Source organism: Henckelia pumila, chromosome 2, assembly GCF_033568475.1.
Source record: "Henckelia pumila isolate YLH828 chromosome 2, ASM3356847v2, whole genome shotgun sequence".
In the NCBI taxonomy this organism is placed as follows: domain Eukaryota; kingdom Viridiplantae; phylum Streptophyta; class Magnoliopsida; order Lamiales; family Gesneriaceae; genus Henckelia; species Henckelia pumila.
This window is the reverse complement of record NC_133121.1, coordinates 2,968,227-3,110,480: the sequence shown is the minus strand read 5'-3', so window position 1 is coordinate 3,110,480 and position 142,254 is coordinate 2,968,227. Positions and strand designations below refer to the sequence as shown.

The window sequence follows — 142,254 nt, the reverse complement described above, 5'->3', positions numbered from 1 at the left end:
ATAACAATGGCAATAATTTTATTCGATTCATTAAATACTGGAACAAGAAAGCTTCTTCCAAATTATCAGTTAACTAAAGATAGTTAATTAATTAGCGAATAAGGTAGATAAAAGATGCGTAGCTTTATAGATTGCAGGAGAGATCACTGCACGCATCCATTTCTAACATTACATGATCTTCATATTCATATTTAGTTTTATAATAAATATGCATCTTTAATTGCTTCGTCTTCCACGTTTCCCTCACTGAGGCTTCAGATTTTTCATCCTGCATTCAAAAATATGCAAGTTGATTACCTCGAAAATACTATATTTTATTAAAGTATATAATTACTAATTATTGAAACTATGCATGAAATTTGATGTGGAGAAATTAGAACCACGTGCCATAAATTTTTTTTTTGTGACTTTCGTAAATTTTTTTGTTGATTTGTCACATTATTCTCCTAATCCAAAGCCATATTTTAGAACTTCCCAACATGCATTTTATACCTAAGCAATAAAAACCATGAAAATAAATATTGGGTTTTATATGGAAAGGTGGCTAAGATCATGAGACCAATATTATGAACCGGTACTTGTATTGGACATTAGCTAGTATTAATATATTATACATAGTACGTACTATATATATACCTTTGCTCATCGTTCTTCATGCTACCACTTTGCCGAGTGGTCCTGTAATCAGGGAAGGGTACTTTCCCACTCTCGATACTCTTCACATCTTCCACAAGAATCTCATAATGTCTCTTCACTTCTTCGGCTGTTCGTCCGGCCACGGCCTTAGCCACGTTGTCCCAACGATCAGGAGTGTCCTTGTCGTACACTGCTAATGCCTGCTCGAACGCCTTGTTTTCCTTGGCGGTCCAGTTTCTGGAACGACTAGACATGGAGCTCGACGCCATTTTTGTTTTTGGTTCGAGGCAATGGAACAGTCTATGATATTGGTCTAAGAATGGAGTTCAAACAAGTAGTTGTTTAGAGAAGAGTACTTGAGATGGGATGTGTGGTATAGGTGGGAATGCTGCCTCTTTTATAGGCTCCGAGGGAAGAAAAGGTGAGTACGTAGGGTCGCACCGACCATGAATTGAAGGGTGAATATGAGGATTTTTTTGTAACAAATTTTTTAATTTTTAGAAAAAATAGTCATAAATATTTTATTTGTTTTGGATGATCACAATCCTTACCCGTTTTAAAACTCCTAAAAGGGTGGAGAAAAAGTGTGGGTCAAGAAAATATTTCACTGTTTATATGGAATTATTTAGTGTATTTCGAAACAAAACTTTTATTTTAGGAAAATGCGGTTAATGAGATTCTAGATTTAACATATTAGCCTAAGACTATATCCAATGTCCATATTAATATAGTCCATGTAAAAAATCATTGTTAGCTCATATATATATGTCTCACTTTCATGAGACGAATATCTTATTCGACCCGATTCATGAAAAAATATTGTTTTTCATTGTAAATATTAGTTGAGTAACACTACTGTGAGACGGTTTCATCCGTGAGATGGGTCAACCTTACCCATATTTATAATAATAAGTAATACTTTTGGCATAAATTGTAATACTTTTTAATGGATAACCCATACAAGAGACTCGTCTCATAAAAATGACTCTTGAGACCGTCTCATGGGAGTTTTTGACATATTAGTTATGTCGATCTGTCTTATGAATGTACCATCTTATGGATGTACCGTCTTACATAAGATCTACTCCCTCCGTCCCATATATTTTGTCTTGTTTTAGTTTTCAAACGAATTAAGAAAAATTTATTGGGAAATTAAATTTTATATAAACTTCCTATTTTATCCCTATTTAATGTATTAAAAAATAATTGCACAATTTTCAAGGTGTAGTTAATAGGGGTATATTAGTAAAGAAGTGTAAAAAAAATATTATTAAATATGGTGTATGACTATATATTTGAGACAAAAAAAAACGTGGACAATATAATTGGGACGGAGAGAGTATTATAGTTTTAGAGAAATGCCCTTAAACTCAAGTACTATAAAATGCATATGCTCGTTTTCTACGGAATTCATGCTCTGTGGCTAATAAACAACTATGAAGGATTTTGTAAGTGATTTCTTCACGAACCACAATTGGAGGACAAATTAGTGTGGTATATTGTTGGAACCATAATCTGTATCTTTTTACAGATCGTTAGACTTAGATCCATGAAAGCAAATAAATATATGCATGTTGTTGGAATCCTCAGTTATTAACAACAAGAAGCATTAATTGGTTACGTTCCTCCTTATTTTCTATTTTTTTTTGGGGGGGAAGACATGTACATATATTATTTATTTATCTTCATAAAAAAATTGTATTGGAGACGAATCAAATAAACTGGTACTGTGGTACAGATGCATTCACGGGTATGCCAAAATCTTAAATGTACGCGTACACAAGATTGCTGATGTGATAAATTGATGCGTATCACACTGCGATAAAGCATTTCAGATTCTTGAAAAATATAGTAAAGTCCTGGAAAATATAATTCTTTTTTCCTTTGAATTTGGGTCGAGGACCTATTATAATTGCGTTTTGAGTTTGAGACTTCGTCCAAAACCTGAAATTTTGACATCAGATCATAAATAAGTTATATATAAACAATATGATAAAAACATTAATAGCTAGTGTACTAATATTTTTCTCATATTCTCGGTTTTAATATAGTGTAATCAAAAGCAAATGCTATCGTTTTTCACAATTAAAACTCGTTCTTATTCAAGCATTGCATAACTATTATTTCTATTAAAATGGGTAGCAATAATAGCATATGATATCAATCCTCTTTCTCTAACTCGATACAACATTTTCGAAACATTTAAAGTTGCATCAAAATTTAAAAGTTGAAATCTGAGAAAAAGTGGAGGAAAGTAGCGAGTAAATTGTATGTATGATGAAGACCATGCACCAAAATGTATATGTTGCCTGGTTGGTGATGTGTTTGGGTAAAGTAGTTTGGCCATTTCAAACAAACATTCCAAAGAAAATATAGCTGGCCATGTACATCATTGTTTTCGTCTTTTACCCCCATCAAATGCTCAACACGTGCAACACTTCTGGTTGCATCCTTTGCCTTATTTTTACATTTTTAAAATCCTCAGTCCTAAAGTCAAAATTATATATATTATATATATATAAGCAATTGATGTTATCATATTACCTAGAGTGTGCGAATTAATAAAATAGATATATACTCAATCAAGATCATGTGTTCGATTTTTCAGCCAACACAACGCGTGAATTCTATCATAAAAACCTAAATCAACATTTACATGTTATTAAGGAAAGCCCAATAATTGTTTTTCTCCTTTTTCTGGTCCACGCTGAAATCAATGTACCATAATATTCTAGATAACACAATCATATCAGATATTGCGAGTTCCTACGCAAAATAAAAAAATAAAAAAAAAATCTTTGATTTAATTTGTTTTTGGGATCCTTAAAGATGATTTTATTTATATATATATATATATATATATATATATATATAGTATGATTTTTAAAAAAAAAAAATTTGGAGCTTCGTGCCCTTTCGTTATTCTCTGGCTAAATGTGACAAGGGATTAATGGAACTTTCGTTACCAAGACGATTGAAGCTTTGATCCATAGAACAAACTATTCTTACCCCTTCTATCACTTCCACTTTTGACTAAAGAAAGATGTAATAATATATAATAATAAATTATTCTTTGTAAGATTTAATTATTTATCTTGAAAATTTTATTTGTGTGTGATATTTTGAGGAAATATGGGCATCTTGATTCTGGTCCAAATGATTAGATATTGAATCGCGAGGATGTATTAACAATTTTGACTTGGGTCTTGGGCCAGATTCGCTAGAGCTATCCCAACGTCGAAACTCGAATAATACAGTAGCGCAAAATTTTTTATTTTTTAAAATTAAGAAATAAAAAATTGATATAAACTGAATTTGAAAAATTAAATAAAGATTAGTGGATGCAATTTCTAAATAATCCTTTGATTTTCCTTTTCAATGACAATTTTTTGATAAATTTGAATTTCTTGAGTATTTGATCTTCTAGAAGAAAGATTTGATGTCTTGAGATTTGATTTGATGTCTTTGATAAAATAATTCAATGAGTTAACACCTTGATATCAAATTAAACTTCAAAATTTGGGAAGAACACGATGAACTTCTTGAATCGCGCCTTGAAATTTGTTATCTTGAATTTGATGAAGAACACGATCTTTTTGAATTTTATGAAGAACACGATCTTCTTGAATTTGATTTATTTGTTGAAGAACATGAACTTCTTGAATTTGATGAAGAACATAATCTTCTTGAATTTGATTTATTTGATGAAGAATGCGAACTTCTTGAATTTGATGAAGAACACAATCTTTTTGAATTTGATTTATTTGTTGAAGAACCCGAACTTCTTGAATTTGATGAAGAACACGATCTTCTTGAATTTGATTTGTTTGATGAAGAACACGAACTTCTTGAATTTGATGAAGAACATGATCTTCTTGAATTTGAATGAATTTAAGTATATTTGAAGAAGAATACAATTAATCCCTTGAATCACGCCTTGATCTTCTCGAATTTGATGATTTTGAAGAAGAACGCCTTGAATTGCGCCTTGAACTTCTTGAATATGACTTGAGAGAAAAATCTTGAATTATTCTACTTATTTGCTTCAATCTTCTTTGTTGTGTTTTCTTCTTGGTCATCTGCCCCCTATTTGTAGCTGAAAGATGCAGATTCCTACCATTTTTATTTGATAAGGTGTCGCAATTTGATTGGCTTCTCCTGATTTATTTGGTGATTATCTTCCACTAATCACAAGATTTGATTTTAAATACTAAAAATATTAGTATTTTTTTCTATTTGATGCAAGATTTGATCTCAAATACTAAAAATATTAGTATTCTATTCCAATTTGTGCAATATGTAATCTTGATTTAAAAATCTTGATTTAATCACAAAATATATTAAAATATCAATTAATTAACTATTTATTTTTTTAGAAATTTAATATTCCCAAAAATAGCTAATTGGTTTATTGATATTTAATTATTTCGTACTTGCCATATTTGAAGGTTGACAAATTTAATTGTCTACAAATACAATCACATAAATATGAGTTCGGGGTGTTTCTTTCACGTGACGATTGAACTCACAAACGTTGATATTCGTTGGGTGCTAGTAAATCTCGGATTAGTTCAATAATTTGCAAATCACGGTAGTCATATAAAATATATTGGACATAAATTGTGGAACTCGCTTGTCCGATAAAATGTCGTGAAAACCAAATTTCGTATTCTCAAAAACTCACATACATTATCAACTCGGTCACCCTCTTAAAAGATATTTTATCCGTCCCAATTATATAGTTCACGTTTTTTTTTTGTTTGTCCCAAATATATAATCATATACCATATTTAGTATTTTTTTTACACTTATTAATATACCCCTATTAACTACAACTTAAAAATTATGCAATATTTTTTAATACATTAAATAGGGATACAATGAAGTTTGTATAAAATTTATTTTCTAAATGATATTTCTTAATTAATCTGTGTGAAAAAAAGTACGACTATATAAAATTTATTTATGTTTTGTATTATTGAGACGATGTTGGTGGTGTAGTTGAGGATTTTTTCGCTTTTATATAAATTTAAACTCACATTTTATAGAGAAATTTATATCGTTTTGGCCAACTGGTGGCCGCAGTCGCATGATTTTTCAGAAAATGAACGTGCGATGCTATGCCATGATTCTTGGAGCAAGTTGATTAGGGTATCCGCATCCATGGGCATAATTCGTCGGCAGAATTTTTTTTATTGAAACATTTTTTCATCTACGTACTGTTAGGGAAAATTCCCCATAAACTTAAACCCAGAATCATCATGCTAAATCATCAAGATTAAATACTGTAAACTTAAGCGAAAGCGTACCTCAATTCTTAACAATTGATACCGATGTAGATCTGCATGGTTTGGCCTTCCAGATCAACATGATTTGATTTGAGAGTTCCTTCAGTTCTCTCACGCTCTCTAACTATCGATGGGAATAAAATAGAATGACTGTGTCGATGTAGACGTCGTGTGATCTGAGGGCCATAACCCTATATTTATATTTTGGGATTCTATTTAAGCCCATCAATCAAATAGAAAAGCCCACTAGTATCTATGTAACACCCGGTATTTTTAATTACATAAATCCGCCTGCATAATTAGGATATTTAATTATTTAAATTTATGATTTATGGGTTAAATAATTATGTGAAGTATTTATGCATGATTTTCTTCACTTTTTAATCCTATATCAGTGTATGTATGTGTGTGGGTGTGTAGGACCGAGACTCATTATTTTTGACAGCAAGAATTTTCAAATCCTTTCTTTATTGCTCTCGGTTTGGCTTCATGGAGTTTATGCTCACGTTTTTCATGTCCATGGCTAGGTAGGCTGCTGGTCCATGCTTAGAAGGGTTCCTTGGGGTCCCTAGGGTCGAGTGGTAGGGTCGGACAAGGGCTGGAACGGGCTAGGATTGGCCTGGATCGATCTGAACCATGGCTGCCCATTTTTCTGTCAGTTTAGGGTTTGGGGAGAATGGCTGCGGCTCGGTGGTTCCTGGCTGCATGGGGGCTGGGGCCTGGTTGGGTTAGGTCCGCCCGGACGTGGGCTACGTCCGGGCGGTGGCGCCCCGGCCAGGGACGGCCGGAGCCAGCCGGCAGCAGGCCAAGAAGGCCTGCTGCTCTCGGCCGAGGAGAATGGAGAAGGGGGCAATCGGGTTCTAGGGTTTCTGATGGTTCCGGGTCGGGTCTTGGGTCCGGGTCGGGTCTAAAATAATATGGGTTAAGTTAAGTGGGTCCGGGTCCGGGTTATTTTAATTGGGCTCGGGTATTTTTATTTTTAAGTTTTTAAGTTAATTAGGAGTTAAATGGACTAATTAAATTCCCAAAAAAATTTAATTAGTACCATTTAATTTATTTGGGTTACTTTAAATTATTTTGGGTTATTTTATTTATTTTTGGGTTTTAATAAATTTTATTTAAATTTTTAAGTTGGCCAAAAATTTTTATGGGCTTGGGAGCCCATGAAATTTATTGGGCCTGTTATTGGGCTTTTGGGCCCATTGGGCCAGTGTCAGTGTTATTGGGCCTAAGTTAGTCTTAATGGGCTTTGGTTGATTTATGGGCCAACTCTTAAGTTATTGGGCTTGCATGTCTAGGGCCAGCAGCTGTATCAAACCATGAGAAAATTGCATGTGTCCTGATTATATATTTAATTATTTTTATGCATTTAAGTTATTTTAATATTTATATGTTAGTAAGAAAATTAAATTAAATATATATGAAGGACACACAATTTATTTAAGTACATGCATTCATGAAATCAATTTTTATGTTATGATTTAATTTCTATGGTTGAGCAAATAAAATATTTTAGGTGGAAATTGAAGTAGTGTGGCCATTTATGTATGGGCAGTTTCTGCCATTTATGTATGGGCAGTTTTCTGCCATTTATGTATGGGTGGTTCGCCACCAGCCTCGTACGATGGTTTCTTAGACTGATCAGTCGCACTATGGGTCACACTTACGGATAGGACCATTCGATGTTAAGAAAATAAACGCTCAACAACTCATGTATGTATGATATTATGTATGTTATGTATGTTTATTTATGTAATTTATGTTATGTAATTTTTAAGCATGCTCATTCATGTATATGTATGTATTAGTAATAAATTGGTTTAAATTATTTTAAACCCTTGTTAGTATGCATGTTGGGCCTCTAGGCTCACTACACTGATATGGTGCAGGTGAGTACGTAGAGGAGCAGGTTACTCCTACCGGTGGTGAGGACGTATGAGCAGCGCTGCAGTAGCCCCGTGACCGTGACAGCTTCTGAGTCACCGTGCATGATGTCATGTGATACATTTTTAATATTTTTATGGGTTGAGATGTTTGAATATTTTATTAAGTATTTTTAGTGCATGCACACAATTTTTATTTATTTTATTTTATTTATGCAGTATATTTTAAATTATAGGGTTGACTCAGATATTTATTTAATTTAAAGAATGCCTTTTATTTTAAGTATTTTATTTAGTGCATATATGTATGGGCATATATGTACATATATTTATTTAGTAGTATATAAAAAAAAAAAAAAATTTCCGCATATTTATTTATTAGAGAGTTAGGGTCGTTTCAGTTGGTATCAGAGCACGGTCCTTGGAGGGGTCACTACTGCTATGCGAGCTCAGAAATCCACGCTACCGGTCTGTAAGTTTTAAATGTTTATAGTATGATTTAAATTTCTAGGCTTTAAGTTAGCCTTAATTTTAAACACTTAGTTATGCATGGCGATTTATGTAAATAAATATGTGGTGGTGCAGAATGCCTCCCAGACAGGTAAATCGACGTGGGAGACCTCCACCTCCACCGCCACCTCAGCAGCACCCCATGACAGCACTGGAGCAGGCCAGTGCCACGATGATGGCGGGTATTACTGCCTTGCTGGAGCAGCAGGCTGCCCGTCCCAGACTGTCCCACGAGGAGGACGTCGCAGAGAGGTTCCAGAAGAAGGGGCCTAAGGAGTTTGTGGGGACCACCGATCCGTTGGTGGCTGAGGGATGGATTCGCTCTCTTGAGTCCATCTTCGACTATATGGGGATCACAGACGCCGACAGGGTGAGCTGTGCTACTTACATGATGCGAGGCGATGCAGCCCTTTGGTGGGAGGGTGCAGTCAGAGGAGTCCATCTACCTACACTGACATGGGCTGAGTTCAGGCGTATCTTCTACGCCAAATATTTCACTGAGGATGTGCGCAGTCGCATGATCCGAGAGTTCATGAGTCTCCGTCAGGGGGACAGATCTGTGGTTGAGTATGTGAGCCAGTATGAGAGGGGCTGTCATTTTGTGCCCATGATTGCTGATAGTCCGCAGGAGAAGCTGCGACAGTTTGTTGAGGGCCTGAGGGCTGAGATTAGACATGACGTACGTATGGCAGACGTCTTTACCTATGAGTCTGCAGTCAGCAGGGCCTTGCGTTCCGAGGAGGGACGGAGGGAGATACAGAGAGAGCAGCAGGGTAAGAGGCAGTTTGTGCAGACAGGGTATCAGCGACCATCTTCGCAGCCACCTGCGAAGAAACAGTCTACAGGGCCATCTAAGGGCCCGAATCAGCAGAGGCCTCAGGGGAAGCCACAGCAGCAGACTAGGGGCGGGGCCCCTACTCCAGGGAGATATCCAGTGTGTCCGAAGTGCCAGAAGATGCATTCCGGGCAGTGTCTATTGGGAGCAGGAGTCTGCTATCGCTGCAAGGAGCCAGGGCATCAGATTGCCAACTGCCCGCAGAGGCAGAATGTCAGTGGGCGAGTATATGTGATGCAGGCAGAGGAGGCAGACCCAGATACCTCCTTGATCACCGGTATACCTAACCCCTAGAACTTTTTCAATTCCTTGTTTTTGTTTATTGCGATTATATTTGAATGCCTGTTACTTGAGTTTAACTATCAGCATGCTAGAATAAGAATTTTGTTTCTTTGTGATTAGAATTAAGGATTTTAGTGTTTTAACCTTGGGAGCATAGTGGTATGAATTGTTGGGAATCTTCTGCGTGCAGGGAGAATTCTAGTTGGAGGCAACTCCACGTTTGCGTTGCTAGATTCAGGAGCCACGCATTCGTTTATCTCCCGAGATTTTATCAGACGGATAGGCATTTCACCGGAGGTTGTAGACAGTGGTTACGATGTTACCATGCCATCCGGACAGATTATCACTACCACTAGTGTCATCAGGGATCTGGCATTGGAGTTGCAGGGACACTCCATTCGAGCAGATCTAGTGGTTCTTCCATTGACTGGGTTTGACTTGATTTTGGGTATGGACTGGCTATCAGTTAATGGAGCTTCGATTGATTTCCGACGTAGGACAGTATCAGTGAAGCCAACAGGAGGTGAGATGTTTACTTTCTTTGCATCTCAGTCTAGCAGTATTCCTCAGATGATATCACTTGTCCGTGCGAGGAAACTGTTGCGCAGTGGATGTCAGGGTTTTCTGGCTAGTGTGGTCACTACCTCAGATGTTTCTAGCAGATCGTTATCAGATATAGAGGTGGTACGTGACTATCCAGATGTTTTTCCTGACGATGTTGCAGGAGTTCCACCAGTGAGGGAGGTGGAGTTCAGTATTGAGTTGTTGCCGGATACTGTGCCTATCTCTAAGGCACCGTATCGACTTGCTCCTACAGAGATGAGAGAGTTGAAGGAGCAGATTCAGGAGTTGTTGGAGAAGGGCTTTGTTCGTCCTAGCTTTTCTCCATGGGGAGCTCCAGTGTTGTTTGTGAAGAAGAAGGACGGCAGCATGAGATTGTGCATTGACTACCGAGAGCTCAACAGAGTCACAGTGAAGAATAAGTATCCACTACCGAGGATAGAGGATTTATTCGATCAGTTGCAGGGAGCTTCGGTATTCTCCAAGATCGATCTGCGATCGGGTTACCATCAGCTGAGAGTCAGAGATTCAGACGTGTCTAAGACTGCCTTTAGGACACGGTATGGACACTATGAGTTTTTGGTGATGCCCTTTGGGTTGACCAATGCTCCAGCAGTTTTTATGGATCTCATGCATCGTGTCTTCCAGCCGTTTCTAGATCAGTTTGTCATTGTATTCATTGATGACATATTGATCTACTCGAGGAGCATTGAGGAGCATACACAGCATTTGCATACAGCCTTGCAGACTTTGAGGGAGCATCGACTGTTTGCAAAGTTCAGTAAGTGTGAGTTTTGGTTGGAGCAGGTGGCGTTTCTAGGCCACATTATTTCTAGGGATGGGATTGCAGTGGATCAGTCCAAGGTGCAGGCAGTGAGAGATTGGGGGATTCCAAAGAATGCTTCGGAGATTCGTAGCTTCTTGGGTTTAGCAGGATACTATAGGAAGTTCATCAAGAGTTTTTCCTCTATTGCAGTACCCTTGACTTCCTTGACCAAGAAGAACGCGAAGTATAGTTGGAGTCCAGATTGTCAGAGGAGCTTTGATCAGCTGAAGGATGCACTTACTTCAGCACCGGTGTTAGCTATGACAGTGCCACATGAGGAGTTAGTGGTGTACACCGACGCGTCCAAGCTTGGTTTGGGCGCAGTACTTATGCAGAGTGGCAGAGTTATCGCATATGCGTCGCGACAGTTGAAGATTCATGAGCAGAACTATCCGACGCATGATTTGGAGCTTGCAGCAGTGGTATTTGCGTTGAAAATCTGGAGGCACTATCTTTACGGCGAGAAGTGCAAGATTTTCACCGACCACAAGAGCCTCAAGTACTTCTTCACCCAGAAGGAGTTGAACATGAGGCAGCGCAGATGGCTTGAGCTTGTTAAGGACTATGACTGTGACATTAGCTACCATCCGGGTAAGGCTAATGTAGTGGCAGATGCTTTGAGTCGGAAGTCGTCAGTGGTATCATGTTTGACTGTACAGTTACCACTACAGACCGAGATTCAGAGATTTGGTTTGGAGTGCTATCCGAGTGGCCATGCACCGAGCTTGTCAGTGTTGACGGTGCAGCCAGTTCTGCGAGATCGGATTAGAGAGGGACAGTCCACTGATGAGGAGCTACAGCGATGGAGACAGAGAGATGAGGCCAGAGGTAGTCTCTTGTATTCAGTGGAGGATGGCATCGTTCAGTACCGTGGGAGGATGTGGGTACCGAACGTTGATCAGTTGAGAGCCGAGATTCTAGCAGAGGCTCATGCATCTCCGTACTCCATTCACCCCGGAAGTACGAAGATGTACCGAGACTTACAGTTATCGTATTGGTGGCCCGGGATGAAGAGTGACATCGGGAGAGTGGTGTCAGAGTGCTTGACTTGTCAGCAAGTCAAAGCAGAGCATCAGCGTCCAGCGGGACTTCTTAGACCTCTCCCTATTCCGGAATGGAAGTGGGAGAATATTACGATGAACTTTGTAGTTGGCTTACCGAGGAGTGCCAGAGGGTGTACAGCGATTTGGGTGATTGTGGATAGACTCACCAAGTCAGCTCATTTCTTGCCGGTAAGAACTACTTACACTTTGACACAGTATGCAGAGCTTTACGTCAGAGAGATTGTTAGACTGCATGGCATACCAGTGTCTATCGTGTCAGACAGGGATCCGAGGTTCACCTCAGCGTTTTGGAAGATTCTGCACACAGCTTTGGGGACTAGACTTTTGTTCAGTACAGCATTTCATCCCCAGACAGATGGTCAGTCCGAGAGAGTGATCCAGGTTCTCGAGGATCTTTTGAGAGCTTGTGTCATCGATTTTCGAGGATCTTGGGAGACTAGACTGCCATTAGTGGAGTTTACCTATAACAACAGTTTTCAGTCGTCTATAGGTATGGCTCCTTATGCAGCACTTTATGGGAGGAGATGCAGATCTCCGGTGCATTGGGATGAGGTTGGTGAGAGGATTTTGTTGGGTCCAGAGATTGTGCAGCAGACAGCTGACATCGTGACGCAGATTCGAGAGAGGATGATGACTGCGCAGAGTCGACAGAAGAGTTATGCAGATTCCAGACGACGCGATTTGGAGTTCGCAGTCGGTGATCACGTATTTCTGAAGGTGTCACCAATGAAGGGAGTAGCGCGTTTTGGACGGAGAGGCAAGCTTAATCCGAGATATATAGGGTCATTCGAGATCTTGGAGCGAGTTGGCACGTTGGCCTATCGTTTAGCTCTACCTCCAGGGCTAGCGGCAGTGCACAACGTTTTCCATGTATCCATGCTTCGGAGATATGTCTCCAATCCGTCGCATGTGTTGGATTTCGAGCCCTTACAGTTGCCACCAGATCTTGTATACGAGGAGAGACCAGTGCGGATCTTGGCTAGAGAGGAGCGGAGGCTTAGGACACGGGTCATACCGATGGTCAGAGTCCAGTGGCTGAATCACTCGGAGGAGGAAGCTACTTGGGAGACCGAGGAGGATATGAGGACTCGCTACCCGGAGATGTTCGGGTAAGTACTTTAATTTCGAGGACGAAATTCAATTTAAGGGGGGGAGAATTGTAACACCCGGTATTTTTAATTACATAAATCCGCCTGCATAATTAGGATATTTAATTATTTAAATTTATGATTTATGGGTTAAATAATTATGTGAAGTATTTATGCATGATTTTCTTCACTTTTTAATCCTATATCAGTGTATGTATGTGTGTGGGTGTGTAGGACCGAGACTCATTATTTTTGACAGCAAGAATTTTCAAATCCTTTCTTTATTGCTCTCGGTTTGGCTTCATGGAGTTTATGCTCACGTTTTTCATGTCCATGGCTAGGTAGGCTGCTGGTCCATGCTTAGAAGGGTTCCTTGGGGTCCCTAGGGTCGAGTGGTAGGGTCGGACAAGGGCTGGAACGGGCTAGGATTGGCCTGGATCGATCTGAACCATGGCTGCCCATTTTTCTGTCAGTTTAGGGTTTGGGGAGAATGGCTGCGGCTCGGTGGTTCCTGGCTGCATGGGGGCTGGGGCCTGGTTGGGTTAGGTCTGCCCGGACGTGGGCTACGTCCGGGCGGCGGCGCCCCGGCCAGGGACGGCCGGAGCCGGCCGGCAGCAGGCCAAGAAGGCCTGCTGCTCTCGGCCGAGGAGAATGGAGAAGGGGGCAATCGGGTTCTAGGGTTTCTGATGGTTCCGGGTCGGGTCTTGGGTCCGGGTCGGGTCTAAAATAATATGGGTTAAGTTAAGTGGGTTCGGGTCCGGGTTATTTTAATTGGGCTCGGGTATTTTTATTTTTAAGTTTTTAAGTTAATTAGGAGTTAAATGGACTAATTAAATTTCCAAAAAAATTTAATTAGTACCATTTAATTTATTTGGGTTACTTTAAATTATTTTGGGTTATTTTATTTATTTTTGGGTTATAATAAATTTTATTTAAATTTTTAAGTTGGCCAGAAATTTTTATGGGCTTGGGAGCCCATGAAATTTATTGGGCCTGTTATTGGGCTTTTGGGCCCATTGGGCCAGTGTCAGTGTTATTGGGCCTAAGTTAGTCTTAATGGGCTTTGGTTGATTTATGGGCCAAGTCTTAAGTTATTGGGCTTGCATGTCTAGGGCCAGCAGCTGTATCAAACCATGAGAAAATTGCATGTGTCCTGATTATATATTTAATTATTTTTATGCATTTAAGTTATTTTAATATTTATATGTTAGTAAGAAAATTAAATTAAATATATATGAAGGACACACAATTTATTTAAGTACATGCATTCATGAAATCAATTTTTATGTTATGATTTAATTTCTATGGTTGAGCAAATAAAATATTTTAGGTGGAAATTGAAGTAGTGTGGCCATTTATGTATGGGCAGTTTCTGCCATTTATGTATGGGCAGTTTTCTGCCATTTATGTATGGGTGGTTCGCCACCAGACTCGTACGATGGTTTCTTAGACTGATCAGTCGCACTATGGGTCACACTTACGGATAGGACCATTCGATGTTAAGAAAATAAACGCTCAACAACTCATGTATGTATGATATTATGTATGTTATGTATGTTTATTTATGTAATTTATGTTATGTAATTTTTAAGCATGCTCATTCATGTATATGTATGTATTAGTAATAAATTGGTTTAAATTATTTTAAACCCTTGTTAGTATGCATGTTGGGCCTCTAGGCTCACTACACTGATATGGTGCAGGTGAGTACGTAGAGGAGCAGGTTACTCCTACCGGTGGTGAGGACGTATGAGCAGCGCTGCAGTAGCCCCGTGACCGTGACAGCTTCTGAGTCACCGTGCATGATGTCATGTGATACATTTTTAATATTTTTATGGGTTGAGATGTTTGAATATTTTATTAAGTATTTTTAGTGCATGCACACAATTTTTATTTATTTTATTTTATTTATGCAGTATATTTTAAATTATAGGGTTGACTCAGATATTTATTTAATTTAAAGAATGCCTTTTATTTTAAGTATTTTATTTAGTGCATATATGTATGGGCATATATGTACATATATTTATTTAGTAGTATATAAAAAAAAAAAAAATTTCCGCATATTTATTTATTAGAGAGTTAGGGTCGTTTCAATCTACACATTAAAGATCACACCCTATTAGATACATTAAAGCCCAAATAAATCAAAACTTTATTTAGATCACTTTTAAGGACTAACTTTATTTGACAGTCCACAATAAATAATTATTTACATATAAGCCCAACGTTGGATTTATAATCCAACAATCTCCCACTGGGCTATATGTGAAACTTTATAATTATGTTTTGCAAAATAACCAAATGAGATCAACTTTGCTGTCATTACCGAAATGTATCTACTGCTAATCCGGTCCATCAATCATACTAACATAGGATCAAAGAGGCTTTTGTCACATTTATCGTAACTCGACCCATCAATGGTCACATGTGCCAGATAACTGAACGACATGGATTATAATGTGGATGTGTAGCATGGAAATTTCATGTAACGTGATCTTAACATGTCTATTTCCAACTGGTCCACCCTTAAACTTTAGTGAGATCAACCGTAATAGAGTCAGAGTGTGAATAAATCAAAACCTTTATTTCTGCAGAAATAACTTTTCCTTATGTATCCATAAACCAAAAAACCGAATAACCGAACATGTCTATAAAAGCATTTAAAATTACAAACTCCCACTGAAACTGAATATTTTTTATTGACAAAACACTCGTACAAATAATGTGCAAACAAAACCTTTTGGGTGATAGTCCCTTAACAAATGGATCCACAATCATGGAGTTTGTACCGATGTTCTTTATAGACATTATTCACTCTGAACTCTTACTTCAATAATCAGAAACATGATTGGATGCCTTATAACTAGGGGTGCAAACGAGCCGAACTACTTGTGAGTAGCTCGATCAAAACTCAACTCGAGCTCGATTTGACCGAGCTCGAGCTCGAACTCGAAAACATGCAATCGAGCTCGAGCTCGAGCTCGAAATATATGTGGTCGAGTAGCTCGCGAGCTACTCGATAACACATATAAATATAAAATATAATATAAATATATATAAAAATATAATTTATATAATATTTTATTTATTTATTTATTCATATAATTTTTTATTTATATATATTTATATATAATTATATATGATTTTCGAGCTCGAGCTCGAGTAGTGTGCTACTCGACTCGGCTCGACTCGATTATACCCCTACTTGTAACACACTATAAAATCTACTTTCATGACAAAAGAGACTATAACAAGTGACTTTTTAGTACTCTTTTGTGAGATGACACCTTTTGGCAGCAGATTTAAATAGTCCAACATAGTTTTCACACTATCTAGGCATCCCTTAAATCAGAGTCAGTATACCAAATGATCTCAAAATCGATCTGAACTCTGATATATGAGCATATAATTCCTTTTATTTTTTGTAAATTCCATAATACATAATTGACTATCTTTCAATAGTCTACTCCTGAATTATTTAAATATTTGTCCAACATCTCAGTCACGTATATAAAAGCTTTACGTGTATATACCTTAACAATACATTAGATTCTCTACTGCTAAGTCATAAAGAATCTTTTGTATTTTTTTTCTTTAAATCATTATTTGAGCACTGGTTGAGACTAAATTGTCTTCCTCAACTTAGGGTATCAACTGGTTTACAATTTTGCATCCCATATCGCTTTACAACTTTTTCGATATAGCTTTTCTGTGATAATCCAAGAATACATCGAAAGCGATCCCAATGTATCTGGATACCCAGTACAAAAGATGCATCACCAAGATCATTCATCTCAAAATTCTTAGCTAGAAATCTCTTGGTTTCATGCAACATATCTATATCGTCACAAGCGAGCAGGCTATCATTACATAGAAAACCAGAAAAATATTTACTCCCACAGACCTTATGATATATACAATCATCGACCAAATTCATCTCAAACCGAAGGAGATGATCACATGATGAAATATAAAAATATCATTTATTAATTAAAATTCAGTACTATGTCAATATATTCCTGAAGAGTCTTTCAAATAACCCAAAGAGAAAGACCTTTACAATTATATCATCTTACTGTGTAAAACCTCATTAATGACAAGACGAACCTTATATCTTTCCACACTACCTTTTGAGTGCTCATGGTTTTAAATATCCATTTAGAACCAATGAACTTCACACTTTAGGCAATGAGACAAGATATCAAATGTCATTGTCTTTAATAGATTTTATGTTTTTATATTGACATCAATCCATTTCGAGAGTTAGAATTTTTATGACTTCATCATGTCAATGTTGACCTTATTCTCTTAGAGAAATACAATAAAATTACCTAAGACTGTATTTCTTCTCTCTCGAGTGGAACTCCATAATGACAAGGTTATTGAGATGTAAGAGTTTGTTCTTTTAAAATATTTATTGAATGAGAGATTTACCTAAATTGTCTTACCGTATTATGTTTTTGAACAAAGTCAAAAATATAATTTTGATCAATGTCAATAACACCTGTAAGAATATTAAAATATTCTTTCTTAAAGACAATTTTCAAACTTTATCTCCCCCCACAAACTCGACATCCTCAAAAACCAAACATTTTCCTAACTGAAAATAAAATTAATTATGGGACCTTAAAACTTTCACCCCTTAGATCTTTAAGAATCACTTCAATCAAACTTTGTTAAGGATATATGTTGCAGTCATTATTGTTTTTCCATAAATGAGATATAAAAGTCATATCTAAAATAATCATCTATGAACAATATAAATTATTGTTGATCATTCCAAAAAAAACCATTTGGAAGACCCACTAATATCCATATTTATAAGTCCATAGACATCCAAATTCTTGTTGGCTTCAAATCTCCTTTAATTTGTTTGTTTTTCCTTTATATATTTAACACAAATATCAAAATATGTTAAATTTAAAGGATTGAGAATTTCGTCATACATAAGTTTTTTTATTCTCCATCCGGAGATATAACATAATATCTCATGTCACGACGTAACTGAATTCTCATTACTGGAATTTTATCTTTGAGACTTTTAAATTTAATTGCAGGGACTCATTAAATAAAACAATTGTATCAACCGAAGAAAGATTATTGTAACGAGATGAAAAATCAGAGCCAACCAATTTTGAATCATGAAACAACCTAAATTTTCATTTCCAAATGAGCAATATAAACCGAATTTGCCCAAAATAGAAATAAAAATTATTCCGCCTGAAAGTCGGTACAATAAATGTTTCATTCCGATTCAAATAAAACTCAAGTTTTAACAATAATCTAAAATTTTTAATTATTTCAACTTTAACTGTTTTGCCATTGTACACCGATGAATCTTTCATCATCATTTGAACTTTAGCAATAATAATAATAACTCCGCATAGACACACTGATGATAGCACCAAAATCTATCCATCATATGTGACATCAAAGATAAATTAACCTTAAAATAAACCAAATTTAGAAACTTTATTTTCATAAGCCTTTTAGCTCTACAGAAGAAACAACTATTATTTTTCGATTAACTCGGTTTCTTTTGTTGTTTCTTTTGAAGTGCTATATCTGCAACTTACTGTATCCTTAATCATTTATCTTTATACCTCATTGAAAGTGAAGTTGTCAAGAACGTACAAAATTCACCCTTTCATTCTTGACAAACATCATTTTCAATATTCTTAAGGTGATTCTTAACTGTAGTTATATCTTTTCGACATATTGCCCTAATGATTCCTAACTGACTATCTTAATGATCATCAAACATGCAATTTAATTTCTCATACCTTTCCATCTTCCCACTTTCAAAAAAGGTACTCTAGTTTATAAAGGTATATGAAACAACTCTAACTCTATAATTAATAAATAAATATGCGGAATTTTTTTTTTTTTTTACTTACTAAATAAAATATTTACATATATGCACAGAATAAAAAGATTTAAAAATAAATAAATAAAGAAATAACTTAAATAAAAATGCATTCTTTAATAGAATAAATATCTGAGTCTACATTTAATTAAAATACTGGTCATGAGAAAATAATTAAAAACTGCATGCACTAAAAATATTTAAAAATAACATTCCAAAACCCAACCACTGAAAAATACTTAAAAATGTAACATACTAAAAATATTCAAAACATGCATAACGACTCAGACATCTATCACGGTCACGAGGTCACTGCATGTCCGCTCATATGTCCTCGCCGCCGGTAGGAGCTACATCCTCCTCTACGTACTCACCTGCATCATACCAGTGTAGTGAGCCTAGAGGCCCAACATGCTAACATACCAAAGATTTAAAATAATTTAAATCAATTTAATACTAATACATAACGTATACATGAATGAGCATGCTTAAAAATATCATAACATATCATAACTTAAATTAACTTGAATAACATAATCCATAAATATTGTTGAGAAATTATTTTCTAACATTGCATGGTTGTATCCGTAGTGTAACCTTAAATCATACATTAAATATTGATCAGCGTGGAAATCAACGTACGTGGCGGTGACGAATCACCTCTTAAATTGGCAGTAAACTGCCCTTCAATAGTTCACATATGGGGACGAATCCCCCTCAAATCTCAAATTGTCACACTACTTCAACTTCCAACATAAAATATTTTCTTATTACTCAACCTTAAACATTTAATCATATAAAATTATTTCATGAATGCATGTACTTAAATAAAATGTGTGTCCTTCATATATATTTAATTTAATTTCATACTAACATATACATATTAAAATAACTTCAATGCATAAAAATAATTAAATATATAATCAGGACACATGCAATTTCTCATGAATTGTACTGGACTGCTGGCCCTAAACACTCAAGCCCATTTACTTAAATCTGGCTCATTAACACTGAGACTGACCCAATAACATACTTAAGCCCAATAAAAATTATTCTAAGCCCAATTAAATAATTAATGCCCATTAAAACATTCTAGGCCCAATAACAACTTAATCTGACCCAATAGCCCAAAGACTGATCCAATAACTTCCATGGGCCCTAAAGCCCATAAAAATTAGTGGGTTCACTTAATTAAATTAATTAAGCCCAAAAGAATTTAAATGGAACCCAATTCATTTTATTTCTAATTAATTGGCCCAAAAACCCATTAAATCATAAAATACTTTAAAATTAAAAAGACTCGAGCCCGGCCCACCAACCCGGACCCGAACCAACCTAACCCGACCCACTACCCTACTGACCCGACCCAGGCCATAAACCCGACCCGGAACCAACCCTAACCCTAAACCCGAACCCCCCCTCTTCCCTGCAGCCCGCGGCCGCGAGCAGCAACCCTTCCAGGGCTGCTGCCGCCCTGCTTCGGCCGCCCCTGGCCGGAGCCCCGCCGCCCAGACGTAGCCCATGTCTGGGCGGTTTGAACCTAGCCCATGCCCAGACCCCATGCACCCTGAGCCACCGAACCCAAGCCCCCTTCCACGAAGCCCTAATCTGCGTCTCTTCTTGGCCGATCCCTTTTAACTCCAAGTCTGGGCTCGTTTGGCTAGAGCCACTCGAGCCTAGACCCATCCTAGACCCCTTACCAACCGTAACCAGCAGCTAGAACCCACCATGTCCTTAAAAAAAACGTGAGATGAATGAGTATACATGTAAACAAGCTTCAACAAATAACTCGACCCTCTTTTCTGAAAATTCTTGAAAGTTTTTGATGCATACACAATACACACACTAAAATAACTGATAGGCACGAAAATAAGGAAAGAATCATGCCTTGCACTGAAGTTGAAGAGAAAGCAACGTGTAAAACGATTCCGGGACGACGGGACGACGAGCAACCTTGAAACTTCGAAGAAATTCGGCTATGGAACCTCCTTGGCTGTGGTTCGAGGAAGAAGATGATGGATATGGGGTGGGGTGGCGGCTGATGGAAAATAACGTGGGGTTTGGGTAGATTAGGTTTTGTTTTTGTTTTAATTAAAATATAGGTTAATTAAATATAGATAAAAGGTTTTAAATATAAAAATATACAACTTAAACTTTCAAATAAAAGTTAAAATCTGATAACTCAATTTAAAATCCCGAAATTACAATTTAAGGGAATTTGAAAAATAATTAAAAGTCATTAAAATGGCTAAATTTAGATAAAAATGGACTCCTAAAATTATATAAAATTAAATACTAAAAATTTTGAGGTAATAAAACTCAAAATAATATTTTTGGGCTCTAAAAATGCTCATGGAATAAATTGGCTAGAAAGTTGTCATCTCGTCCGTCCACGGTCCCGTCTACGCGATCAAAACAACTAAAATACTAAAAATCGTAAAATCACTAATTATGGGTTAAATGCTTAAAAAAATAAATTAAATCATGCACAAATAATTCACATAATTATTTAACCCATAAATCACAAATTTAAATAATTAAATATCCTAATTATGCATGCGAATTTACGTATTTAAAATACCGGGTGTTACAATTCTCCCCCCCTTAAATTGAATTTCGTCCTCGAAATTTAAAGTACTTACCCGAACAACTCCGGGTAGCGAGTCCTCATGTCTGCCTCGGTTTCCCAAGTAGCTTCCTCCTCTGAGTGATTCAGCCACTGGACTCTGACCATCGGTATGACCCGCGTCCTAAGCCTCCGCTCCTCCCTAGCCAAGATCCGCACTGGCCTCTCCTCATACACTAGATCTGGTGGCAACTGCAAGGGCTCGAAATCCAACACATGCGACGGGTTAGAGACATATCTCCGAAGCATGGATACATGGAAAACGTTGTGCACTGCCGCTAGCCCTGGTGGTAGAGCTAAACGGTAGGCCAACGTGCCAACTCTCTCCAAGATCTCGAATGGCCCTATATACCTCGGATTAAGCTTGCCTCTCCGGCCAAAACGCACTACTCCCTTCATAGGTGACACCTTCAGGAATACGTGATCACCTACAGCGAACTCCAAATCTCGTCGTTTGGCATCTGCATAACTCTTCTGACGACTCTGAGCAGTCCTCATCCGATCTCGAATCTGAGTCACAATGTTAGCTGTCTGCTGCACAATCTCAGGACCCAGTAAAATCCGCTCACCAACCTCATCCCAATGCACAGGAGATCTGCATCTCCACCCATACAATGCTGCATAAGGAGCCATACCTATAGACGACTGAAAACTGTTGTTATAGGTAAACTCCACTAATGGCAGTCTAGTCTCCCAAGAGCCCCGAAAATCAATGACACAAGCTCTCAGAAGATCCTCGAGAACCTGGATCACCCTCTCAGACTGACCATCTGTCTGGGGATGGAATGTTGTGCTGAACAAAAGCCTAGTCCCCAATGCTGTGTGCAGACTCTTTCAAAACGCAGATGTGAATCTCGGATCTCTGTCTGACGCAATCGACACTGGTATGCCATGCAGTCTAACAATCTCCTTGATGTAAAGCTCTGCATACCGTGCCAATGAGTAGGTAGTCCTCACCGGTAAGAAATGAGCTGACTTGGTGAGTCTATCAACAATCACCCAAATCGTTGTGCAACCTCTGGCACTCCTCGGTAAGCCAACCACAAAGTCCATCGTAATATTTTCTCATTTCCATTCCGGAATAGGAAGAGGTCTAAGAAGTCCTGCTGGACGTTGATGCTCTGCCTTGACTTGCTGATAAGTCAAGCACTCTGACACCACTCTTTCGATGTCACTCTTCATCCTGGGCCACCAATACAATAGCTGCAAATATTTGTACATCTTCGTACTTTCGGGGTGAATGGAGTACGGATATGTGTGAGCCTCTGCTAAAATCTCAGCTCTCAACTGATCGACATTTGGTACCCACATCCTACCACGGTACTGAACGATACCATCCACTACTGTATACAAGAGGTTACCCCTAGCCTCATCTCTCTGTCTCCATCGCTGCAACTCCTCATCAGTAGACTGTCCATCCCTGATCCGATCTCATAGAACTGGCTGCACCGTCAACACTGACAAGCTCGGTGCGCGACCACTCGGATAACACTCCAAGTCAAATCTCTGAATCTCGCCCCGTAGTGGTAACTGTACGGTCAAACATGAGACTACTAACGACTTCCGACTCAAAGCATCTGCTACTACATTAGCTTTACCCGGATGGTAGCTAATGTCACAGTCATAATCTTTCACCAACTCCAACCATCGGTGCTGTCTCATGTTCAACTCCTTCTGTGTGAAGAAGTACTTGAGACTCTTGTGGTCTGTGAAAATCTTGCACTTCTCGCCATACAGATAGTGCCTCCAGATTTTCAAAGCGAAAACCACTGCTGCTAACTCCAAGTCATGCGTCGGGTAATTCTGCTCATGAACCTTCAGCTGCCTCGACGCATACGTAATAACCTTGTCACACTGCATAAGTACTGCGCCTAAACCCAGCTTAGACGCGTCGGTGTACACCACTAACTCCTCGTGTGGTACTGTCACTGCTAACACCGATGCAGTAGTGAGTGCTTCCTTCAGCTGATCGAAGCTCCTCTGACAGTCTAAACTCCAGATAAACTTCGCATTCTTCTTGGTTAAGGAAGTCAAGGGTACTGCAATAGAGGAAAAACCCTTGATGAACTTCCTATAGTATCCTGCCAAACCCAAGAAACTGCGAATCTCTGAAGCATTCTTCGGAATGCCCCAGTTCTGCACTGCCTCAACCTTAGACTGATCCACTGCAATCCCATCTCTCGAAATAATGTGGCCAAGAAATGCCACCTGCTCAAGCCAAAACTCGCACTTGCTGAACTTGGCATACAAACGATGCTCCCTCAAGGTCTGCAAGGTTGTCTGTAGATGCTGTCTATGTTCCTCAATGCTCCTAGAGTAGATCAAGATATCATCAATAAAGACTATGATGAACTGATCTAGATACGGCTGAAAAACTCGGTTCATGAGATCCATGAAAACCGCTGGAGCATTGGTCATCCCAAATGGCATCACTAGGAACTCGTAATGCCCATACCGTGTCCGGAAAGCAGTCTTGGACACATCTGCCTCTCTAACTCGTAGCTGATGATAACCAGATCGCAGATCGATCTTGGAGAACACTGAAGCTCCCTGCAACTGGTCAAATAAATCCTCTATCCTCGGCAGTGGATACTTATTCTTCACTGTGACCCTGTTGAGCTCTCGATAATCGATACACAATCTCATACTACCATCCTTCTTCTTCACAAATAACACCGGAGCTTCCCATGGAGAAAAGCTAGGACGAACAAAGCCTTTCTCTAATAGCTCCTGAATCTGCTCCTTCAACTCTTTCATCTCGGTAGGAGCAAGTCTGTACGGTGCCTTGGAGATAGGCACGGTGTCTGGCACCAAGTCGATGCTGAACTCCACATCTCTCACTGGTGGAATTCCTGCAACATCCTCCGAAAAGACATCCGGAAAATCACGAACCACTTCTATCTCTGATAATGATCTGCTAGATGGTTCTGAGGCCATGACAATGCTGGCTAGAAACTCCTGGCAACCACATCTCAACAACTTCCTCGCCTGAATGAGAGATATCACCTGAGGAATATCACTGCTCTGAGATGCATGAAAAGTGAACGGGTCACCTACTGATGGCCTCACTGACACTGATCTCCGACGAAAATCAATCGAAGCTTCATTGACTGTCAACCAGTCCATACCCAAAATCAGATCAAAACCACTCAAAGGCAAAACCACCACATCTGCTCGAATGGAGTGTCCCTGAAGCTCCAACTCCAAATCTCGAATGACCTTCGAGGTAGAAATAATCTGTCCTGACGGCATAGTAACATCATACCCACTGTCAATACTCTCAGGTGTGATGCTTATCCGCCTGATAAACTCCAGGGAGATAAACGAATGCGTAGCCCCTGAATCTAGCAACGCAAATGTGGAGTTACCTCCAACTAGGATTCTCCCTGCACGCAAAAAATTCCCAACAATTTCATACCACTACTAAACTTTTCCCCAACGAGTCACTAATAACCCTTAATTCTAATCACAGGTAGAAACATGATTTTTATTCTAACATGCAGTTAAATAACCCAAATAACAACAATTCCAAAATAAAGACGAAATTTTAACCAAAGGAAAATTATTAAAATGCTAGGGGTAAGATATACCGGTGATCAGGGAGGTGTCTGGATCTACCTCCTCAGCCTGCATGACGAACACTCTACCAGCAGTGTTCTTCTTCCTTGGGTAGTTAGCTATCTGATGTCCTGGCTCCCTACAGTGATAGCAAACTCCTGCTCCCAATAGACAAGGTCCCGAATGCATCTTCTGACACTTCGGGCAAGTAGAAAAACCTATGGCATTAGGGGTCCCGCCCCTCTGCTGCTGTGGCCTCTGCTGCTGCGGCCTCTGCTGTGGATTCGGGCCCTTAGCCGGCCCAGTAAACTGCTTCTTCGCAGGAGGCTGCGAAGGTGGTCGCTGATACCCAGCCTGAAACTGCCTATTACCCTGCTGCTCCCTCTGGATCTCTCTCCGACCCTCCTCGGAACGCAAGGCTCTACTAACTGCAGACTCATAAGTAAGGACGTCTGCCATGCGAACATCATGCTTGATATCCGCCTTCAATCCCTCCACAAACTGCCTCAACTTCTCCGGTGGACTGTCTGAATTCAGAGGCACAAAGCGACAGCCCCTCTCGAACTGTCTCACGTACTCAACTACTGACTTGTCCCCCTGACGGAGACTCATAAACTCCCGGATCATGCGACTGCGCACATCCTCAATAAAGTACTTGGCGTAGAAGATACGCCTGAACTCTGCCCAAGACAGTGTAGGAAGGTGAACTCCCCTGGCAGCACCCTCCCACCTTAGAGCTGCGTCTCCCCTCAGCATATACGTCGCACAGTTCACCCTGTCGGCGTCTGTGATCCCCATATAAGCAAAGATGGACTCCAGAAAGCGAATCCACCCCTCAGCCACCAAAGGATCGGTGGTACCAAAAAACTCCTTGGGTCCCTTCTTCTGGAACCTCTCAGCAACGTCCTCCTCATGGGACAACCTAAGACGAGTAGCCTGCTGCTCTAACAGAGCAGTAATCCCTGCCATCATATTCGCATTGGCCTGCTCCAATGCTACTAGAGGGTTCTGCGGAGGTGGAGGTGGAGGTGTAGGTGGAGATCCCCCACGTCTGTTCATCGGTCTGGGAGGCATTCTGCACCACCACATATTTCTTTACGTAAATCGCCATGCATAACTAAGTGGTTTAAAAGTAATGCTAACTTAAATTCTTAAAAAAATAAAACATGCTATAAACACTTAAAACTTACAGACCGGTAGCGTGGATTTCTGAGCTCGCATAGCAGTAATAACCCCTCCAAGAACCAGGCTTTGATACCAACTAAAACGACCCTAACTCTATAATTAATAAATAAATATGCGGAAATTTTTTTTTTTTTTACTTACTAAATAAAATATATACATATATGCACATACATATATGCACAGAATAAAAAGATTTAAAAATAAATAAATAAATAAATAACTTAAATAAAAATGCATTCTTTAATAGAATAAATATCTGAGTCTACATTTAATTAAAATACTGGTCATGAAAAAATAATTAAAAACTGCATGCACTAAAAATATTTAAAAATAACATTCCAAAACCCAACCACTGAAAAATACTTAAAAATGTAACATACTAAAAATATTCAAAACATGCATAACGACTCAGACATCTATCACGGTCACGGGGTCACTGCATGTCCGCTCATATGTCCTCGCCGCCGGTAGGAGCTACATCCTCCTCTACGTACTCACCTGCACCATACCAGTGTAGTGAGCCTAGAGACCCAACATGCTAACATACCAAGGGTTTAAAATAATTTAAATCAATTTAATACTAATACATAACGTATACATGAATGAGCATGCTTAAAAATATCATAACATATCATAACTTAAATTAACTTGAATAACATAATCCATAAATATTGTTGAGCAAATTATTTTCTAACATCGCATGGTTGTATCCGTAGTGTAACCTTAAATCATACATTAAATACTGATCAGCGTGGAAATCAACGTACGTGGCGGTGACGAATCACCTCTTAAATTGGCAGTAAACTGCCCTTCAATAGTTCACATATGGGGACGAATCCCCCTCAAATTTCAAATTGTCACACTACTTCAACTTCCAACATAAAATATTTTCTTATTACTCAACCTTAAACATTTAATCATACATAAAATTATTTCATGAATGCATGTACTTAAATAAAATGTGTGTCCTTCATATATATTTAATTTAATTTCATACTAACATATACATATTAAAATAACTTCAATGAATAAAAATAATTAAATATATAATCAGGACACATGCAATTTCTCATGGATTGTACTGGACTGCTGGCCCTAAACACTCAAGCCCATTTACTTAAATCTGGCTCATTAACACTGAGACTGGCCCAATAACATACTTAAGCCCAATAAAAATTATTCTAAGCCCAATTAAATAATTAATGCCCATTAAAATATTCTAGGCCCAATAACAACTTAATCTGGCCCAATAGCCCAAAGACTGGTCCAATAACTTCCATGGGCCCTAAAGCCCATAAAAATTAGTGGGTTCACTTAATTAAATTAATTAAGCCCAAAAGAATTTAAATGGAACCCAATTCATTTTATTTCTAATTAATTGGCCCAAAAACTCATTAAATCATAAAATACTTTAAAATTAAAAAGACTCGAGCCCGGCCCACCAACCCGGACCCGGACCAACCTAACCCGACCCACTACCCTACTGACCCGACCCAGGCCATAAACCCGACCCGGAACCAACCCTAACCCTAAACCCGAACCCCCTCTCTTCCCTGCAGCCCGCGGCCGCGAGCAGCAGCCCTTTCAGGGCTGCTGCCGCCCTGCTCCGGCCGCCCCTGGCCGGAGCCCCGCCGCCCAGACGTAGCCCACGTCTGGGCGGTTCGAACCTAGCCCATGCCCAAACCCCATGCACCCTGAGCCACCGAACCCAAGCCCCCTTCCACGAAGCCCTAATCTGCGTCTCTTCTTGGCCGATCCCTTTTGACTCCAAGTCTGGGCTCGTTTGGCTCGAGCCACTCGAGCCACTCGAGCCTAGACCCATCCTATACCCCTTACCAACCGTAACCAGCAGCTAGAACCCACCATGTCCTTAAAAAAAACGTGAGATGAATGAGTATACATGTAAACAAGCTTCAACCACAAATAACTCGACCCTCTTTTCTGAAAATTCTTGAAAGTTTTTGATGCATACACAATACACACACTAAAATAACTGATAGGCACGAAAATAAGGAAAGAATCATGCCTTGCACCGAATTTGAAGAAAAAGCAACGTGTAAAACGATTCCGGGACGACGAGCAACCTTGAAACTTCGAAGAAATTCGGCTATGGAACCTCCTTGGCTGTGGTTCGAGGAAGAAGATGATGGATATGGGGTGGGGTGGCGGCTGATGGAAAATAACGTGGGGTTTGGGTAGATTAGGTTTTGTTTTTGTTTTAATTAAAATATAGGTTAATTAAATATAGATAAAAGGTTTTAAATATAAAAATATACAACTTAAAATTTCAAATAAAAGTTAAAATCTGATAACTCAATTTAAAATCCCGAAATTACAATTTAAGGGAATTTTAAAAATAATTAAAAGTCATTAAAATGACTAAATTTGGATAAAAATGGACTCCTAAAATTATATAAAATTAAATACTAAAAATTTTGAGGTAATAAAACTCAAAATAATATTTTTGGGCTCTAAAAATGCTCATGGAATAAATTGGCTAGAAAGTTGTCATCTCGTCCGTCCACGGTTTCGTCTACGCGATCAAAACAATTAAAATACTAAAAATCGTAAAATCACTAATTATGGGTTAAATGCTTAAAAAATAAATTAAATCATGCACAAATAATTCACATAATTATTTAACCCATAAATCACAAATTTAAATAATTAAATATCCTAATTATGCATGCGGATTTACGTATTTAAAATACCGGGTGTTACAGTATACTTGAATCAATTTTTTATTGCAATATCTTTGATCATTATTCCAAAAAATATCAAGATGTTATCTTTTTCATAACGTGAAGTAACAAACATCTTTGAAAGTAAGAATAAGTTGATGTGGACAGTAAAACTAGCAAGAATATTCAAATAATAACTGAACAGAAAATTATTAATAAATTAAATATGCTCACAAAAAATGCCCAAATAAGTAATATTAAATTCAAATATAGGCAATCCCCATCTCAAGATACCGGACACTCCATTAATATTCCATCTTTGGACAAAATATTAACTTGTAAATGGTATCTTGGTGTAGTAATCAAATACTAATCATAATAACATATCAAATAATAAATTTTCCTTTGGGCCGATTTATTATTCATATGTAAAACCAAATAATAATCACATATTTATTACCACAACTGCACATGTAATTCTGTTAAATAATAACCTTCCTTTGGGCCGATTAATTATTCACATAAGTTACATGTACAAAACCTTTTATATTTCAAAACAAATTAATTTCCACAATAGAGGTCACTTTGGCGACATATTGCTTCAATCAATTTATCCCAAAATATATATACCTTAAATGTTTCTTTATTCAAATTTAATATCAAAAAAAAAAAAAAATTGACCCTTTTCTTAAAAAATAAATTTTAAGTATTTTGGCCAAATTCAATTATTTAACCATTGATCGTAAGATCAATGCCGACTGGCGGGCAAATCAGACAATGTACTGGTCATTGGTGATCTTTTCGAGTTGGATTCCCGTATATTCAAAAATTAACTGACCCATGTATATTGATCTGATAAACTTAATCCATAGAAAATAATCAATTAATTCAAATAATGCACACCTCATAAGGGATAACGAAAATTGATAGTAAATAACATGTCAAATAATAATCTTCATTTGGGTCGATTATTATTCACATGAAAACCGAATAACTATCCCAATTTTACCCTTATTTAAACACATATGTAATCATATTAAATATTAATCTTTCTTTGGGCCGATTAATACTCATAAAAATTACATATACAAAACTTTTTTATATTTCAAAATAAAATTGATTTTAATCAACTCATTTTAAAATATATAAAAATAACCTTATCATTATTTGAATAATTTAAAATTTAAACATTTAAGCCAAATTATCCTTAAAACCCAAAATAAAATGGGTTTATAACCAAATTATCTGAATATTATCCGAAAATCATGCGATGGGTTAGAAAAATTTACCAAAAAATAATTTTCTGTATTTTCGATTTTCCAGAATATTTTTTTTTTTAATTTTTCGAAAATTCGAAAATTGGGCCGAAACTCTAACCCATCTCCACCTTCTTCAACCTGCCGCCGCCGCCGTCCCTTCTCCAGCCAATTCCGACCGGGTAGAGGCAGCCTACATGGAGGCGACCACCACGGTGCCATCACCTGCCCCGATCGTCCCCTTATCGGCCGTAAAAAGTTTTCTCAACTTTGAAGCTCCCGACCATGGCAGTCGAAGCTTTGGCTTCAAAATCCGACAACTATGTGACGGAATCCGGCCAAAACTTGGTGCTAAATTAGGCGTTTATTCATGGGCAACAAAACACCTCATGTGCCGTCGCCGGAAACGGCCTGTAGATCGGCCTATTTGGGCGATTTCCGGCGGCCCCTGAAACCCTAATTCGAATTTTCCAGTTTTTTTTTTTTTAAAAAAAAACGAAAATAAATTAAAATAATCTGGACTGAAAAATTCGAATTTGATTCGAACACTGTAATTTTCTGTTTTCGATTAGGCTAAATCGAATATAAACCGTATCTCAATGATTTAAACATGAGTGGCTCTGATACCACTTGTTAGGAAAAATTCCCGATAAACTTAAACCCAGAATCATCATGCTAAATCATCAAGATAAAATACTGTAAAATTAAGCGGAAGCGTACCTTAATTCTTAACCATTGATACCGATGTAGATCTGCATGGTTTGGCCTTCCAGATCAATACGATTTGTTTTGAGAGTTCCTTCAGTTCTCTCACGCTCTCTAACTATCGATGGATGGGAATAGAATAGAATGACTGTGTCGATGTGAACATCGTGTGATCTGCGGACCATAACCCTATATTTATATTTTGGGATTATATTTAAGCTCATCAATCAAATAGAAAAGCCCATTAGTATCTACACATTAAAGGTCAACCCTATTAGATACATTAAAGCCCAAATAAACCGAAACTTTATTTAGATCACTTTTAAGGGCTAACTTTATTTGACAGTTCACACCACATAATTATTTACATATAAGCTCAACGTTGGATTTATGATCCAACACGTACATATTGTAGCCTAAACATTTTTAGCATAGCTAGTTCGAGATTTTTCACGTTAAAGTTTGATATAAATAAAGCTTATTTCGAGTGGATTCATTCAACAAACTTTGGGTATTCATATTTTTCTGATGTGTCTGTTTTAATCGTAGGTGGACCTCCAATGATTAGTTGAAAATTATACATAGAGCCTTTTTTTAGGAAACGATAGGTGGAAAAAGCATAGCATATATTCAAGAATTGGAGACGTAACTTCCTAAAGGTTCACATATTAGGAATATTTTTAATGATTTACAAGTCTATTATTTTTGTGGAAAATGGCATGTGAATCTCTCTATATCATCACTTACATTCATTGCATGCCTAGGATGGTCCTTATCACAAGTTGAAGAAATACTTTGAATATTCTAATTCTAAACGAATCTATTATTCAAATTTCGAATTTTGCAAATACATATAATTTTGACGGATATTCTAGATTGATTACTGTTGAACTCGGTGATAAAAATATTATAACGATCAATCAAAGTTATGGTTTGAAATTATTATAAAAAGTTCTCGACAACGAGTCATGAAAAAAAATTATTTTAAGAAGAAATAGCGATTTTTGGTGTTTTGCATGTATTGGATTTTGATAGTCTAATTAATGAAACTTATATAGGTCTTAGTAATATAGCTTGACTTCTTTTATACTTTTTTTGTTTTTCATTTACTCATAAAAGTGCTGATAGTAGTGATAAATGTACATTATTATGTCAGAATATTTTAGATGAAAATGAACTACAGATACAAGAAAAGTCAGGTTCTAACAGTATCAAGATTACTTTAACTAATCCGGTTTCCAAAATTCAAATTCATGCCAACAAATTTTTCCTCAAAGCCTTGCTAGATCTATATAAATGTTTATTACTTTTCCGTTTTCCCAATCATCATGGATCCGTTCCAAATTATGAAAATATCATTTCTCTGTCTCGAACATAAATTCTTTGTTATCTTTAAATTATTTAAGGACAGATTCCTTGTGGATTCCCCCATAACTTCATGTCCAACGGCTAAAATCCTTCATGCTCGTAGTTATCATAGGCCCAACCGTCACCAGCCCGTCAGAATAAGGGCAAGCCAATTTCTTTTTTCTTTTTTAATTGATAGATCTTTTTTTTTTTTAGTTGATAGACGGGATTGTTTTCGAGCTCGAGTTCACTTACCAAATTTGAAATCTTAGTATCACATGAGCAAAGTCAAACCTTTGAAGCCCAAATCTCTCCTATATGTAATAACGCCATTTATAAGGTAAGGACACCTTTTTTTTTTTCAGTGAACACAATATACAAGGTCTAAGAACAATCGTTATCTTTAGATTATCATTAGATATTACTCCGAAGAGGGGAAGATAAAGTGGAATTTCTACCATTGGTGACTACTCGGGTTTAGTTTGTTTTCTTGATCTTGAGGAGCTATTTGTTGTATCTTTACATAAATAATGGATTTTTTTACAAGTGGGGTTTACCGTTTACCATTTCCCATGAAGTATTGTTAGGACTTGGGACAATAACTAGAAATGAAGATCCAAAAAATGATGGGTATCAATGAAGATATTTATATTCTATCACCATATCCTACAGAATCCTCCAATGGCAAGTCAGATATGCACCTCGCTTTTTCTTCATATTTTTTATAATTTCATGCAGCCACATACATACATTATTGTGAATTCCCGTAAACCTTTTTAAAATTACATTTATTAATATATGATACGAGTACAAGAGAGACAATTATAATAATGCACAAACCTCAATTTACTTCATTCCACTGAAATTTGTAAATGTTTTGATTTATACAACAAAACCCAAACACTAAATAGCACCCAACTGCCTAAGAAAACCAGACCACAAAGAAATCCCAACAAAGCAACAACTTCAATTCCAAAGACAAAACAAAATAAAAACCCTAATTCCTCCAGTTCCCATCAGAGTCCCCGCCCCTTGAGGAGTACCCACGGTCTCCGCCGTATCCTCCGCCTCCTCGGCCACCTCCACCATACCCACGATCACGACTACCACCATAGCTGCCACCGCCTCCACCTCCATAGCCACCTCCTCCTTCACGACGGCCATATCCGCCACCGCCTCCACCTCCTTCGCGTCTAGGACCGCGGAAACCTCCGCCTCCACCGCCTCCATTGCCTCCACCGCTCCCACGTGACTGAGCCTCGTTCACGGTGATGTTACGGCCGTCGAGATCTTGGCCGTTCATCCCCTCAATAGCGTCCTTCATCGACTGCTCATCCTTGAAAGTAACGAATCCGAAACCCCTGGATCTCCCAGTCTCGCGATCGTTGATAACCTGAGCACGGAACGCAGATCCGCCAAAACAACGTCAGATCCACACAAAATTCAACACAAATCCGAGGCCAACAAAAAAACTGAAAAGCAGATTCGATCTTCGACCCCTTGATGAAAAAGAGGAAGATGAAACGTACCGTTTCAGGAGCAATTATAGTAACACAAATAGTAACACAGTAACTCAGTAACAGTAACATTTTTTAGTAACAGATCAGATCGAATCCGGTGAGATCCGATCCCTGCGACAACGGACCTTCGATTCGATGACATCGCCGAATTGGGAAAAAGCTTGCTCAAGGGATTGATCGGTGGTTGCCCAGGCAAGACCACCTACAAAACACCTGAATTCTACATCTGCGTCCGCCATTGATACAACAAATTTTAGAGAAGAGATCAGAAATGGGGAGCCGCCTCTAATTTTTTGTGAATTTATGGTGGAATATGGGCTTTATATAGTTGGGGGAAGCTAGGTTTTCGGGGGTGCCCGAGCTAAAGTAAGCCGGTGCGCATTGCGCCTACGTTACTTAGGCTAATGGGGATTAACCATGGTTAAGGACAGTCACCACAGTTTTTTATTATTTTTTTATGCAGTTCGTTCGATTATATTATTTATAAGATAATTTATGTAAAATTCTTTCGACAAAATAATAATTTTCATAATCAGATATTTTTTCAATGATAATCGTTATTCGTCCGTCGAAAAATTTCAAATTATTTATTCAATCGAAATCTTTATCAAAATTATGATAAAAAGATAAAATGTTATTACATAGTGATACTTAGGATCTGAATGTATAAACTTGAAAGTTTAAAATTACTTCATGAATCACGTAATTATAAATCAAATTCTAATTAATGAAGTTTGATTTTATCAACAAAAAAAAAAACAAATCAAATTTTTGAAATATTTATTTATTTATTTTAACAATAAAAATGTGTCTTTAATCTTTTTGAGAGTTTGATTGTAGTTATAAACTATTCGAAGACACAAGCTATATATATAGCATACAACATATAAAAAACCAAAATAATACAAATTAATTACTCTGTATAATCTTTTATTTTAATTAATTAAAATTTTTTACGAAAAAACTATATATATTTTTTCGTATTCACAATTACACATCACGCGATGCAAATTTATATTTATTTATAAATATAAACCTTTCCCTTAACCAGGGTTTAAATAAGAGCCGAGGAATTAATTTGTTAGTGTTCGAGTGGGCCTACGTCACGTGATGCGCTGCTAAAAAGATAGGCACCGAGGCATTGGGATTGAGATGTTTAATAAATTTAATTTAATTTATATATTTATTTGATTTAAAATATATAATATCTTATCCGAAAAATATCTCCTTCCAATCTAACACTATCTCGATGGATCTCGGCTCCTATTAAAACAAATCAGCCATAAATTATTGCATTATATGATGAGTTATTATATATTCCCGAATCAACGGTATGCATATTATAATTATTTACATTTTTTTGAAAATTATCGAAATTTAAATATGAATTATATATCTTTACCAGGAATAATAAATGATCTATAGATGGTAAAAATATTAAAGTGGGAATACATGAGATTTGTGATACAAACAAATACATATTTTTGAAAGGTAACGACTTTGGATTTCCGCGTAATAAAAAAAAACAAATACATAGTTTAAAAATAAATGAAGGTGGTGTTTTTTCGATATAATAATGAAAATTTTGATTTTATTAGTGAATAATAAGATCATAATGATAATAATAATAATATTTGTTTTCCATTTTTCTGATTGATTTATTTTTTATGGATTTAGTTAATGCATTAGTATTGGGTTAAACTCTTGGGAAGAAAACATAAATCTTCTATATGGGCTGAAATATGATGTCGAGCTAATTGGGCTGGATCTAAACTAGCATCAATACTGGGCTAACTTCGAAGCTTGAGCCAATTTATTTGAGCCTGAAATAGGGTCCACCAAATATTATTACAACACTTCTTTTGGGCCGGGATGAAGAAAATTCCTTTGTAAATTGTAATGGTACTTGAATTGTGTTGGCGTGAAATGTGGATATATATATTAAGAGTCATTTTGCTTCTCTTTCTTTTTCTTAACTTCAAAACTTTTATTTTACGCTAGATCGTGATATATTATATGTGATGTATATGTTATATAAAAAGGGCATGAAGTATTTTTTTAAAAAAAATAAAAATAAAAATTTATTAAATTTTTTAATTGAAAAAATAATATAAAAATATTATTATAATACAATAAAATTATGTAGTTAACTTGATCGATGAATGGTGTTTTACGTAAATCAAAATTATGTCATGATTTTCTGTAATTAGTATAAAGTATTATTGTATTATAACATGTGCACGTAACTTTTATATTTAGTTTTTTCTTTTATTTTTTTAGAATTTGTTATTATTTTGATATAGTTTTTAATTATAAATTAATAACAATGAATAAAATGTATTAAATATGTAATTTGTTTGAGATAATATGTGAACATTTTTGAACTTTTGAAGTGGTTGAAATATAGTAGTTATAAATAAATTAACAGTTTATTTTAAAAATTATTAAATAAAAATATTGATTTTTAAAGTTTATTTGTGTATTTTTTGTAACAATTATTTGACGTAACAAAGTCTAACCACTAAGATTTATATGATTCCTATATATATACAGTACACATATACAAAGATCATCATTATTTATTTATTTATTTAATATTTTAATCCCTTTTCAGAACGTGTTATTATGGAAAATATCTCCATGTTTAAATTTTCTAAAGTTGATTTTAGTGACTTCATTCTATATATCCTTGACCATGTCAAAATTTGTTTATCCGTCGTTTTAATTAAATTTTGATAGTGGACGCAAAGGTGACATGTACTCTACAATTATAAAATTGCGAATAAAATGTACTTGATTTTTAAAATTAGTCACACTACTTGTATATAATAAGTATCTATGTTATCTAAAGTAATCAAAACGTAACGTTTGAATTGTTATATGATTTAAAAGATTTGAATTATACAACAATCATCTGCTATAACTTTTGATAAAATGTCGAATGTCTAATCCTATATACAATGATGTGAACTTGTTTGACAATCCAGGGGGTTCAAAAATGTGATTCATGATGAAAATGTATTAAATATGAAAGTTTTAATTTTTTGTTGTCGATCAAGTTATCATTAACGAATTGATTGGTTTGCTTCTGTTTTGGGGGTTTTAAAAGGAAGTATTTTGTAGAATTAATTAAAATGTATCCATGGTTTCAATTTAGATGTTTGAATTATATATCTTCGTAGATGGTACGAGTTATTGGACTATTTCTTAAAGAATATAATATATGGTTTGCATTATTTTAATGTTATACTACAAGAGATTAGTTTCAGAAGATGCTGAAAATAATAATCGTATCAAGTAATATAACAAAATTTAAGTTTAAGAAAAAGATACAAATAATTATTAATAATACTTAAAAGATTAAAATTGTTTTTGGAGACCTAGACGAGCAGGATCACATTGACTATTATTATTAGGCGGATTGAGAATGTCTTATCTTTTAATACGAATCAAAGTACATTAGTTACTAATAACGCAAGAAAGTTAGCATAACTTCATACTTTAAATTTTGACCTTGGACTTTATTTTAATTATTTGCTGGATATTATTTTAAAATTTTAACTGCATTTAATTATCTAAAATAAGTATATTAATGTCAGTAAATTTGTAAGACCGAATGCTACTTGTTTTATCATTAGTTATATATACTTTAATATATAAACAATTATTCCACGTCGGCAATATTTATATAACACCTATAACTAACACCTCTTCAATTTTCCACACCTTTTAAAAAATTGCGATACCATCGACATATTTATCTATTTTTTTTAATCCAATTATTTATGTTTTTAAATTTGCAAAAAGTTACGATAAACAATGCAAATACTTATCGTGCGTAGTATTAGTTGTGTGAACTCGTGTGGCACTTTTAGAGAGACGTTTCAAATTAGAGTCGTCGAGGATGGAGGCAAAATAGTGGGCTAATATCATTCACATTTTTTCACACGTGTGAAAAAATTATATATAATATACATTTATATATTTAAATTAATTCATTATTTTTAGAATTTAAAATAAATCGAAAAAGGATATTACTGAAAACATATATATTAAAAATAAATAGAATAATAAAACTATAAAATGAGGGATTATGTTACATGATTAGCACTTTTTAATCATTTAATTTAATTAAAATATGAGATTATGTTTTAAAATACGAAAATATTTTTTTTAGAAGAAATACGAAAATATTTTAGACAAAGAAAAAATCGTTACACCATATATATCTATATCAAATTTAATAACCTTGTCGACTTTTAACAATGTTGACTCCATACAAGTACAAGTTCGATTCTAATGAAGTTGGATATGATTATTATGATTATGTCTTATATCGGAATCGGACCTAATTTACGTAATTATAAAATTAAAAACAACGAGATTTGACCATTTTTTTAGTGTGCAAATTGGAAGAAGGCTTTTGACTTTTGACAAAAAGCTTGTGAGGCTGACAATTTAAATTTGTCAAATATCATTAAAGAAAAAAAAAAAACAAAATGTGTGGTTCCACGACATAAATCTATTTTAATAGACAAAAATATCTTCTTCTTTTTCGAATCCAGATGACGATGAAAAAACATAAAACAAAAACCAATAAAAAATTGTTCATCAATATATTTCAAAACTCAACAATGTGAGAAAATAAAAATTATACCATATGGTTGAGTGTTGACAAGGAAAAACTGAAGTGATTATCTGGTTTGGTATTTATCTTGAATAATACCAAATCAACATAATTACTTCAATCTTATTGGTCAATAATAAATAATATGATTGAATGATTCATATCTCAAAGCAAAGAGAGTGATCTCGAGTCAGAGTTAATGATGCCTTAATTACTCAAATTTTTAAGTGCTTACTGGTAATCATCAACATAATCATAGACGTGACAGAGTGTGGAGCATTATGCCAACGCTGTTTGTGTAATCTATTTTATTCAATAATATGTACTATTATATATATATATATATATATATATGTACAAAACATTTTTTATGCTAAAAATGGAACTATTTTATGAAAAAATGGCGAAAATTTGAATGCCAAAATAAATTTACCAAAATTCGTAAAATACCAAAATTCAACCTTTGATAAATATTAGATGCGTACACGCGTGACAGAATTAGCAGAATATCTGGTATTTCAGTGTCTTTTTATTTGTAAAAAAATAAAATAAAATTAAATTAAAAGTAGAAATAGCGTGATTTAAATACTAATCCCCAAAAATAATTCAGTGTGTTTGGCAGAACATGGATTGAAGTGTCAAATTTTAATATTTCATCTAACTACTTGATCTGATCTATCTATTATTCTAAATCCATGTTCCAAAAAAAATTTATAAAAAAAAAAACTATTTTCGAAACGAATTCGGTGTAATTAATTCTCTCTAAAATTATTCGATTATTTTACGTCTACCCTTCTTTATTTTCTATTTTTCGTTATATATACCTAACATTTATATATATATATATATATATATATAATATCATATTGTAAGCATTAGATCTAGGCACTTGATTTTATATTCATCGCTCATCGGTGGAGATCAACCTTGTATTTCATGCATTTACTACTATTTAAAATACTCTTATATTCAATTTAATTCAACATTCATGCAAAATAATTTGATCTATATGATTTTGTCATAAAGTTTTTTTTTTCTCTCATCTGCCTCAAAAATTCGAGGTTTATCCATCTATCTATTCTATTTAAATTAAATAAAATTAATATGCACTTATTATGAAAAAGCATAATTTATTAAAAGATCACCATAAATTCAACTTATTTTTCCAATATATACCAGTCGATTATTTCCCCTCCACGTATAAATGTCACACACGCATTAATTAGTTTTGATTATTGTGTTAAATACACATATAATTTCAATAAACATTAACTCTCTTACAAGAAATTTATAGAAAGAAGGAAATTAGGTGGCAAAATTATATGCTTAATTACTGTATTTGAGTGAAAAATAAATATGGGATCCTTGCCCTATAATTATTCCACCGATCCTGTCACATTCTCCTTTTACCATCTCCACCAAACCATCCCATTTTACTATTTTAGTGATATTATTGGTAAAATAATAAATCAAGAAGCATGTGCCACAGGCTGTTAAATATTTATTGTGTTGCACAAACTAATCCGAACCAACTTTCAGAAATATTAATCATGATTTATTGCTTTCTAGCTTGAACCATACACAACTCTTTAAATGAACTCTATATCAAAATATTATTTTGAATGTGGAGGTCTCTAGTGATACAGTTTTACATATTTTTATTCGTAAGACGGATCATCTTTCCCGTATTTATAATCTCTACTATATTATAATACTTGAGTATATGATAAAAACTGTATTAGTATGACAATGATATCAAATTATGTTTATCCATTGTTGCTCATATATTATGTTCATTGCCCTTATATTATGTTCAATTTCAAACTCTCCACCTCTTCTCTCCTCGCCACTCACATTTTGGAATAAACTCATTCGTTTCAAAATCTCAATATGTAATTTTTACTAATTTTCACCCCGTGTTTTATGTATTAGATTAGGTATTTATGTATTAGAAATTATTATGTATTAGATATTTTTAAATTTGTAATTTCCGTCCCGTGTGGCCACGACGACTAGTAAAAATAATATTTTTTGACATAATAATAATATTTTTTTATGAGTGACTCAAATAAAAGATCTGTCTCATAAAATTGACTTGTGAAACTATCTCACATTAGTTTTGGTGATTTTGAAAATTTTAGAAAATATAATTGTTCCAAACAAAAGGAAATATAATGCATGTGTTATCATAAAAAATATCAATTCGATATACGTGGAAAAGACAAAACATATTTTGATATATAACTTTTTATTGTTTTTTTTTTTTTGGCATTTGAGAAAGGTTGATTGCCCCTTTCCTGAATAGATAGCATAGCACAGATACATTATGAATTTTAAAACCTGGATCAATAATAGATTTATTATAAAATTTATTTATTTATTATTATATAAAATATAAAAAAACATGATTGTGTAATAAATAGGTGTCCATGATGTACAACTAAATGCAGAGAGAGAAAGTACAATATAGAATAGCAGTCGAAGTTTAAAAGCTTAGCTGGATTGGGCGGGATTTTCGGCGGTCAATCCATTTTTAATTAGATCCAAACCCGATTCAGTGGTCCATGCTCCACTTGCCTCACCCTTTATATTTTCATACTTACCCACCCACTTAAAATCGGGCCGGATCCATTAACAGGGTCGCCCGGTGTAAATTTTTTAATTTTTTTAATTTAATTTTTTAATCCCGGACTCCCGGTTTCTCTCTCTCTCTCTCTAAGAAGCAGCAGTGCCAACTCTCGAAGCATTCAGTATTGTCACCCAATTCTTTCTCCGCCTACCTAAAATCTCAGTTTTTGACTTTTTTTTGTTTTTGTTTTTGATGATAAATCCCTTCTATCTTTTATATCCTTCGTCAACTGAAAGATTGTAAGGGGGTTGAGAGAGAAAAGGGAGTGCGGTAGAAAGAGAAAATGGAAAAAAGTGATTTTGTTTTTTTTTCAAGTAAATGGAAAAAAGATTAGAATTTGAAGAATCGACGAAGAGTTCTGATTATTTTTTGTTCATTCTCAGAAAGGTAAACTCAACAAAGAGTGTTCTACGCTTTTCTTGGACCTTTTTGTTTTGTTTTTGTAACCTTTGAATAAAGTAAATGCATGCTCTTTTGTATAGTAAGAATCCCTGAATTATTGGTGTGGGATTGAGTGTTTTGCGCTGTGTATGTGTAAATGAATGTGAGGGGGCTTTTTCTCGAAGTTCAATGAAGGTGCAGCAGAAATGGTGGATCGGTGGAGCGGTGTGGTTTTCGTTGTTTTAGTTGTGTTATTGTCGTTGTTTGGTTGTACATTAGAGCAGCAATTCTCGGTTTCAACGCAAGATAGATTGGCTTTACTTCAGCTGAGATCTTCACTAGGGTTGAAGGCTAAAGAGTGGCCGATAAAATCGGACCCCTGCACAGTTTGGGTTGGTATTCAGTGCAACAATGGCCGGGTTATGGGTATCAACATTTCAGGGTTCCGGAGAACTCGGAGAGGAAGCCAAAACCCTCAATTCTCAGTGGATGCCCTCCAGAATTTGACCCTTTTGTCCTCTTTCAACGCCTCAAATTTCTTGCTTCCCGGGCCGATTCCGGGATGGCTGGGCTTGCAGCTCGCCTCACTCCAAGTGCTTGATCTCAGTTCTTGCTCGGTTACTGGTGTCATTCCGACCACTCTAGGCAATTTGAGTAGCTTAGCTGAGCTGTATATATCTGATAACAATCTCACTGGCGCAGTTCCGACCAGTTTGGGTCAGTTATCTCGCCTTTCTGTTCTCGATCTTTCGAGAAACATGCTTACAAGTTCAATACCGGAGTCTTTTGCCTTGCTTGGAAACCTTACTTCTCTTGATATGTCTGCAAATTTCTTGTCTGGAGTTATTCCTCCGGGTATTGGGACTCTGTCTATGTTGCAGTTCTTGAATCTTTCTGGGAACAGTTTATCGTCTTCAATACCGGCACAACTCGGTGATCTTTCTAATCTGGTTGAGCTTGATCTCGGATTTAATTCTCTCACAGGGTCGCTTCCTCTGGATTTCAGGAGTTTGAGAAACTTGCGGCGAATAGTAATTGGGAACAACGGTCTTTCAGGAACACTGGCTGAGGATTTATTTCGTCCTCTGACTCGATTACAGATTCTTGTTTTGAGTGGGAATGATTTCACTAGTGATTTTCCGGCTGTGTTGTTGTCTATCCCTACACTGCAGTTCCTTGACGTGTCTTGGAATAACTTTACTGGTGGGCTGCCAAATGTGACTTCAAGTTCCAATTCTAGTGTTTTAGCTCTTAACATTTCTCATAACCTGTTTTACGGAAATCTGCCTATTGTATTCAGAAGCTTCAGTTTTATCGATGCATCAGGCAACTATTTCCAAGGCACAGTTCCGAGTAATGCTCGTGACAACTCTTCTCTTGGTTTGAATTGCCTCCAGAACGTGGCTAATCAGAGAAATGCGTCTGAATGTGACTCATTTTATTCGGAGAGGGGCTTAGTGTTCGATAATTTTGGATCCACAAATGGCACTGAAACTCCTCCTGCAGAAACCCATAAGAAGAGTCACAGAAAAGCAATAATTTTGGCTGCTGTTCTTGGTGGTGTCGGGATAATCTCTGTCCTGGTGATTTTATTAGTGCTGCTGATTTGTTGCAAGAAAAGGAGAGGCGTAATAAACCGACGTGACATTGGTGTGGGGCCTGTTCCTGCCGGTGGAAGCCCACCGCCTCCGGGGACATCATTAAATTTTTCAATTCTCGGAGATACGTTTACCTATCAGCAGATTCTCAAGGCCACGGGTGAATTCAATGACTCAAATCTAATAAAAAATGCTCGATCAGGTGATCTTTTCCGCGGAATCCTTGAAGGTGGAATCCCAGTAGTAATCAAGAAAGTGGATTTGAATCCAATGGTAAAAAAGGAAGCACACATGTTAGAACTAGACTTTTTCAGCAAAGTATCCCACCCTCGATTCGTACCACTATTGGGGCATTGCTTGGAGAACGAGAACGAGAAGTTTCTTGTTTATAAGTTCATGCCTAATGGAGACTTGGCCAGTTCTTTGTTCAAGAAAACTAAATCTGATGATGATGGTTTGCAATCACTGGATTGGATAACACGACTCAAAATAGCAATTGGAGCTGCCGAGGGTCTGTGTTACCTGCACCATGAGTGCACCCCGCCACTAGTTCACAGGTACCTATTTTTTTTCCTTGCCTTCCGTTTACCTATTTAAAATAGCATGGCTGATTTTATCGTCTTATCAAAACTTTGAGACAAGAGCTCTTTGCCGATATAATGGTCAATAGACAGCATGCACCTTAGAGCTTTGCTCTTTTCTTGCTAAATAAAGCATGTTATACTGGTAAATAAAGCCACAACATTTTTGTAGAGAAAATATCAATTAAAATGCAAGTTCAAAGTGACTGACATTAGTCGTCTATCTTGAATGCAATGATAACTATGCAATTCTACCTCCTTAATCCTCTTCTTATGATAGAATTGGTTTTTGTATTCTTGAAGGGATGTACATGCCAGCAGCATACTACTTGACGATAAATTTGAAGTAAGATTAGGAAGCTTGAGTAATGTTTGTGCTCAAGAAGGCGATGCTCATCAAAACAGAATCACAAAATTGCTACGGTTGCCACTGTAAGTAATTTTCTTTTTTATGTAAGCTACTTGAGATGTTCTGCTACTTGACATTAATGTTAAAAATAGCGTTAAATTCGAGCCTTGGTATTCACATATTTTTGTATTTATTATTAGTCATACATATTTTGTACTTCTTAATCATGGCATTTTTGGTGATTTCAACATTTCGAGAATTTTAATGATGCAATATTTTTATTTCTGTATATGAACCTGATTCAACGTGTTTATGATTTATTTTGCAGGTCATCAGACCAAGGTGCATCAGCAAGCTTCTGTAACTGCGGTTTTCTTTGTGTCATCATCTTTTTCCTGTCTATTTATTGATTCATTATTTGATTCTAATGACCAGGTATGCCTTACGCTACATGTGCCTATGATGTGTACTGTTTCGGGAAAGTTCTGCTCGAGCTCGTAACTGGTAAACTTGGCATCAGTTCATCGCCTGATTCCAACATGAAAGAGTGGTTGGATACAACCCTACGTTGCATTAGTATGTACAACAAAGAACTCGTCACAAATATCGTGGATACATCACTTGTCGTAGATGAGGATCTTCTGGAGGAAGTATGGGCTATGGCAATTGTTGCGAGATCTTGCCTTAATCCCAAGCCTTCTAGACGCCCTCCCATGCGTTACATACTCAAAGCGTTGGAAAATCCATTGAAAGTCATCAGGGAAGAAAATACAGGTTCGGCTAGGCTTAGAACCGTGTCATCCAGAGGGTCGTTCCATGCTACTTTATTCAGCAGCTGGCGGCACAGCTCGTCAGATATGGCAGCTGGGACTTCTCGAAAAGTTGAACGAGCCGGAAGTTTCAAACACTCGGGGACAATGGGGTCTCAGGGAAGTGGTCATAATGGTGACGGAAATGGTAATGGTCATTCATCCTCAACCAGGCGACACTCTGTCGAAATTTTCCCAGAACCTCAGAATGAGCATGATGTAGAGAGAACGAATGATAACTAAAACGGAAATTCATTATTCTTGATTCTTGGTGGAAATCTTTGGTTGTTGGTTTCCCTGTACATTCTTCTTCATCTCTGGGGTTTGGAGTTGAAATTTAATCAGTGTTTGTTCCTTCCCGGGTTCATTGACATTCACGGAAAGGGCTTGCTCGATTTCAAGAAAGGCGAAAGCAGGTTCTTTACATGTTTGAGACACCCATTCTTTTCTGGGAGAGAGTTATAAGAGTGCAGAGGTGGCAAGGGAGTAATTTGTGTTGAAATTTTTTGGCATTTTATTGATATTTTATATTTGTCCATTGGTGAATTGTAAATTATTACACTGCTAAGTGTATTTCCGAATTGGGAGGGGAAAAAAAAAAAGAAAATTGAACGCATTGCTCATTTGCTTGAATGATAGCACACTGCACATTTCTTCTTTTTTCACAGACCAAAAATTTGTTTCCTTTATCCATCTTTATTTATTCTTTGCAAAGGAAAAGGTAAAAATAATAAAAACAAAGGTCCCGCCGAGATTTGAACTCGGGTTACTGGATTCAGAGTCCAATGTCCTCACCACTAGACCACGGGACCGTTCTTGCAGATGTGTTGGCTTTGTTTTAATATATCCAAACTAACAAATTAAATTAAACACGATACTCCCTATACAACAATATTTGTACATCCATTCATACGCAACAAAAAAGCAATAGAAATATTCAATTTATCAATATATCATGATACATTAAATTCATAATTACGGTCAAAATCGATGTACAATATATTATATATTGATTATACCTTTAACATTACTACAAATTAATCAAAAATTAACTTCATTGGAAGCACTTATTTGAGTTAAACAATACATTATTCAACCACCAACTTCTACGACTCCAATTTGCCCACGAAGCTAGACGCGTTTTATGGAAATTATTTCCCCCAATTACTTCTAAAATTCCAAACAACTTGCGTTTTAATTTTATAATATTTTTTTCTCAAAAAAATTATATAATCTCTTTCAAACATTTTATATTAAACACTTTTATATTTTATTTTTCAAAAAATTTTATAAGCTTTCAAATGATTTTTAAAGAGAAAAATAAACTTAGCCATAAACTTAGACCTTAGTGTTGGCGAATTTTAAATCGGATAAAATGCAAGAAATGATTACTTGAACGCAAGCCTGCAACAAGCACTCGCATATGTTTGGGTTCAACAGCGAAGCGCATTATAATTTTGTAAGTATTTTGCAGATTATTTCATGCAGCATCTAAAGTATTTTTTTTATATGATATGGCATAATATTAGTTCTTGGATTATCTATCGGCACATATGTTAAATTTCATAAAAATATGATGAACCCACATAATATAATGATATATATTAAAATACGGAGAAAAGTACTCTAGTCTCTAGGTATAGCAGCATACACTAACTCATATTTTGCATTCAACCAACTTTCCTTTTTCAGTTTGAATGAGTGGTTTAATTTATTAATCACCCACTAAAATCACATCGCAAAAAAGTTTATAAGTAATCAAATTAATAAAAATGTTACGAATCCCAACAACTGGAACCAATTTTGTCACATAATCGGGATCGACCGAATTGGATTTTTTAATATGATTGAAAAATGGTTGAAAGTAGTTAATTAATATGTTTAAAGATAAGGTAGATTGGTTAAAAAAAAGATAAAATATTTTAAAATGTGAAACATTTAATATATATTTGTAACGACAAATAAAATGTTGTTGAAAATATATATAAATATATATTATTATTTATTGTTGAATGTTGAAGGTTGAAAGTTGAAAATTGAGTTGTAAAATATTGAAAATTAGTGTGTGATGATGTAATTAATGATGTATTAATTTTTGACTAATCTCCAATTGAGATCTATAAATAGGTCTCTCCATTTGTGTAGAAAAACACAATTGTGAAGAGAAAAAAATTTTATAAAGTGTAGAATTTGATAAATTTTGAGTTTTTGAGTTTTTACTTTTTACCGTAAATTTTTACTTTTTCACAACACGTTATCAGCACGATCGCTCGAAGGTTCTCTATATTTTCCGACGCTCCAAAATACAAGAAGAAGTCAAAAATATTCAACAAGTAAGAATTTTTATTTTACTGTTTATATATTTTTTTGTGTATATATTAATATATAATATCATGTTATGAAAAAAAATAAGTTTTTTTTCAAAACTTGTTATAAATCCTGGGAGGATGTTAAGACGACATCCCACACTCCCGGTAAGGGATACGACAAGTATAAAAGCCTCTAAGGTTTTTAAACAATAACGTGATATATATTTATTATGTATATATATTAACTATATTAATATATAATTTCATGTTATTATATAAAAGGTTGTCTATGACACTGACCTTATAATAACGTGATATGATATATATTATTGTGTATTTATATACTAACCATATTTGTATAATCTCATGTTATTATATAAAAGGTTGTCTACGACACCGATCTTATAATAATGTGATATGATATACTATACCTGACTTTATACTAACTATATTGGTATAATTTCACAACATTATATAAAAGGCTGTCTACGACACTGACCTTATAATAATGTGATATGATATACATAATTATTTAATTATGATTATCATTATATGCATTACATGATTATCACGAATTTTTATTCAACACATACTCAATTTTTTCTTTACCCCCATCGGTCACAAACGGTAACAAAACGGCTAGTTTTTGCCCTATAAATATGTTCACTCAAACTCATTTTCAATCACACCAAATTCATTCTTTCTCTCAAAATATTTTATTCTCGGTTTTTTCGAAGATGGAGATGATGACATTTATAAGGATATTTTTCATAACGACTATGATCATCATGCTCACGAGTCTTTTACTCACCAGCGATTTTCCAACACATATTTTTTCTCTATTTGTATACGCACTTGTAATTTACGTTCTTCCATTATTTTGTATTGTCATATTTATGAAAATTAACTAATAAAATGCATTGTTATTTTCTAGTACCACCATGTCGAACTTGGCGAAACTCGAATTCATTGCACTTGATATAACCGGAAAGAATTATATGCCATGGACCCTCGATGTAGAAATGCATCTCGAGTCATTGGGTCTTAACGAAACTATCAAAGAAAATAACATATCATCCTCACAAGATAAAGCAAAAGCGATGATATTTTTACGCAGACATCTTGATGAGGGGTTGAAATGTGAATATTTGACCGAAAAAGACCCAATGATTTTGTGGAAAGGGTTAAAAGAACGTTTTGAGCATATACGGGAAGTTATACTTCCGACCGCACGAGATGAATGGAATACCTTAAGATTCCAAGATTTTAAAAAGGTGAGTGATTATAATTCTGCGATGTATCGAATTGTCTCACAGCTGAAATTTTGTGGGCATAATATTACTGAGATGGAAATGCTTGAAAAGACATTTTCCACATTCCACGCATCAAATATAACTCTATAACAGCAATATAGAGTGCGTGGATTTTCAAGATACTCAGAACTCATCGCATGTTTACTCGTGGCGGAAAAGAATAATGAATTGCTCATGAGAAATCATCAGTCCAGACCTACTGGTTCAACGGCATTTCCTGAAGCAAATGTCGTAAGTAAAAATGAAAACCAAAATCAAAGATATAGACAAGATTTTGGTCGAGGTCGTGGACGAGGACGTGGGCGTGGACGTGGACGTAGAAATGATCGCGGTCGTGGTCGAGGCCGTGGATTTGAAAATAAAAGAGATAGTTATTTCAATAACTCATCTCAAAGGAACGTCACGAACCACCCACAAAAGAGGCAGCATGATACTACGGGTGAAAATGAAAATCATCCAAAAAGAACTGAGAGTGTTTGTTATAAATGTGGCACTCCAGGACATTGGTCAAGAACTTGTCGAGCCCCTGAGCATCTGTATAAGCTCTATAAAGATTCAATAAAGGGGAAAGAAAAAGAGACCAATTTTACTGAAAACATTGACCATGCAAGTGGTTCAATGAATTTAGATGCTGCCTACTTTTTGAATGATTTCGAAGATATTGATTAAATATACTGGTGGGAAAAGAATGTAACAATGTAATTTTTATTTTATAAAACATATTATATTTTGCATGTATTGTTTGCATGTATCTTTCTTAATTCATTTTATTGCATATTGTTTTTGAAGATCATTATGGAAAATGCTATGATCAAAGATGGAAATAATGCACTGGAAGTTTGCATACCAGATAGTGGTACAACGCACACTATCCTCAGAAATGAAAAATATTTCTTGGAATTAAAACCAACAAAAACAATGGTGAATACAATATCAGGTCCTGTAGACTTGATTGAAGGATGTGGCAAAGCACAATTTTTGTTACCTAATGGTACAAAATTTTTGATAAATAGTGCTTTATATTCACCACGATCACAAAGAAATTTGTTGAGTTTTAATGATATATATTCTCATGATTATGATACGGAAACAATAACCGAAGAAAATGAGAAATATATGTGTCTTACTACATATAAATCAGGAAAGAAATATGTAGTTGAGAAATTATCAATGCTCCCTACTGGATTGCATTATACACATATAAGTCCAATCGAATCAAATATGGTTATTGGAAATTCTTCAATACTAACAAATTGGCATGATCGATTGGGACATTCTGGTTCAATAATGATGCGAAGGATTATAGAAAATACAAGTGGTCATCCACTGAAAGACCAGAAGATCTTTCAAAATAATAAGTTTCAGTGTAAGGCATGTTCTGTGGGGAAACTTATTATAAGACCATCACCAGCTAAAATCCAAAAGGAATCACCCATATTTCTTGAACGTATTCAAGGTGATATTTGTGGGCCAATTCATCCACCATGTGGACCATTTCGATACTTTATGGTATTGATCGATGCCTCTAGCAGATGGTCACATGTATGTTTATTGTCCACTCGGAATGTGGCATTTGCAAAATTGATGGCTCAAATAATAAAATTGCGGAATCAATTTCCCGAATATACGATCAAGAAAATAAGACTTGATAATGCTGGAGAATTTACTTCCCAGACTTTTAACGACTATTGTATGTCGATGGGAATTACTGTTGAACATCCTGTAGCTCATGTTCATACACAAAATGGATTAGCTGAATCATTGATTAAACGTCTGCAGTTGATTGCTAGACCAATGATTATGAGAACGAAACTCCATATTTCTATATGGGGACATGCAATTTTACATGCTGCTGCATTGATTCGCATCAGGCCAAGTGCATATCATAAACACTCCCCATTACAGCTTGTATTTGGCAAAGAACCAGATATTTCTCATTTGAGAATTTTTGGATGTATGGTGTATGTGCCTATTGCACCACCTCAAAGAACAAAAATGGGACCTCAAAGAAAGAATGGTATTTATATCGGCTATGATAGTCCATCAATCATTAGATATCTTGAGGCTCAGACAGGCGATGTGTTTACAGCACGGTTTGCTGATTGTCATTTTGATGAAAATAACTTCCCAATGTTAGGGGGAGAAAAGAAACACATCGAAAAAGAAATCACATGGTATGTACCATCATTATTACATTTGGATCCTAGAACTAAACAATGTGATAAAGATGTACAGCAAATTGTGCATTTGCAAAGAATAGCAAATCAAATGCCAGATGCATTTGCAGACACAAAAGGGGTAACAAAATCATATATACCTGCTGTAAATGCCCCTGCTCGAGTTGAAATTCCAAAGAAACAAAATGAAGACATTCATGATGTCATAAAACGCCTGAAGCGTGGAAGGCCAATCGGTTCAAAGGATAAAAATCCTCGGAAAAGAAAATACATAGAGAAAAATGATGATCAGAAAATAGAAAATGGTGTTCCAGAAGAAACACACGATGATGAAAATATTTTGTCAGAACCACAAACTGACGAGAATCATGAAATCTCTATCAATTATATTAATACTGGAAAAATATGGAACCGAAAGAATGTACAAGATATTGATGAGATATTTTCGTACAATGTGGCATGTGACATCGTAAATGAAGATAATGAACCAAAATCTTTTGGTGAATGCAAAACTCGAAAGGATTGGTCAAAATGGAAAGATGCCATCCAGGTTGAATTAAATTAGCTAAATAAACGTAGTGTTTTTGGACCTATAGTCCTTACACCTAAAGGTGTTAAACCTGTTGGGTACAAATGGGTTTTTATTCGAAAGAAAAATGAGAAAAATGAAATAGTGAGATATAAAGCTCGACTTGTTGCACAAGGTTTTTCTCAAAGACCTGGAATTGATTATGAAGAAACATATTCTCCTGTTATGGATGCAATTACGTTTCGGTATTTGATCAGTTTAGCAGTGTCTGAAAACTTGGACATGCGTCTAATGGATGTTGTTACAGCTTATTTATACGGATCACTTGATAGTGATATATACATGAAAATCCCTGAAGGATTTAAGATGCTAGAAGCACAAAGTTCAGAACCCAGAGAATTTTATTCTGTGAAATTACAAAGATCATTGTATGGATTAAAGCAATCCGGCCGAATGTGGTATAATCGGCTAAGTGAACACTTGATGAAAAAGGGATATGTAAATGATCCAATATGCCCTTGTGTTTTCATCAAGAAAACAACATCGGGATGCGTGATTATTGCTGTATATGTTGATGATTTAAACATCATTGGAACGAATAAAGAAATTCAAGAAGTGATGTTATACTTGAAGGAAGAATTTGAAATGAAAGACCTTGGAAAAACCAAGTATTGTCTTGGTTTACAAATTGAACAAAAAGAATGTGGAATTTTTGTTCACCAGTCTAATTATACAGAGAAGGTCCTTAAACGTTTCAATATGGATCAATCAAATCCTTTAAGTACTCCAATGGTTGTCAGATCATTGAATATAGAAAAGGATCCATTTCGTCTATGTGAAGATGATGAAGTTGTTCTTGGTCCTGAAGTACCATATCTAAGTGTCATTGGTGCCCTTATGTATCTTGCAAATTGCACTAGACCAGACATATCTTTTGCAGTAAATTTATTGGCAAGATTCAGTTCATGTCCAACGAAGAGGCACTGGAACGGAATTAAACATATATTCCGTTATTTACGAGGAACGACGGATTTGGGACTTTTGTATCCAAAAGATACAAATCAGAGAATAATTGGTTATGCTGATGCTGGATACTTATCTGATCCACATAAGGCACGTTCCCAAACCGGATATGCATTTACTCGTGGAGGCACTGCAATCTCTTGGCGATCACAGAAACAAACACTTGTTACAACTTCATCAAATCATGCCGAGATTATTGCACTACATGAAGCAAGCCGTGAATGTGTCTGGCTTAAATCAATGACTCGGCATATCCAAACTTCTTGCGGATTATCAGTGGACAAGAATCCAATCACACTGTATGAAGATAATGCCGCATGTGTTGCCCAAATGAAAGAAGGATACATCAAAAGTGACAGAACTAAACATATTCCTCCTAAATTCTTTGCATACACTCAAGAGCTGGAGAAGAATAAAGATATTGATATCTGTTACATTCAATCAAGTGAGAACTCATCCGATCTCTTCACAAAGGCACTTCCCACGGCGATATTCAGAAAACACATTTATAATATTGGGATGCGCAATCTACGAAATATGTGAAGAATCATTCATGTTGACATCAGGGGGAGTTTACGTGGCTGCACTCTTTTTTCCTTACTATGGTTTTTGTCCCAATGAGTTTTTCCTAGTAAGGTTTTTAACGAGGCATTATACAACACGTAATGGAGATAGTCGTTCTATCATGATCATCATCACAAGGGGGAGTGTTGAAAATATATATAAATATATATTATTATTTATTGTTGAATGTTGAAGGTTGAAAGTTGAAAATTGAGTTGTAAAATATTGAAAATTAGTGTGTGATGATGTAATTAATGATGTATTAATTTTTGACTAATCTCCAATTGAGATCTATAAATAGGTCTCTCCATTTGTGTAGAAAAACACAATTGTGAAGAGAGAAAAATTTTATAAAGTGTAGAATTTGATAAATTTTGAGTTTTTGAGTTTTTATTTTTTACCGTAAATTTTTACTTTTTCACAACAAATGTGACATTTATGTTTCGGACGAAAAGAGAGTGTGATAAATAAGTCGTCCACAAATTTGGTCTATGCATGTTTCAACTTTCATGTATTTGCACTTGAAGAAAAAGAAACAGATCAAGCCCGAACCAACTAGTCTTAAACATAATTAATTGATTTTGTATCTCAAACACTACTTTAAATAAATTATGGTGATGATGTACTTTGAATCTTTTAAAATATACAACAGTTTAAATGCAATATTTTAATCGTTTTTTTAATTGAATTATCACTTTTAACAATCCTTTCACAGTAATTACACTGACTTGTAATCTATGTGATCGAGGATGTGACGTATGTTTTGATATCAATAGATGGATTATGTATGTGCTGGTTTATAGAAAACTAAGCTTAATACTTCCCCATTCATGTTGATTACACATGTAACATTTTTTTGTTTGTATATATAGACTCGTATCATATTTAACATTAGTTTTCTACTATTTTATCAACATAGTTTTATTAATTAAATCTTGAAAAATTCGGATCATTTTTTGAATGAATTAAATAAAAATAAACTATGAAGTTTGTATAAAAATTTATTTTTTCAATGATTTTTCTTAATCTATATTTTATAAAAGAACCTAAATAATTAAAACACATGGAATAATAACAATACAATGCAAATATTTTAAATCATTTTATAGTCCAAACATTATATTATGATCTCTATGTCAACTATTATGACATCAAGCTAACATATAAATTCAATTCTATTGAAATAATTTGGCCAACAGCGTCCGCCTACAAATTTTCACATACTTGAGGTGTTCTGCTTTTCACTCGGCGTGAGGGCGAGCTTGACCCGCAGGAAATAAACTTGTCTGGTGTAAGATTTTGAATTATTTTCAAGGTCCCCCAATAATATTTTTTGGAAAAAATTATTTTTTTGTCCAAAAATTTATCAATTTGCGATTTTGATCCTCTATATCTTCAGATTTTAATTTTAGTTCGTTATCTTTGTTTTTTTTTTGACAATTTTAGTTTTTTTTTCTGATGTGGCGATCAAAGTAGTGATGATGCGGAACTGATGTGTATAGTGACACGTAAACATTTTCGAAGAAAAAAGAATAAAATTGTCAAATATCAAAACATGTAGGACTAAAATTGAAATATGAAAATATATAAAATCGAATCGCAAATTTACAAACAAACATGACTAAAATTACAGTTTTTTCTATTTCCTCTCATATTGCAAGTTCATCGATCATGATTTAATGAAACGAATTCTTTGTTCACTTTGTTGAATCTTCTTTAATTCGCTAGAAACTTGGTTCGAAGGTGTGATGTAACAACTTGAGTCACTCACAGTTCGATACAAGGTCTGAAGAATACTGATTTTTCCTCTCGCTTATGTTGTAATGTCCGATGAGTCCTTGGGTCAATAAACCTTTACAGTTTACATTGTTATCTTTCTTTTGGTTTTTGATAATTTTGAACTATCAATTCGAGAAAAAAAAACATTGATTATAAGAAGCACATTTAATATCGACTAAAAAAATTGATAGATGAATTTCGGATATTTTAAACTTATATATAAATACATGAAATGATTTATGTGCGTAACAAAGAGGAGGGAGTGAGGGGTGCAAACGAACCGAATTGAGCCGAATAATGGTAAAATTTTAAGGTTCAAATTCAGCTCGATAAGAGTATATTCGAGTTCGAGCTCGATTCGAAGTTCGATAATTTCAAATATTTTGGCTCGATTTCGGCTCGAAATGAAGTTCGAGTTCGGTTCGAAATATTCGAACCTATTCGTGAACTATTCGGATATTATGGTTCGAAAGCTCGAAATGTATATATATTATTATATAATTATATTATATTAATTAAATATTAAAGCTCGCGAACTATTCGCGAACTATCGAACAGAGTAATTTCGGCTCGAGCTCGGCTCGAAAAAAAGTTCGAACATGTTCGAATTCGGCTCGAGTTCGATAAGCTCGAATACGAATCAAATATTTATCGAGCGAGCTCGTAAAACTCACGAACAAGTTCGGTTCGTTTGCACCCTTAGAAGGGACCCAAAATGATTCAATCAAACCTCACAAATCAGACAGGAAAAATGTGTGGTGGCCCCAAAATTTATTTTTAGGCCACAGGTTGTAACATAGTTGTATATTATATGATACAAAATACAAATTGCATTAAATACACTAGAAAAATCTCTTTAGCGATTCGGATTTACTTGCCACGGCACCTGCATTTCGTACTCTGTTACTTTGTTCATTATCAATCAAAAACAACATATCTATCCATTAACCAACACTAGTTTTTCTATTCGTGGACAAATGTCTCGCTGAAAAGTGGAATCAAATCGAGCCGTTCGCAAGATATTCTAAAAAGGTTGATCCCCAAGTAGAATTCATCCTACGTGAGTTAGAGGTCTATTGACTCATGCAAGTTTAAATCGACGGATGTGCACGAGCGATAGAGACCCGAAGGAGGGAGCAACAGAATCAACCCCCAAAGCATACCCCACAATATTTCACCAAAAAATATGCTCCACACGACGACCGAATATGTAACACTAGGAAATTTCTTCCCACGTTATCTCGTGAGTCGTGCCTAACCAACTCGTCTATACTCATGTGGACGTTCGCAAGATATTCAAATCAATGTGAGATTGTGTTTGATAGAAATATTTTTTTTTATTTTAAAGAAGTTGATAATACGTGGAATTGTTTGAAAAAGGAATTTGCAATAATACCAGTAGTAATTATCTTTAAAATTACATGTAATTAATATATATCATATTAAAATAAAATGAATTTGCAAAATTTAGCGAAACAACCGTAATATGTTTGAAAACATGGGTTTTAAATGACTATATCTAGACATTAATTTAAATATATACTAGTGACGCACGCGTCTTGCATGTGCAACATAATATATATATACATAATTTTTTTAAAGGTGATTGAGCTTTTTTTAGTGTGAAAGTTCTGTATAAATTTATATCAGAAAAAGGCAAAATAGAATTTTTTTTTTGATGTGTTCATGCCACACCAAAAAAACAGTTTTTCTAATGTTTTAAACCTATATATATATATATATATATATATATATATATATATATTAGTATTTATAAGAGATATGCATTGCGTGTTTGTATAGAACATTTTTTAATAAAAATAAACAAAAAATGAAATACAAAATTATATTTTCCGTATATAAATATTCACCAAAAGAATATAATATTTTCGTAATTAAAGAGTTATCAAATGAGTATTAGATTAATTTATGATTAATTTTGACACTGCGATGCTGGATCATAACACTAAAATATCTCAAGTTTAATAATATATTATAGATATATATAACCCTACACGTACATACAGAGTTACACATTGAATTATACACTGCATTTGAAATTACGTAACTATCTAAATGTATTTTTCTAAAGAGTTTTTTCAAATATAATTGAGAGATAATTTTATAATTTTGCTAGTGCAGTGTATAATCCAACGTGTAATTCTCAATGTACATGTAATATTATTTTTCATTTTGCATGGATTGGGAATTTGGGATATTTGAAATAAAAATATAAAAATATTTCCATTCATTGTTAAGTATGACAAATCGAGTTGTTCAAAAAGTGCTCACAGCTCAATTTTGATCAAGTTCAAGTCGAGTTTAACTTATTTTCGTCATGAAAATTTTATTTTTAAATTTCTATGTTTTAAAATTAAAATTATCAATTAAATTACCATTAAATCTGGGATATTACAAATTATTTTTTTAAAAAAAATTATTAAATTTTGTTTGCCAAAATTTTACAAGTATTATAAATAAATCTTCCACTTTACTAACCGTTGCATGTCCACTCCATAGCTGCCAAAATGCATCATTACTTTTTCAGTCTCCACTGCAATTTTCCCTAGTCAGAGCTTCGAGAGTACGATCTCGCCGGAAAATGGCAGTTTCCGGCGGCATTCTCAACTCCAAAACTCCGATTTTCGGCCAAAAACTGTACGTTATCGTAATCGCCACAATCGCGGTTGTGCTCGCCGTTTTTTCTGTAATTTTCGTGATTCTTAGTCGGAAATGGAGGTCGAAGCGAGGCCGCATTGGGGTGAAACGAAGCCCGGGGATTTTGCCGCTGGTTTGCCAGGAGATCAGTGAAGTTAAAGCGTCCGATCAAGTTCAAGCAACCCGAGAAGGGGATGAGAATAGCAAAGCGATAGTTCTAGTAGGTGATGCGGCGGGGATTGTGGAGATTGATACGGAGAACAAGAAGAGGAGCTCCGAGAGCAATGAATCGACTTTGACACAGAGCGAGTCATCTGCGGCACTGTCGGCCTCTGCAGATGGTTTGGGGAATTCCGGGTGGGGACGGTCGTACAGTTTAAGGGAGCTTCAAATCGCCACGAATCAGTTTTGTGATGAGAATGTGATCGGAGAAGGAGGCTATGGTATTGTTTACCGAGGTGTCCTGCCTGATGGTTTTGTTGTTGCCGTAAAAAATCTTCTAAACAACAAGTAAGTCTTGGCTCGGGTATAGACGAAAAAAAGGATAAAAATTATGCTATCATGCTCTACTGGTCTTTGAATTAAAAAAGAAAACGCAAAACCGAATTCTTGTTGGGTTCCATCGATTTTCTTTTTCAATTTTTTTTTAATTTATGAATAAAACTCCAGCAGAAAAGTTACTACGTACTTGAACGGATAAAATTAAAGATTAATATGGTTAAATGTTTCATCTTGAGAAACTGGAAGTCGAGGCGTGCTCCGGTATTAAGTTGGGCCATTGGAAATGGAGCTCGTTTTTTATTTAGCCATTCAGAGTATTTGTGACACTTGAACTGGACATAATCGACGATATATAGTTTTTTGATATTTTGGAAATGGGATTTTATATGTCCATTTGGTGGTAACGCTTTTGCTGAATTGAAAGAAGATCAAACCCATCAGACATCTGGATTGTATTGATTTTACTGTGTAGTTGGTAGGTGACTGAGTTGGATCTCTTTCCTTTAAAATTACAAAGAAAAAGTAAGGGATGATTTTTTTTCCTCTTTACATCTTTTGTCCCTTCTTGCGATATATTCTATTATGGAACGCAAGCTTGATACCCCCTCTTTTTACTTCTGATTATTTATTATAGCTGTTGCATTATCAAGCTGTCACTTTATCTAGTCTTGCTTGGCACTGTCCTTTTGCCTTTATTTCGACGTTTTTATGCTCTTTGCCTTACTTCACTTATTATACTCCCGACTCCTCGTTTTCTTAATTAAGCAAAATTATTGGGTTGTGTATTGTATAATCTGTTATACGTTAGTTCATGACAGTGATATTCCGCTGTACTAGAATGCGTCAAAAAGTGAAATTTCTATTCATGGAACCATTTAGCCATAACTTGTTTGTTATGGCTGGTCTTGGAAAAGGGTAGTTATAGTGCTAGTTACATTTTCACAACTTTTAGGCCTCACAATAGTTTTTGGTTACAACGAGGATGTTTTTACACTAATAAAGTAGTGTGTTGATTGGATTGGTTAGTATATCTCTGAGTTGGTAAACATACATGATAACTAATTCAAAATGGATGTGATATAGTTCTTGTACATATATGGAGTATTTTGAAGCAGTAGCTTTCAGTTTGTCTTCCAAGGTGAACGCCATCCTTGTCTTAGTATAGTTTTGACATAAGTTCCTTATGGAGGACAATTATTCTATGGGCCGAAAATTAACCACATGGTAGTTTCTCTAGGGATTACTCAATGTGCTCCTAAATGAGAATCTTGTGTATTGGCGCACAAAATAACTTCCGTCCATTATTTCAACAAAAGACAGAATGAAAGGGGTGATCTCGTAGTTCTTGGTCTGTGAAGATGCGTTGTTAGGTGCTCCATTTTCTTTTCCCATTGAGGCCGGCTTAATGACTATGTGAAAACTTGATTGAGCTTGATCACAATCTTGATGTGCAGCAAAATTCCGACATCTGCATGAATATATGCCTTCACAGAAAGTGCATCAATTTTGTGCACAAACTTATGCATTATCAAGTAATACAAGCAAACAATATGTTCAAGCGGGTGCAGCTATCTGTAGCTTGCAGGGTATGAATCAATGCTAATGCCATATATTATTCTTGTGAATAGGGGTCAAGCAAAGAAGGAGTTTAAGGTGGAAGTTGAAGCAATAGGCAAAGTAAGACACAAAAACCTTGTAGGTTTGATAGGTTATTGTGCAGAAGGCGCACAGAGGTACCACAATGAATTTTGCTTTATTATAGATATGATCTTGAACTGTAACTGGACCTTTTTATTCGGATTCAGGTTGCTTGTCTATGAGTACATTGATAATGGCAATTTAGAGCAATGGTTACATGGTGAAGTGGGGCCAGTTAGCCCTTTAACATGGGAGATCAGGATGAAAATTGCCGTTGGAACAGCCAGAGGGTGAGGCTTAGTATTGTTCGATGTGTATCGACTGGTTTTTCAGCATGTCATTCTTTTTTGTGAAATTTAGTCCCAAATGTTTGGCTTCTTTTGTATTCATGAAGTTGATACCAAAACTAACATTGAACAAATGATCTACAATGCAACGTTTTGCTTTTATTGTTGATTGCTTGATGTTTCCGCTCAGTTTTTGTTATGTTTCATTGTTAATATCACGATGTCTTGAATTATTTTGTAAGTAATTATGGTAGTGAAAGACTTTCTCAAGGTTGTGCTTGGATTGATTAATTTGAAATCATAATATTTCAAATTCTTCATTTAAATCAGTAGGTCGTGTCTGGATGACTGTGGATTCTTTGGATTTTAAATTCTTTTCACCATCATTTTAAGCTTGTGTCTTAGCCATTCTAAAATTTTAAATTCTCCTAAAATTAAGGCTATCTGAATCTACATTTTAAGTACTTTCATTAAATTTAAATCCACCGAGGCAGCTTCAAAACCACACCAAATACCTTCTCAAGATCCAAGATGAAGTTTCATTTGTGAATATCCACGTGTCCTTATTCTCTACTTCTATCCATGTCAGTACTTGTGCATTTTTTCCAGGCTGGCGTACTTGCATGAAGGATTAGAACCCAAAGTTGTTCATCGAGATGTGAAATCCAGTAATATTCTTTTAGATAGGAAATGGAATCCGAAAATATCGGATTTTGGGCTTGCAAAACTATTGGGATCTGAGAAAAGCTATGTTACTACTAGAGTGATGGGAACATTTGGGTATATTCTTTCTGACCTTTGTTAAATGATTTTACTTCAAGTAACTAGTTGAAAATACTATTACCATTTCTGACAAGTTTGGTTTGCTTATTTACTAGATATGTCTCACCCGAGTATGCAAGTACTGGCATGCTTAATGAAGGAAATGATGTATACAGTTATGGAGTTCTACTCATGGAAATGATCACTGGAAGGATCCCCGTAGATTATTCGAGACCACCTGGAGAGGTTGAGAATGTGTTCTCTGAAATCGGACCGGAAGGATCACCTTATACGATGTCTTACATATCTCCAAAATATTTTGATGTTTAATTTTAATTTGATCTCCCTTTCCCAATGTCAGGTGAATTTGATTGATTGGGTAAAAGGAATGATAACAAGTCGTCGTGGTGAAGAGTTGGTTGACCCCTCTATTGATGTTCATCCTCCCCCAAGAGTTTTGAAGAGAATGCTACTCGTTTGCCTTCGTTGTGTAGATTTGGACGCCAACAAGCGCCCAAAGATGGGACAGATTGTACACATGCTTGAGGCAGATGAATTTCCTTACCTTACTGTGAGCTTTGCCAACTCTCTGACCGTACATAAGAAATAAGCTCTAGTGATAGCTCTTACTATCCTGGTTAATCAGTAATAATAGTAGAAACGGATTACTTTCATAATGTGTCGAAATAACAATCAGGATTAGACAGGTTAGATGTAATAATCAAGATTACCTCATTGTTGGAATCATAACTAGTTCTTTTCATATGTGCAGGAACACTTATTTTCCTGCTCTCGAACATATTAGAGAGCTTTAATATTTGACAAGAGATAGTGTTTCACTGTGGTTCTATATATAGGATTCCATTCTCTTTTAATCCTGTAGTCCTGTGTCCCATAGCTTCCAAATATTTGGATGTAGTCTTGTGAAGGTGCTGTCCCTTAACTGGCTTTTGTAGATTAACTTAATTTATTTGGTTGCTAATTAATGATAGTAGCATCACCTGAACCAGAATTGCCCTCTTAATCTCAGGTGCAGCGTTGCTTCCCTTAAACCCTGCTATATCAATCGTAGTTGATCTATTCATTTGCTTCGGCGCATAATGGGTTTTTTGTTTATCATTATGACAACTTCATAAAATCGTATCTTCTTACATCTTATCTTATTAGGGTCCTCGACTCACTGGTTGAAAACCGTCCCCACAGGCACAAACAACTGCTGGCTGTAGGATTCCATTACCATAAAAGTGGTCAATGAGGATGGAAGAAAGACAAAGGCGAGAACGAGGAGGAGTCGTGGTTTGCGCAGCTTCTATTGTGTTGGCAAGTTTTCATATCAGTTTAGCCCCGTCTAAAATATTATATAGAATTGGATTTTTTTGCATATAAGCTATGATTATGAGGTTGTAAATAACATTCAGTTGCAACTTATATGTTTTTCGGATAATTTTCATTTGACTTTATGTATGTAAATAACTATGGTTGAAATACATATGTTAGTTTAGTCACCAGTTTCCTTATTTCTTTAGAAAATGACATATATCTTGATTTATTATCTTCCCCTGTGACTTATATGAGAAACATGATATTTTTTCATTAAGAATATATATATATATGCATTTACATGCAGACTTGCAGACGTCAAATCTAATTGCATAGGGAGAAAAATGTGAGTTCTCCTCTAAATCAGATGCAAACGATGTACATAAAATGATAAAATTTAAGATTTAAAAGTTTCAGTCGGATACATAATTGCGTCAAAAAGATAACATACCCGCTCAAAAATAATCAAGGTCACTACAATTTAAAATATATTAAATTAAGATGCGACAACCAACAAATTACTCCACAATTTATTAAGCTCCACTTGGCTAGATTGATGGAATGAAGAGTGACTATTTATTGAATGATTAATCATTACACTTTATGGGATATTAAATAAAATAGCATAGATTTTTGGTTTTGGATTCTTCACAGCCACAGGGAATGCCTCAAGTCCGGAAAAGTTGTCTGATTTTCACATTTTAAATTTTTCATTAAGTTTTATCTTATAGTTACACGCATCATCAATTATGGACATATGATGCCCCGGTAAGCCAGGAGGGCAGGGCTACGAATGCCCTGGAGTGGTAGGGCCGTATTAAGGTAGCCTAATAGCCTCAGGAGCCCGGAAAACCAGATCTGCAGGACTTATATAAGGCCCGTGTTTTAGGGGCATGATCCCCACGATTATCATCAACCCAAGCTTTTCGGGTTCATCGTACGTGACAGGCAAACATGGACAACTACCACACCCACGATCCAGATCGTGACCACTACCCTGGAATTGCGGAGTGATACTCTCACTCCAAGGCCTTTAAATACCTAGTCACAGATATTTGTAGGGGTATGTTCACCTAAACTTTTAAAAACACTATACTCATTTTCTCTAAAAAGCCCACTCTATTTCTAAGTCTAACTTAAGCATCGGAGTGGCCCCGCCGGAACTTCCTTCGGCGTCCCACTTACGTGCTTTTTATTCCCTTCCTTGGTGTGCAGATCATCTTGATTAAGGAAGGGCAGCTTATATATTACTTCCATTAGCCCGGTCACCACTCAGGCCCACAACACTACCCTGATAGCCCGGGCCCTGGTTTCACAACCATCATCAACATACATAATTTTTTTTGATATTTCCGATTAAATTTTCTTGTTCGTAACAATTATGATTTCGTCACACTAAAATTTTCACAATTTGATTCAAGCTTCTCTACCACATAGTATACGGTTTTTCATACAAAAATGTAATAAATATTTATCCCTCAAAAATATCATTCGATTCTAGCTTAAGCTTTCAAACCAATCGAATATTTTATAAAGTTATATAAATTATTTTGACACCATGTCACAACCCTCCATTGTCGTCCAGCGGTTAGGATATCTGGCTTTCACCCAGGAGACCCGGGTTCGATTCCCGGCAATGGAATTTTTTTGCTTCTCTACCAAAATAATAAAGAAGTTGTCGGTTGTGGAATTGAAGTGGGCAAAATGTGCATTTTTGTTCCAAATATTCGAGTTGCATTGATGTTTATTATGTTATGTTATCAATCCAACCCATAAACACGGAACCTTGACAAAAAATTCGATTAAACTTGAAAAAGATCTATATGTTTTCTGCAAGTATACGAGTGGACCTAAGTTTAGTTTCTATTCTAAATATATAGGTGTATCAGGTTCATTTTGGTATTGCTGACCCCTTCAAAACATGAAACAAGAATGAACCAAAGTTCCTTGAAAAGGAACAGAAGAACACAACAACATGTACAATCAATAAATATGTACGTGATATAGCGATGGGGCCGTCGTCTTCATACCCCGCTGGCACAGAGGACTCTTAACCCTTTAGCCTCCACAAGAACAAAGAAGTTATAAACTTCTGGTGAAAAGAACTGACCTCGTGGGGTGGCATACCAGAACCATTCTCTCGTGGCTGATTCCCAACCTAAGTTTCGCAATTGTACCACCGATTCTCGTCCATCTATACGAAGGAAAGATCAAGAAAGTCTTTTTGTGGAGGTTGGGAATTGGACAAGCCTCCTTGACCCCATCCTCTCTCCACTCGTTTCAAAGTTTTCATAGCTATTGCACTCCCATCATCTCTGTAAAATTCGAGTCATTAGATATTACAAGATATTCATGTGGCAGAAAACAATCCAATCCATAGCAAATTAGATGGCCAAATCAGTGCATAAATAACAATAAAAGAATAACATAAAGATAAGAAAACTTTGTGAAGCCATTGGAAAAAGTTCACACCTGTGTAGAAAAGTTCGCCAATCTCTCTCGCCATCTTTGCGTCGTCTCCCATTTTTAGGCTTCTTATCATTTCCGCGCACCTCGTTTTCCATCTTATCTGTTGAATCCATTGCCAGCATTTGCTCGGTCAATTTATTGGCCTGATGCTTATTTCCACTTTTAATCAGATGATCAATCACTGGCATGAATGATGCAGGATCAAATCTACACCCCCTCTGCACCATTTTGTTAAGAGTATCAATAGCACATTCTAAATTCCCATGCAAGCACAGTGTATCCATCAGTGCTTTGCAATGGAAACTGCTCAAATCAAGACACCTGCCAACTGCAGTTTCGATTAAGTTTTTAGCTTCCAGAACTTCCTCTCCGGCAAGTAGCTCATTGAACATTAGGCTGTAAAGAACTGTCACGTGACCATATAAACCAATGCCTATTTGAAATGCCTCCTGTGCTGGTCTGAATTCGCCGGCCCTGCAGAATGTTTTAATTAACATCTTAAAGGAATGTACGTCGGGTGTTATCTCTTTCTGCAGCATCTCGTCTAAAAGAGATGCAGTTTCTTCACTTTTTCCTCCTTCAGATAGACAATTAAGAACAAGGTTATAGGTGTAAACATTAGGACTAATGCCTTTTTCTTTCATCTCATCCAATAGCCCAAATATTTCGAATATTTGTTTCTTACTACTGAATCCCATAATCAAGGAATTGTAAGTTTGTAAGCTTTTGTCGCAACCCTTTCTCTCCATGTCTTTAAGAACCTGAAACGCAGATGATAGTTTCCCCCTCTTGCAAAGGTTATATAGAAAAATATCATAGATGATTGAATCCGGGTATAAATTTTTACCCAACATCTCTACAAACTTCTTTTTAGCTTCACCAAGCCGTCCATCCTTGCATAAACCATTTACGACAGTCGAATAACTGATCAAGTCAGGCAAGCATTTCTTCCTATTTTCGTCCACCAGGCCAATGTACGAATTGCCCAAAGCGCCAAGAGCAGCACTTCCATGATTCCACATTTCACTCACAATTTCAACTGCCTTGTCAACCTTCCCACTTTTGCATAAACCATCAATCACAATATTACAGCTCACAGTATCCAGTACATCACCTCTTTCGTTCATCTTTTGCAGTAACCTCTCAGCTTCTGCTGTTTTACCTTCTCCCCATAGGCTGTGCAACAGCATATTGCAAGTATAAGTATTTGGAAAACATCCATCCTTAATCATGTCTTGAAGGACTTTATTAGCCTCAAACGTCTTCCTCTTTTTACAATACCCTTGGAGCAGTGCGCTGTACGTGACTGTATCAGGGTAAACTCCCCGAGTAGTCATCAAACGCGTAAGGGCTCTTGCGTCAGCAAGCATGTCATTTTCACACAATCCATTAATCATGATATTATAAGAATAGGAATTAGGCTCTAGTCCATCGTCCTCCATTTCTCGCATAACTTTATGAGCCTCCAAAAGTTTCCCATTCCTTAACAAGCCCAACAGCCATGTGTTATAGCTCTGCGAATTTGAGAAAATACCATCCTTTTTCATGGACTCAACTAAAGAATTAGCCTCTTCCAACATCCCTTCCCTGCAAAAACTCTCCAACATCAAGTTATGAGTCACAACATTAGGTCTTGGCAGGCCGAATGTTTCATCTATTTGCATGTCCCGAAAAATCCTAGAGGCTTCCAAAACCTTCCCGGCCTTACAAAGGGCAGAGATCCTAATGTTAAAAGTCACAACATTTGGAGCAATATCATCTTCCTTCATCTTCTCCACCAATCTTTCAACCTCGTCACTCTTATCTTCCTTACAAAAGCCCGCAATTAACGTATTGTAAATCACTACATTAGGCAAGATACCCATTTTCTTCATCAAACCCAGAAGATCCAACCCTTTATACGGCAGCCCGAGCCTACAATACCCACGCACCAAAATTCCAAAACTGAACTCATTAGGCTCACAACCTTTGTCCGACATTCTGTCAAACAGCTCACGGGCATTCTCCAACCGACCCGAATCACACAGCCCAGATATAAGAAGATTGAAAGTATAAGTTTCCGGCTTTACCTTGGAAAAAATCAAATCTTTGTACAGCCACGACACATACTCGGAACAATCGTGTTGAAGTGAAGTTCTAATGAGCAAATTGTACAAGAATATGGAAGGCGGGCAGGCAAAAAAATGGGTTCGAATAGATTGAAAAAGATGCATAGCCTTGTCAATATGATCGGACTTGGCTAACATATGAACCAAGTAATACAAAACACGCTGCGGGACTGTATCAAAACGAAGAATGCGTTGGTGCAGAGCTTCGATTTCGGAGAACATTTTGGAGCGGATGAGAATGGGAGTGATGACAGGGAGGGAACGTTGGAAAGAAGAAAGATCATTCACGTTGTGGTCAATGAGAGTGCGCTTAAAAAGTAGCCATGCGAATCTGGGGCAGTTGGAGTTTTTCACCAGAGATTCTGCCAGCAGCTTTGCTTGCTCCATTTGCCGAGCCAGAATGCTATTTCATTGATTCATCATAGATTTGATATTCTGAAACAGAATTGGCCATTTGAGTTTTGTCTTGAATTTTGAAAGGCCTTGTGAACTGAGCTGAATCAATCAATCTATGAAATAAAAGACAAGAGCTCATGCATGCATTAACGATGAGCTCATGTATACATATTTGATATTTCCGGTGCATAATGTATTATTAAATTGAATAAATTAAAATTTGGAATCGATTGTAATTGCAGTACCTAAAACAAATGCAAAATAAAAGATCATATTATTTAAAATAATTATCAGCTCGAACTATTGAGTTTTAGTTTTACAAAGGAAGTTTTTTTTTAAAAAAAAAAAAAAAAATTGATGAAGAAACGAAGCAAAAGAGGTTATCATAATCCATATTGGATTTTACGAGGTGAAAGAAAGAGTTGTCTACAAAATAAAGAGATGGAGAAGAAAAGGCGGAAAGAAGAACGCGAGGCTCTAAGCTGGATAAAAAAGTTAAAGCTCATCAACGTTATCATCGAATCACATGCGCTCATAGTGATCAATGCCATCCATTCTGTGATGGATGTTTCAAGCATAGGCCTTTTGGCGGAAGATTGTAAATTCCTTTTATCAGAACTAGCTAGGTCGACTGGTTCTTCGACTGATCGTGACCGACGGGTTCTTAATCTGTCGTCCTTTGTATTTCCTCCGGTTTGATTTTATAAAATTTGCCTTCGAAAAAAAAAGAGTAGATACGTGAAAGATGGGGAGAAAAAGAAGAATAAAAAATCAAAATTGGATTTTATGAGTGATTATGCTAGTTTTACGTAAAGCAACAAAGATGTTGATGCTAAGAAGATAATCACGCAGGAAATCATGTTTAGTTTCTTCTTTCGGTACGAATCATCAAACTTTTCCAATGACATAAAAATGATGCACTCAAAAGAAATCTTAGAACATAAAATGAGAATTATTAGCCATAAACGAGTCGAATAAAGTCCGTTCGACATCCAAACCGCAACCCAATTTGCCAAGTTCATGATCTATCAAGTATTCATTCAGAAACAGAACGAGAACACAATTTTTCCTCTTAATTTCAAGAGAATGTCATTAAATAAAAAATTATAAGAAACCTATAATCACACTGTGTGCTGGTAAATTATCCGCCAAGGGTAAAGATGGAAGTAAATCTAGACCGCAAAATTATGTAATCGAACAACAAAACCCTTGAACTACAAGGTAACTGAAGCCAAATCTTGACCACAAACACTGGATGGGGGTCGGTTGGGGTTTATCCACTGGCAACAATTTCATGTACAGCATCGCTGACAATCTCGTTCTCAGATCTCACTGCCAGCTTCATAGCTACCTCTTTAGCTCCATCAATTCCAAAAGACAATCGCACAAGCACCTTCACATTACCGATGTATACACCTGATAATAAACAAGTATGTGATCTTGAGTTGCTCGGAACTGTCTCTGTTCCCTGTAACAAGAAATCAACAAAAATGCATTCAGTTTCTTACAACTTACAAGTAAAAGACGTATTACCTGGCTGGGGGGTTTGTGTTCCCACGGAAAATAAAAATCATTCCACACAGAATGTGAACATATTGTAATTTCTTTTAGAATCTGCTAGTGAAATCAGGAATTTCGTTGAATTAATCCTAGTCGCTACAAGAATAAAAGAATCATATAAGCTACCAACCTCGCAGGGCTGCATGCCAAGAAGATTGATGACAGCATTAACAGCTTCTGCCAGGCTTTCCCTAGGCCCAAGACCGTACTCATCTACACGCTCAAAATCAGGGCCGAGGGTTTCCCAGGCATTTTTGAAGTTGGAGACACCAACTTTAAGGATATAATCCGCAGCAGCAACTTCAAAATCCTCTAGTTGGTATTCATCTTCTACACCATCATCTTCAGCCTCACCGGTTGAGGGATCGACCTAACAAAATTTAAGAGAAATCAGTTAACAGAATAATCACTGCAATGATATGATTACAACTGGTATATTTCCCTACCTCGAGGGGGCACAAAAAAGCATAATGATTCAAAGAATTATACTAGAAATGTACATTTTTTATCTACTCAAAACTATCCTCTGCAAGGTCCGATGTAAAAAGTATTTAGTGTACATATTATCGACGAATGCAAAATTTCCAACTGATAATGTAAATTTTTTTCAAGCCAAACCATTGAACCAATAAACAGCATTTCAAGACAGAATAACAATTTTCACTCATGCCACAAGTCCATCTGGATGCAACTGGTAGTGCATGTCAAGAACAAAAGACTGTTGAAATGCAAACATTCTGTCAAAGTTGAACCAGATTACAGAACAAGTACCTCTTTGACAATAAATCTCAACGAGTTTGAGAATTTTCCAACTGCAGGGACACCTTCAGGTTTTTCAAATGCCACAAATGTCTGTGCTGGTGTATCATATGGTAGAGATCTTAAAGGCTTGGATCCTACTTCCGAAAACTCTTCGGCTTCACAAGCATCAACAAGCACAGTCACCTAGCATAAGAAAAATAAAGAATTCGTGATTGGAGGTCCAAAGGACAAAATAAACAAATATTTGTGAAAACAGGGTCCATACGTTTTCAAGTAGCTGTTCAGGAATTGTATTTGTGCAGTTGTACTGGAATACCACGTGGCGGTCAAATATGTGCTTGACAACATTAACTGCATACTCCGTCTCAGCTTCTGTAAGCTCCACTGGTGCTGATGACTGACCCCAGGATATACAAATTTATTGAGAGCTCAAGTAAGTAGTCAGAAATTATGGAAATCAACTAGAAATGATACAGAAATTTCAAATACAAAGAAACACAACCTTGAAAAGATTTCCAAAATTTCTAAATTCAGGGATAGAAGATAGGAGCTTCTCAAAAGCATCAGCTGCAGAGGAAGGTGTGGCAGGTGGTGCACCCAAACCACTAGGCTTTTTGCCTGGGGCTTTCTTTTCTGCAAGAGGCTGAGATTTAACCTCTTTTGGTACAGACTGGATATCGAAGGGCTCTTCGGTGGGATCCTGTATCTGTCCAAATGAACAAATGAGTCTCAAGCATACAATAAGTAAAACAAACCCAGAAAGCATACCACTAAAACAAGCAACAATTTAGTATCTAAACTTACATAGTTTTTCAAACTTGTCTCCATGTTGGTCAGTGGTACCTCAAGGGAGCCAAATAAAAATTCCTTCATGTCCTTGGCAGTCTCAGTAACCGAACCATCACCAAGGGTACTCAAGTACAGAGTGGCTCTATCACGAACCTATAAGATAGCAAAACATGAGGATAGCTTCAGAAAGCAGACTGACATATGAGGCGAAGGTGCACTGGTGCAGTAAAGCACCAGCTACATTGAACTGTCTACAACATTGGAGGATGACCATTAGATCTTTTTTCCAGCTAAATTCTCTTCAATTTGTCGATAACTATACCCATGACTTAAATAGTCTTCAATTTGTCTATAACTAAACCCATGACACATAGGCAAACATAACCAAACTAAAGGGTAAATGAGCATCATACTCAAGCACGACCAAAATTTGAAAGAAAAAAAGAAAAAATGTTAACTAAAAGGATAGGAAAACATCGGAGAGCTCAAGAAAGAAAGTGGAACAAGTTCCGTAAGAAGGTATGCCATCCAACTGGCCAGCGCCCAGCAGCAAACAGATTTTCAATATTCAGGAGGCCCCCAAAAGCTAAAATCATGTTACTGGTGACGGTAAAACTGCAAAGTGTTTTTCTACCAGAATACTCCCATTTGAATGCAGAAAATAGTTATATTAGAATCAGCACATAAAATTAAAACCTCAACATTTCCCAATATTAATGTATCATGAAATACTGAATATCGGTTCAAGAATGAAACAAAACTAGTTACAAGATTCAGAGGGAAATAAAACTGACCTCGTCGTCATTGTCAAATAGGCAACGCTTCAACAAAACAAATATTCGGGGCTGCAGCAAGAGTAAATGGTTTTTTTCCAGTTAATCACTTATATTCTTAACAATATACTAAAGGAGAGACAATTTAGAGATTAAACTTACTTTCAATGAGTCGACCATGGCACCAAATTTTGCCAATGTGCTAACAGCACTGGCACGGACAGTTGCATTCTCAAGTATCACTCTGTTGTAAATATAGCGGATATATTTACCAGGATCAGAAGTTTTGGGTCCCTCATTCCCAAGAAAGTGCAGTATCTAATTCAACATCAAAACAATAAAAAATCAACTGATGGTTATCCAAATAAGATGGCTGTGAAGAAGGGATGAATGAATATTCTAAGAAGATAAATTCGACCTGGGTGGAAAGATAAGTGAATTCACAGTCCTCAATGAACTCACACAAGTGCAATAGTCCACTTTCTTTGGCATCTGGAATATCTCTGATCAAAATCACAATTGAATCAACAATTGCCTTTTTGTACTCGAATCCACCCTCTTCTCTCAAAATGTTGCTCAAGAAATTCATCCTAAGTAAATCCAGATGATTACACATAATTAGTGAAATTTGTACTCAAACAATATTAAAAAGAAAAGAAACATCCAGAAGACAAGGAACATGTATATCTATTAATCACATATTCCAGGGAAACTATACAATCACGCACAATGATCTGTACTTGAGGGGGAACTTCAGACACAGGGATCGAATAGCATCTACCACAACAATCTTGAATTCATCAGCGATATCAGACATAAAGGTGGTGATCTGCTTCATCAAGCGTTCAACGCTAGATTCATTGCCTGTTTTCAGTAGAGTGGTGATGGCAAGTGTTGCTATACTTCTATTCTGGTCTGAAATCAAGCTTTCCATGTCAATGTTACAATTTGTCACAGCCATAGGATGTGTCATTGCCACCTGCCGTAGTTTCAAGCTTATATTAGATGAAAATAGTTAATTCCTTCTTTAAAGAAGACAGGCAGCATGCATCCAATACGGAGAATATAGAGGTGAAAGCAAGGAGAGAATGGCAGACCATCATCAACTCATGCATAACTAAGAAATCAATTACTGGTGAAAAAACGACATATTATAATCCTTGTATAGATTCAAACCTTATTCAAAGTTCGGACAGCAGCAAACCTAAGCACAGGCTTTGAAGAACTTAAGAAAAGCTGTAAAACGGTTATGGCAGGAGTCAACTCTCGGGTAGTCACATTGCTCAACTCTGTGATTGCCCTAGCTGCCTCAAGGATAACCATTTCAGCTTTATGACGAAGACAGCCCTCAAGATAGTCATAAAACGGGCGGTCTCCTGTTTGAGTGTTTACACCTGTCTCTCTGATGACCTACATATATCATTGAAGCAAATGTTCACCTGATACTGAAATGAATGTCCAATGAAACCAAGAAATCAAGGCGATTAAGAACAATATCATAGTAAAAATCACCTGAGTAGTATAACGAATCAGAAGACATTGAGCTAAAGGAGAACGAACAGTGCCCTTGGTCAAACTGGTAACCAACTTGCTGACAGCCAGTCGATCATTTTGCCGAATCTGCAATTCAATAACAGACATGTCAATCCACTTGAATCACACTGAGACCACTTCCACATTGAAAAAACTCCACAAAACAATGACCCCATGAACCAAGAATAATCAGTCAGTTGAATAATTTCCGAGCAAGATTATTCACTCTTATAAATTGATAAACAAATCTATAATATATATAAAAAAAGAACAATGTTTTTGGGTGACTATGCACAAAGTAACTGAATTTTATTAATTATTTTCCCTTTTCATAGGAGGTAATAAAGGAACGACAAGAATTAATCGTGGACGTGATTCATGCTTTTGAGACAGATTAACTTTTGAATGCTATGCCCATCATTACAGAGAGAAGATGAAACATTAGAAGCTAATTTGATCTTACTCCTGATTAAATTAGAAAATGAAGCCAAACAAACTGCTAAGCAAATTTTACATGGGGCCATTTATCCAGAAAACCAAAACTTCATAATTCAAATTTTAGCTCCCAGCTCAAAATCCGTAGTGTTTACAAGTAGTTCTGCAAATTTTTCTAATTATAAGATCTGGAATAGTATCACTGTCCCGCAACATGGTCCAGGCAAAAGAAAAGGTTAATAATGGTAATAGAACTATCCAAACAGATGCTAATGAACGGCAAAACAAGTACCTGGTGGAGCAAAGCGAGTGCATGGAATTGCACAAGTGCAGCTCGTGATTGAACAGCTTCTTGCACTTCATTACTCCATCTTTTCACTATTTCTGGGGTTGTCTGTTATAAATATTTCAAATTATTTAATGCTGAAATCTTCAATTACCATAGATTGGTATGATTCCCAAACATCTTGTACCTGTAACAGATGAATACCACTAGCAAGAGCGGCACTGGCAACCACAGGATTTTTATCAACAATGGCCTGCTTTAGGTATCTTTCAATTTGTGTCAAAAGCGTTCCATCAGTAATACGACATAAGACGCGGATAGCATTTGCTCGATACATATCAGTTCGGCTATTCATATCCTTCATTAGGGAGCTCGTGACGATGATAACCTTTTATCATAAAAATATCAAGTTCATTTTCTCCCACATTGAAAGTATGGATTGATCTAAAGAAACCAAATATAAAAAAATAAAATAAAATAAAATAAAGGAAGGTGACAAATGAGACATGATTTACCTCATCTGAAGAGGGTGAAATCTCCTTTATCATCAGATATACCATTCTTCTCAAGCCATTATCTTTAGACTGAAACAGCTTTGTTACTGCAAAGAAAACTTCTGTGGCTTCGATCTACAAGTCAAATTAAGCACAAAATCCATCAGGATTCACTTTGAGTAATGAGATCTTGTGGGGATCTCAGGTTGTTTTCCAGACATGCATTTACATTTCTTTCAGCAGAAAGCCTATGTCCTAGTACTGTTTTGTTTATAGCAGGAGTGACTTGAGGAACATATCCATTACTGTATTTGGTATCTATTTTGAAATGGGTCTAATCTGACTAGTATGATGGTTCTTTTTTGGCTTAATTCCCATATTCTACTACTATTATTTTTAGTAATTGACTACTAAATGAAAAGCACCATCAAACTATATATTTGCTAATCCAAATTAAATTTCAATCAGATTGCAAGCTAAATATGGAAAGGACCTAGGGCCCCACATTATATGCCTGTGAGGTAGAGAGAAAGAGAGATATAGGTTCTCACCTTTGTGAATGTCTCACCTTGATTGAGAAGATATAGAAGCTTCGTTATGACCTGAGAAGTCAAAAAAGTTCAAAGAACTATTTATTTACAAAAGATACACAACAGTAAAAAAAAATCACAAATTTTGTGTCAAACTTTTTGAGTTTAAATGATGAAAATCATTGGCTGGGTTTTCAAGGAAAATATACAGTACAACTCATGCAATCATATACACTAGATACATTTATTATTTATGCTTTAGACATTTCAAATCATTCTTTTTCATACTGATTAGCCAAATGTAAAATTTTTACATAACTACCTTACACAGCATGACTGAATGTACAACAGATCAGAACTATATTCAACCCTTTGCCCTTTCCTTTTCATCAACAAAATCCCAGAGCATAAAAGTGTTGAATTGACTGAAATTACAATTAATAGTACCTGCGAACATCTCCTAGCATCCAGCTGAGGTTCGTTGAAAACCCTAGCTTCCTGTAATACTGCACCCTTCTCAATCCCCAAAAACGGAGAGTACTCCACTGGGTGTACAACAAATTCAATATTACAACATGAATCAGGCTATCCCGTCAACATACGATTTATCAGATAAAACCTCAATAAAAAAATCACATCTCCTCTAATTTAAATGATCCAGTAAAAACCGAATCAATGATATAATGCTACAATTACTTCCTATTTATCATCCGATTTAACCAACAGTTAACATTAACAATGTGCAAACCTAATACAAGTTCCTCACTCCAAAGATTAGTACTTTAGACTAAATCACGCGAAATCCAGCCTCTACCACGGGACTAAAGATCCGTAACTGAAAATCGAATCGCACACTAATAGATCACTCGATCTAATTCTCTAGTGTTCTAATCAGTCATACACCATCCACTCCGTAATCTCCAATTCCCACACAACAGCAGATCTGAAATCGACTTTAAATCAGGTGAAGATAAATGAGAACTGAAATTGTATTTCAATCATTGGAAAATTTTCACCGTTGAAACGAAATTAAGAACATATATCGAATCGAGAATTCTCAAATGCACCTTCGTCGTCGCGATCATCGTCTTTCTTCACGAGCGGCTGCGCCATTGTACAGAGATCTTTGCGTTTCCAAGCGAAAATACTTGGACAAAATTGATTGCTCTGTTAGCTACTATTACATATACGGATGTTAGGGGGAAGAGGAAGATTGCTTTGATCTCAAAATGGAGTCATTTCATGTTTTATTGCAAGAGCAGTGAGAGAATTATCCGACGGTCCACATTGGGTGAAGCATGTGGGATCTTACACAATTCGCTCAACATTGACCGTCGGATCTGATTACCGACTTGAGTGAGTTGTCCCGTTTGGGAGAGAGAAGGGAGTAAATGTGGTGCAATGGGCCAAGTCAAATGGGTTTACTGTAAAATTTAATTGATAAACAAATTATTGTAAATAACTTAATTAATTAATGAGTAAAAAATAATTTGAAATATGAATTTTTTTATTAAATAGAACATTTGTATATAAGTTTTTTAATTAGTATCTCAATCGGTACATCATGTCAAATTAGGTTAGTTTCTGATAAAATTTAACCAAAATATTATTATTAAGTTCAACTATACACATAAATCATTTCAAAGTTATTTTATTGAATACAATTGTGATTAATAAATATCATGTTCTTTAGTATATACACATAAAAAAATATATATCTCAACGTTTCTTCAAAATATATATATATATAAATATATATATATATATATATATATATATATATATATATCTCAACGTATATATTTTTTACTTAGATATAATATATATTTAAAATATTTTATAAATATACTGATAAAATGATTTTATTTTTTATTATATTTTATTATCGTATTATGATTATAGGTAGTATAATCACAACTCGACAAATAATTAAATATTCATCTGATTTTTTAATATATAGATACTTTAAATTATTTTTTAACATGAATATTATTATTATTTTATAATGGATTGTGTAGTTATATAAAAGTAATTTTGTGCATAAATATAACATATGTTGTTTAATATTTTATATTTGGATACAAAATTTAATTTTAATTTTAATCCTATAAATTTATCTTTTTATATCAAACTCAATATTCATACAATTAAAAAAATAGGTCATGGTTTAAAAAAAGGGGGAAAAAAAGGGTTAATGGACATGGCCAATGAAATAAAATGAAAAACTAAATATAAACGACATTAATCTATTTTAAATTCCATTGTCTAAAATTAAAATTGTTTCGATTCGTTAAATGTTTCAAACGTATTCAATAAATAAAATCAACCATATTCCTTGAGACCATAACCTTGTAGGCATGTCAAATGTCAATAATAAAAAAAAAAAAATAAAAAAAAAAAAAAAAAAAAAACTTAAAAAATGTCATTGAACAGTACATTGATTATTAATACCAAGTTTCTACATGGGATATAAAACAGAACTTGTTTACAACTTGGAGCAAAATCCCATAATTCTGTATATTTCTCTCCACTCCACAAATTATGCCTTGATGAAGCTTACCAATTCATGTACCTGGAAAGAAAAAAATACAAATACAATTGATGAATCCTTATATTTATCAAACAGACTTGCTCTGTTACAAGTTCCCAGTATCTTTCTTCCCTTTCTTTCCAAAAATCTGGAGGGATCAAGTTATATAGCTCCCAATCCAGTTTGGGAAACACGGGCTGTAGTTACACGCAGTTCTCCGTGTACAAAAAATTATTAGAATCGACGGTGAAGTAATGACAGCAGATATCGAACGCTAACGAAAACTGATGGCAAAACAATAGAAATTCACTGATAGTTGCATAACTGAATAACAGTTAAGAGATTTAAAATAAATGATTTTGTTTTCTATTTGCAATCAAGAATATTATAGCACATGGTACATCTATATGTGAAACATAAGCTTTAAAAAAACTCCAACACAGGACAAATTAAATACCAAAGTGTACAGCATACCATAGTTTTGATGCAGCATAGTGAACCTGTGAATTGCTTTTATGAGGGAGCCGAATTTCATGGACTTCACTGGGCCCATGTACCTGCAGAAGGACCCAAAGTCCATTATTCCCCAGTCGGGATTTGCTTCGTTCATGTCCAACTGAACAATGTAATAAGATACCATGACGAGTGATGCAAATTTCCTTTTATAGTTTTGCAAGCAATGAGGTGGATTGTAAACAAATCGGCTTGAAGGTCAATGCAGGTGTCAGCAAAGCATTAAACAAATTAGCCCTTTTAATTTTTTTAGCAAAAACTCAGCAAAATGGTGAGCACAGTAAGCAAATGTTACAATATCACATGGGACACTCTCAGAAACTTTCTTGGGAGATGCCAGGTTATAAGAAGGCTAGATATATAAAATTGACAGACAAATGTTTTGATAACTCATGGTAAACTTTATGCAATATTTGTCATGCTTTCTTGATTGCTGCCATTCAACAAAGCATGAAGTATATACTCACACAATCTCAGTATAACGAATTCTCCAAGCCGGAAACCCCAGGTGGCATCTCGCAGGCCCATAAATCAACATGAGATCAGGTTCCGAGCCTCCATAACCTGATTTCACAAATAAACGATTTTGTAAACTAGAAACTTATTAAAAATACCAATACCAGATTCTATAATAGCAAAGAATAAAAACAAACATATGAAATTAATGGAAAGCGAAAAAGGCAAAAACAAAAACTACCTATTGCTCCAAGAGCGTCATTCATGTCCGACTCTGTTAAATGCTTCTCTTTAGAAACACTCAAATAGTGCTTCTCCAACAGAAAGTTAGCTGCTTTGGTCACTGCAAGTTTCCCATCAGAAAAAGAAATCACTTCCAAACTCATTTGTTTCTGCTCAAGAAGGGGTTTGCTTGTGGATTCCTGGAGAAAAGAGACATTTTAGAAACACAACGGTATATAAAATATAGACACTCTGTGATGCTTCCAAAAGAAAAATATTATATAACTACATATGCATTAATATTATCGAGTAAAGTGGTTGACCCGCAATGTTAGGTGACATGTCTGAATAGGAAATATTGTTTCCATGTCATGCTTTGCAACAAACATTGCAACAATTGCCATCCAATCATGTGATGTTCTGGAGACAATAAGTACCAAAAATAACAATTTCCAGTGCTGACAAGACTCGGATTTCATTTCAGTAAATGTAATCAAAGACATTTGAATTCCAAACTCAGTAAAGTTCAATGTGAAATAATTTACAGCCTTCAATTTAAATTTCATTTCAGGAAACAGAATGAAACCTTAGATATTTTTTCGCTTTCCAACAATAACAAGAGAGCTTCTTTGAAATGCTTCAGCACTCCTACAGTGAAGAACACAATCGTAAATTACCAATATGGCTAAAATCTCGAAATCAAACCAAAAATAACAGGCAACAGGCAACTGCCCCTTTTATACCTTCCCTGTCATAGAGACATACATTTTTCACTCCATTGTCTGCAAGCCACCGCAATAGATCAAGAACTTTGATTGTCTGAAGAGCCTCTTTGCTGTCAAAAACAACTGCCAGATTCTGAACTTTACTAATATCACAAGCTTTGTACCTCGTCAATGCGCCGGTAGAGATGAGACAACTCTCGATGCCATTCGCCAAACCCAGTATAAAGTACCATAAACTAATAAGAAAATGTGTGATGTGCCACAATAAACACAGCCAGGGATCACGAATCTGTAAGAATATTAGACCAATTAATGTCTACAAAAATTTAGAAATATGCATCACAGTACCCTATATCATTTCTGCATAAACCAACATTGGCAAGGGGGTTATCGTTTGCTCCTCAACTTAAAATAATGTCAATTTCGGCATACCGAGAGCACTATAAACATATGTTATTCCCAAAGCTTAGTCACTCCAAAATGAAACTCACGGTTCTGTACCTGCATGTTAGCTTATCCTAACATAATACAACAATCCATTTCATGGACTTTGATAGGCAATACAGTGAGGGCTACAAATATAAATAAGTAGTTTTTCAGAAACTTCACATTTCACATATCAACAACTCACTGCATAGCCTATACCAATCTTCTTGTTTTCACCCTTGACTTTACACGTAACTGATGGGTATGTGAAAAACCACTTTTTCCCAAGAGCTTGAGCTTAAGGAAGATGTATTCAGCCAAAAATTGGGGTACATTTTGGGAAAATTAAAACTGCCATTAAGAGAAGAAGATGAAAGGGAGTTTCATCAAAATTCTAGTAGAATAGAGGTTGAGGTTTTCATCATGGTAATAACATTATAAAGTTATAAGCTGGAGACGGATTGTGCTATGTAGATTAAAAACCAAGGTGTACATGTGCATGTTCATCGGATACAAGACAACAAAAAACCACCCAAAACCAACTGACAACAAAAAACCACCCAAAACCAACTTAAAATATACGAGCTTTTGCATACTAAAGATTTTGCAGCAGATGCCCATTTTTTTACCAAATACTCGAAATCATGAACGGTGACACCAATAATAAGCGACTTTCAACAATTTAGTTAGTGTTTGAGAGCACTTCTCAGTTTTTTCTTGACAAAATTTCAAAATTTTGTGAAGGAAAAGTTGAGAAACACTCCAAAACACTACCTTATCAAATACTTCTCAAACTCGGCGAGAAAACACTAATATTGAAAGAATCAAAATGAAAAGGCGTAAACATGCACTCACCGACCGGACCCACGAGGAAACCTTCTGGATTTCATCTCCAAAATCCAATACACTGCAAATGCAAACCAAATTAACGTAACCCAGAACAATACCAGAATAAACAAGGCAAACTCCATGCCATAATGAGGCGTAACAAGAAATAAATTAACAAAAACAACATCCACTAACGTTGATTCAATCCAGCGTAAGAACATAATGAGGCGAATGAAGTCGAAATCCAGCCTATACGATTGCTGAAAAAGATCAACATCAAACGGGCTAGGAACCCATGAATCAAAGCCAGTCAGCGCCATTTCCTCTTACACTTGACAAGTGCTGAATGAATAGCAGATAAAACAAACGTTGCGATGGATTTGGAGGGTAAAAACATACCATTTATGTGGTGTAGGCAGCAAATCCAGCGAGAAGAGGTGGGTTTACGTGTTGTGACATCTTCTTGGAACAATGTTACCCTGCATGATTCTAATCCCACACACAATGGGAATTGGAGCCGTGTGTCGTCTCAGCGTAAATTGCCAAACAGATCCCAACATATTCTAACAATGACTCGATCACGATTTATAATAACTTATTAATACCAAGAATCATAGATATTCAATTCTATATTCCTAGAACTTCTAAAAATGATACAAAATTCAAGGTTAAATATTGGATTTAATAAATAAATTATTATAAGTTGATATAATCATAGGAGGAAATACACATTGATAAGATGTGATTGTTAGATTTAAATTATATGATATGCTTATTATCACAAGCTATACGTACGTTTTCGAAACTCGGTAGATGATGTATATAAGATCATATATGAAATCAAATCATTTATTTAAGATAATTATCAATTGTACTTATCAATATCAATATCAATATTAGAAATTAAAAACACCAACACTGAATCGAAGATAAATAATGAACATATCTATATTTATGAAATCTAAATGAGTATGAGTATTAAAAAGCTTCAAGTTGTTTAATCTATAATTTAGTATTAATTTATTATCAATAGCATATGAAATTATTTACTAAAAATCTTACAAAATGAAATTATATCGATAGAAATTAATTATTTATCTTCAATTCGATATCGAGATTATATGCTCATTATGTCCAAGCTGTATTAATTCAATCTCGATCGAAGATAAATAACGAGCATATCTATATTCTATATCTTAGACAAAATGTTTTAGATTGCGTGTATAATATATATATCTACATGACTATACTACAAACTAAATCAACTAAACATTTTTTTTCGAAAAAAAATAAAAATAAAAATGAACTGCAAGTCTGCAATTTGTGTAAAAGTTTTAGCAAATTCAAATCGAAAAATTAATTATAAGCATGTTTTGATCATATGTCTGAAGATATATTTAATTTTAAATTAAATTAAATAAAACATCTGAAATCAAGGGGGAGATGGAATTTTAAAAGACGACCGGTACAACTTGGTGTTTATCTTTATCTCAAATCAACGTAGACTGAGTCAACCAAAATCTCTATAACATCATAAATTTCTCTATCTCAGAACTCCATGTATTTTACCGCCATTTTCCCAATGTTTACCACTCATTCTCATCTTCTTCTACCCAACTCTTCTTTCTGTCTATTATTATAATTATAATTATAATAATAATCTATAGAAATATTATGAAGAATGGAGACGATCATATCGATAAGAAGAGAAAGATCAACGATCATAGCTCCGGCCTCTTCGAGACCGAAGAGGACACGGATAACCTGTTAAATCTTTCTTTGTCCCTTATTAACCCTTCCACCGTTTCGACGCCGGATCCGTCCCCGTCTCTGTCTCCGTCCCCGCCTCTATCTCCGACGTTTGTGCCGGTTCATCAAAGCCCAGTTCTCAACCCTCAAAGAATATTCTATCCCCGTCCAGCACCATTTTGTCAGCAATTCTTTTCGATCCCGGCCCTCGGCTCTCCACGACAGTCTCCGCTGCCGTCGGCGATTTATACACAGCAAACTCCGCCTGCATCGTCACCGGTTTATCAAATCCAATTCGCCACGGCAACCCTCAACCCTCCAATACTCCCTCTACAACCATCTTCATCTCCTCTGCCGCCACAGCAACTCTCTCAAGAACCTTCTGGAAACGGACATGGCAACCCACAGCCGCCACGCTCTAGGCGTAACCCTACCCAACTCCCACGAGGAGGAAAGAGCATCGAGATATCGCCGCCGTACCCTTGGGCAACGAACCGCCGTGCCACAGTGCTCAGCCTCCGAGACCTACTCTCCAGCCAGATCCACACCATAGCCGGCAACGTCCAATGCAAGAGATGCGAGAGAAACTACGAGATGGGGTTCGACTTGCGGCAGAAATCATTCGAAATCTTCCAATATATCATCGAAAACAAGAGCCAAATGTACGACCGAGCCCCTAGTGCTTGGATGAGTCCTGCATTGCCTACATGCAAATACTGTGGGAAAGAAAATAGCGTGAAACCTATCATTTCCGACAAGAAAAAGACAGTCAATTGGCTTTTCTTGCTTCTGGGCCAAATGCTGGGTTTCTGCACGTTAGGCCAACTCAAATATTTCTGCAAACACACCAAGAATCATCGTACAGGTTCTAAAGATCGAGTGCTCTATCTGACCTACATGGGATTGTGCAAACAGCTCGATCCCAACGGCCCTTTCGATCGATAATACAAATTTTTTGGTCATGATTTTATGCTGCCGCATGCAAGCATGTGGGTGATATCTACAGGTGATGGTTGTATCACTCTAGGTGTACATAAATATATTGAACTCGAAGTAGCTCATGCAATCATTTGGTTTTCTTTTACTATTCATCACGCATGCCTCTTTCTTTTCAATTTTTGCCGCGTTCATTTAATAACTCTTTCATTGTCTAAAGGATTATTTGATTTTGCCTAGTTTCTGTTTGGTTATGGTTCCACATAGGTTTAGATTTCTTATTTAATTTCAACAATAGCATCAGAGATATATAGTTAATGATTCTCTCGTGATTCTAATTTCTAAGCCCAATTTTCAGACCATTCGAAAGATAAAATTATCGTGGGCCGTACAATCTTGTGCAAGCGGAAAATCTTACAAGCTGATATTTGGAATGGACAATTTCAAATGCAACGGCTAAATCAATGTGTAACACGTTCGACGATATTTTTATCTTTCAAATGATTATCTTCACATTTCAATTAATGCAATGTATAAACCAATGTATAGTACTCCATTCCAAAAATATTAACGTATCAGATTTTCTGCTCAACAAGATTGATGATAGTTTATCTTTCATTCAAATGGTTAGCTCGCACCACCGAATATGCTTGTTGAGAGTTGAGACTAGGGGTGGGCGTTTGGGAACGGGTCGGGTGGGGTATTTTTAAAAAGACGGGTTTGGGTGATATTATTTTTTGGGTTAGTGTCGGGTAGTATAATTATTGCCCGATCGGGTTTGGGTACCCAACAGTTTTTTTTTATTCAATATATATTATTATGTGTTATCAAAGTCATATTTCTATAAATCCAATATTTATTTTCGGTATATTATATTACATTTGAATTTGAATATATTGCCCAAAAATATACTCGAAGTCCTATAAATATTTAATTTTGGATAATTTTTTCAAAGATAACTATGGAGGCCGGGTTTTTTTATTTTTAATTTTAAAAAATAAAACATTTTCAAATTTAATGTGTTGCAATCTGCTCATGCTGGCAGCGATCCCACCCCGAGTTGAGAAGGTAAAATTTATTTTCATCCCTCACATTTGAAACCAATTTCAACATCATCCCTAATGTTTCAAACAACTTCATTATCATCCTTCATCTCTATTTTGTTTTTATCAAAACTTAGACCAGTTATTTATCTTCTATAATTTTTTACTTGAATGCCCTTTTGCATGTCTTATTTGAATAATGTTGATTCAAAAAAATATACAATAATATTGATGAAAATAACTAATTATATAAATTAATTAATGTTTTCTAATAGTATAACAAAATTTTAATTTAAATAATACACAAATTTTTAATTTAAATAATTTGAAAAATACAAAATATAAAATATAAAATTTAGTGGTCAAAATTTGAAACATATACGTAAAAAATATAGAATAATTATAACAACATTAATTTTATTTTGTAATATTTATAAAAACATATTATTTGTAATATTATTACTATTATTATTATTAATTAATTGTATATAAATACTTATTTTTCAATATTATTATATTTTTATTTGAAATTATATAAATATGATATTATATATATATATATATATATATATATATGTTTCAAATTTTGGCCATTAATTTTAATAATCTTTGCACCCAACAATTCATCTCTCAAAATAATTGTATTTCTTGCGATTAATGTGAATCGAAGTCGTGATATTTGTTCTAATATCAGTTATAGACTTAACGTTTTTCGCTTTATCAAAAATTATAGTTTGTGGTAATAGTGAAACTCAAATAATTTAAACCATACAATAGTTCATGCGTCACGTTTTGATCGTTCTCCTAGCATGAGCAATTATTACATCCAACATATTATTAAAAATTATTATTTTATTTTACCTAATTAGTTATTTTTATCAAAACTATTATATTCATATTGAATAATAATATTTTTTGCAATCTTTAAATAAATAAAAAAATAAAAGGGCATTTAAGTCAAACAACTTAAAAAAAATAAAAGGGCATTGAAGTTCTTTGAAATGTCAAGGATGCTTTTGAAACTGAATTTAAATGTGAAGGATGATTATAAATTTTATCCCTAGTTGAGACAGAGTCAATCAATAGGTTACCATCAGTTTCAAATTTGTAGCTATAACTTTTGAAGGGTGTTTTATTTGTATGCTCGGGATTGCTGTATACACATGTTATCTAAAAGATCGATACTTTATGAAAACATGTAAAACTCGAGAGAAAATTAGTTATCTATTTTTGTTTCATAAAATTATTTGTCATGATTCACATGTAACATCTATCATGCATGATGTAGCTCATACATTTTTCTAATGCAATGTAAATCAATACGTAACTATCAATGTATTTGTAGCATTTTTCTTTCCAAAATTAAATTTGACATTTAGCATTGTCTATCTGTACATGGTAAAGTAACAGGTGAATGGTACATGACAATGTCCATAGAGACCGTATATACAAAACACCGTGAATAGGGATTTTTACATAAATAAAATTATATAGTTTGATTAGGACCGTCGGGGTGGCTAAAATTATATATTTATTTTTATTTAGGCAGTGTTTGTAAACTCTAAAATTAAGTAATTATGGATTTTTTCTTAACAAATTTATGAAGACAAAAATTCATAATCACTTATATTTAAAGGTTGCAAACACTAATTTATATAGTATGGAATAGGTATTCCACATCAGTCTTTTTGTTTTTATGCATATTCATTTTTTAACAACTAATTAAAAGGCAAAATCGAAGCAGGTACTCGATAAATGATCAGGAGCTATGCCCAAACTCTTGCTCGTGTTGGAAAATTTAAGTTTTCAGTCAAGCTTTTAGCAATATTGTATTATTGGAGCGTTGTTGGGCTCATAATTTGCTGTGGATACATGATCAACAATCCCTTTGGACAGAAGTCTCAAATATTCACATTAGACTCGATTTCGCGCGAGGAGATCAAACGTCTATACTTTCCACTAATCATGATTCATCAGCTTCCCCATGGAGGTCCTTTCCAAAACAACAAACCCAGTCAAGAAAACTTTCGTTTATGTAGGAAAAAAGAATGAGATAATGCAAAAGGAAATGCATGTGATGGATATAACCAGAAACAAAATAATATAAGAAGAAAAAAATGAACCAATAATCAAAGCTTAAGCTTATCTTGAACTGTGACATTGCACATTATGCAGAAAAAGCGAGATTCTTAGTTCTACTATGGGGGCTCAACACCTATGAAGTTGAGGAATATATCATTCATAAAAAAATGAAGAACAAATTAATTACAGTCGCTTTACTTATAATATGAATAACAAAATTAATATAAACAAACATTTTGATTTCATTCATGATAATGAAACCAATGTGAGAAAATACACCATCCAAGATTAAATATCACAAAAGATGGCTCACGCCATCATATATCTTATTTAGTATAACATCAGAAAACAAGAATCTTATGTTCCTAAGCAAAATGATTAAATGCTTCATAAAACATATAAAACACGTTATGCCTATATGTTTAAGTAGGTAACTTAAGGGGAGAAATAAAGAAGCATATCCAAAGAACAGGAAGATGCAGAGAGGTCAGAAAATATTGGGGCCCCGACCCTTTCAAAAGCAAAGGGAATCCCTTAGTAAGGAATAGTCCAAAGTATATGCCATGTCCTTCAGCATATACTTGTGAAGGTGCTAGACGAGGTTGCATATATAAACTGTCATATTTTGTATCCGAAACATGTAAGGAGATGTTGCCTACGCAGCCTGATTTGAGAAAGAAAGGCGAGTTTGTGTGAGAAAAAAGAATGACTGTGCGATCCTCCTTCGGCAAGATAGCCATGCATGCGCATACTTTTTCTTGCCAAAGGAGAATTGCCCTGCCATTCATTCTTACAATATATTGCTGTAGCACTTCAAATTCATCGGCGATAATTAACCTTGTTCTGTAATATTAGTGCTCCAAGTTTATATCGATTATTACCAGTTTTCTTTTCCTTCTACAGCTACCAAATCGTCCAGAAAAATCGTCTTTCTACCAGTATCTTTTGACAAATATGTCAGGAAATTAGTTTCATATACTTGAGATAGTAAGAAATTGATATTGAACCAAGCCAACGTACCTACAAAAGAGAAGATAGATGAGTTGAAAATATAAAAGCATACTGCTTTAGAATGAAACTTTAACCACTCAACATGTATACCATATGAGTACTTCAATAGGTTATATAGTTTGAATGAGTTCTCTTGGCATGTAAATTAATAGCAATCAACATTTAAGCTATTCATTACTTAACTCACATACCCAAAAGTCTTGTCCTGTCATTTGCATGATTGATTTCTTCCCAAGACAATAATAAGTGAAAATATTCAATTTTCTAGAAAAATATGTGTTACTTGCTTTCACTATAAAGATCCCTGTGGTGTGCCGTAAAAGACTATTTTTACAAATAAAACACCAAAAGTTGTCTCTCTAATTTAATGTTGTTTGGAAATAAAAATCTATGGTCTTCATTATTATTATTATTATTATTATTATTATTATTATTATTATTATTATTTAAGTATCTCAATTTTATGGGGTTTTTTCCGTCAGTAACTGTAGACAATGCATAAAAATGTAGCGTCTGCTAGCTGCTAGCACCTTTACGTGGGGACCTGCACATGTACCAAGTTTTTTTTTTTGGGTCTTTTAATTAATTATATAATTAATAAATGTTTATCGTTATTTATTTATTAATATGGAAATTTTGTTTCAAAAAAAAGTCAAAATTTTAATTTTAATTTCTAATTTATGAACAACTAAAAAAATTATTACGAAGAGAAAAAGTAAAAAAATTAAAAAATTAAAATGATTAAATAAATTTTTTTGTGATCAGTTATATTTATAGAAATTTGGTTAACCTAAATAAAAATATTTTGATTAAATTTGTTTTATATTATATTTTTTAAATATAAATTTTATTTTAATTACAAATTTGGTTAGCGTAGTTGTTGGCTTATTTTAATTCGTTTGGATTTTTTAAGTCCCTCAATTATGTGGACAGACCTAGAGGAGTTAATTCAAATAGATTCGTGTTGGATTGGCGCAAATGCTATATATTAGAAAATTTTTCAACCCGAACTCGAACCGAACATAAATCATCTCGAAAATGGTGAACTCAAACCAGACTAACCCGATTAATCCAATTTTATTTTTTATTTTTAAAATAATTAAAAAAATTTAAAACGTGTCGTAAATATTACTATTTTAATTTAAATTTGAAAGTCTGATCGCAGAAATTTAAAATATATTTAGTAAACAAAATAAACAATTGTTAAAATAAAAAAAATCCAATTGTGAACACATATCCACTCGTAGACTTGGAGTCTTTCGTGTCAGAAATCCAATTTGCATCACAATATCCTTCTAGGACCGCAGGATATTTTGTATACATTATTTCATAACTCGAAGTGTATTTCAAATATCCAAGCACTCTCATTAATGCTTTCCAATGATCCTCACTTGGATTACTTGTGAACCGACTCAGTTTGTTTACAGTATATGCAAGATCAGGACGGGTACAGTTAGTTAAGTACATTAAAATTCCTATCACTCTTGCATATTCCATTTGTGAAACAGGTTCTCCTCTATTTTTGGCTAAATGTGTACCCAATTCCATGGGTGTTCTAGTCGGAGGACGATTTGTGGCATTAAATCGTTCAAGAACCTTTTCTACATAATGAGTTTGTGATAAAATAATTCCAGCAGGAATTCTAGAGACTTTAATCCCTAGAATAATATCACACAATCCCAAATCCTTCATGTCAAAATGTTGTCTCAGCATTTTCTTGGTTTTCACAATCAATTCATGGTTGCTTCCCATGATTAATATGTCATCTACATAAAGGCAAACAATTGCACATGCATTTGTAGTACCTTTAATGTAGACACATTTATCACATTTATTTATTGTGAAACCATTTGACAACATTGCAGTGTCAAACTTGTGATGCCATTGTTTAGGTGCTTGTTTCAGTCCATACAACGACTTGACAAGTTTACACACTTTTCCTTCTTTTTCGAGTACAATAAACCCTTTTGGTTGTTTTATATATATTTCTTCTTCCAACTTTTCATTCAAAAACGCTATTTTAACATCCATTTGACGTATCTCAAGATCATGCAATGCTGCAATAGCTATGAGAACACGAATGGATGTTATTCTAGAAACCGGAGAGTAGGTATCGAAGAAATCATATCCCTCCTTTTGTCTAAAACCTTGAACCACTAGTCGAGCTTTATATTTATCTATAGATCCATCTTCTTTGTATTTTTTTTAAGAATCCACTTAGATCCCAAAGGTTTACAGCCCGGAGGGAGATCAACCAACTCCCACGTATGATTATGCATGATGAAATCTATTTCATTTTGTATGGCTTCCTTCCAAAAAGGAGCCTCGGGATTTGATAAAGCCTCTTGAAGAGTTCTTGGTTCATTATCTAACATGTATGTTAGAAAATCAGGACCAAACGATTTTTCAACTCGTGCACGCTTGCTGCGTCTTGGTTCTTCTTTGGTTTGTGGAGTTTCAATTGTATTTTCATAAGTTCGCTTGTTCGAACTTATTTCTTTCCTTTCTTTACGAGAAAATATATTTTCAAAGAATACTGCATTCCTTGACTCCATAATTATGCCTTCGTGTACATCAGGAATCGTTGACTTATGTACTAAAAATCGATATGCACTACTATTGTATGCATAACCAATAAATATACAGTCAACCGTTTTAGGCCCAATTTTTATTTGTTTTGGCTTAGGTAATTCTACTTTAGCCAAACACCCCCACACTTTGAGGTATTGGTAAGAAGGTTTACGACCTTTCCACTGTTCATACGGTGTTTCATCTTTTCCTTTAATTGGAATTTTGTTTAGAATGTGAGTTGTTGAGAGAATCGTTTCACCCCACATATTTTGAGGTAAGCCAGAATTTATTAACAACACGTTCATCATTTCCTTTAATGTTTGATTTTTGCGTTCTGCAATGCCATTAGATTGAGGTGAGTAAGGGGCTTTCGTTTGATGAATGATGCCCGAAGTTGAGCAAAATTCTTCAAAAGGAGCCACATACTGTAATGAACTGGGCTGGCCTAGTTCATTCTTGAACTCATGATCTTCTCCCCCCTGGTGAGGAGTTTTTGCCCTCCCCAGGATTCGAACCTTGCACTCCAGGTCATAAATGCAATGTTCCCTTAATCCTGGTACCATTGAGCTAGCTAGCTCAATGGTACCAGGATTAAGGGAACATTGCATTTATGACCTGGAGTGCAAGGTTCGAATCCTGGGGAGGGCAAAAACTCCTCACCAGGAGGGAGAAGATCATGAGTTCATTACATAAAAGGGCGCCCTTTTTTTGTAATGAACTGGGCTGGCCCAGTTCATTCTTGCTCTCATGATCTTCTCCCCCCTGGTGGGGAGTTTTTGCAGCTAGCTCAATGGTACCAGGATTGAGGGAACATTGTATTTATGACCTGGAGTGCAAGGTTCGAATCCTGGGGAGGGCAAAAACTCCCCACCAGTGGGGAGAAGATCATGAGAGAAAGAATGAACTGGGCCAGCCCAGTTCATTGCCCTCCCCAGGATTCGAACCTTGCACTCCAGGTCATAAATGCAATGTTTCCTTAATCCTGGTACCATTGAGCTACCAGGATTCGAACCTTGCACTCCAGGTCATAAATGCAATGTTCCCTTAATCCTGGTACCAAGCTCAATGGTACCAGGATTGAGGGAACATTGCATTTTTTTTTTTGTAATGAACTGGGCTGGCCCAGTTCATTCTTGAACTCATGATCTTCTCCCCCTGGTGGGGAGTTTTTGCCCTCCCCAGGATTCGAACCTTGCATTCCAGGTCATAAATGCAATGTTCCCTTAATCCTGGTACCATTGAGCTAGCCCCCTGGTGGGGAGTTTTTGCCCTTCCCAGGATTCGAACCTTGCACTCCAGGTCATAAATGCAATGTTCCCTCAATCCTGGAGTGCAAGGTTCAAATCCTGGGGAGGGCAAAAACTCCCCACCAGGGGGGAGAAGATCATGAGAGCAAGAATGAACTGGGCCAGCCCAGTTCATTACACATACTCTCCACCTCGATCACTTCGAATCATTTTAATCTTTGAACTTTGTTGATTTTCAATCTCGGTCTTATATTTCTTGAAAGCTTCAATTGCTTCATCTTTGCTTTTCAATAAATATACATAACAAAATCTGGTGCAATCATCAATGAATGTTATAAAGTACTTATTTCAACCTCGTGTTTGTATAATTTTTAAATCACATACATCAGTATGTATTAATTCAAATGGCGTAGTACTTCTCGTGACATTATGAAATGGAGTTTTAACCATTTTCGCTTCATCACACTTGTTTTGTGGATTTCTTTTAAACGTAGGTATTACATTTAAATTTGCAAGTCGTTGCAACGTATTGAAGTTAACATGTCCTAATCGTTCATGCCATAATTCATAGCTTTCAAGCAAGTTAGCAGAACCAACAACTTTATTCTTCGCCTCAGGGCGGATAACATTCATTACATTCAATTTAAAGAGACTACTATCTTGGTACCCTTTACCAACAAATACACCGGATTTTTTTAACACAAACTTATCAGACTCAAACACCATTCTAAACTCTATCTTGCTCAAAAGAGAACCTGAAACTAAATGCTTACGAATGTCTGACACATGTAGCACATTTTTAAGCGTCATCTCCTTGCCCGACGTCATCTTCAGCACTACATTGCCAACTCCAACGACATCCGAAGTTGCAGAGTTACCCATGAACAATTTTCTATCACCAACGGTGGCATATGTGGAATACATATCTTTATCGGCACAAATGTGGCTTGTAGAGCCAGTATCGATCCACCATCCTCTTGGATCATCCACCATGTTGGTCTCACAAATAACAGCACTAATATCAATATCAGAAATTGTTAAAGGTACATATTTTTCTTGAACCATGTTCACTTGCCTTAGTTTCAGATTTTTGTTGTTTTTCTTAGGAAGTCGGCAGTCTCTTGCCATATGATTTGGTTTGCCACAGTTGTAGCAACTTTATTGGAATTTCTTTGCTTTCCCCTTTTGCTTTCCATCATGGGAGCGCTTCCTCTTTTGACTCGTACTAGACTCCGTCAGATTTGCTTTGGCCTCGGTTTCCATCATCTTTTTATGTGACTTGACCTCGGTATTTCTGTTATCCTCCTCAATGTGAAGTCGCACTATAAGGTCTTCAAATTTTAACTCCTTATGTTTGTGCTTAAGGTAGTTCTTGAAGTCATTCCACATCGGAGACAACTTCTCAATGATAGACGTGACTTGGAATGGTTCATTGATTTCCATTCCTTCGGCCAATAAGTCATGCAAGATGATTTGTATCTCTTGCACTTGACTCATCACAGTTTTTGAGTCTACCATCTTGAAGTCCAGAAATTTGCCAACCACAAACTTCTTGATACCGGCGTCTTCAGTTTTGTATTTCTTCTCCAAGGAATCCCAGAGTTCCTTGACCGTCTTGACAGAGGAGTAGACACTATAGAGAGTGTCATCAAGGCCATTCAGGATGTAGTTTCTGCATAGGAAATCGTTGTGGTTCCATGCATCAACAACGGTCCTCCTTTGGGTGTCAGAATCGCCATCAATGACGACAGGGGGATCCTCCTTCAGGAATCTAGACAGATTCAAAGTGGTAAGGTAGAAGAGCATTTTCTGCTGCCAATGTTTGAAGTCGGCACCAGAAAACTTAGGCGGCTTTTCTCCATGTGCAGGGGCGGAAGAGAGCGGAGTGAATGAAATGGTAGACATCTTCAGAATCCCAGAAATACAAAATTTTGTCTTGCGATTGTTATGAGGATATATTCCGAATTCTGAAAACTTCAATGTCAACAGCAACAACAGCAGCGAAAATGATGAACAAAGTCGAGGCGAGAGAAACTCTTTATCCGCAAGACGAAATTGCCCGTTAACAGTGCTCAACGTTGGCGGCAATCGTCCCTAAGATACAACGACTAACGATCGTGATATAGCAAGACTACAAATATCACGAACTTCAGCGAACGAAAATAAGTTTCAACTTTTCTTTAAAAAAGTGAGGGAGAGATTTTTCAGAAATCTGATGTATACGTTATCAGATGTTCTGTATATCGTTTTCTGTGTTATAACCACCATATATATAGACTTATACATGGAACAATACGTTTTAAGGCATAAGGATGCAACCCATGACAGAAAAAGCCCAGAAACAGTCGTGACTAAATTAAAAAATTTTATTTTTGAACCAAATTTTATCCAAAAAAGAATAATAGATCATAAGTCCTCGCCTCGCCAAGCCGGCCGGCCGACCGCGCGCGTGTTTGTTGCATCGATTAGCGTCTTGCCCCTTTACAAAACATCTGGTGCCCTATGGGCCCAATCCCATAAACCAAATTTGGATTATTTAAGGTGAGCAACAAATTGGAGTTGTTCCAATGTGGGACAACCAATTTCCCATTTTTCTCCAATTTATTTCACCAAATTCAAATTATTTGTAGCACTTGGGACAAACTTTTCAAGCCATTTGGGACAAGCTTTTCAAGTCCATTTATTCCACAATTCATTCAATTAATAATTTTCAACATGATGATCATTATGAGACGAGGCTGCCACATAGGATGTGGGGGCAACCAAAAGGGCCATCACCTTTGAAGAAACTATCTTTAGTTGTGCTTTAGCAACCACCAAAAGAAAGATCTTTGGAGGAGGCCCTCAGTTAGTGAGTTGGTGACGAAGTTTGAATGACATAGGGTTGGATGAGCTAGCCAAGAATAGAGTTAGTTGTTAACCAACTTTGGCTATGAGATTTTCCTTTTGGACGATGCTCGAGAAACAGAAAATTTAAAGGTGAGCTATGATGGTAACTGGTTATTTGAAGAATGAATATGATTTCAAATGAAAAATATTAATGATAATAAAATATAAAACATGGGATGAAATTGTCCCATTGGATTCATCAATCACAATTTGAGTTGTTGCTCTGATGGTATTGAGATAGCCTGTATATATTCATGTGTTTGGAAATCCTATAACACTGATTTTCAAATTAATGAGTGACTTAAGAAAATATATAATCGAGAATTTATGCGATGTAACATTGAGAAAATACTAGGAAGACATATAATTTATATTTCTCAAAAACCTTTCGTTTCAGGGAAATTTAACCAAAACACACACGGTTTTTAATCCAATATGTAATCCTCAGTATACATATAACATAATACTTCTTAAAATTCTCTAGATATTTCTAAAAATATTTTGGTATTTCCTAATAAATCTATTCCAATTTTCCATTATCAAGAAAGATATTTTGTTGTTATGTCATAATTTATAATATGATGTCATTATATTATATTATAAAATTAAAACACGTCATACTTGTTATGAATGCATTTTGTTTACGTTGAAACGTGCAATCGTTACTTTTCGGTGCAGTCTGGGTAAACCTCCGTATTAAGCAATAGTTTGCAAACTAGACTAGTAAGGTAAATCGCACTAGACAAGTCATGTGCGACAGATTAATTCAATAAGTTGTTGACAAAGGTAATCGAAATATATATCGTGTATTTCTAATTATATACACTCTCGTTTCTTAAGTGAGAAGCACCCCGTTATCCAAAATCAAACCGAACCAATCAACTTATAATTTCGTCCTAAGAATCTAATTTTGCAAAACCACCCAAATTATAATTCGATCCTTACGGATAATTTTGTAAGACGAATTTAATTTAAAATAATTCATAAAAAAAATATTATTTTATATGTCAAAAACAACATTATTTTTCACTTAAAATATGCCAAAGATTAATATAACGAAAATTATTTTAGAGTTGGGACTTGGGAGCTTGGAAGAGGTCATTACGAAGCCTGGCGTTTTCGTTTCTTAGACTAATCACGCGAGTTGGATCCAATTCCAGCGAGAAGGGTTTCGAGATAACACAAATAAACTAGACAACAGAGTTGCCCTCTTTGAGTCAAAAATCCTTGCGACAAGATCCTGTTTCTCTCGAGCGAAATCCGTTGCCTGTCAATTGAATCGTGAAAACTGGATCTATTCCCATCCAACATGTCCAGCGAGGTAAGTTATTGAAGGCTTTTGATTTTCAGCTGTTTTTCGGAGATCATAAAATCGGGTGATATTGTGGTGTCCAGAGAAACATTGTGTTGGGTGGGAATTTTGTTGGAATACTCTTCAATTCAGCTTATTATACTTGGGTATAGAATTATTGGATGCTTGCGTATTCTGTTCGTTTTTTTTTAAAGCATTTATTGGAGCCATCAAGTGATATTTGTTTATTCAGTTGGCAAGCATGTGGAACTATAAAAATTAATTTGTCCGGATCAATTATATGATAGTCGGAATTAGTGAAGGATAGTCTGTAGTATGGCTCGAAATTTGGAAGAGTTCGTGTCTTAGTATTTTCTGTGCTGGTGTGAGGGAAGAGGAAGTTGGATTCATCGGCATTTAATATTCTTTGAGTGATACTGCAGTTTTCTTATGTTATGATGCGATTGGTGCTTGGTACATTTTTATTTGTGATTTATTGCTAAACCACACTAATAACTGCAGGCTGGGCTTCGGCTACTTCTCTGTCCCCTGGGTTCTAATATTGTGGTTCGCACTGCGTGGTGAGCTTTGAATTTTGTTTTAGTTAAAGAAAATGTGGCTTTGAATCTTTTGCCATGAGCCTACTTCCACAAACATGGTGAAATCACTGGCATGGACATTTTGGTCATTCAATTTATTTTGCTATTATCACTTATCAGTTGTAATTTAGGAAAATTATAGCCAGATAATAGCATTATAATTGCTAGGGTTTTCATTCATTCATGTGTGATAGCCATAATTTATGGAGCTGAAAATTTTCCCATCTTCACTGTTAAAATTTTATTCGCTTGTGGTATCCATTATTCGCTTGTGGTATCCGTAATGTTGATTATCAGTTGACCATATGCATGTCTCTTGCAGCTGTTCTGTGGGGATTGTCTTACCTGTATATTCTACATTTAAAGCCATCGAGGCAAAAGATCAAGATGAACAGCAGAAGTGGCTTTTGTATTGGGCTGGTTGGTTAAATTGTTAAAATTATTCTCCATACATTTAGGGTCATGTAAGATCAAATTGGTCCTATCTTGAAAGTTATGCTCATGTTTTCTAAAATCTTCAGGCTGAGAGAGAGAGTTGTGGTGTTTATTGCCTGGTGTTTGAATTGAAAATAAAAAAAATGGCAATTTTTTAGTGCCTTATGTCTACTGATGCTCAAGAATTCTGTCCTATAATAATTTTTATATTAATTTTAGCGAGTAGGATGGATAATGGACTTATCAATGTTTTCCAGAACTATTAATAAACGTACATTTGTTGAAACCTTGAAATCATGTTTTATTATCTACATATCATGTTTATCACAGTGAGTGAATCTATCTGATCACATGTTTGCAGCATATGGAACTTTCAGTGTTGCTGAGTTGTTCACAGATAAATTTCTCTATTGGTAATTTTATACCTTTTTCCATCTGATTAAGGCACTGCCACGCACTTACGGAATATGATATATCTGTGTGTCTCGCTTGTTTGGTAATCTTAAGATTTTGATTAAAGTTTGTTTGGTTTTTTCAGGTTCCCTCTCTACTATCATATGAAGTTTGCATTTCTCGTATGGCTTCAACTGCCATCTGTTGACGTAAGCTTATGCATTTCATTTTTCTTGTTTCAGTTGCAATATTATTTGTCTGTTCACTTTTCTCAACTTTTATTTGAATTGTGGAATTACCCATCAGTTCTAGAATCACATCATGTTCATGATAAATATGTTTGATGTTGGTGGATGAAAATTTGATGCATATATTTGCCTGCAATTATGAAATAGTCATCTGTAAACGAGTGATTTTGCTGATTTTAAAGTGCATGTGATGTTGATATTTTGTTCCTGTAATTTTCATTTTCCTTTGTTGAAAGGATTCCTGTGGTTTACATTGCAGGTATTTAATATTTTAATTTATTGTTTTTACATGAATTGTTTTATAATTGTGTCTCGCCTTTGTTTGTGAACCTTTCGGTCCTCTCTTGTTTTGACAGGGAGCAAGACAACTGTATATGAATCATTTGAGCCCTTTTCTTCGAAGGCATCAGCCAAGACTAGATCAACTTGTGGGCTTCTTATATGGTGAAATGGTGAGTACTTATCGTCTACCTTTGTGATGCTTGACATTTTCCCTGGATCAGATGATGTTTTAGTAGTTCATATTGGATTGTGTTACCCCCTTCCTCTCTCCTAGATGACCTCTAATATTTCTTGTGTAATTTATGTTGGTGGAATGGGAAGTGTATAGCTCTTATCAGTAGGAAATTCGAGCCACTTGTCATACGTGCATTTTTTTTAGGACCTTTTGCAGAAATTAGCGACCGAATGTAATAGTTCCCAACTCATATCAGCTGCGCCTGTATCTTGAAGGTTAAATTTGTCAGCAATCATGAAGCAGAAATCAAATTTGCGAAGACTCTCCTTGTCAAGGTTCTACTATCAGGTGTGAATTAATATGATTTCCTTGCATTTTTGTGGCATTCATTCAAGTGTAAAATCATGCATGCACACCCTTATGAAGTTGCTGTTATTTGGTGGATACAATTTCCCACACATTAATTCTCATACTACTCGTTCCATCTTTACCAGCTAATGACGTGGTTAAGGAAATCATTCACCCTGGGCAAAGGCGAGTCGGCGCTGCTATTGAAGCTCCTCCCGAATCAGAAGACACTTCAGAATCAGAAGATGGAGAGTGATGATGTATGTTTTATGGAAATAGGAACGAGTTGCTGCGGACAAACACTCACAAGTGATGGCATGGGGTTATGGTCCAGAAATGTTTCGTAGCTGTTTTGTTTTAGTAGTAGTAGCTCGTTTTTTTTCTACCATCTGATTGGCATTTTAAAGCTAATTAATTTAGTGAAGGTTTAGATGTGTGTTCATACAAGGCATGCTTGCAAGGGTTTGGTTTTTTGTGGTTATGTATGCATGATACATATTTAAGTATTATGTGCTTATTTATATATGATATATATACTTTTGCTTTTCAAATAATTGATTGATTTGATATTATTAGATTATTTTCTTTGAAAAACCTAATATAAAAAAATATTTTTTTACATTTTTTTACAATAAATAGTGTTTGAACAATTATTTATAAAAAATAAAAAATAATATTTTTTTATGACTTGAATAATCTCATGTCTGTTTTACAAGAGAAAAAAATTTATAATTAAGAAAGTGTTTGGATAAATAAAGACTTTTTAATTATAATTTCTTGTGTTTTTTGTTTGTGATTTATTATTAATTTGACCTGTATTTTTTATTTTAAAACATAAAAAAATTCCTTCAATTGTTCGTTAAAAATTTCAGTCGAGAACAATTTTTTTAAAAGTATTTTCATACTTTTTTTCAAAAAAAATCTTTTTCAAACATTATATTTTAAAATTATTAAAAAAATAATAGTATTACACAAATGATTTAAATAGTCGAATAAGATATCATTAGTAATCATCTCAAATGAGTTTTTGTACGTGGACTTGGCTACAAACGTTGACCTGATTGGCGATTGCCCATGACCATGTCGCTGTAAATATTATATTATAATATATAAAGTAATGCAAGTTTTCCTCCTCTCTCTCTCTCGCTGTCTGCTTCCATGGCGGCTTAAAAGTCCACTGATACATTAAACTATTCATACTTCCTTCTCCTCCGCCGCGTTCGGCGCTCGCAAAGACGGAACAATGATGAAGAAAGACGGCGGCTCCCAATCGTCGAAAGGGTCCAGAATCGCCGCCTCGGTGGCCGCCGGAGTTATCGCCGGTTGCATCTTCGCTTTCTTTTTTCCCAACGGATTCTTCCTCCCTTCGCTTCCCGTCAGCCACCTCGTCGCGGAATCTAACACGCAGGTCCCAAGTTCATTTCCCACTATTCTTACAGCTGATCTGTTGTCCACTTTGTTGGTGACCGAAAATCATGTTTTTACTTCAAAATCGTGTTTTGATGTGGCCCCTTGATTGCCATTTCTTCGGTTTATTAACTTTACTATGAAAAGTTTCTTTTTTGTTTTTGTGGGCAGACTTACAATTTACAAACTAACTGAACAGTTTACAAGTATTACATTTATCAACCACTTTCCTCAGCGAGCAAAAATTTCAAGACAAACCCATTTCAACTAAGTTAGTATTTGGAACTACTTCTCAGCTGAATCCCAAACACTACCCAAGTTCTTGAACAAGTCTGTGGCGTGATATAAATAATATCTATAAGCTGCAGAGATCTTGGTTTATGTTAATTGTTAAGTATTGAGGTCATAAAAATATGTTGGTCTAATCTTACCTTCCTAAATGGTAATGAAGGACTTAGCATTGTGGTATACCTTTCGGTGATGAGTGATATTTGTCTGATATAAAACTATCGGTCGCGCTATTCCCTGAGCTCGAGCTTTTGGGATGAGCAGTTTCAACACAGTATCAAAGCTAGGAGGTCAAACCGTGGAGGCTCAATACTCCTGGGGCATGAAATCTAGTACATGAGTATCTGGTGACCTTTGTCTGGCTCCCCTCCCTCCAGTTTCTTGTGTCCTCCCCTGCAGCTATATCAAATGTTTCTGCCTGTTGGGGGGAGTTTGTCACCACTGATGCCTTTTGCTTGTGGTGTGCCAAACATTTTACGTTAAAGAATTATAGATTTGAAGAGTCGCTAGCGTGATTGTTTGACTACTTTTATCATCACATATTAGGACAATTTGATTCACCAATAGATGCAAGCCAATGTTTCTTGATGTTTTGATGTGACGGTGTACATGATGGTTGTAACTAGTAAATCCTAAAGAGATGGTGGGAATTTGTTGTGTCCATATGAGGCTTTCAACTTGGTCTGCATTTCTGTTCTAGGTTATTTTCTCTTCGTGTCAGTCTTCGGAACGCGTTAACATTTTGAAGGCAGAGTTTGTGGCTGCTTCAGAGAGGAACGCAGAGTTGAAAAAACAAATACGGAACTTGAAGGAGAAGCTTCAATTGGCTGAACAGAGGGAAGATAGTGCTCAGAAACAAGTGTTGGTTTTGGGCGAACAGCATAAAACTGGACCGTTTGGCAGCGTGAAAGGATTACGAACCAACCCAACTGTTGTTCCTGACGAGTCTGTGAACCCGAGTTTGGCCCAGATCTTGGACAAAGTTGCTGTAAATCGAGAGCTTATTGTCGCGCTTGCAAATTCCAATGTGAAGGAAGAGTTGGAAATTTGGTTCACTAGTATCAAGAGAGTGGGTATACCTAATTATCTAGTTGTTGCTCTGGATGATGAAATTGCCAGTTTCTGTCAGTCAAACGATGTCCCGGTGTATAAACGAGACAACAGTAAAGGAGACAAAGATAAAGGGATCGAATCCATTGCAAAAACTGGAGGAAACCATGCTGTTTCAGGACTGAAGTTTCGGTTCTTAAGGGAGTTCTTGCAGCTAGGATACAGCGTTCTTCTATCGGATATCGATATAGTCTACTTGCAAAATCCATTCAAACATCTTTACCGGGACTCGGACGTGGAGTCCATGACTGATGGTCACGACAACAGGACGGCTTATGGATACAACGACGTTTTTGACGAACCAAAAATGGGTTGGGCAAGATATGCTCACACGATGAGGATATGGGTGTACAATTCTGGGTTTTTTTACATCAGACCAACAATCCCATCAATAGAACTTTTAGATCGTGTGACTGCTCGTTTAGCTAGTGAGAATGCCTGGGACCAAGCCGTATTTAACGAGGAGCTTTTCTTTCCATCACATCCGGGATATGAGGGGCTTCATGCCTCGAAAAGAACAATGGATCACCTTCTCTTCATGAACAGCAAAGTTCTTTTCAAAACCATTCGAAAAGATTCTGAACTCAACAAGATTAAGCCTGTTATCATTCATGTCAACTATCATCCAGACAAGCTTGCGAGAATGAAGGCCGTTGTTGATCACTATGTGAACAGGAAGCAAGACGCCTTGACTCCGTTCCCCGATGGCTCAGAATGATAAGAAGCTCCATTCTAACCAGGCATTTATTTGTATCATTGACTCTTGTAAGAATATATAGCAGATTGAGGTTCACACAAATTCCTACGTCAAATGGTATGCTAGCTGTTGATCTGCTTGGTATGCTGTTATTTTGTAGTTTTATATGTTACTGGTGTATCTTTCTTTCCTAAGATTTCAAATAAAAATATGAAAATAGTTTTTTTATGGTTCGAATCAATTGTTTTATTTGGGCAAGCAGCGATAACTTCACTCTCTGATTAGAGAACGAATTTTTATTCAGACAGCTTTTGATATGGCTTCAAGTATCCACCATTCCAGACGAGAGATGAGAGTGGTTCTCGAAAACGATATAGTTTTTAGTTCATATCAAAACATTTTTCTCTATAAAACTATCACAAATTCCTTCTCATCGCTATATATGTAAATGGATGTACTTTTATATCTTTATCACATCCAGTTCAATGTATAAGTTATTTAACTTCATTTTTGTATCAGCATGATCCAAAGTAACGTGAAATACGTGAAATAGGGGATATTTCGATCGGGGATAGAACTGGGAAATGTCATGTGTCCCAATGATTAAACTTTGGGCGAATTTCAAATTTGTCAAGCATGTCTATTAACAACTAGATTGTATTTTTCTTTAAAAAAAAAAAAAAAAAACTAGATTGTATTTCAAATTGGACTAGATGTCATCCATAAAATGCAACTTAAAATACTAGATTCGTTTTAAAATTAAGGTAGTATTTGCAATCTCTAAAAAAAAAAAGTGATTATGGATCTTTGTCATCACAAATTTGTTAAGAAAAAATCCATAATTATTTATTTTTAAAGATTGTAAGCACTATCTAAATCTCGTAGCTATTAAGGATTCCCTATATATTTGCATGAAAAAGACCCTTTCAAGGTTTTTAATTTTTTAATTAAATAAATTAATGACTAATATAATATTTTAACTGTTATTATTACGAGTTTTATTTATTATTTTTTTAAAAAAACACCGCATTTATGCGAGTATTTAACAATATACACATTCACCAGAAAAATAAATACTCCGCAAAAACCTTGCAAGACAAGCCATCCAGATTCTAGTTTTGTTTGATATGATTGTTAATGCACCGTGATTTCTTGACGCAAAAGAACAAAAAACCTCTTCGGAACCCTAGTTTTGTTGTCCGGAAATCAAGAATTTCGGTATTTATTTTATAGGAATCAAGAAATAGTTTCTTGATATGGAAATCGATTATAAGGAGTATCAATTGAGATGCCAACTTCGAGGCCACGAAGACGATGTAATATCTTTTATATTTTACTTCTATTTTTACATTTTTGATTGTTTGTGTAAGCTTGCTTGTAACCCATCAGTTCTCGTTACGAGTTTTATTTGGAAATTAGATGGAGCGCTACATTTTTTAGTGAACTTGAGTTGGATTGAGTATCTGGTTTGACGATAATATCGGTTTCCTCTTTCATGAGTTCTGTCAAATTTGTTTTTAATGTCGAATTATGATCATTGAATTGTTTCCTGGCATGCTTGTCGTTGGCCGTATCTTCAGTCCATCCTAGTGTTTAAAAAAATTGTTTCTTGCATTACTATTTTGAATATTTGTCATTATTTTTTGGCTGGTTGTGGTTTGCTTATGTTTGGCTCAATCAAATACTTTGGTTGTGGTTTGCTTATGTTTGGCTCAATCCAATACTTGTTAAGAAAAGTTGATCATTTTTCAGAATATAAAACAAATGCAATTGCATAGTTTTCAATCCAGAATCTGATGCCCAGTTATACTTACTGGGTTAACTTACTGCAGAGTGTGCATTTTTTTTATGTATGAATTGATATATTTTACTGAATTCGTGATCTGTAGGCTCGTGGGATTTGTGTATGTGGTGATATGGGTATAGCCACTTCTTCAAGGGACAAAACCGTTCGTTTCTGGACACTGGATGAGTCAAATAAGCGTGAGTTCATCATGTCAAAAATATTGTTAGGACATACTAGTTTTGTTGGCCCTCTGGCTTGGATCTCACCAAATGAGGAGTTTCCGGAGGGCAGGATTGTATCAGGAGGAATGGATACTCTTGTCCTAGTGTGGAATTTGGCCAATGGAGAGAAATTTGATACTCTTAAGGGTCATAAATTGCAAGTCACAGGTATTGCATTGGATGGGCAAGATATTGTCTCAACCTCAGTTGATTGGTATGTCATCTCTATTCCCTATGGATGGTTTTTTTTTTTTAGTTGGATGATCTGAAGAGATTATAAGTCTTTATGTGACTCTGTATGAACAGTATCATTATTTTATTTAGTATTTTTTCTCATCAAATTCAAGTTCTGGTTGCACAAACTTCTATTGTGATGTTAGTCATGTTACTACCTCAAATTTCATCGCTCCTATTAATTTTCTGTTCCTTTCTTATATTTTTCTGACATGCATTAGGTGGCCTCAAAGATGCGACCTGATCAAGGATGGATAATCTGGCCTGTTAAAAAAAAACTTTTTAAGCCTGCTTGTGAACAATTATGTTATCACATCTGTATAGAGCAAGTCATACGGACGATTGTACTTTTTCGGATTATCTATTCATACCATGCTTGAATGATTGTGCTGTGATTAGCTTCAGCAATAAATGTCATAATTGAAAATGCATGTGCGTTGATGGTTAGTTGTGGCTGGTGCTCAAATCTCAGTTGTTAGTCACTAAATATCCCTATTGTCGGACTTGGATTATATGCTGGGCCTAGTATGACCATTGATTTGTCATGAGATTTGTTCCATCTCAGTTCTGAAATAGCCTGTGTATGGTTTCTCTTGAAACAAGTGCTCCTAACCTGGACCATTTAATTATTTATTGTTTATGATACAATAATATGTTCTATTTCTGATCCTCACACATAAAATGTACTGGTCATTCTGATTATTTTCTTTTGTGATGGCTTCAACTTAGTACGCTGAGCCGCTGGAGGAATGGTAAACAGGTTGAGGTCTGGGAAGCTCACAAGGCACCAATTCAGGCAGTTATTAAGTTGCCTTCTGGAGAGCTTGTAACAGGTGTATGCAGTAATTCAAACTTTTTGCTCATTTTTTTAATTCATCATTGTCTATAAATCTCCAGTTCCAAATATATCCTTATCATGTTTCACAGGAATCTGAATTTTTATTCAAATTGATGTACTTTCCCCTTTGGCCGGATCATAATAAAATTTAGTTGAAGTCTTTTGGTGGTCTGGAGACTCTGGACATAAACAACTGGGTTTTCTCAGTGAGATTTTCTCAGGGTTCTTCATTCCAATTTTCATGCATGTGCCATGAAGAATGTGAAAGTGTCCATATTTTGACTTATATTTGTGGTCAAACAATAATACATTAAGCTGGCTTGAAATACAAATATGTAAAACGTCAATTATCTGTATATTGACTGTCTTGCGATATTTTCTGGATTTAGTTTGAAGTATGGAATGGTGAAAATCTAACTTGAAGTTTAGAATCGTGAACACATCTCTTGCAGTATAAGAGCAGAAGTATTAAAATTTTTTGGCTACAAATTGAGGATCAGCTGTAGATATTGTTCAATAAATTAAATTCCAATTGCTTCTGCTTTAATCAGGTTCAAGTGATATAACCTTGAAGCTTTGGAAAGAAAAGTCTTGTACACATACCTTTCTCGGACATACAGGTCTTTCTTTTTCCCTTGTTTACTATCTATGACTTCCCTCTCCCCCTCCCCCTCTCCCTGTCTTTGTACATGCTCCTGAAAAAATTGATGTTCTAATACGCATCTTATACTTTGGATGTGAATGTAAGTTGATGACCATGGGTAGGTACCCCTTGTCTTCTTCTACTCTTGTTCCACAGTTTAGGTGGACGATGGTTTTGTTCATTTCTTTCCCCTTTATATAGTGGTGAATTGGCTGCATGCAAATCTGTTTTACGCAGTGTTTTTTTTCCACAGATGAAACATTTTATTTTCTTTATTCTTTTTTATATTGTGGTTATTTTGGAATTGGCAGCATGTGAATCTGTTTTGTGCAGTTTTTTACGCAGATGAAAACATTGACATTATCAGTGTCTACATTTTTATTCCATTATATGACTACATGAATTTACCTAATTGAAGGGTCTAACCCTGAAGACGTAACATGATGCACATAAAAGTTTAGTTGTGTTGTTCTCGGTGCCACTATTATACTTGACACGCTAGCAAATATTTGGACGTAATTAAGGAGAACAAACAAGCTTTAGCTTCTCCATAGAGATTGCATCCCACATAATATAACTGCAACTGGATTTACTAGCTATATTCATTCTTCTCATGTGAATACTAAAAATTTGGTGTGCAGATACGGTTAGAGGATTAGCTGTTATGCCAGGTTTAGGAATCCTTTCGGCATCTCATGATGGGTGAGATTTTACTTTCTTTTGGTGTTAGGCATGTCCTACACATTAAGTTACAGCCAAGAGATGTGCTTGCTATTAAATATGTGTATGATTGTCTGAAGATGAGTTTTGTGATCGTTGTGAAATATGGATCTTTCTTTCATTTGAAATCATCGCCCTTGAACATTTAATATTTCTCGTCTCTGATATAATTTTTTCAACAGTAATGAATTTGTGAATTACTTTTTATTGCTCATTGTCAAGCCAACTATTGATGAAACCCCTTCCATAAGAAGGTTTGGAACCGAGAATGTGGGGGCCTGCATAGATAGGTTAATCAATGTGTGCTTTTATAGCTGTATGCACTTTTACGTACTCATGTAACCAAAAATACAGAATATGGCAAGTTCATAAATGCGTGGGTGCAAAAAACTCAAGTCAAGCCTAATGTATAGTTTGAATTGTGCACTTTGAGCTCAAGCATGATAAACCTAGTCATTTTAGAAGGACTTGGCCTCAACACTGCTCTTTAAATTAAAATTGAGTTATTGTTTGAGCAAAATTGAAGAAGGAGAATTTGATTTGAGGCCCATTGTAGATTGCTCTCTATTTATGTAGGATAGTGCACGAAGAAGGATATGTTACACTATCTGAATAGATGAAAAGAAAACACAAATATATTTGTGATTAAAGCTTTTTGGACCAAGAGTAATATGGTCTTTAGTGTTTTGTTTTGATTCTCCCTTTTGATGTGGAAAGTTTTCTCAACTTTTTTGATCACTGAATTATTGTTGTTCATTGCAGTTCCATAAGGCTATGGGCACTTAGTGGAGAACATCTGATGGAGATGGTTGGTCACGCATCTATAGTCTATGCTGTTGATGCTCATGCTTCTGGGCTTATAGTCAGTGGCAGCGAGGATTGCTCAGCAAAGATATGGAAAGGTTACTCCTCTTGTCATTTATGGAGACCACATTTAGGCTTTTTTTTTTCTAATGATTCTAGAGCATTTGAGATTATTTTCCAATTTTTTTGCAGTCATTATACCTGGTTAAACTAACCAGGGTTTTGGTCATAATCCTTTAGAAAATATAATTTGAGCAACAATCAAATGTCAGATTCTCTGGCTGATCAGATATTAGCTGTTACGTGTATCGCTTCTCCGGGGTTGACATGTAAATATATATTCTTTAGTAAAAACTACTCGAAATTTTTGGTGACCAAAATTTCTCCCCTATATACTGTTTTTGTGACATAAAGAAAATTTAATGAACTGGATTGAGCTTTTTGGTTGCAGCTATATTAATGGAATTATCTAAGTTATGAAACTCTTTTAGGCATCATATTCTACAACACAATTCTGATTTTTATTCTGTTTTGAAAGGTCTAATGTAATGATCTGAATTGCTTTCTATGTGAAAACCATGTTAGTGCAGATGGTGTTTGTGTCCAAAGCATTGAACATCCTGGTTGTGTTTGGGATGCCAAGTTCTTGGAAAATGGAGATGTTGTGACAGCTTGTTCTGATGGAATTGTTCGTATATGGACTTCTAATCATGATAAGTTTGCTGATACTGTAGAACTTGATTCATTTACCAGTCAAGTCTCTCAGTACAAGCTCAGTAGGTAACACACCAAATGTTCTTGTTAAATTTCTTGAGCTCATGGATCTGTTTATTTTTAAGTTGGATAATTGGGAAGTTGATTGTCATGACTGATAATTATTCAACACGGGGATAGTCATGTTTCAAGATCATCATTATGGAAGATGCATAGATTTTCGTTGAAAGATGTTATTTTTTAGTTTCTAATGGGTTTAGGTGCCTTTTTATTGTGGTTTTCAGATAATTTTTTATTTGCATCAGGAAAAGAGTTGGTGGGCTGAAATTAGAAGATCTGCCTGGACTTGATGCATTAAAAATTCCAGGTATGAGTCGCAAAGTAACTTTCTTCTTGTCAATGCGTCAGCTAGTTTGGCAACAACTAGAAAGTTTCAGACATATTACACGTGCCAACCGTTTCAATTCTATGATTATCAGGCAATAGTGACGGGCAGACAAAGGTCATTAGAGAAGGAGACAATGGTGTCGCTTATGCATGGAATATGCGGGAGCAGAGGTGGGATAAGGTATGAGACAAGCACATTCATGCCCTTGCTCATTTACTCCCTTGGTTCACAATAAGAAAACCTGTTCCTCTTTAGTTTGCCTTTTTAGATGGTTGGACGACCATGTGCCCTTTGTTTTGTCTTTGACCCGGGGCCATCATTTCGTAATGTGTTATTTCATTTCTTGAAAGATTTATTTTATAAAATAATTTTGTTGATGTTTTCTTAATGCTTTATACATCATAACTGAATCTCGGCATTTAGGCACTTAGTGACTAAGGTTTGTATGATTAATCGACCCAAATTTACTGTCACTGGCAATGCAGTTTGGATTAGGATTATGCGTCATTAAAGGTCTGTTCAAAGCATGCCATTACGTGAACAATCCAGCTTTTGTCTAGTTTATCTCTTGTTGTTCGTTACTAGTGTTCATTTTTGTTCTCAATCATTGTGTTACATCTAGATTGGTGAAGTGGTTGATGGACCTGGTGATAATACGAATCGCCCTCTTCTTGATGGAATTCAGTACGATTATGGTTAGCCTTTTCTTTCTTAATACGCCTTTTCATGTATGTGTTCCATTTCACTTGTAGTGACAATTTGAACTATCTTCAGTATTCGATGTTGACATTGGAGATGGTGGGCCCATGCGTAAATTGCCATACAATCGTGCAGGTATTTTCCTAGTTTTCATGGAACTCTTTTGAGACTGTGGGAACCACTTTTAGCTCCATATCAATAAAATCATGCTCGTAGCCTCGTATAGGTGTATCGGAGTATAATACAAGATTAATAATCTTGCACGTATCATGACTTGATTGCTCCTTCTGATGTTTTTTTTCCATTAGGAGATATAATTTACCAAATATATAGTCTTGCACTATTAGTCTTTCATACTGTTGTAACCAATGACTGACTTACAGATGATCTATATGCTGCTGCTGATAAGTGGCTTCTCAAGGAAGATTTACCTCTTTCTTTCCGGCAACAAATTGTGGAGTTTATTCTGCAAAATACAGGGCAAAAGGATTTTACCCTTGATCCATCTTTTCGAGACCCTTACACTGGATGTGAGTTAAACATTCATCAATTAATGACAATCCTGAACTTAGTTTTTTACAGGACACTTAATTATATGTCTCCCCTCTCATTTTAATACTTCAGCCAGTGCTTATACACCAGGAGCTCCATCTAAAGTGTCAGGTAACTTTCATTGTTAACTTTGCGTTCTATTTTCACGAACTGTGTTTTTATCTACTACTGTTAATCAAGTGTAAGCCTGATAGAGAAACATGATGTCATGGCCTGGTTTTTGTTTTTGTTTTTTTAATTTCATCGTTCAAATTGCAGTTTAGTCCCTCATTAATTTTACAATCATGGTATGCCCCCCATATAAATATGATCAATTCAAATTGCAGCATGTACATTCATTACTTTTTACTATTATGATATTACTCCTACTTGAATATAAGTCAAATTAATTTTAAAAAAAGACTATTGCGTGCGTTGGTGCACTAGTTTATAAAGAGATTGTGATTATTTCTTGTATAATTGCAGATGTTTTATCAGGGCCTTCTTACAAGCACATTCCCAAAGTAATTTTCTGGCATCTACTTTTTCATTTTTCACTTCCATTTTGTGGTTGAATTTTCTGCTCTTGGCTTCCACGTATATTTCTTCATTAATATGATGTCTCCTAGTCCTATTTATGTAGCAGACTGATCTTTACTTCTTTTTTCTGAGAACACAAGTCTCAGTTTGCCGCCAAGATTTGTGGAGCTATTTTCACGCAAACACAGTGAGCTACTTAGTGATATCATAATGTCGATCTGATGGCATCAGAAGGGTGTTATATGGGAATTGATGGTCCACTGTTACTGGGTAGAAATTGTGTAAGAAAAAGATGAATCCATGGATGTTAATTTTGGTTGATCAAGAACTGAATGTAGGGAGAAAGAGAGATACATAGAACTAGAACACCCATAATTCCCATTTTTTCCATTATGCTCGGTCTCTATTATTTAGAGTGAAGTCGACCTTTGATCTCATTAAAGCACCTTAAGAGTCCTAAATTCTTGAAATTATATAGGTTACAATTTTTTGACGAACTATAGTGATGTTTGGGACTTAGGCATTTGGCCATTAAGTGGTGGGAAACATCTACTTAGATGGTTAGCCTAGGGATTCCCCGTCTCTACGTATTTTGAGCTGCTTTTAATTTTTTTCTGAACATGTATCCTGTGCTACACGCATGACAGAAAATTATCCCATTGACGTATAGTAGTTGTCGAACGCTATAGTTTAGAGATTATACTGCTGGTTCTTTTCTCTATTATGCTGTACAATATAGATGTCACTTGCCTTTCCTAGTATTGAAGTTTTCGAGAAATTAATTGAGGACTAAAGTTATTCTGTCATCCAGAAAGGAATGCTTGTATTTGACACTGCTCAGTTTGATGGAATCCTAAAAAAAATAACGGAGTTTAACAATACAATGCTGTCTGACCCGGTAAAATTCTTGGTCTCTGTTTTCTTTAATTTTGTATATTTATTTAACCTTGTAATAATGATATTTGTTAAATAGTCATATTCTCCTTTTTATTAATGATGTATGTTCACTGAGATTTGAAATGTTGTACAACCCATTATTTTTCTTGTTAAATGTTGTCGGTGAAAGCATTTTGATCTGTTGGTTCTCTGTCACTTTTTGCACGACTTAAAATCTGTCTCTCTCTTTACTGCAGGCATGTATACATTTGAAACTGAATGAGGGTGATCTCCAGCGATTGAATGCCATTGTTAAAATTTTGAAGGACACCTCACACTATCACAGTAGTAGATTTGCGGATGTTGACATTGCATTATTGCTGAAGTTGTTGAAGACATGGCCACTTGACATACTATTTCCAGGTAACTGTAGTTAGATTATTAATTTTAATCGTTTTCACACACATTTAATAATCTTTCCTTTTTGTGTTAGTATATTAGTAGAACTTGTGCAAAGAAAATTTTTGAAGTAGATTAATAGAAACTTGATGCTTTGCAGATTTCCTGGATATTCTAGTATTACTTAGGAATCGCTGAGTAGTGAGGAAACACTATGATTACTTGTAGCTTCATGGCGGTTTTTATGCCATTTATGTCGGTGCTCGACCATATAAGATTGAGAAACAGAACCAGGATTCATTTAGTCGAATTGTGGTCGTATATAATCGTTTTCAGTCGCACATGCAATAATATTTCCTTTTTGTGCCAGTATATTAGTTGAATTGTGCAAGGCAAATTTCTGAAGTAGATAAATAGAACTTGGTTCTTTGTAGATTTCCTTGATATTCTAGTTTTCATGGCAGTTTTTTAAGCCATTTATTTCAGTGTTCATTGAGACAGAACCAGAATTAATTTAGATCATACAGTATTTTTTTGGAAGCAAAATGTTAATTGGCATAGAGTTTATTTATAACATGGACACAATATTTTCTGTTGGCAGGGAATTGTTGATGTGAAAAATAAATTGACAGAAAACTTGAAATTTGATTTGGCAAATTTAAACAATCTTCTATTTGTTTTGGTTTATCTAATACTCATTTTCAATTATCCACATTTCCTTTTTATTGAGCTAACAAGCCTATAAATTGGCTTATTATAACATCTAACCGACAGTTTAATTTTCTTTCTTCTTTCCCTGACCTCGTAGCCACCTTATCGCACCATTTCTGTCACCATTCTCTTTTGTTTACTTCTCTTTTCTTCCCCTGTTCTACTTCTCCTTTCTCTCCTCATTCTCCACATTAATTTAACTTGGGAAATTTTGAGGATATTGCTTTATCTTGACCTGAGGCAATTAAATCACAACCATCATTCTATCATGTTTGCGCTTTTTTACCTGATGAAAATACTGCTGTCACTTCTACTCTAACGTCAGTAAAAGAAGTATTATGGATTGCAAGTTGAGCTACATTGATATCTTTATATAGTTCACAGAATTTTCTCATACAAATTATTAATTATATATCCACCAGTTTGATTGGCTGTGATGGAACTTGGAAGTGACCCTCCTTGAACTACTCAGATCAAACATTGTGGTGTTTTGGTAATTTTCCCTTATGTTGCTTGCAGCCATTGATGTTGTGAGGATGATTGTGCTCCATCCTGATGGAGCGACTAAGTTTATCCAGCAATCACAGGATGGCAATGGTACCTAATTAGATTTCCTTCCAACATTTTTTTGTTTGTACTTTCATAACCTTGATTGTTCAGGGAAAACAAGTTTTTACTGTGATACTCGAAAAAAATGCCTGTGCCTTGTCTCTTGATTTGGATATTCATTTTTTATTTTCATGTTGCAACCCATAAATTTACAGTAAACTGATGTTGAATACTCATTTATCCTCAGATGCTATTGTCGAATTGATCAAGAAGGTTACATCAAGTCCACTCCCCTCAACTTTACTGACCAGCCTTCGTGCAGTGACTAATCTTTTCAAAAGTTCATATTATCATGGATGGTTACAAATACATCGAGCAGAGGTTAGAATCTCTGTATATATGTGGCAAATGACGTAAAAGAATATATGATGAAAGTTTACTGGGATCTTGTTGTTATAAATGTTGTAACAGTAGACTTTTATTATCTTCTAACCTATTATTTATTCTTGATTGGTTGGACTAATCTGATAATTCTTCGATATTTATTTTGTAGATTCTTGATGCTTTCTCAAGTTGTTGGTTGTCTGCTAACAAGAATGTGCAATTATCATATGCAACATTGTTACTCAAGTAAGTAGTTGATTGGGGATGACTGTTGTTCGTCAAGTTATTAGCCCTATGGTTGTATATATATATATATATATATATATATGTATGTATTTCCTTAAACAATGTCTTTATTAATTTGTTTCCCTGGTCGTTATTTGCACTTTTGTGCTCTTCAGCTATTCTGTTCTTTTGATTGAGATGAAGGATGAGGTAGGGCAGTCTCAAGTTCTGTCCACTGCATTGGAGGTATAATTTTGCAAACAAAGTTATTTAAAGAATAAAAGACGGACATCCTTTTCCTCTCAAGGGTGACGTCACTATATCATCGAACTGATGGTTATGGTGTTAAATTATTAATAATTCACCTGTGATATTCTACCTTTTATGTCCTGAAGATGGCAGAAGAGGAAACTGTTGATTCTGATTCAAGATTCCGGGTTTTGGTGGCCATTGGTTCACTGGTATGATAGCTAACACTGCAGACAGTTCCCTAAATGGCAATACCATATTGAGTTACGCTTTCCATGTCTTAAAAAAGACTTCCCCTCGTTCAATTATAATATTTCGATGCTCGGATAAAGTTTTCTGTCAAGGACTCAACCGGTTAGCTTCATATTTGATATGTTTTCTTATGCGCCTAAGTCTTGCAATCACCCTTGTGTGCTTGCAATTTTTTCCGGTACATCCCCGGCATTGGATTTGTTATTTGTTATGGCATCTCAAAAAATCTCGCTTGGAACATTGACTGACATTGAACTACATAGTTTGCAATGGCAATTAGACCATAATACTTGTATCATTGATCATTGTTTGGCTTCCAGGTTTTTCTTAATTATGATACATTATTTCTTATTTTTTCTGTAACAGATGCTTGAAGGCTTAGTGAAAAAAGTGGCATTGGATTTTGATGTTGTGAGTGTTGCTAGAGCTGCAAAAGCGTCTAAAGAAACTAAGATCGCTGAGGTTGGAGCTGACATAGAACTGGTGGCAAGACAGGGTTGAATCTGTGTTTCCTGGATCCTGCTAAACCCAATTGACCCGCTTTAGCAAATTTTCTTCGGTTCAATGTGGAAGACGAAATGGGTATTTAAGAAGATGCAAGGTTTTATTTTGTTCCCAGAATGAAACCAAATGGGAGACACTTGAAGAAATGTACACACCCGAAAATGTGTAGGCCATGTTTAGTTATATTTTCTGACATGCTTCTGTATCAGGAAATATATCAGTTTTCTCGGGGGAGATGATTCTCTTGCTTTAAATTTATTTGAGGGACAAAATTATAAACAATCCTCGAATCATCTTGAGATTTTTTTTCCCCTTAATTATTTATTGGATTTGGATTGGACATCCATGAAAAATGAAAGTAATGCATTCATCATTTGTTTACTTTTTTTTGATTGAAACACTTGATTTTAGATTTTGGATTTGTGAAACTTTCATGTGATTTTCATCGGTTTCTCTTCTATGTTTATAAGCTTCTTTTTTTTTTTTTTTTTTATAAGCTTCATTTGATCTAATATAATATCGGTTTTTCGTTGATGGGAATACATTTAGCTATTTTAAAATTTTGAAATCATTGTTAACAAACAAGTGAATAAAAAAGGATATTATTAATTATCAATTTATTTATAAAAATAATAAGAACTATAAGAACTAAAACAGTGGGAAGTGCAGCCTATTATATGTAGCAGAAGATTTTTTTCATGGGTCCCAGATTCCGGTTATTACAAATTTCTAAAATTTCTTTTTGTATATATATTTTTGTAATTTTTTTAATTACTCCTTAAAAAATTCATATATATATATACACACACTAACACACACATTATTTACTTCCTTAAAAACAAAACAAAACAAAACTCACACATATTATTTACTTGGGCTTTTCAAGAAACAAAGCCCATCAGCCCCTTTTTCGATGCACAAATTACTTACGGTAACTCCTATTTTGGGCTTCCCAAGAAACAAAGCCCATCAGCCCATCTTCCCGTTTGGAAAATTGAAATCGATCTCCCATATTAATCAATAACCACACTTTTTCCAATGTCAAAATTTTCATTGAAGCTGGTTATTAGCATTAACGATTCATGCTTACATTCTTGAGCTTCGTGGCACACTAAACCTAATTGTGCATGAATTATCTCTAATTTGATCGATCTGGCTTCCCTTAATCGTTTTTTTTCTGGTGAGTAGTATCTTTTCTCCGAACTAAATAATGTCTGTTTTCTATATTTACCGTGCGCTGTAATTCCGGGCTTCCTTCAACCTTCTGGCACTGTCGGTGATTTGGGATTAGATCTAAAATTGATTGATTCGCGTTTCCCATTTGCTTTTAGTCTAAACTAGGGCAGTGTTTGGGAAAGGTCGTTGGAAGCTCTTCTCGGCTTTTCTTTTGAACAAAATTTTGTTATAAACTGTACAAAACACTACCTACGTATGTCAGCTTCACCTGAATCTGATCTTGTGGTTTCTGTTGTGTATCCAAAAGATAAAAAAAGATACAAATTTGGAGTGTTGGGTAGTTTGGATGGTAATTATGTAGTTGGTTTTTGATTATGTTAAGTTCAACGCCTTTAATTTCTCTTTGATGGATTTATTGCTGGTGATGTTTCCCTCCTGGAAATCTTGTGTCTTTGATGTTACATGTATTGTTTCGAATTGATGTTTGTACATTATTTGTTGATTGAGTGGTTTCATTGGATAATAAGCAGACATGATTGAAAATGGACCTCGGGGTCGATGAATCAAATGATGCATCTTGTTCATCCGATACGATTCGAGACAAGGGGAACTTCGAGTGCAACATCTGTTTTGAATTGGCGCAAGAGCCTACTGTCACGCTATGCGGCCACCTTTACTGTGGGTCCTGCATTTACCAATGGCTTCAAGTTTACTCACATTCTCATGAATGCCCGGTTTGCAAAGCTCTTGTGCGTGAGGAGAAACTAGTCCCGATACATGGGAGGGGTAAAGCAAGTTATGACCCTCAAGCTCGATCCATGACTAGAGCTTCCATTCGCGGTCAAGCGATGTTTCAGCAACCACAGACTGCTCAACGTGTAGATATGAGGCATATCCGGCAAGATGAGTTGGATTCCGTCTCGGGAATGGCTGGTACAAGGTTTGGTAATCTCACACTGTCTACGTTTTTCAATGCAATACCTGCAATTTTTAACCTTCAGACGCATGGATTTCACGATGCTACCGTGTATGGATCAACGTCGGGAGTTCCATATCTGTTTTCTAGTTCCTTTCATGGAGGTTACCTCCCCGCTTTTCTTCTTTCCGAGTTCACTCATTCAGAATGGAAACCAGTTGCTTGGAAAATTGTTTTTGTCACCATTGGTTTACTCATACTATTGCATATATTCCATTCGTGAAATAGGTATATTTTTGCTTGATTGGCATCCACTAGCATGGAAGACCAACTAATGAACACGATGAGTGAAATTTTGGTGGTCGAGGAGTGGACTGCGATTCGATTTGAATCATTTGTGGATTTTTCTTTAACCTCAGCAACTGAACAGAACGATATGTTGTGTATCTGTGACTTTCTAGTTTCTTGGTACAGTGATGTATACAAGAGTAAATGAAATGAAGCACCTATTATTGTTGCTAATTTGCGATAGTTTTGTAGTTATATGTATCGTTTTTTAGAGAAGTCTTTTTTCAATATTTCGTAAATGTTCTTTTTTTTTCACACATTTAATTTTTTTTTCTTTTGCACATCGGTTTTCAGTGTTTTTCTGCAATCCACGAATCAATTCAAAATCATTCAAAATCGGAAAAATTGGTCAAAAATCTAAATGGACTCTATTACTTCACAGTTTTATAAAATTCTATTGAATTTGTTAGTACTATAGTGTGCATCACAGTATCTTGAAGTCAAAGTCTCGAAGGTATTCACATCTACCGTTGATTGGCATGGAACCACACCACTCTAATTGAAGAGATCACATTTAAACCGTTGGATCTTTTGAGGTGTTCTCCATGTCGTCTCGTGATCTTCAAAGTATTGTTGCCGGCGCCTGAACGGAGACGAGATTCCGTGGACGACGATCCTGCTGCTGTTCAACAGATCGACGGTCACCAACTCCACATTGTTGATTTTCACCGAATCCAAAGGCTCTCCGGGCGACGCGGCGGTTACCACCAGATTCCGTCCGAAATCCATAGTCGGAAGCGAAGTCCTCGGCGGCAATCTCACGAGATCTGCCGCTGTCAGCCTCCTTCTCGGCACCACGTGGTACCAGAAATTGGACAAGTAAGCGCTGCCTTCGTCGGAAAAGATGGAGTCATCGTCGAGCGCGAACACCGTCATGGCCTTCAACCTCGAGAGTTCCTCGAGTTTGAATCTGAGAGCGATAGAGACGACGCGGTACCCTATGTCATGCAGGCGGAGGATTACGTCATTCAACACGATCGGCATGTCTGGTAGAGGAGGAGGAGATGTAGTTAATGTGTAGGGCGATGCCATCTCCTCGACGTTGCAGGAGAGGTCGGCGACGGTGACGAGGTTGGTGAAGTACGACATATTGATGGTGCGGAGTTGGTGGGAACGGAGATTGTGGAGGACGGCGGAGAAGTTGGAAGGTTCGTAGATGTTAGGGTGGTGGATTCGCGACGGACAGGATGGGGCGGCGGCGGTGTCCGAGCCATCGGAATTGGCAGTGGCGGCGGAGATGAGGAGGAGAAGGAGGAGGTTGAATCGGAGAGAGATCGCCATTGGGGATGAGCTAATGACGGGAAATGGAAGAGCTTAGTGTTTGGTTGTTTCAGTTATTAAGTTTCTAAATCAAATCTTTATTAATATGACAAAACGGCGGATATTTTTTATTTATTCAAATCTTGGTTATTTCAAGGAAATAAATATTATCATAAAATGAAAGTTCCATTTTTTTTTATAAAACTACATTTAAAAAATAAATACATGTTGCTAAAATATTTTTTTCAAGGACTTTTTAGAAACATGAGCTATCCAAGGTAATCCGTAGCTGTTTTGATACACGTTTAAAAACAATCTATTCATAATATATTTTTGGAAGCAATACTATCTGAATAATACCAATAAACAATAATAACCATAGTCTATATATTTCCTTTTAAAAAAACAATAGTCTATATATATTAAGTGGCTTACCCAAACTAAATTTAGAATCATGATATACACAAAAATAATCTCTCACTTTTATTTACGAAAATATTCATGTTTTATTTAATAAAATATTGTAATTAGGAAAAAAACCTAATTTAATAATAACAAAAATTTTAGAATTATATGGCATGGAAGGGGAACTAATAATAATAATAATAACCAAAAAAAAAGTTTTAGAATTATTTGCATTTTTGAGAGAGAAAATATTTTAAACAAATTTTTGGAAACACATGTCAAAAACCTAGCACAAACTTTTCGTTACTTGACTTCAAACTTCTTTAATTGAACACCACAACGCCGCACTTGTCTATTGTCTACCATTTTCTGGACCATTGTTTCTTGATAATTTCAAACACACCTCCCCAATCCCAGTGAAATCCACCCTGTACAATTGGGAGACGGTGTTCAAATGGAAGCAGATAGAGTGGGGCTGATTCTGGATAGAACCCTAGAGTTGAAGTCCAAGATTACCAATTGCCTTCACAAAAAGACTACCGATTCGGTGAAAGAAGATGCAGGAGGTGTATCGAAAGTATCTAAAGCCAACCCGGATGCCGAAAATCCAGAAGATGGCGATGAAGAAACAGAGAGTCTGCTCAACATTCGAGATGCTCTCGATTCCCTTGAAGGCCAGCTGTCTGCGCTGCAGGTTTCTTCTTTTATTTTTTTCTTTACAAGTTTGTGAATTTATGTTTGGGTTTTGTTAGAAAGTTGTAATGTTGGAAGTTCGTGGAAATTTCAGATGGTTCTAGGTGTCTTTGAAATGGAATGTGTTTACTGTTTTAGGGTTTAGTTAAGCCGTGTCTAATTGCCAGGAGGGGAGCCGGAAGTCACTCAATTGCTGATATTCTATTGATGCAAAGCTTTCATTGTTTTAAGAAAAATGAGACATAACCTTTTCATTTCTTTGAAACCCCCCCTTCTCTTATTGTTTGCCACTTTCGAGCTAACTAAGTTCGATTGGTGACAATGGTTTAAAGGATTTTTTTTTTTTTGCATCAGTTAAAAAGCTGTTTCTGTGGTGAAGATATCATGTTGATGCAACTTGGAGACTAACTATTCTTTTTCATTTTTATGGTCAAATATGTTAGTCTGTGATAAAATATGCGGATTATGATACTACGTACTGAGAAATGGTAAGCTGGTAATAATTTCATGTTGGCTTAGCCGCCGAAGATAGATCTAAGAAACCATAGTTTTTGGAAGTGCATGGTGCACAGATACATCTGTGATCCGCACATGTGTGGGTCATTTGCGGCTTCAGAGCACACCAAGATTCATAGTTCATGGTCAAGATGCAGGCTTCATCAAAGGGTTGTGCCTTATCTTGCATGAACCTTGTTGTGCTTTCAACCTATTTGTTGGGATTGAAACTTTGAAATAAATGATGGATGCAAGAAGTCTTTCTGGCGTATAAATGGATGTTCTGATATTTTTTTTGCATTATATAATGTAGTGTTTTTGGCATTATTTGCGGAATGGCGAAAGTAAATATTTCCATTATTTTCAAGTTTTGGGCCTTGTGGAGATTCCTTATTAAAACATGATAGAAGGGTAAAAAATAATTCACAAGGAATCTTCCTTTTTTTTTTTTTTTTGCATTCCCCTTTTGCGCATTTGCAAGATCGTTGCTAAATGGAATGCACTCTTGGGAAATCAGCCCAATCTCTTGGGTCCATAAACCTTTATTAAAATTTCCTACTTACGGGTTATTATATTCTCGTGCTTTGTTCTCATATCTGCTTGTAGTTCTTCATTATATGGAAACTGTAGGGTAGAGGTAGGAAGACTTGAAACATATTAAACAAGGTGCCATTGTTGTCGGTGATTTGGAAGCCATGATTTTTAGATGATAAAGAACAGACCTCGGCCTTTTTGTTTTCTGAAGAATCTGAAAGTTCTCTAACTTCATATTTGGTTTGCATTTCTTGAGCAGCAACACAATGTATCAAGCTCTTACAAAAAAATCTTAGGATGAAAATGGTATATTCTATTGGTTGGCTTGCTCCTGCATTTGGAATCAAATGGCACTCTGTATGCTAAGAACCAATTCAGTGGTTCTTCATATTGACATGTGAAAGCATAAGATCAGCCTACATGTTAATGGTTACTGTATTATCCGTATGTAGTAAGTTAAGTGACTTTGAAGTATCTCATGTGAAATTTGTTTTGGAAATTATGTGCTGAATGAATCAACTAAAGACTGGTTTTGATTATTTTAAGGCTTGGCTTCTTGCATCAGTGGACAAACTGGTTTACTTCTGTTTCGATGGACCTTAATCCAATTAAATGTTACTCTCATGACATGAAATTTTCCCCCTTTTTCAAGGGCCGATGGCACCTTACTTCTTGTTATTATGTGCTTATTAGGCATTACAGCAGCAGCAATTTTATGAAAAAGAAGCAGCCTTGACTGAGATAGAGTACTGCCAGAAGAAGTTGCTCAAAGAGCTGAAGGAATACAAAGGTAAGGAGTTAGAAGTCATACACGAGGCAATTGCTTTTGCGAGTGAAACTGAGGATAACAATGATCTCCTCCTGCCTCCGTATCCAAGCCGGCCCTCTCATTCCACTGTCCCCGGTAACGAGCATCTGCCATCCTTCCCTCCCACTCGTAAATTTTCTCAAAATGGGGCTGTTGACAACAGCCTTATTGATAGAGATCAGAGAAGAACTGGATCGAGAAGACCGTTGAAAGGGCTGAAATTCTTGATTACTGCAACAGCCAAGACAGCGCTAACTATTGTTGGAATGGTAGCTATCTTGAGTCTGGCTGGTTTTCAGCCCAGGCTGAGGAAAAGGAATGACCCGCTGAAGCTTGTGGACTTTTTTCAGCTGCTAAGCAACGATGAAGTACAAGCAACTATGGAGTGTCCTCCTGGGAAGGTCCCCATGTTTGAAAATGGCGAAACACGGTGTGTTGTGAAAGAGAGAATTGAAATTCCATTCGACTCAGGTGTTACAATCCCTGATGTGAAATACGGATGTGGTTGATCTCGACTTAAAAATAAAGAAGAGAAGAGAATTGTAGTAGTATCGCAAATGATTCTGCTGCTCCTGTATATTCTATCCTTCTATTAACGTTCACTACTGCATTTCTTGTAAAGATTTGATGGTGTCATAATTTCCTATTAATATTGGGCGGCAAATGCAAGATTTTGTTTTGCTTGCTAATAATTCTCATCTTCTTTTACCGTCAGCAAGGAACAAAATTCCAAAGATTGCCCCAGTGTGTTTTATTTGATTTTGTTCATCTCTTGGACTAGGTCACTAGAGTCGATACCAATTTCAACTTGTCTTCATTAGTATATGGGAAAATAAAGTTCTTGGATCATTAACATGTTCAAATTTTTTTAAAATTTGGTTTTGGTACTCTAAACTTGTAATCTTCTGTTATTTTAGTCTAATTGATGATGTGACACCAAAAAATATTGATATGATATCGAAACATGATGAATAAACTTTGAAAAATATTGATTTGTCATGAACATATTATCCAAGTTCGTTTATATAAATACTATCATGCAGCATAATAGTCATCACGCATTCATTTAATTTTTCATATTCTTACTAAACTTAGTATTATATTATATTTATACATATAGCATAGTTGGGTACATAGGATATGATAAGTATAGGATATATAATATAAGGATAAATTAAGGATAAATAAAATGGTAGGATATTATATTAAATATTTGGTATGATTTTAATAAGAGTGATTAAATTATATATTCGATTTTAATGATAAAATTAATCATATCATAACGTGGAGGAGAATGAGGCGTGTGTAGAGTTTAGATGTTTTTAAATGTGGAGGGTAATCATGTCTTTTTGTAGTATTTTTTAGTTGTATTAAATTTATCACACCAAATCAACCTTGTCAAAGCATTTATCAAGGGCTCATTCATTTATCATGGGCTTTTTAAAAATATATCAAACATGGGATGTTAGAGGATAATTTATTAATAACTCTCTTGTTATGTGTACCAAACTATGCCTATAATAAGTACATAACATTAATTTTTTTTGTAAATATGTTGGCGTCATCCCCTACGACCGCCATTGACCAGCTCACAGGATGATTATATTCGGTATGGGATTTGGAAACATGGGACAAAAAAATAAGGCAAGTTGGCTCTTCATTAATCCCAAACGCACATCAACTTCAACAATTTAGCACTATAAAACTAAAACTTTCAAACCCATTACGCACACTTTATATTTTATCAACCGTTTAGCAAATCCAGCAGGCTCAATTTGTTCAGAGTCACAAATCATGGACATCTGCAACATCAACAAGATTGGTTGTGATAATCCCATTACTATGCTCTACTGCAATAACAGTAAGTGCTTCTAATTTATTGTTTCTGAAAAAAGCATGTTTTTGTTCTGTTCTTGATTTACTAACAATTTCTTGGAATTGTTTCTTCAGCAAGCCCAAGTTACAATTTCTCTGCTAAGAAGCATCTGCAACTTCAATCTTCTAGCAATTTATCATGGCTTAAAATGGATGATTCATGGCAGCGTCATCTCTATTGCAGAACTCCCAAGATTTCAAGAAGATGTAAGCCACCTCTGTTTGCTACCATTCTTCAAGTTAACCTGCATATTCTAAACTATATATATATATGCTACCATTCACACACACGCACACACACACGGGACTTGATTTTTTGGTGATTTATTAATGCTTGAGAATGAAGGCATGGAAAAGAAACATGGAGTAGAAGTGAGAGCTTTCACAGAAGAACAAGAAGCTTTGGTAACCAAGTCATGGAAAGTTATGAAGAAAAATGCTGGTGAATTGGGTCTTAAATTCTTCTTGAGGTGGGTTCGGTGATTCTTGATCTTTTATTTAGATCATTGAACAAAACTTTAGTAGTTTTTAATTTACCACCAGTGTTTTAAGCATAGAATATTACATGAAATCACTAAATTTGTAGGATATTTGAGATAGCACCATCTGCGAAGAAGCTTTTCAGATTCTTGAAGGATTCAGATGTGCCTCTGGAGCAGAATCCAAAGCTGAAACCACATGCCATTACTGTTTTTGTGATGGTAATATTATTAATTTATACCCCTTGTTTTCGACTATATTTAATGAACTTGAACCAATGGAATATATTCTATTACCTAATTTAGAATCATTGATATATCTCAGCATTGGTTTAAAGTTTTATTTTTTATTGATGTATAAATTATAGCTTAAAGAAATGACTAAGAAATTCTTTAAATTCTTGGTTTTGCTAAAAATATTAGCTAGTCTAAGGTCTTTAAATAAAGTATTAAATCATCCAAATATGCATTTAATTTAATGATATGAAATTTGCAGACATGTGAATCAGCAGTTCAGCTTCGGAAAGCTGGGAAACCTGTGGTGAAAGACTCGAGTCTCAAAGATTTGGGCGCTACACACTTCACTTATGGTGTGGTAGATGAACATTTTGAGGTATACTTGTTGCTATAATTTTTTTAAAAAAAATATTGGTTTTTTTTATATTTTTTAAAAAAGCGAGTAAACGAGTTTAAATCGACCCATTTCAGGTAACGAAATTTGCATTGCTGGAGACTATAAAAGAAGCAGTGCCGGAGATGTGGTCGCCGGAGATGAAGAACGCTTGGGCGGAAGCCTATGATCAGTTGGTGGATGCTATCAAGGCTGAAATGAAGCCTGCTTCTGCTGTTTCTAATTGAAGAAGACTAATTTTATGCTCGAAGAAATTAATATAATGTTTGTATGATAATTTCAGTAATAAAAATTTCTCCAAGTTACCATTTGCTAGAACATAATTAATCTGAATTAAAGGTCTTTATTACTTTTTTCCCTCTTTAATCTCAAATATAAAGCCATATATATGCCTCAAATATATTAGCCATTTTTCATTTTTATTATTATTTTTAGTATTTTAAAAAGAGCGCTATAGAGTGCGTTATTAGGCTTTTTACGTAAATAGCCCACACTTTACAGACCAGAAGAATAAAAGCCCATAAATTAATTATTTGACCTACAACTTATACGCACGCGAAGATAACTTAGATTCGATTCAGTATCAAAACTTTTCAATGAAGATTTTAGGAGCGAATTTTTTTTTTATTTTTTTGGTGATTTGGGTTTAATTTCTGGGCAGATTTTGTTGGATTTATAAGTTGAATCTTTGGGTCGAATTTTGGCAGATTATGTGGTTTAAGTTGTAAGATTTTTTAAAATTATTATGGTCTAATGACTAATTGTCTCACTTATTTAGTTATATTGTATAAGTATATTTCTATTTTTTAAATAATAACTTAAGTTATGCGCTGCGATATTTACGTTATGTTATCACATGACAAAAACGTTATGGACTAACACAACACCTTTTAAAACACTGCAATTTACATATTATTAAATATATTAACTACTTCTAAAAAAATTTATCATGTTAAGACATTTTTTAAAAAATATTGCTAAAACATCCATCGCCTAAATATAAAACAATTTCGAAAATTTAAAAAAAAATTATAAACTTTTTAAATATGTGTGAAAATACACACAAGTATACATATATGAAATAGAAAGAGTATTTATTTGTTGCTCTTTACATTCTACTTATTTAGGCTATATTTCATTTTTCATTTTATTTTCTATGTTGAGTGTATTTTTAATGACTTGGTAACCTGCTACCGCTATCTTTCGATGTGCACAGAATAAAATTTCAAACTAACGCGAAAAACCTGCAAACTATATTAGTCAAATAAATCGTACTAAACGAGTCATGTGCGACAAAATAGCCAAAAAAATATTGGTAGAGAAAATTTAACTTCTAACATATGAACAAACATTCTCTTATTCCACAAAACTGGAGACCTCTTGAGACATGTTTAGTTTTATTTTTCTTACTATTTTATCTATTTATCTTATTAAATTAATATTGTTACATACTTATATAATTTTTTAACATATTAAAATCTTTATTAAATAAGTGTGAAATTAGAGAGTGTTCTGTAAAATTTACATTTTATCAATCTTTATTAATTATATATATATTATGTGGAATTTTTACGAACACGCGATAGATCAAAATTCTCGTCTCCAATAGCTTCCCTAAAACGTGTTCACTGTTGAAAGTCAACGTCTACGGTCAAAGGAATTTCAAATTACCTCTATTGGTTTACGTTAGGTACTCCTGCACCAGAACCAATCACACATTCACACTGTCCCATACACCAGCCCTTATCGTAGGCAGTGGGCATAGTTGCTGTCATATCGGGTTCTGTCTATTCTTTTCCATCCGGGCAGTGTCCGAATGAGATAGCAACAACCCAGATGATCCGAGTCGTTGAGTGTTCGTTTGCCAGCATAGACTCAATCGATGTATCGATGCTCCAGAAACTCTTTCAAAAAATTAATAGTTGTTTTGATCACAATCTAGGAACAATTTTTATACGAGCATCAATTATGTTTTTTTTTAAAAAAAAAAAATTAATTAGTTAATGATAGTATGTTTTATTAGCTTCGTTTATCGAAAATATTAAATTATTAATTACGAAATTTGAGAAAATATTAATTGAAAAATTTATGGAATTAAAGATTTAATTTCCAAATCGAAAATATCCGTTAATTACAGAATTTGAGATTTCAATTCAGAATTTGGAAAAATATTAATTGAAGAATTTATGAAATTAGAGATTTAATTTTCAAGTCGAAAATATTTATTTTGAGGATTTACAGATATTTTCGACTTGAATTTAAATCTCTAATTTCATAAATTCTCCAATTAATAATTTTCCAAATTCGAAATTAAAATCTCAAATTTCGTAATTAATAACTTAATATTTTCGGGCCTTAGAAAACTACTAATTTCTCGAACAATTTTATCTCAATAATTACACCAATTCATTCTGAAAGTTATACATGTAGCATTTTTTAGTACAAATATGCAATTGTATAACCATATATTTGTTAAAATAATAATAGGTGAAATGAATTCCAAGTAACTTGCTCCTTTCGAACTGTCCAATAGGCCAAAGGTACAACTTCACGGCTTTGTCTATGCTAGGTCTGCTGCATTCAATGGCTTATATTTTTTTAAATGAGATCATATCAAGTTCAAAAAAACATAAACGATTGAATCCCCATTCGGGCAGTAGGCACTATTCGAATGGGGTAGCATATGGCTTATATTTTTTTAAATGAGATCATATCAAGTTCAAAAAAACATAGACGATTGGATCCCCATTCGGGCAGTGGGCACTGCTCGAATGGGGTAGCATAGAAAAAACCCAACTTCACACAGATCGCTAAAACTGTACTCGCACGTAGCAGATTCTACCACCAAATCCAATGGGGCATTTGTGGTTCCACTGCGGCGTCAATGTCAAAAGCAGCGGCGAGTCAGCGCCAACCATTTCCCATCTCCACACTGAAACCTCGTAAAACCACCACATTTTTCCGTCCGCCAACCACCATGCTCCGCCGCAGCTCAGCCCCTGAAACATCGCCGCACCACCGCTGGAACCCACACTCACCGGCTCCTTCTCCATACTCCACCTGGCTTCCTTCAATGGAGATTTTGTCTTCCTCCTCCACCTCCGCGGATTCATCCAGTCGGCAGTCCTCTGTAGATGTCAGCCCCCCTTTGATTGCCATGGCTGTTATAGCCGTAATAGCCTTCATCGCCATCATATTCTCCCGCCCAATTTCCCGTCAATTCCTCCGATTCTACCGCCGGTACAGACAGCGGCGCCGACGATCCGTCCCGTCGTCATCGTCCGCCGGAGATGTCCTCTCGCTTCCGTATTCCTTCGACTCCCCCAGAGATGCTAATTTCTACGTCGTGTCACCTGAAGGGCTGCAGGAATCTCTCATCAAGACGATTCCTCTCTCGATATACACTCGCAAAAGCGGCTTCCATGACTGCGCGGTGTGTTTGCTCGAGTTCCGGGAAGATGATTACGTCCGTACACTCCCGGCTTGTTCACACGCTTTTCACGTCGATTGCATAGATGTGTGGCTGCGTTCACACGCAAACTGCCCCCTTTGCCGAGCTGGAATATTCCGCCAGGATTCTCCTTTCAGGCCGGTGATGGCGGCAAGGATAAGGCCGGATTTGGATGATTTGATTTTCCCGAGCATTATTCTCCAGCCTCTGCCTGAGATTCCAACCGAGTCAGAGGAGGCCGCGGCGGCGGAAGGTGAAATCACCCAGGAACGCTCGCCGATTCATGAGAGGATAAACAACCAATCAGAGGACAGATTCAACGGCCGGAATTTCTTGTTGAAGAGATCGTATTCCTTCGAATTCGAACGAAACATAGGTTCGGATAACTTAGTGACAGAGCCCTCGACCGCCTCGCCGTGGCGGTTCCGGCGAGGCGGCGGAGGTTTCTGGAGCAAACGCCCGTCGCCTTTCAGCTCACTATCGAAAGCTAGAGTTTTCTCATTCCATCACTACAGAGGAATGAAATCTCCGTTTTCCCGGCGGCGGAGCTTCCTACCACTATCGGAATCGAGCGTTCGAACCAGCGGAGGCGGCTCATCAAGGCGGCGAAAGTCGTTGGCGAGTCCGATGTTCGTTAGGACTTCCGCTGCGGCCACTGGGTTTGCCTTGTCGAGCCGGCTGAGGAGCGGTGATCCGGAGGCCTTGCTTTCACCTGAGAGATTTAACAGACGGTGAGGATGGGTGACACGTGGACACAAAGCCAGGAAACAAAGGAATCTACTTGATTTCTTATCCATTTTCGTGTATTTTTATATGTATGAATATGAATAGAAGGCAACATAAAGCATAGAGTATAGAAATTTACATCCACGATATAACACAAAAATATTTTTAGGGAAAGTCAAATTTAACATGAAACAAATAGGGTAATTACATAAAAGAAAGGAGAATGATGATCTTTGTCTTAACATTAGTCGCAAGCTGAGTTGCTTCATTCATTGATCTACAGATAGAAACAAAAAAAAAACACACGAAATCTAGGAACATTAATCTCAAACTAGTAAATATTAACATAAAAATTGTACATCTCGAAAAGAATATACTATAAGACGCTTGTACATTGTTCCAATAACTACCTTTCGATAATATTTATAATGCTTAAACAATTTAACATATTTTACATTCCAAAAATAGTATTTCATAATAACACCGAGATTTCAAAAAATTTTGAGTTGTACTATCATTTAAACGTTATTATAGGTACTCTAAAAAAAAAAAAAAAGTTATTATAGGCAGCATGTGCATACTAGCATGAATTAAATAGAGATCAGGGCCCAAAACCCATTGCCCAAGTCATTTCAGTTTCTGGCCCATTTTCAATGCAAGCGGCCCAATTTCTTTCTTTGAGGGCAAGATTTCGTTAACAAATAACATTTTTTGAATTGTTTTAATTGCAAATTGCTCAAAAATCCCCAATGCAAACATGTTTTGCTCTGCATTCTTTAACCATTTTTTTGTATCATAATTTTTGTTAATTTGTACCACATCTTGCATTGTTTTGTACCACATTTTATGACTAGGGACCTCAAAGCAAAACATGTTTGCATTTGGGGATTTTTGAGCAAATTGCCCTTGTTTTAAACATGTTTGATATTATTTGAGAGACCTTCTAAAAAGTATTTTTTGATAATGCTTTTATGATTGGATTGGTGATTAAATCAGTATATCTTAAAAAAACGATTAAATCGGTCGGACCGTTTTAACCAGATGATCGAACCGAAAAATCATTTATATATTATAATATAATGAATAATATATTTTAAATTTTAAAAACCCAAAAAATGTATGTAAATAAACAAAAAAATATATATATTTTCCATGAATTTAAAAATAAATAAATTATAAATATATTGAAAATATCAACTATAGTTATATATTTTTTAAATAATAAAATAATTAATTTAAAAAATTCTAGTATTACTAAAATAATATTTTTAATGGAGTAAAAATTCTAAATAATCATATATATATTAAATTTAAAGTTTTAAAAATAAAATATTTAATTATTAAAAAAAATCAAAAACCGGTCCGACCTGTTTTGATCGGTTCTGGTCGATTTAGTCGTTAAAACAGTTTTTGGGGTGTTCGAGATCGAAATTTTGGTTGGTTCTCGGCCGAGTTGGTCCGGTTTTAAAAACATGGCTTCTTAATTTTTTTTTTAATAAAATTTGTTTAAGACACTTAAGTAGTATTTGAAAGAGCTTAGAAAAAAAACAATTCTCACCTTTTGTAAACCTTGACTTGGGAGTTGGGAATTTGGAGATAAACGACTGACATATATTATCAAAAAGAAAGTAGCTAAAAGATTATTTTTGTTATTTCCCATCACATATATGTACCGATGTATCTAATTTATCACACGATCGAACTTCCCGGATCGTCCCATGAGATGTACGTTGTTGTTTCTTAATAATTCCGATCCACACGTATTTTTTTGCAGCTTCAGGTCACTCTTTTGTGTTTATTAATCACTGTAGGCACAAAAGTAGTACTTATAAATACTTTTGTTTAAGTTGTAGTGTTTTGTAGTTCGGGTGATTAATACTGCCAACTTTTCTGCTTTTATAAAGTTTGATCTACAGATTCTACAAATGATCTGACGATAAAATGCTATATAAAAGTAATGAGTGGATTAATTTAATTAGATTCTTGGTCAAATTTTGAGAACCATAAAATTGGGGAGAATTGTTTGGAAATGATTATGTGTATATTATAATTTTAAATTAAGTTAAGGGAATTATCATAATCTTAATAAGCCTTCTCTCATTTCGTAGTGAGACTAATCTCGGTCAACTTGGTGTGCCAAGCACAAGATATATACGAATACGTACTTAATAAAGATAATTATAATCCCGCTGGCATCACTTTTATTATCCTAATCATCTATTTTTTTGCTTGCACGTCAAATACTAGGTTGAGGCGGTTTTTGGGTGCGAAAAAGTTTACACATGATGTACAAAATACAAAAGAGATTGTAAATGTCAACTTTATGTGAAAATACGTCAGTCGTTATTTTTCGGTGTTTATTGAACGAATGTCCAAACAAATGCAGTAGTCTGCAAGTCACGTTAATCATATAAATCGCATCGAAGAACAAGTCATATGCGACAGCCTTCTTAGGGGTGGTTCGATACGGTATACCGCATACCGTATCGAATACCGCATATCGTAGCGGAAATTTTGATACCGAAAATTTCGATACCGATACCGTACCGAAAATTTCGTCAGTATACCGAAATTTCGGTATAGTATAAATCCATACCGATACCGCGGTATTCGGTACGGTATCGGTATGATACCGTGTATATCGATTTTTTATACCGTTTTTTTAAAAAAAATATCGGTATATACCGTGTATACCGATTTTTTTCCGATATATCGAAATATCGAAAATTCAAAAATCTCATACCGATACTGATACCGATACCGAAAATTTCGATACGATAAATTTTCGGTATACCAAAATTTTCGATATTTTCGGTACGGTAAAGGTGGTATGACGGCATTTCGATATTTTTTGTCAGCCCTAGCCTTACCCGAGAAGATGTTAGCCAAACAGCTTTAAATCCGAGAGACGAACACAATCGAAAATTATTTCGGATACAAAACCATGAACAAAAATTAGCGCTAACAACAATTACAGAACAAAAAACGAAATAAGTATCGTGTAAGTACGTAACAGTAAACGACGGTATAAATATGATACATATGAAGCAGTAAGAAAACTATAAAACAAAACGAAACATGTTAATTTCCGGGAAGTGAGGGACTTCGGGTTTGGCTACCGCCCCGTTTTTGTGTTCTTGATACAGTGTAAACGCCACCTTTGGTCAGATTAGATGTCCGTTTCTCACGTGTTTTTTTTTTGTTATTTTTAAATATTTTTTTTTCATTTTTGCAATACGGTCAATAAAATTTTTCTAAATTTTCCTAATAAATAACGGCAAGAATCCATTTCCCAACGCATTTTATTTCAGCTCAGGAAAAAAAAAAAGAAAAGAAAAAAGGAAAATTCATTTTATCCGGTTCCGAGCATTGTATTTCCCGAAGCATTCAACCAACCTTGAACAAAAACCACTTGAAGATGCCTTCATCCACAACCTCCGCCGCCGTCTCCGACGACCGCCGCGACACAACGCCGTACGAGGCCGCTGTCCAAAATATCCCCGGAGACTACGGCCACCCGTTTTTCGGGCCGATATCCGACCGCTACGACTACTACTACAACCAAGGCGAGGTGGAGTTCTTCAAAGCCCGAATGAAGAAACACCAGTCCACAGTCTTCAGATGCAACATGCCGCCGGGCCCATTCACGGCCAAAAACCCACGAGTCATCTGCCTTCTCGACGCCGTGAGCTTTCAGACCCTCTTCGACAACTCCAAGGTCGAGAAGAAAAACTTGCTCGACGGCACTTTCATGCCCTCCACCGCATTCACCGGCGGCTACCGGGCCTGCGCCTTCTTGGACACCTGCGAGCCCAATCACTCGGCCCTCAAAAGCTTTTTCCTCTCCACACTCGCCAAAAAGCACGACAAGTTCATCACCATCTTCAGGCAATCCATTTCCACCATGTTTTCGGGCTTGGAAGATGAATTCTCCGCCAAGGGCAGCGCCTACTTCAATGACTTAAGCGACCGCATGTCTTTTGATTTCGTCTTCCGTTTGTTCTGCGACAAGCATCCCTCTGAAACTCCGATCGGGCCCGACGGCCAGAAACTCGTTGACTTATGGCTCTTCTGTCAGCTCCATCCATTGATGACCTTACGATTAAAATACTTCCCAAACTTCCTGGAAGATCTATTGCTGCACACCTTCCAGCTTCCTTTCTTCCTCGTGAAATCCAAGTACAAGAAACTCTACAATGCTTTTTACAATTCCGCAGGTTCCATTCTGGATGAAGCAGAAAAGATGGGACTCAAGAGAGACGAAGCCTGCCACAACTTGGTGTTTTTAGCTGGATTCAACGCGTACGGCGGCATGAAAACTCTCTTCCCCGGTCTGATCAAATGGGTCGGCGCCGCCGGAGAAGATCTTCACCGTAAGCTGCGAGACGAAATAAGATCTGTCGTCAAATCGGAGGGCGGCGTCGTCACCGTCGCAGCTCTGAACAAAATGACGCTCACGAAATCAACCGTATACGAAGCTCTGAGAATCGAGCCACCCGTCCCTTACCAGTACGGCAAAGCCAGGCAAGATCTCACCGTACGGAACCATGAATCGTCGTTCTTGATCAAGAAAGGGGAGATGCTTTTCGGGTATCAGCCGATTGTGACCAAAGATCCCCTGGTTTTCAAGAACCCGGAAGAGTTCGTGGCGGATAGATTCGTGGGCGGCGGCGAAGAACTGATCCAGTACGTTTACTGGTCGAACGGGAGAGAGACGGAGGATCCGACGACGGAGAATAAGCAATGTCCGGGAAAGGACTTGGTTGTGTTGTTGTCTCGATTGATGCTGGTCGAATTTTTCCTCCGATACGACACATTTCAGGTGGTGTCGGGAAAATTATTGGCAGGTTCTTCGGTTACCATCAAGTCATTCACAAAGGCTACATGAAAACCAAAGTTTATTGCCAATTTGTTTGTTGTTTTATCAGTGGATAATCTTCACTTGTGATTGTTATTATGGAATAAATTTGTTTGTACGTACGGGAGATTCACTGTATATTCTTAATTTCAGCACAAAAGTTTGTAATGGTTGATTGATTTCAAGTGTGTTAATTTGATTTCCTCATCTTTGTGAAAAGTGAAGATTTTTTATTTTTTTTTGTTCCCATAATTTTCATGTATATTAAAGATTTCAAATTTATAATAACGAATTCATGATTAGTTTGTTCGAGTGAGCTCGAATCTCTTATTATGTATTTCTTTTGATCATTTTCAAATTAATCTTCATTTAGAGTCGTTTCAAATTATTCTTTCACGTTTAAATCATTCTATCCATATTTTACACATACTGGCAGATATGTTTTTATATGCAACGAAAACATCGAAATAGATAGTTGTGAAAGGCAGAAAGCGATTAACATTTAAACTATACGTTGGTGTGAATGCATATTGTGTATTTGTGTTTATCAACTAAAGTTTACATCTGTCTTGGCTATAATATTTAATTGGAATGAATTATCATTTTTTATTTTTTATTTTTGGGTTGAAGCTGGATGAATTATTTTTAGTTTTACGCAATTAGAATATATATATAATTGACTGTTAAATTGACATAAGGTTAAAAAAATAAATCGTTGAATGCGTGTCATTGAATAATGAAGTTCGGGTTGACCGTTTTGAATAATTAAAGGAATCATAAAGATAGCCATGAATTCTCCACTTGTAATATCTTTATTATTTTTTCTTCATCGAAATTATATATCCAAGATCGGTATCTTTTTTTTTAAAAAAATATTCTTTAATAAAAAATGATATTATAATATAATTTATATTAATATCGAAACGCGTGCATAAATTATGAAATAGACAAATGGCCCATATCAATAATTCAATTATTTTTTTATTTTATTTTTCTAGGGAAAACAACCAATTCATTAAAAAATGGTTAAAATAAGATACAACAATATTAGACAACCAACAAAGTAAAATACCAATCAAACATTCAAAGTTCGAAGACGAAGAAAGTGCGTGTCGATCCAAACAATGAGCCACGACATTAGATGATCTTTGCATATGGAGCAACGAAATGAAAATTGGATTATCAAGAAGCTCTCTAATTTCCAACGATAGCACACCATAAGGACTAAGATCCTCTTCCAGCTGAGTTACTGCTTGAACCGCCTGAAGCGAGTCTGAGAAAATACAAACATTGACAAAACCATGGTGCAAGCAAAAATCAATTTTAAAACGGATAGCGGTTAATTCTGCTCCTTTCACCGAGCCTAGATTCCGAATAATTTCAGCTCTAGCCCCCAATACCTTCCCGTGAAAGTCTATTATCACCATCCCACACTAAATATATTTTTCGACATAATACACCCTGCATCAACATCCATCCTTAGCTGATTAACAGCAGGAGACTTCCACAACGAATCCGATGTACACTATCTCGAGAAATTTAGGTTGTGACATTTGATGCTTGCTGTTCTAAAAGTATCCAACATCATTAAGGCCCAATCAATATTGATTCCTTCCAATCTTATGTTAGGATCATGCATTCTCTTACAAAATTCATACCCACACTGCCCATGCCATAGTTGCAAACAATTCAACCTCCTCTTTTTTCAAGGCTTTCGACACCATCATACCGCATTCAACAAAAGAAGCCTTGCGAAAACTGGACAAAAAACTCTAGAATATAGAATTTTTCCAAACATTACGAACCCAAGAATTATGTATTTTGGAAAAAAAAATGATATTATTATATAATTTATATTAATATCGAAACGCGTGCATAAATTATGAAATAGACAAATGGCCCATATCAATAATTCACTTATAATCGCAATAAATACATGGAGAAACCTTATTTTGAACTCGCAGCTTGGAAATATTCAAATTATTCGTTTTTAAATTTATTTTCCCAGGTAAGAACCACCAATTATCGACATATTTTTCATCCAATAAACTCTTCGAAAGTAGTTTGGTGCATGATGTATAGACCCGTCAATTCGGATTTGGCGTCCTGCCATTTTTTATAACGTATAGATCCGTCAAATCGGATTTGATCCGTCGAGCCAACCCACACCAACATTAAAAAATGACAGGTTGAATCATGCTTTTGCCGGCCCGACAGGAGGCAGCCCGTTTGGGCGACGGGTCAAGGCGGGGCAGGACGGGCTGGCCAAAGGGTCGGCCCGCCATTTTTTTTTTCATTTTAAAATTTATATTATAATTAATATTTTAAATATTTTATGTATGTTGATAATTATTAAACAATTTATATTGTTTAAAATATTTTATAAATGATTATAAGCTCTAAATGATTTATATGATTTTAGATAATTTATGTTTAGTTGATTATTTTTAAAATTTTATATTATTTATAATTATATATTTATTGTTAATGAGTTTATAAATATATATATATATATCATTTATAATTATTTATGCATGATTTTTCAATTTTTACATATTTCTTTATTTTTTTTAATTTTTTAATTTATGGCAGGTTGGCCTGCCCAACCCGCAACCCATTGCGAATTGGATTGGGGTATTTCCAACTCGCCATCAATTCAGGCCGGCCTACCCTTTCCCGCCCCGCCCGATGGCGGGCCACCCTAAATTGACAGCTCTAATTATGTATCAAAAATATTACTTTTTACATTATACATATATATATGGATCGTATTCGTATCCATCCATTTCAAGGATAAACTGTCTCACAAGAGAGTTGCGTTTTTAAATATTTGTGCAGATTCTACATTAACCACAATTTTCAATTGATATAATTGTAAAATATCATTCGTATAATCTGTGTTCTAAAAATCCCCGCCTAGGCGCTGGGCGGCGGCCCGCCGCCTCGATTAATGGAGGCGTCGCCCGATTAACTGGCCGCCTAGGCGGCGCCTCAACCGCTTAGGCGGCCTGGGCACCGCCTATGCAACCTGGGCACTGCCTAGACGGTTTACCCATATAATAAAAAAAACTTTTAATTTTTTTAAATAGTAAAAAAAAATTAAAAAAATAAAAAAAGACCACAAACCCACAATTTCTCTCATAGAAGAAACAAAACAAAACAAAACAAAACAAAAAGTGGAAGAAAACAAAGAAAAACCGTCGTGAACTTGTTTTTAATGTTCAACCTTCTTGTTGTCTCCCCAACTATTGAGTATTGACTATATTAGTATATATATTTTACTATATTATTAAAATTTTAAAAGAATTTTATACAAAAACTGAAAAAACATAAGACATAAAAATTATTTTTCACAATAAAACTCATAAATATTTCATGATTTTAATGTTTTAGGTTAAAAAAGAAACCGCCTAGGCGGCTAGACGTTCGACGATGGGTCGTCACCCGCCTACCGCTTAACACTGTTTAGAACATTGCGTATAATACATGTCATTTGTTCGTCATGTGTGTGTAGAGAGATATGATGCAATGCGCATGTATTGTCATCACATGTCAATTGATTAAATCGATATGAATAAAAAACTAAAATAATCGTGAAGATTATAAATACAAAATTATGCATCATCTCACTATCATCAAATACACTATTATTCTTGTTTTTTAAAAATAGATGTATATTCCTTCCAAAAAAAAAAAAAAACAGATGTATATATCATCAATGATGAAATACATTTTAGCACATGGAAAATAAGAAAGGAGTGAATGATTCCTTGTTATATCATATATACAATAATACAAACCTAACAACTAGCTGGATATGATACAAAATAATTATAGCTATTTTTAATAAGAGTTATATTATAGCTTTTTGGTATGTTTACTCTAATAATTTAAAATACTATTTACAAATTATTGATAGAAAATTAAAATTGAAGTTTCATAACCACTAATTTAATTTCCATACTCCCTCCATCCAAAAATAGATGTCAAATTTCATTAATTTTTTTTTCTGTCCTAATTATATAATCATTTTCCGTACTTAGTATTATTAATTTTATCTTCTCTTTAATCAATCTATTGTTTATCAATAAATATATTACCTACTTCCAACGAATTTTTTATCCACTTTAAACATTCATTAACTAAGGGTATATGTAATACTGAAAATTTCAATCTAAAATTTATTTCTCCGATAGTTTTCTTGATCTATACGTAAAAAAAAAAAACATAAATCTAAAATTTGTTTCGGAAACATCACGACTGTTCGCGAGTGGATGCTTTGGTTCATGAACGGATACATTGTTTGACTAAGAGTCACACTCGTTCAGATACATCTTTTCATTCTCTATAAATAGAGGTGCATCATCAGATTCAAATGTCTTGAATTAGATTATTATCTCCATTGTATCCTGAGAGAGATCTTAAAAACATCTCTTAAAAGATAGCGTTTAAAACGTGCCTTAGAGTTCATCATTAAATTCTTTCTAAATTAACGAAATTCTTCAACAAGGAATGAGGTATATTTTTATGAGAACTGTTACTAATCGTGCAAAGTGTACAATGCATATGCTGCAATATGGATAAGGATAAATATTCATGCTTGCACTTCCAATTTCTGTTCCCTCAAATAATTTTCGTAAAGAACTGGGGACGATATTTTGTTATGATTTCAATGAAAGTTTAAAATTAGTATCACATACTAAAAACGAGGGTAATTATTGAATAGGTGCGATATTTCCACCAAAATAATACCTCGAACCACAATTTTGAATGACATAGATGTCATTGAAACAAACAAACAATGTCGGAAGTCTTTATTGGAAGGGGTTGGTACTGGTTAATATTATATAATTATTATGGCTTAATTGTTCTGATTTTAATTACACCTAAGACTCACCAAACGTAAAACAAACATTTTACATAAAATTCATACAGATGATATCGGAGAGCCAATTTTGTGATATATATATATTTCCTATTCAACAAAATAATTCACTTTCGTTGTAGATGTGAGTCGGATGATACCATACGTATACTCTATAAGAGTTTTGTGAACGAATGAATATTATTGATCACACAAAGGAGTATATAAATACAAAGTATTGATATCTACGGAAAGAGATAGACTTAAATAAACTCCTAATATAAACATAAATATACAAGGATAAAATCATATCAATACAATACGAATATCTGTTAACAGGCCCCCTCAAGATGGAGCTTTCGGAGAAACATCAATCTTGAGCATTAGATTGCAAAGCCGTGGACTGGACAAAGGCTTGGTGAGTGCATCAGCAAGTTGATCAACAGAAGAAACATGAGCGACACGTAATTTGTTGTCCTGAACGAGCTCTCTTACAAAATGATAATCCAACACAATATGCTTCATTCGCGGGTGGGAGATAGGATTAGCACACAGATAAGTAGTACCAATGTTGTCACTATAAAGGGCAGGTGCAGTAGAAGCTGGAATGCCAAGCTTGCCTAGTAACGAGCAAATCCAAGAGATTTCAGCAGCTCCAGAGGCAACATCCCGATACTCAGCTTCTGTAGAAGATCGAGCAATAGATTTTTGTTTTCGGGAGCTCCAAGAAATCGAATTTGAGCCAAGGAAGATAACATAGGCCTCAGTGGAATAACAGTCATCTGGATTGCAGCCCCAATCAGCATAAGTGAAACCATGAAGGGACGACGCAGAGCTTGGGCGAAGATGCAGACCATAATCAAGAGTGTCATTAATATAACGAAGCAATCGCTTGACGACACCTAGTGAATCTCAGATGGAGAGTGCATAAACTGAGAGAGACGATTGACACCAAAAGCAACATCCGGACGAGTGACAGAAGATACTGAAGGCTACCCACTGCCTGTCTGTAACGATTCGCATCTGTAGGGGAGGCACCATCATGAAGAGATAAGGTGATTCCAGAGGCGATAAGCGTGTTGACTGGCTTGGAAGTCTGCATATTAAACCTGATGAGAATATCAATAACATACTGCTTCTGAGAGAACAAGTCTAGGGGAAGAAGGTCGAACTTCAATCCCAAGGAAATATGATAGACTGCCCAAATATTTAACTGAGAAGCGAGAGACCAACTTGACAATGATGTCATTAACAAGAGATATGTGACTACCAGTAATAATAAGATCATCCACATAGACAAAAAAATAAATAGTTTGTGCGGCGCGACGATAAACAAATAGAGAGGCATCGGCGCGAGAACAAAAGAAACCAAGAGAGAGCGAAAAGGTCCGTAGTTCCATAAACCAAGCCCGAGGAGCCTGCTTAAGCCCATAGATGGCTTTATTCAACCCTGCAAACATAAGATGGAAATTTTTTTTCCGTGAAGCCAGTGGGTTGAGCCATAAAAACTTCTTCATTGAGAGAGCCCTGAAGAAAAGCATTATTCACGTAAGGGTCATCCCCATTGAACATCAAGTGATAAGACAAGACGAATAGTGACTGGTTTGACCACATGGTTGAATGTATCATAAAAATCAATACTCGGACGTTGATGAAAGCCTTTGGCAACCAAACGGGCTTTTTGCCGGTCAACAGACCCATCAGTGGCATTTAATACGGAACACCCACTTATTACTAATCAAATTCTGAGAGGGATGAGGAGGAACAAGATCCCAAATGTCATTACGGAGAAGTGCATCAAATTTAGTGGACATGGCCGAGCGCCACTGAGGATCACGAAGGGCAGAGGTGACACAAGTGGGTTCAGGAGTGTCGGTGGGTTTTATTATCACAAGTGGGTATTTGGGGTTAGGTTTGGAGATGTTGCTCTTTGATCTGGTAGTCATGGGATGAACATATGGCGGAAAAGGAGGTTGTATAGGTGCAATAGACAAGGGAGGCGATGTTGAGGAGACACGTGCAGGGGCCTTTCCAGATCCAAAGACGGGATCTGACGGGGTAGGGGTAGACGGTGGTGTTGGGATAACAGACGATGAGGCAGCAGACAGAGGAGGATCTGGAGCAGGGTCCGAAGGAATACTCAAAGGAGGGTGGAGGTAGGGAAAGACAGATTCAATGAAGCGAACTTGTCGCGAGACCACAATTTTCGAGGAAGACAAGTCAAGACTGATGTAAGCACTTTGAGTGAAAGAGTAGCCAAGGAAAACACAGGCCGAGGAGTGAGGGTCAAGTTTATGAGTTGTGTACGGACGTAACCATGGGTAACATGGACAGCCGAAGATGCAAAGTTTGGTGTAGTGGGGAGGACGATGAAAGAGGGTTTCAAAGGAAGAGAGCATGGAGAGGTTGACTTTGGGCATTCGATTAATGGGATAAGTGGCGGTGACAAAGGCAAATGACCAGAAAACAGAGGGTAGGGACGCATTATGTAGGAGAGTGAGACCCGTTTCAACAATATGAAGATGTCAACGTTCGGCATAACCAATATGTTCATGGGTATGGGGCGGAGTGGTAAGATTAGAGATGCCAGATTGCGAGAGGAGAGACTTGAGGTCAAGAAATTCACCACTGTTATCTGTGTAGAGGGAGATGATTTTTCTTGTGAAAGTAATTTTCTACCAGATTTTTATAGGTAGTAAACACAGTGAGGACATCCAATTTTTGTTTAATAAGATAAAACCAAATGTATTTAGAGAAATGATCAACAAAAGTTACATAATATTTGTACCCATAAGTCGAAAGAACAGGAGAAGTCCAAACATCCAAAAAAATTAAATCAAAAGGCGAGGAGGAAGTAAGAGATGAATTAAAAAATGGAAGCTTATGAATTTTATTAATATGACAAGAATTAGAATGAGAATCTGAAATAGACAGAGGTGAAAGATAAAAAAAAACATTAGAGGCAGCTAAGTGGCGAACAATGTCTGGAGAAGGATGACCAAGACGGGAGTGCCAGAGGGTCAGAGGCGCAGAGACGGAGGTATAGGCAAAGGGCGACGGGGATGGAGAGCTAGGTAGTGGCCAGGTGTAGATCTCATCCTTACATGGCCCGATGAGGAGAGTGTCCCTCGTACGTATATCCTTCACCTGAAAAGACGAGAGGAGAAAAAAAACAGACACATCATTAGAGCGACTGAGCTGAGAAACAGATATCAAATTTTTACTCATGGCAGAAACATATAAGTTATTGGGAAGAACAAAGGATTTAATGGATGTAGGTAAGGTGAGAGTGTCAGTATGCGAGATAGACAAATCAGTGTCATTGCCAATAACAATGAAATCCGAGCCAGCATACGGAGAGTGAAGAGACAGATTGGCAAGATCAGTAGTGACATTATAAGAAGTATCATTATCCAAAAGCCAGTTGGGGGGAACAGGAGTGGCCGCAGGAAGATATGTCGTGTGGGCTTGAGGAGCAGCATAGACAGGATATGACGGAGGAGGAGACGATGGGTTGGACCAAGGTAAATACAGAAACGAGGTGCACCTTTTGGCATAGACAGGCTATGACGGAGGAGGAGACGATGGGTTGGACCAAGGTAAATACAGAAACGAGGTGCACCTTTTGGCAGAGTGTCCGGGTGTGCCACAAAGTTGACAGCGCCCTTGATACGGGGTGGGGGGAGTGGCTGTAGGCAGCCGCAGGTAGACTCGATTGAGATGGGTAAGAGACACGAGGGTCCCCACCCCGCGAACCACCCGAAGAACGATTGGGGCCAGGAGACGAGCCATGCTGGTGGGGGCAGCTGTTCCGTGAGGCAGCGAAGGCGGTAGTTGGCGTGGGCTTGGGGGAGTGTTGATGGTAGAGCCGCAAGCTGAGCCTCAAACGCGAGGAGTTTCTCGTGATGTTCATCAAAGGAGATGACAGTGTCACGAGCTTAGATGGCGTGAGAAAGTTCTTTATAAGAGTCATCAAGGTCATGGAGAACCTTCAGGGTGAGATATTCAGAATCAACGATGACAACCATCAGAGAAAAATCATCGACATGGACTTTGATGCCCTGCATGAAGTCGGTGATGGATTTCGATCCCTTAATAGGATTGAAAATATGAGCCTTGAGTTGCAAGATACAACCTTGACTGGGAGAAGCATAGGTCTTTTCAAGAGTAGTTCAAGGATCAAAAGAAGTGTTGGACGTAGCAATGAACGAAATCAAAGTGGGTGATAATGCACTAATGCTTGTGTTTAGAATTAACTAATCTTGACAAACCCATAGTGGGTGAGCCGGGTTGGCAGTGGTGCCATTGGCACTGGTGATGGTGGCAGGAGGGCACGGGTTAGTGTCATCAACAAATCTCATCAAATCATAACCAATAAGAAGAAATTGAAACTGGAGCCGCTAGGCTGGATAATTCGTAGAGGTGAGTTTAAGAGGACATTGGGCAGTGACGTTAATGGCGATGAGAGAATAAAGGGCATCGAGGGTGACAAACATGGCTGCGACGGCAGAAGAGCGGGGCGGCTTGGGTTTAGAGGCGTGAGCCGTGGGAATCAGATAGCATATAAGAGTTTTGTGAACGAATGAATATTATTGATCACACAAAAGAGTATATAAATATAAAATATTGATATCTACGAAAAGATATAAGCCTAAATAAACTCCTAATATAAACACAAATATACAAAGATAAAATCCTATCAAATCAATACAAATATCTGCTAACATACTCAACGTTTTAACATGAGAAATGATGGGTTGGCGCGTGTGAAAGCCTGGAACATGGCAAGAAGTCCGTCCCAGCTTGTACACGCGATGTGATGTTTATTTTTGACATGCGATCGATCGAGCATATAATTTATGTGATTGAGAAAAAAATAAAATTACTCTAAATTGGAATTGTGAGAAAATAGAGATATAAAAAAAGGTATGAACGTTAGCTTAATTTGATTAAATTATTTTGAATAAAATTTATATAATCTTCAACGATTATTTGGCATGATCTCTATGTTAACTTATTAACTTATTTTGAAACTCTAGGATCTTTCAAATCAAATTATACGCAACACTTTTAGGTCGTGTTTGCAACCTCTAAAAATAAGTGATTATGAATTTTTTCTTCACAAATTTATGAATTTTTTCTTCACAAATTTGTGAAGAAAAAATTCATAATCACTTATTTTTAGAGGTTACAAACACTACCTTAATTAATTTTGAACCTCTCAACCGATTTTAAAAATAATTTATATATAGCTCATCTTACTAGCTACAAGTTTCCTCTACTTTAATTTATTTAATTTGTCCTTTCCTATATCATGCCCATTTGCACCAATTGGAATTGGAATATTACATCTTGTTTATATATGCATTCACATGTTTCGTGTGATACTTATATCTCAATGTCCAGCGATGAGAGCCATGAGAGACACGCAACACCTCTCAGGGTAGCGACCACGTGCGTTTTTTTGGATTGACATATATATGATGCCGTGGATTCCGTCAAAAAAATACGCAGAAATTTCATCTTAAAATTATAAAGGTGAAAATTTATTCTCATACGTGAGTTCTACTAAAAACTATGAATATTTATTGATACATATCCTCTATTAGATATCTTCGTAAGACACAATCAAACAACTGAACAAACACATGTAATCAGTATGTTGTTTTGTATTCAAGTAACTTTAAAAAAAACTCATTAACACTTTTAAGTATTAAATAAAAAATAATTATATATATTAGATAAATAATATATAAAATATATTTAAGTTCACGGACGTAGTAAAATCAATAACTTTGACAAATAAATATTAGTAAATCAAAAGTATGGGAAATTTTATACAATTCATTAATTACGTTTTCAGATTATTTTTTGATAAATTTATACCACTAAAAAAATAAATAGATATAGCTTTATTATTATTTAAACAAGAAAATATGTGTAAAATTAATAAAGCACATTAATTAAAATTATAATTTTTTTGTAAAACGCGAGGATAAAAAGTTATAGGAACAAATTCAAAAACTATAGTTGGAAAAAATTTTCGAATTCTTGGTATATAAAAATTATTGTACCGAAATAATACTTAATTTTCGGTATACCGATGATTTCGGTAGTGTACGGTACGATAAGGATGTCGAATTTTTCGGTACGATAAAGGTATGAAATTTGAAAATTTTGGTATATACCGGTATATCGATAAATAAAAATATATAAAAACTATAATATTTATAAATAATAATTATTAAAATAAAATATAAGGTTTTTTTTTGTATAAA

At 35.6% G+C, this 142,254-nt stretch overlaps 16 protein-coding genes and 2 non-coding genes across 22 annotated transcripts in view; 11 read left to right on the top strand and 7 right to left on the bottom strand.

The window, feature by feature from the left end:
- LOC140877596 (transcription factor RADIALIS-like) overlaps positions 1-986 on the bottom strand; it is a 989-nt gene extending 3 nt beyond the window's left edge. The window contains exons 1-2 of the mRNA XM_073281129.1: positions 637-986; positions 1-268 (exon numbers count right to left, since the gene is read on the bottom strand). The exon at positions 1-268 is cut by the window's left edge and continues 3 nt beyond it. Of these exons, the coding sequence (XP_073137230.1) occupies positions 244-268; positions 637-905 (294 nt within the window). The 5' untranslated portion in view covers positions 906-986 and the 3' untranslated portion in view covers positions 1-243. The remainder of the gene's footprint in view (positions 269-636) is intronic.
- A 32,042-nt stretch (positions 987-33,028) lies between these two features.
- On the bottom strand, positions 33,029-34,026 carry LOC140881757 (glycine-rich RNA-binding protein-like). Of its 2 annotated transcripts, none has more exons than XM_073287311.1 (2): positions 33,846-34,026; positions 33,029-33,593 (listed from the first exon to the last, which is right to left on the bottom strand). In XM_073287311.1, the coding sequence occupies exons 1-2, from the start codon at positions 33,957-33,959 to the stop codon at positions 33,198-33,200; spliced, it is 510 nt and encodes a 169-aa protein (XP_073143412.1). In that variant the 5' UTR covers positions 33,960-34,026; the 3' UTR covers positions 33,029-33,197. The 2 variants fall into 2 exon arrangements, with proteins under 2 accessions (XP_073143412.1, XP_073143413.1); XM_073287312.1 differs by having other exon boundaries at positions 33,730-33,869.
- A 7,057-nt stretch (positions 34,027-41,083) lies between these two features.
- On the top strand, positions 41,084-45,304 carry LOC140880725 (probable LRR receptor-like serine/threonine-protein kinase At2g16250). The gene is made up of 4 exons (XM_073285413.1): positions 41,084-43,512; positions 43,840-43,968; positions 44,214-44,227; positions 44,321-45,304. The coding sequence occupies exons 1-4, from the start codon at positions 41,564-41,566 to the stop codon at positions 44,935-44,937; spliced, it is 2,709 nt and encodes a 902-aa protein (XP_073141514.1). The 5' UTR covers positions 41,084-41,563; the 3' UTR covers positions 44,938-45,304.
- Positions 45,305-45,434: 130 nt separating this feature from the next.
- On the bottom strand, positions 45,435-45,506 carry TRNAQ-CUG (transfer RNA glutamine (anticodon CUG)). Its single transcript has one exon. It is a non-coding gene; the product is annotated as a tRNA-Gln (tRNA).
- Positions 45,507-56,914: 11,408 nt separating this feature from the next.
- LOC140878763 (probable receptor-like serine/threonine-protein kinase At4g34500) lies at positions 56,915-61,730 on the top strand. 2 transcript variants are annotated; one of them, XM_073282381.1, is made up of 7 exons: positions 56,915-57,556; positions 59,176-59,280; positions 59,353-59,475; positions 60,082-60,252; positions 60,351-60,480; positions 60,596-60,805; positions 61,438-61,730. In XM_073282381.1, exons 1-7 carry the CDS (start codon positions 56,991-56,993, stop codon positions 61,474-61,476), a joined length of 1,344 nt encoding a protein of 447 aa, XP_073138482.1. In that variant the 5' UTR covers positions 56,915-56,990; the 3' UTR covers positions 61,477-61,730. The 2 variants fall into 2 exon arrangements, with proteins under 2 accessions (XP_073138482.1, XP_073138483.1); XM_073282382.1 differs by having other exon boundaries at positions 61,402-61,730.
- Positions 61,731-63,124: 1,394 nt separating this feature from the next.
- Positions 63,125-63,196, top strand: TRNAE-UUC (transfer RNA glutamic acid (anticodon UUC)). The gene has a single exon. It is a non-coding gene; the product is annotated as a tRNA-Glu (tRNA).
- A 246-nt stretch (positions 63,197-63,442) lies between these two features.
- Positions 63,443-66,616, bottom strand: LOC140883755 (uncharacterized). The gene is made up of 2 exons (XM_073290341.1): positions 64,027-66,616; positions 63,443-63,869 (listed from the first exon to the last, which is right to left on the bottom strand). The coding sequence occupies exons 1-2, from the start codon at positions 66,516-66,518 to the stop codon at positions 63,749-63,751; spliced, it is 2,613 nt and encodes an 870-aa protein (XP_073146442.1). The 5' UTR covers positions 66,519-66,616; the 3' UTR covers positions 63,443-63,748.
- A 909-nt stretch (positions 66,617-67,525) lies between these two features.
- On the bottom strand, positions 67,526-74,916 carry LOC140879553 (coatomer subunit gamma-like). The gene is made up of 18 exons (XM_073283311.1): positions 74,757-74,916; positions 74,137-74,234; positions 73,711-73,761; positions 73,181-73,294; positions 72,853-73,053; positions 72,672-72,773; positions 71,924-72,031; positions 71,588-71,821; positions 71,140-71,390; positions 70,830-71,001; positions 70,574-70,729; positions 70,433-70,483; positions 69,654-69,791; positions 69,352-69,555; positions 69,115-69,246; positions 68,859-69,032; positions 68,218-68,457; positions 67,526-67,995 (listed from the first exon to the last, which is right to left on the bottom strand). Exons 1-18 carry the CDS (start codon positions 74,800-74,802, stop codon positions 67,801-67,803), a joined length of 2,667 nt encoding a protein of 888 aa, XP_073139412.1. The 5' UTR covers positions 74,803-74,916; the 3' UTR covers positions 67,526-67,800.
- Positions 74,917-75,973: 1,057 nt separating this feature from the next.
- LOC140884029 (uncharacterized) lies at positions 75,974-79,911 on the bottom strand. Of its 2 annotated transcripts, XM_073290694.1 has the most exons (9): positions 79,789-79,911; positions 79,585-79,674; positions 79,417-79,468; positions 78,154-78,424; positions 77,997-78,058; positions 77,430-77,610; positions 77,200-77,296; positions 76,694-76,776; positions 75,974-76,261 (listed from the first exon to the last, which is right to left on the bottom strand). In XM_073290694.1, exons 2-9 carry the CDS (start codon positions 79,608-79,610, stop codon positions 76,254-76,256), a joined length of 780 nt encoding a protein of 259 aa, XP_073146795.1. In that variant the 5' UTR covers positions 79,611-79,674; positions 79,789-79,911; the 3' UTR covers positions 75,974-76,253. The 2 variants fall into 2 exon arrangements, with proteins under 2 accessions (XP_073146795.1, XP_073146794.1); XM_073290693.1 differs by lacking the exon at positions 79,789-79,911 and having other exon boundaries at positions 79,585-79,772.
- Positions 79,912-81,063: 1,152 nt separating this feature from the next.
- Positions 81,064-82,190, top strand: LOC140883907 (uncharacterized). The gene has a single exon (XM_073290528.1). It carries the CDS (start codon positions 81,064-81,066, stop codon positions 82,081-82,083), a length of 1,020 nt encoding a protein of 339 aa, XP_073146629.1. The 3' UTR covers positions 82,084-82,190.
- Positions 82,191-91,186: 8,996 nt separating this feature from the next.
- Positions 91,187-91,933, bottom strand: LOC140883885 (uncharacterized). Its single transcript, XM_073290501.1, has one exon. The coding sequence runs from the start codon at positions 91,931-91,933 to the stop codon at positions 91,187-91,189; it is 747 nt and encodes a 248-aa protein (XP_073146602.1).
- Positions 91,934-94,009: 2,076 nt separating this feature from the next.
- Positions 94,010-97,220, top strand: LOC140883593 (HVA22-like protein k). Its single transcript, XM_073290132.1, has 8 exons — positions 94,010-94,238; positions 94,731-94,789; positions 95,130-95,227; positions 95,604-95,655; positions 95,781-95,844; positions 96,240-96,335; positions 96,616-96,688; positions 96,835-97,220. Exons 1-8 carry the CDS (start codon positions 94,227-94,229, stop codon positions 96,942-96,944), a joined length of 564 nt encoding a protein of 187 aa, XP_073146233.1. The 5' UTR covers positions 94,010-94,226; the 3' UTR covers positions 96,945-97,220.
- Positions 97,221-97,816: 596 nt separating this feature from the next.
- Positions 97,817-100,418, top strand: LOC140881441 (arabinosyltransferase RRA3-like). The gene is made up of 2 exons (XM_073286759.1): positions 97,817-98,096; positions 99,084-100,418. The coding sequence occupies exons 1-2, from the start codon at positions 97,932-97,934 to the stop codon at positions 100,209-100,211; spliced, it is 1,293 nt and encodes a 430-aa protein (XP_073142860.1). The 5' UTR covers positions 97,817-97,931; the 3' UTR covers positions 100,212-100,418.
- A 1,028-nt stretch (positions 100,419-101,446) lies between these two features.
- LOC140884984 (uncharacterized) lies at positions 101,447-112,834 on the top strand. Its single transcript, XM_073291892.1, has 22 exons — positions 101,447-101,506; positions 102,080-102,411; positions 103,161-103,264; positions 103,821-103,889; positions 104,554-104,614; positions 105,395-105,534; positions 106,027-106,216; positions 106,456-106,517; positions 106,630-106,718; positions 107,161-107,233; positions 107,313-107,372; positions 107,621-107,767; positions 107,862-107,900; positions 108,255-108,292; positions 109,120-109,206; positions 109,442-109,607; positions 110,814-110,891; positions 111,091-111,224; positions 111,397-111,473; positions 111,629-111,698; positions 111,848-111,913; positions 112,320-112,834. The coding sequence occupies exons 1-22, from the start codon at positions 101,447-101,449 to the stop codon at positions 112,452-112,454; spliced, it is 2,277 nt and encodes a 758-aa protein (XP_073147993.1). The 3' UTR covers positions 112,455-112,834.
- Positions 112,835-113,505: 671 nt separating this feature from the next.
- Positions 113,506-115,109, top strand: LOC140884340 (uncharacterized). 2 transcript variants are annotated; one of them, XM_073291072.1, is made up of 3 exons: positions 113,506-113,637; positions 114,164-114,713; positions 114,838-115,109. In XM_073291072.1, the coding sequence occupies exons 2-3, from the start codon at positions 114,176-114,178 to the stop codon at positions 114,882-114,884; spliced, it is 585 nt and encodes a 194-aa protein (XP_073147173.1). In that variant the 5' UTR covers positions 113,506-113,637; positions 114,164-114,175; the 3' UTR covers positions 114,885-115,109. The 2 variants fall into 2 exon arrangements, 1 of the variants encoding a protein (XP_073147173.1); XR_012150633.1 differs by lacking the exon at positions 113,506-113,637 and adding an exon at positions 113,825-113,982 and having other exon boundaries at positions 114,164-115,109.
- Positions 115,110-116,865: 1,756 nt separating this feature from the next.
- Positions 116,866-122,499, top strand: LOC140883867 (uncharacterized). The gene is made up of 9 exons (XM_073290472.1): positions 116,866-117,256; positions 118,978-119,596; positions 119,808-119,836; positions 120,788-120,953; positions 121,043-121,174; positions 121,314-121,437; positions 121,554-121,668; positions 121,943-122,059; positions 122,155-122,499. Exons 1-9 carry the CDS (start codon positions 117,017-117,019, stop codon positions 122,302-122,304), a joined length of 1,692 nt encoding a protein of 563 aa, XP_073146573.1. The 5' UTR covers positions 116,866-117,016; the 3' UTR covers positions 122,305-122,499.
- A 2,065-nt stretch (positions 122,500-124,564) lies between these two features.
- LOC140883144 (RING-H2 finger protein ATL65-like) lies at positions 124,565-126,427 on the top strand. Its single transcript, XM_073289498.1, has one exon. The coding sequence runs from the start codon at positions 124,962-124,964 to the stop codon at positions 126,261-126,263; it is 1,302 nt and encodes a 433-aa protein (XP_073145599.1). The 5' UTR covers positions 124,565-124,961; the 3' UTR covers positions 126,264-126,427.
- Positions 126,428-129,550: 3,123 nt separating this feature from the next.
- Positions 129,551-131,345, top strand: LOC140882219 (allene oxide synthase 3-like). Its single transcript, XM_073288068.1, has one exon. The coding sequence runs from the start codon at positions 129,673-129,675 to the stop codon at positions 131,140-131,142; it is 1,470 nt and encodes a 489-aa protein (XP_073144169.1). The 5' UTR covers positions 129,551-129,672; the 3' UTR covers positions 131,143-131,345.
- Positions 131,346-142,254: the final 10,909 nt, after the last annotated feature.

What these genes read in the sequence shown, in the direction of transcription:
- LOC140883755 (XM_073290341.1), bottom strand. Translation starts at nt 66,518, where the DNA reads ATGGAGCAAGCAAAGCTGCTGGCAGAATCTCTGGTGAAAAACTCCAAC. An exon ending in TGGCGAACTTTTCTACACAG is followed by an intron (nt 63,870 to 64,026) that starts GTGTGAACTTTT and finishes CGAATTTTACAG; the next exon opens with AGATGATGGGAGTGCAATAG.
- LOC140881441 (XM_073286759.1), top strand. Translation starts at nt 97,932, where the DNA reads ATGATGAAGAAAGACGGCGGCTCCCAATCGTCGAAAGGGTCCAGAATC. An exon ending in TCGCGGAATCTAACACGCAG is followed by an intron (nt 98,097 to 99,083) that starts GTCCCAAGTTCA and finishes TTTCTGTTCTAG; the next exon opens with GTTATTTTCTCTTCGTGTCA.
- LOC140883907 (XM_073290528.1), top strand. Translation starts at nt 81,064, where the DNA reads ATGAAGAATGGAGACGATCATATCGATAAGAAGAGAAAGATCAACGAT.
- LOC140882219 (XM_073288068.1), top strand. Translation starts at nt 129,673, where the DNA reads ATGCCTTCATCCACAACCTCCGCCGCCGTCTCCGACGACCGCCGCGAC.
- LOC140884029 (XM_073290693.1), bottom strand. Translation starts at nt 79,709, where the DNA reads ATGGCGCTGACTGGCTTTGATTCATGGGTTCCTAGCCCGTTTGATGTT. An exon ending in TGACGCTCTTGGAGCAATAG is followed by an intron (nt 77,297 to 77,429) that starts GTAGTTTTTGTT and finishes TTGTGAAATCAG; the next exon opens with GTTATGGAGGCTCGGAACCT. An exon ending in ATTCGTTATACTGAGATTGT is followed by an intron (nt 76,777 to 77,199) that starts GTGAGTATATAC and finishes GTCCTTCTGCAG; the next exon opens with GTACATGGGCCCAGTGAAGT.
- LOC140883867 (XM_073290472.1), top strand. Translation starts at nt 117,017, where the DNA reads ATGGAAGCAGATAGAGTGGGGCTGATTCTGGATAGAACCCTAGAGTTG. An exon ending in GCCAGCTGTCTGCGCTGCAG is followed by an intron (nt 117,257 to 118,977) that starts GTTTCTTCTTTT and finishes TGTGCTTATTAG; the next exon opens with GCATTACAGCAGCAGCAATT. An exon ending in AAATTCCAAAGATTGCCCCA is followed by an intron (nt 119,837 to 120,787) that starts GTGTGTTTTATT and finishes TCAACAATTTAG; the next exon opens with CACTATAAAACTAAAACTTT.
- LOC140883885 (XM_073290501.1), bottom strand. Translation starts at nt 91,933, where the DNA reads ATGTCTACCATTTCATTCACTCCGCTCTCTTCCGCCCCTGCACATGGA.
- LOC140878763 (XM_073282381.1), top strand. Translation starts at nt 56,991, where the DNA reads ATGGCAGTTTCCGGCGGCATTCTCAACTCCAAAACTCCGATTTTCGGC. An exon ending in AAAAATCTTCTAAACAACAA is followed by an intron (nt 57,557 to 59,175) that starts GTAAGTCTTGGC and finishes TCTTGTGAATAG; the next exon opens with GGGTCAAGCAAAGAAGGAGT. An exon ending in AGAGTGATGGGAACATTTGG is followed by an intron (nt 60,253 to 60,350) that starts GTATATTCTTTC and finishes CTTATTTACTAG; the next exon opens with ATATGTCTCACCCGAGTATG.
- LOC140879553 (XM_073283311.1), bottom strand. Translation starts at nt 74,802, where the DNA reads ATGGCGCAGCCGCTCGTGAAGAAAGACGATGATCGCGACGACGAAG. An exon ending in ATGCTAGGAGATGTTCGCAG is followed by an intron (nt 73,762 to 74,136) that starts GTACTATTAATT and finishes TTGACTTCTCAG; the next exon opens with GTCATAACGAAGCTTCTATA. An exon ending in CCCCTCAAGTACAGATCATT is followed by an intron (nt 71,002 to 71,139) that starts GTGCGTGATTGT and finishes GGATTTACTTAG; the next exon opens with GATGAATTTCTTGAGCAACA.
- LOC140883144 (XM_073289498.1), top strand. Translation starts at nt 124,962, where the DNA reads ATGTCAAAAGCAGCGGCGAGTCAGCGCCAACCATTTCCCATCTCCACA.
- LOC140883593 (XM_073290132.1), top strand. An exon ending in TTCAACTGCCATCTGTTGAC is followed by an intron (nt 95,845 to 96,239) that starts GTAAGCTTATGC and finishes TTGTTTTGACAG; the next exon opens with GGAGCAAGACAACTGTATAT. An exon ending in GCTTCTTATATGGTGAAATG is followed by an intron (nt 96,336 to 96,615) that starts GTGAGTACTTAT and finishes TGTATCTTGAAG; the next exon opens with GTTAAATTTGTCAGCAATCA.
- LOC140884340 (XM_073291072.1), top strand. Translation starts at nt 114,176, where the DNA reads ATGGACCTCGGGGTCGATGAATCAAATGATGCATCTTGTTCATCCGAT. An exon ending in TTCTAGTTCCTTTCATGGAG is followed by an intron (nt 114,714 to 114,837) that starts GTTACCTCCCCG and finishes TTCGTGAAATAG; the next exon opens with GTATATTTTTGCTTGATTGG.
- LOC140881757 (XM_073287311.1), bottom strand. Translation starts at nt 33,959, where the DNA reads ATGGCGGACGCAGATGTAGAATTCAGGTGTTTTGTAGGTGGTCTTGCC. An exon ending in GCGATGTCATCGAATCGAAG is followed by an intron (nt 33,594 to 33,845) that starts GTCCGTTGTCGC and finishes TTCCGTGCTCAG; the next exon opens with GTTATCAACGATCGCGAGAC.
- LOC140880725 (XM_073285413.1), top strand. Translation starts at nt 41,564, where the DNA reads ATGGTGGATCGGTGGAGCGGTGTGGTTTTCGTTGTTTTAGTTGTGTTA. An exon ending in ACCCCGCCACTAGTTCACAG is followed by an intron (nt 43,513 to 43,839) that starts GTACCTATTTTT and finishes GTATTCTTGAAG; the next exon opens with GGATGTACATGCCAGCAGCA.
- LOC140884984 (XM_073291892.1), top strand. Translation starts at nt 101,447, where the DNA reads ATGGAAATCGATTATAAGGAGTATCAATTGAGATGCCAACTTCGAGGC. An exon ending in CTTTCGGCATCTCATGATGG is followed by an intron (nt 104,615 to 105,394) that starts GTGAGATTTTAC and finishes TGTTCATTGCAG; the next exon opens with TTCCATAAGGCTATGGGCAC. An exon ending in TCTCAGTACAAGCTCAGTAG is followed by an intron (nt 106,217 to 106,455) that starts GTAACACACCAA and finishes TATTTGCATCAG; the next exon opens with GAAAAGAGTTGGTGGGCTGA.